Source organism: Lutjanus erythropterus, chromosome 23, assembly GCF_056507025.1.
Source record: "Lutjanus erythropterus isolate fLutEry1 chromosome 23, fLutEry1.hap2, whole genome shotgun sequence".
In the NCBI taxonomy this organism is placed as follows: domain Eukaryota; kingdom Metazoa; phylum Chordata; class Actinopteri; order Lutjaniformes; family Lutjanidae; genus Lutjanus; species Lutjanus erythropterus.
The window spans coordinates 16727819-16871997 of record NC_139339.1 but is presented as its reverse complement, the minus strand read 5'-3'; the positions used below and the strand labels follow the sequence as shown (position 1 = coordinate 16871997).

Genomic DNA, 144179 nt, shown 5'->3' with positions numbered 1-144179 from the left:
CATGTAAGGCTGCATGCAAAGAGATCTAGCCCACAAACTGCTGACTTAAATCAGAGTTTAAATGGTGACTCATGGGGCTGCAAGTATGACATTAAATGACAGCTTTTAGAGCTTTTAAGGGACACTACTGAACCTTGTCAATCCAACTTTAGACTGCATCATTAGCAACTGACATAGATTAGAAGTAGGGCAGCACAATTAATCACAATTGCAATAGTATCCAATATCACAGTATCCAAATCACAGAATAATCAGAATAATAATATAATTGATTTTTCTGCATTGATTAAGAGAGAAGTGCGATGCATCTAGAGATCAAATATTTCCTCCCCACCCCTACTTCCAACAACCTCAACTGGCATATTGGTCTCATTCTTTCATTCACTAACCAAACCTCATGACCATAGCGGGAGGGCTGAAATGAAAATCGACTGTTAAAGCAAGTACTCTGATGTCACGTCTTTGGTGAGGTAGAATGTGGCGGAGATGTTTGTGCGTCTTTAAGGGAAGGTCATGCCTGGAGTGTCAAAAAAAATGTCACATCCAAGTGAGGCAACTGTTAAGCAATTCAAAGCCAGAGGCCTCATGACAGGAACATCTCCTAACTGCTTGATCTATCTTAACTTTAAGTTTCCAAGATATGTGTTCCTCAACTCATGGCCCTGTCCTATTCCATCTTAGGCCACGTATCTTATCTTGAATTAAAAAATCCTTAAACTGGAACTGTAAACTCGATTCTCCATTTGGCACTCTGTCCTTTCACGTCTCTTTGTGGGTTTACAACGCACGCGAGCCTGCCTGTATCCATGACAACGGCTCTCTCACTTCTTTTGTCAGTGGCAGCTTGCGAACGTACAAGAAAAGATGGGCGTTCCATTTTAACTTTGATGAGTCAGGAGGAATTAATCATGGAGGAGAAGAAATCCCACCTCTCTGGGTAGTTTTTTTGCAAACTATCAGGCCAGGATAAAGATTTGAAATTCAAAATTTATCGTATTGGCAGTTGATATAGACCAATTAATACATGGTCCTAGAAATCTGAGGCATCATCATAGGTTTGAGTAGCCTTTCAGCCATAGTATTTAGTTGTTAATGTTGTTCTCCATCTTCACTGTCATTGACATAAGAATCTAATAACAGATGCTGGACAGGATCTTTACCATCCTAACTTACTGTAGGATTCCTAACAGAGGAGATTCAAGTTAAATTTCTATCCTATCCCGCAGTCAGGAAACAGATTTCCATAATGCTAAATGTCCTAAAGATCATCTTAAACTGAGATAAGATTAGATTTAACACTTAAGAAATGTCTGTAATGAGGCCCCAGGTCTCTAAATGCTCACCATTATAAGGACTGATCATTCACTCCACTTCACTGCATATACTTTACTTCACTGCATAAAGGCCTAATTATTGTAATTGTGCAGTCAGGTCACTGTCCTACATGTTTTTTATTGTTCCAGGATTGTATCAGGTCAATATTTATTTTTCATTTAAGCAACACAACCTGTCCCTTTCAGCTGGCTTTTTAGCGAGCAGCCCATTGTAATGTTGTGCATTGCATAGTAATAACACAGTTTGCGTAAAGTTATTGCCTTTAAGTTACTACAGGGGTTGGAGGGGAAAGTAACATTAGAAGAAAACAGAAAAAGTGTGGATTTGTTCATTATTGTAGTCTATGATGGCAACATACGCACAGATGGTGTCATTATTCAATAACCATTACGCTGTGCATGATAAATTAAAGCAAAAAAAGTATTAAAAGTAAAAGTATGCAAGTATCAATATGCTTATTGTATGTTTTGTTTTAAATCTTAAATTTCTAAAGTACTCAGTTACTTTAGCTGTTGAATAATGTAGTAGAGTAGAAGCATAAAGTGACATAAAATGGAAATACTAGAAAATTCAAGGTACTCACAGTTTACCTAAGTACAGCACTTGAGTCTACAACTGTGGTAATGCACTTTCAAAGCCAGTAAATATCCCAAATTTGCTGAGACAATTTATAATAATCACATCTCTCAAAATATGAAATGGATTCAGTAATGGACATGTTATGATTTATTCATACCAGTTAAGTTAGTCCGTTAATGGTGAAGCACTCAGTAAGACTTCTGGCTATTAATAGCAGATGTTCCGCTTTGCAAAATGCGAGTTTAAGTGAAGTGGATTTTAAACGAGCATGACATTTACGTCGCTTGTACAGTATGTCATTTTTCACTGCCAAGCGTGGTGCTGCCATCTGGTACATGCACGCACGCGCGCACACACAGACATCTTAAATTAAAACACAATCCTGCCATCAAAAGGTCAAACACGACGCTGCAGAGGTTGTGCCATTCGTCCCCTCGTCTCAGCCACATCATTCTCAACTAATGCTGCCTATGTCTCCCTTTGTCGTCACTACTCCGCCATTATTCTCCACTTTCATTCTTCATAACTGCTCTTTTAAGCATCCTGATGCTCTTTATGGTGCAGACACAGGGCAGGCTGTGAAGTCGTCATCATCACAGGAGCATCTTGCTGCCAGCAAACATTAGAACTGATTTCTCACCGTGAATCTTACTTTGATGTCTTTCTCTCACTGAGAACATTGCCTATGTATGCACGCCAAATAAAACACTTTGTGTAACACCATCTCTCTTCCCTCCTTCAGCTGCTTCGCTCACTTGTTCTGTTCTCCTTGCCCTCTTTCTGTAAGTCCTGCTGTTTCTCTCTCGGATGTCCTGTTTGTTTTCGCATGCTTTGGAAGAGATTCCCTGCCCATTACCACAGGATTAACCCTCGTCCGGTCGGTCATGTCCCCTTACTGCTCCCTTTCCATTCACACCACAGGCCTGGACAGCGAAAAGAGGGATATAGAAGTGAAGAGGAAGAGTGGAGGAAGTGATATTGTGCGCAGGATTATGGGATGAGAGAGGGGGAAAAAAAGAGGGATGAGAGGAGGTTAGATGACAGAGCAGAGAGGAGAGGGACAGAGAGACAGAGGGAGACTCGGCCCTTTTCCTTACAGACGGCCTCGTGTCCAATGAGGCAGCGACTACTGCCAGCACTTATCAGTTCAAAAGAACAGAGCGAGAGGGAGCGGGAGGGAGAGATACGGAGGAGAGGAGGAAGCACTAATCTGGGGAGAAGCAGCGAAGCGCCGGAGAATATAGGCCACTGTCCCATTTTTCATTGAGGAGAAAAGAAGATTTGCTGCGTGTAAAAATAGTGCAGTTGATTCAAATATCTTCATCTTTTTTTTTTTTTTAAATATCCATCAGTTTGTCTTGAACTTTTTTGAAATCACTCTTCTCTCATCTTCTCCTTTCACTTGAAGCCTTTTTCCAAACTTGGTACCTTCATTTCAGCAATCATTTGAGACATTTTCAAATCCGTTGTTTTTTCTCCTCTGAGGCCATACTACAGAAACTTCCAAAACTGCTGATCGAATATTAACTGTTAGTAACCATGGAAATCAGCATGGAAAATGGGAAAAAAGTCATTACAGTGATGAAAAGTTAATCAATGTTCAGTCAATGTTACTAACCTAATTTAAAGTAGGAAAAGTGTATTATACATTATACATCCTAACTACCCAAAATCTTAAATTCTCCTGACTTTTCCACCTGTAGAAGTAGCTATCTTACTAACTAGCTACTAACTACTAACTAGCACCAACAGTAGCTAACGGTAGTGTTCACTAACAGGAGCTAACACTAGTGTTAATTAATTTGTTTAATCTGTATGACTTCTTTTTTTTTGCACAATGTTAACACAATTCGTTGTCAGCAAATTTATTCAGATACACTTTGTGTGAAGCGGTCCCACAGCATCCAAGCAGCAGGACAGAGCCATGTAGAACTAATATTACATTACTGAGTTGAGGCAAGTGGGAAAAATTATTTTTAAACATTTGTTAATTAGTACTGAGCACAAAGTACAACATTTGTCATTTGGTTAGTAGGTATTTAGTCTTAAAACAAAGATTTTTAAATCTTGACTTGACGGTTGTGCTGCAGGAACCACCAGGAGATCACTAAAGTCAGTGGCATTCATTCTCTGGATAACATTAATGTCTGGACCAAATTTCATTGCGATTGACCCAAGATTTGTTGAGATATTTCACTGTCAACCCTACAGCCATTCCACTTTCTTATTGCAGACAAATCTCATAAAAGATTAAAAAATAACAATAAACAACAGTAATACAATAAACTTGCTAAAAAATATTAGCCTGATACAGCTTTTTCATCTGTGCCTTGTCCAAAAACTATTACAAAACACCAAATGTGTATTAGTCCATGGCTAAAAATAGTCTCCATCGTGCACAATCTACTCCTGTCTGAGTTATGTTTACTAAAAATCAGTTCCCAACTGTTTCAGCATATTACGGAGCCTTAAAAACAAATAAAAAAATAAACTAGAGCTGTGTGACCCTTTGCAAGTGTTTTAATCATCATCAGCAATAAATGGGCTTAGAGAGCCAAAGACAGGATATTAGAAAGTGAGACAAATACGCTGTGGGTTTCAGTCTTTTCATGGAATCTGTTGACACACACAAGAAAACATTTCTCAATTTTGAAAAGCACTCAGAAGAAAAAAAAAATTAACATCTCCATGACAACTGGGTAACACCATCTGCTGTGGAAGATCCTGTAATACGACTGAAACCCGCTACAGAGTGGAGCTTGTGGTTAGACTGTTTAGGTCAATAAAAAAATGGAATAACGCCAGCCTTATCCTTTAAATCCTCAGAAGACACTGTTACTATGCAACTGGCCTCGACTTTCAGTTGGTTGTATTTTTTACTGTGTAAAATCCAACATAGATTTTACGCACAAAAGGGAAGTAAATTTGACCTAAAGCACTTCTCATAGAATTAGTTCTTTTATCTTATCAATCAAACCTTCACACCATCTCATGTCCAGTCTGAATGAAACATGATTATGAGCTGAATGCAGAGCTGATTGAAACTTTGTGCTTCCTGAAGAGAGCTAATGGTGAACCTTGGTGGATGTTGTTACACCTGCTCATGAAAAAATGAATGAAATTTGGTTCCATTGAAAATTATACTTTGAAATTTAACTACAGGCACTTTTTGCACAATCATTTTCCCATTCACGCTAACTAATCCAAAGGCTTAACTGTCCCTAAAATTTAGGGATGTTCCAATAACATTTCTGCCTTTTAGTGGCCAATTCCGATACCTGAACTTTGCATATCAGCTGATACAAATGGGGCTGAAGAATTAATCAGAATTTAATCTAAATTGTAGTACGGACTACCCAAATCAATGCAATATCCAGATCAGATGAGGTGCAATATTTGTTAAAGGCTAAATCGATGTCTAAATACCACTCTGAATTAATTACTGTGGTGCAGAAATGTCGTGGCCAACAAATGTTATTCTACAGACTTACTAAAAAAAATCTTTGTTTGGCACAAATTACAAAAAAACAACAACCAAAAATCACATTGTGATCACTTTAAAGCTATAAGTAGTTAGTTGTATACTTAAATTATACCAAATGTTTCAAAAATATTTAAATGCAGAGCAATGTGTACTTTATTCAATTTAAGGGTGCATTTTCTGCTAACCATTGTTAGCTGCTATAACTTACAAGAAAACACGTAATATGCTGGCTTCATCAGAGAAAGAAGAAGAAAGTCGTCAAACATTTTAAAGTGATGATAATTCCCATGATCCCACACCACTTCACATCATCGAACTACTTTCCATGGGTACAACCCCTGCACAACCTGTACAGCCGGTGATTATTTTTTTGTGCTTCAACATCATGGCTACACAAGGTTAAATATACAAACTTAAATCTTATCTTATCTTGTGAAACTTGCAAGAAACGTGACTGTATCTAGAGCCAGCATTTGGTTTGTCTGCAACATGACGACTTCCACAGAGGAGACTCTGCACCCTCTGTGGATATAAACAGCTCATTCTAAGGTAACAAAAACTTGACTATTCCTATTTTCAGGTGATTATACACCAATGAAGACACACTTATGAATATTATATTCCATTTCTGACATATTCTGCCAATGAATCCCTGTAAATCCAAACACACTGGACCTTTAATGGGACGGATTTATGGTTATTCCTTTAATATGAATGACATACCTGACAATCTTTGTATTTACTTGACATATTCACATATGTAATTACTGCCATTTGTGTGTTTACATGTATGCTAGTGTTTTCCTCCCTCTCATTTTTCTCTGAGCTATAGAAGAACATCGGCGAGGAGTTTGTGTAGGCAGAGCCAACAATCCATCCTCCCAAGTGACACACAAACACACACACACACACACACACACACACACGCACGCTCACACTCTGTGGGCACTGTGTGGATGTGTCCTGCATACAGATACCCCTTATTTTTTGGCACAAGCTTGCGTAAAGCCAGAGGGTAAAGGTCACTGAAAGAGAGGGAGAAAAACACCGCGGGAGACTTTCAGCAACTAAATCGGAGTGTTTCGCCGGGTGCACACTGGAATAAATACAATGCATGAAAATGTGGAGCGCGAGTGCTTGCTAAAAAAGAAAAGAGACCTGGATTTGTTGTTCAGCAGTGGAAGAGATGGAGCAAAATGTGCTGTTCTGTACAGACGGGGACTGACTCATTAGTAAAAGCAGATGCTGTCTTTCTCAAACACACATTTGCCTGTTTTTCTTCTGTGATTCATGACAAAATAAGAGAAATAATAGATAAAACTAGGATTATATTGCCGCTTTGGATACATTAAAACTGTAGGGTTTCAATGAGAGAGAAAACAAGATATTTCAAGGAGCTTCAGTCGCTGTGTTTGTGTGCTGTGTTTGAGACCTGGCTGCGACTGACCAGCCAAGGCTTTACTTCCTGCCGTCACCATGGACACACTTCCTGGCCCCGGGTTTAGGACAGCGGAAAAAACAGCAGCCGCCAAGGGAGAGAGAGAGACAGACAGAAAAAGGGAGTAAGGGGAGAAAGGGAGAGCGAAGAGGATGGAAGGAGAAGGAGAAGAGGGAAAAAAAAAAGCAGCAGCTGGACTCGGCATCGGAATTAAAACTGGAGCTAATCCCTTCTGCATTGTTCAACACTACCCTCTTCTCTCTTCTCTCTTCTCTCTAACTCTTCCCCTCAGGGCTTCATGGAGAGACATTCTGCAGACAGTGGCTCTCATTTGTTCAGCCATGTTCTCAGAAATAAGATGCACGTTTAGGCTGCACATACAAGACTTTGTTGACACCACGGTAGCATTATTAGTTCAAATTGAACATACAGGACTCACTGATGACATGAGGGTTAGGCAAATATTTCTTTGTACTTCAGGTCTGACTGAAGAACAAGCTGTAAACACTGACATGATATTCAGGCTTGGGGAGTAACAGATTACATGTGACAGGATTATGTAATTATGAAACAAAAAAGATAACTGCTTTCCATTACAGTTATATGTTAAAAAAAGATGTGAATAGATTACAGATACCTTAGTAAAATAGGGATTATAAGCAGGACCATTTCAAAATACATGCTAAGCTAAGTTAGCCAGCTGCTTACTGTAGCTTCATATTCACTGTGCAGACACAGCCTCTATCCAGGAGTCAACATCCTTTTTTCTTTTTGCAATCATCATGAATGTTCCCCAACCTTAACCGCATTTTAGTCACATAAACTAAACCTGGACCTTTTTCCTTGAAAAGCCTTGATTCCACCGAGCAACAATACAGTTTTGATCTGTCTACCACATGGGTTCCAGGGTTGATTAGTTTGATGTTTTCCAGCCCAATAATTACTCAAAAAACGACCCAAATTGATGAAAATAAGCCAAAAATATTATATATAATTAACAATAGAAATGAAATTATACAAAACAGTAATAGTATTGTGATTCATAACAATTTTTCAATATGGCTTAAGAAGTAAATGACACAACAAGACAAAAAAAAGTAACAAGATGCAAAAGATGGAAATGTGACAGAAAACGTAACAAGATTTATAAAACAAGATGCATAAAACATAAAACAAAAAGACACAACAAGATGTTGAAGACCACAGACATAAAAGATGTCACAAGATGAAAATGACTTAACAAGATGACAAATAATGTAAAAGATGTAACAAGACGAAAACGTAAAAGATGAAAAAGATGTAACGAAGAAAAAGACCAAACAAGATAACAAGTGACATAAAAGACGTAACGAGATGGAAACAACCTACAAGACTAAGGAGATGTGACAAGATGAAAAACGTAATAGTAAAAAGGAAAGGAAAAAGAAACAAGATGTAACACAAAGAGGGAAACTTTTCTCTTTTATATTTTAAGTACATTCAGAGCCTCTTATCTTTTACACGGTATCGGTACTTGAGTAAGGACTGTGTGTCCTTTTGACACCTCTGTCACAGATGCATACTAGTCTGCAAACGAGCCTTTTACTTCTGTACAGGACAGCCATGCATCTACAGTACATAAAATATTGAGCGTTTTGCAGCATTTATCATTGCAGCCAATTCCTTAGTGGTTTCTATGAAGTGCTCATGGTCTGCATGCCTGTACAGGGGTTGAATATGTCTTTAACAGTATGCATGAATAACTGTACGAATACGAGCAGCTGCATGTGCCGGTGTGGGCAAGAGACATACAGTGATGAAGAGAGAGTGAGCTGGTCCATCCCCTGTCACTGGAGCTGCCTTCTGCTTAATCTAAATTCTAAATGGCAAACGCTTCATCGTGGCTGCAGGAAAAGACCAGATGGCCGCGACTAAACCCAGAGAGAAACCGAGTGAGAGACCAGATGTGGTGTGGAGGGATGCAGAGAGAGATACCGGCTGCATATAAAAGGAAGAGACATGAAGAAGACTGACCATGGGGGGATGAAGGTAGATGGGTTGGAGTGTGTGCAGAAATACCAGGAGTTAGTTATCGAGCCTCCACATGTATAAACACACACACACACACACACACACACACACACACACACACACACAGATACACGGCCCTTTGTACTTCCTCTAATCAAAGCAAAGCCCTGTGTATTCTGGGACAAACCTCACGACTCGGTGACCCCGCAGGGACAGCAGTCAGGACAAACGAGACGACGACAGTGTGCAGTCACGCAACGCACACCCACAATGCCGAACCTCTACGCAGGTTTAATTCCCTAATCCATTAAAAACCCTGCTTCCATGCGGTTAAGCTACCATAAGCAAGTCAGTAACCATCAGCACCTGATAAGTCGGCACAGTCAACAGGCATTACAAGCTGTTTATGCTTCGAGGTGGTTTTAAGCTGCCGGTGCTGCTATTAGTTATGTCATTTCCTTTTGTTTTGATGATGCAGGTGTTGCTGGCTGGAGCTTTTAGGGACATTTTTCTTAACAGAGCTCCAGAGCTAAAATGAGTTGCACACCTTTTCTAAATAACGTTTGTGGGGTTTTTAACTGCCGGTCCAATTAAACTAAACAAAACAGTCTCTGGTTCTAGCTTATGAAATCTTGAGATTTGCTGGTTGATATCTACAATAATAAGCTGAATATATTTAGTTTTTTGCCTGTTTGACAAAACAAACCATTCGAATCAGTCAACTGAAACTGTAGTGGGTATTTTTCAGTATTTTCTGGACCAAACTAGGGCTGCGATGATAACCGTCTTAACCCAGGGTTAAGCTCATTACCATCACCGCCACAAATTTTATTTTGAAGGACCAATCTCACGTTGAGATCATGAGCGTTGATCCATTAAAACACAGATGGATCAGCAGTGTCATACACATGGCAGGAACACAGCCTCTGATTGGTTGGCAAGTCGGAAACACACGCTGGGATTGCCAGCAGACAGCTAATAACACACTAACAGCAATGTTTTCAAGACAGAAAAACAGACGAATATCTACAGAGGGTGTTGGATTGATCATTATAGATTTATTTTATCATGTCTCCAAAAAAGACCCTGCAGTTCAAGGCTGGATTACAAAGTTCTGAAAGGGATAAGATCACAGATTTTAGCTTAGCCTTTCCTGCTTCACTTATTTCAGACTTAACCCTGCCAATTTTCCAGATGTTGGGAAATAACAGGCAGCTTTTTTCTTGGTCTTCAGAAGCTGCAACATTTATTAAGACTGTAACCTGTAGTTTACATTTACTGCCAGACTAACAACTTACTGCTAAGTGTCTGCTCTGCTATGAGCAGCAACATCACTGCTTTTTGTTCTACCTCACTTATTCGCTGCATACACATTATGCACTGCCCTATTTGTTGCTACACAATTTTTAAAGCAATGTATGAAAAGCATACTCTCACATAACAACAGTCTACCTCTGGTAATCATTTGCTATTAAAATACAAGCTAATTGTGTTCAAAGTTTCCTGCACATCTGTATTTTTTGTCACATTCTGCACAAGATGGAGTGAGACACTGAAAAACACTGAGGAGTCATCGGCCGACTGACTGAGTGAACACAACGATAAACACAACACAAACAAAAGACTGTATTTGTGTTTGCAGATCCACTGCCTGCACAACAACTACATTTAACAGCGAAGCACTGCATCATACATACTGTATGTTTGCAGAGGATTATCTGAAATAAATCCTAACAATAAATTACCAGAGAACAGGTATATCACATCGCCTCAGCATTAATCTGATAGCATTGAAGAGGAGTGATATCATGCAGCCTGCGAGTTCAACTGCCTCTGAACGTCCGGCTTGATGACAGTCGATTGCATCATGCAGACTGAAAGCACATCTCTCGATAGCAATAACATAATCTCAGAGTGTGTCCATGTTCACATATATGTCTCATTTCATTTTGAATCTTATGATACAGCCATAAACAAGATGACGGAGTGTATTCCTTTATTTCTGCACCTGTTCATATAGATCCTGGTCATGCAGCCCAAAACACTACCAGATATACAAAGTCAATGCAACTAAAACTTGAGTTTGCTACCCTCTCATCCAACCACATGATTTTATTTTCAGTTTTTCACACCTTGTGTTCCAAAATTTGGCATTTGTGTTGATTACTTTCACACATTTACAATGCGAATAAATGCATGTCAAGAATTCCCTTGAATGAAGTGTCACATTGTGTTGGAGGAGCTGTGGTTCTTGTTTTATGGTGCTGTCAACTGTTTCACAAAAATGCCTGAAACAAGTAAATGGACTGGAAATAAGTGGAATCATTGCACCTCGCTGCTTCTCTCACCTAATGAGATTATAAATCTTGAGTACATGATTAAATGGCTATTTTCAAATGTACAATTTTCATTCAAAATGCATCAGACACAACTAATATAGTCTTGACTCTCAAGCACTGTGACAGTTTATGTTCACAACAGCAGACGGAGATACTGCAGTGTGTCACAACAGCGGTGGTAGGGAACCAGATTTAAAAAATCATGGAAATGTATTTGTGTCGTCGATGCTTCATTAGCGTTTGGGCTTTATGGAAGATAAAAATATCTTTGTGCCTCTGGGAGGAGAGAGGATGAGGAGAGGAGGGGCCGGCTGTGTGTATGCATGAATGTGTGTGGAGACGAAATGAGGATGGAAGAGTTTCTTTTTTTTTTGTTTTGTTTTGTTTTGTTTTTTTACTGCCAATGTGTATGTGTGTCTCTCTGGTCTGTTTGGGTGTTTGTGCACGAGCGAGGCTGCAACAGCGACATCGTTTTGAGCAAAACTTCCAGGCAAAATGTGACAAAAGGTGCAAATCACGAGCTGACGTCAGCCTCTCCAGACATCCTGCTGCGAAGTCAAAAATATCTCCCCTCCTCATCTGTGTCTCCTTCAGCTCTTCCTCCTGCTCCTTCATCAAAACCACACTGAGGGCTTTTGTAAGCATGTGTGCAGCGGTGCACGGAAACGTGTTGGAGTAGGGTTGGGTACCGTTCACATTTGAATCCATGGAATTCAGTACAGTATCTTTTTGTGGTATTTCACTCTTTGTATTAACAAAAATTTAATTTCAGTTGTAAAAAAATAACTCAAAACTTCTCAATTTCATCATTGTTAATTATTTGCAAACCTGTCCCTACAACCTTCAGCCTGTCAGTCTGTCATCAGGGCATTTAACGCTGTCCGTGTGTCTCAGAAGAAGCACATCTGCTATCCTTCCTGTTACACTGTACTGTACCACAGTACTTCCAAACTGAAATATTTTCCCTTAAATTCTATGCAGTTCACACACTATTGGTTTCATACTAAGGTTTTGGACAGACTGATAAATCTCACACACTGTTTAAGTGAGCTAAATAGCATGTTGGTAAGAAATTTTGGACGCAGTCGGTGGCCAAGCGTTGGCTAACCCTGGTAAAAATGCTAATCCAATATCAACCAACACAGAGAAAAAACAGTGAATTATCCAACTAACGTATTAGTCACCTGAAGATACTGAAGGTGTCAAGGACACAATGATATGTTACACAACAGATATTTTAAGCTAATTCAGCCATCTCAAACCAAGCTAGACACATAACCATTTCTCCGTTCCATGTCCATCCAAGACCATAAACACCACAAATAACAGACTGCGTGACTAACATCTTTCTGACTTGTTCTTATAATAAATGAAAGACTGAGTCGAGGAGCATTACACTAAATTGCATGCCATTTGTTTCCCTGTGACCTGCTGTGTAGTAACAGGCTTTTAACAACTAGCTGTCATGTTTGAAATGGGCAGCTGAGCTGAATGCTGGAACAAGTGGCCAAAAGGCTCAAGATGCTGGACTGTTTCAGCCCTGAAACAGGAACCGGGGACATTTGGATAAAACCTGAGACTTGGGGTTAACTCATCCACAGGCCACGTTAAATCTGGCACAGACTGCAAGCAAAGCCAACAGAAATCAACAACAAACAAACAAAAGAAATCCTTAATCTTTGCTTTGTGTTTCCATGAACAAAAGTCATGTCATTTGGTGATAATTTGAAGTTTTATCCAAATAAAGGTCCTGGTGTGTGTGCTGATAAAAATAAGACTGCAAAAAAGAATGAGTTCATAATAAATACAAGGGCAAGAAGAGTTTGTTCTTGTAAGAAAATCACTATTCATTTGCTGGACTGCAGACTACTTGCTGTGTGTTAATCCTTCTGTATCCTTCTAATATTCCCCATTTTACTAAATGTACCTCTAAACTGATGATGTCTTTTTTTATCTGTAACTGTAACTGGAACACAGTTACCTTTTTTTGTATCCAAATTATGTAATTGTGTTACGTGTAATCCGTTATTCCACAAACCTGACCTTGGGAAAATGTTAGGTATAAAAGTATAAAAAAAATGGTTGGTGGTTTGTAGTTATGGGGCTCAACTGATTTGTAGCTAAGAGCTAAAACACAGAAAAGGGTTGTTTAAGATCCAAAATGTTCACAAAACATATTTTATTGCTCTTCAAATCATGATCCCAGTGTTCAACAACATAATCAAGATGATAAATGTTTCCTGTAATGTGTGAAAACGAGCGAGAAAGCCAGATAGTCGGGTGGCCAGGTAGTCGAGAAGGAAAACAGATAAGCGAGCCAAAAACATTCAGCGACAGGCGGCCTTAAGGGAAACACTGTCAGATGTTTTGATTGGCTGTCCAGTAATCAAGAAAATCAGACAGGAGTCTGGCTGGTTTCTGATGATCAGCTGATGACGTGTCTGGCTGCGCGTGTTTCAGGAGAATGAGCACAGAATTAAAAAGACAAGCACAGAAAAGGCCCGAGGGGAGAGGAGCAAGAAAGAGGGGGATGATGAGGAGGAAGAGGGTGTGAAAGAGGGACGAGGCGGCATTGAGCTGTTGAACTGAAGCAGCCTGTTGTAAGTTTCAGTGAGCTCTGACTTGTGTTTAAGACGCTTTTACAACCTGTCTCCTGATGAGAAGATGAGAGCCAGATGGCAGAGCAGTCACTCTAATGGCACCTCATTTCCTCGAGGGGTTGAAGTTCACAGAACAAATTCATCATTTGAAGAGGAAAGAGGTGAAAGGAACTAATACTCTGTGGACAGGAAGCAGAGCAGGGACATTAATTTTCTCCTAAAAAGCTGATTATGCCTCCTTCAATCCTAAATGTAACCACAGCAAAGCAGCCTAAACGAAGCAGAAGTAGACAAGGTGAAGGAAATGAGGTTCTTTAAACCCATAATCTCTGAGTAAATACACCAAGCATCACATATTAATGATGTTTGTCACATGTAAGAGGATCCTACAACTGAATTTCCTTTTTAAAGTATATTTATGCTATCTTGGAAATTCAAAAAACATCTTGTGCCTTTCTGTACAACCCTGTGGGCAGCTAACAACATGCTAATGACAACAACCATTGACAAATAATCATAGAAGACATTCAGTGTTAGATTTATCACATCACAGTTCAAGGCTGGATTAAAAAGCTTATGAAAGGGATATGATTGCACCCAAGCAGACATTGTAAAAGGTACAAGACAAGCTTCAGCATTAGCTTAGCCTTTCTTCTGCTCATTTTATTTTAAGAATAACCTCATTCACTTTTCCAGCAGTTGAAAAATAACTTTTCTCAGTCTTGAAAAGCTGAATTAACTGATAAACTGACCCGAACTGTACATTTTCTGCCAGAGTGACAGCTCACTGCTCTGATCTGCTCCTCGTTCTCCTTCATTTGCACACCACACGCACATTACACACACATTACACACTGCTCTATTTCGTAAAGGAATTGGGCTACGCTCCTAATCCAGGATGGTGTGCACTAATGTCAGCTTGTTGCAGCAGCTCTCGCTCTTCACGTCAAAGCTAATTTTATTTTTAGCGTTCAAGTTCAGTCATCTTAACCCAAATGGTTAAAAAAAAAGCCGTGAAATAACGTACCTTTCCGTAAACCCAAATGTTCACACAAATGAGAATCAGAAATACGTTATTGATCCCCAGGGGGAAATGATTGACGTTACGGGTGCTCCTGCTCAATAATAGGTTTTATAGTTTTTAGGGTAACATGAGTGTAGATGGGTGTTCATCTGCCCGGGGAGTGAACTTTAGGACTGCATTGTATGTGGCAGATTTATTGCTCTGTTGTAATCCTTTGTTAAGGGATGGTCATTCCAGCTTAACAGAAAAGGCTTCTTTTACTCCATCTGTCTTCCCTGGTCAAAATACGAACATTGCTGTTTTGTTAAGCAGGAGAAAAATTCAAAATTCTCTGAATATTGTATGTTTTTTTCATTTCTTTAATCCCCTGTGACAGCGCTTTAGGTTATGTACAAAAAAAAGAAAAAAAAAAGACATTTGAGGATGTCACTTTGGGCTTTGAGAAACAGTGATCAACATTTTTCATCAGTTTCTGAGCAAAACAACTAATTGATCAATCAAGGAAATGATCAACAGATTAATCTATATTGAAAATCATCATTAGTTGCAGCCTTAAAAAACACAAATTGTCACTTCTACACCTCGGTGTTTGTGTAGACCAAACAATCAAGACATAAGGTGCTAATCTGAGAACTTTAAAAGGTGTTAGTAGGCGAATTTTGTTACCTCTGTCAGAGTCAGACTAGCCGTTTCCACCTGTTTCCAGTCTTTATGCTAAGCTAAACAGCTGCTCGTTACAGCTTCTTATTTAGCATCCAAACATGCGAGTGGTATCTCTCCACTTGGAAAAGTCTCGGCAAGCGAAGCAAAGACTTTACATTTAAAGACCATTAAAAAGTGTGACAGCCTTTCAACAATTTGTCTGTGAAGAGAAAAATACATGCAACACTTAAAGTGACGTCAAACACGTCTCATTTTCTATTCTCACATCCTCACAGTCTCCAACACCTTTTCCAAACTATCCACACCCCCATCTTGTTGCTTTGCTTCCTCCATTCACCCCCCCGAACATCTCCACCACCTCCATCCTTCCCTCTCATTCTTTCCTATTATCACATTTCTTTTTTCCCCGTCGCTCTGCTCACATAATCTCACACATTCTATTTTTTCCCTGTTTCTCTCTCCGAGACTCTTCAAACATCTTATACAATCTGTTGTACGCAAACTGGATCTTCTGCCCTCTTGGTCTTTGTTTGAATCTTCCTCCGAGACATCACTCTCTGAAAATCAAAATGATGTCAATCAACAAACTCTGAAAGTCAGACTATTATTTTGGTCTAAATGTGAAAGTGGAAAATATCCAGGTTTCATCCAGAGTCACATCTTTTACATGATTCAGCCTAAAAATATCCTCTCCTGCTCTTTGAGCAATGTCAGATATTAACAGTAAGGGTCTGCAAAAAGGTTTAATTTAGGCAACTATGTTTTCATTTGTATAATACATGTTTAAGGCTTTGAAAATACTCTTTGGCCACATATTTAGACTTACTTCCTGTTCCCTGCCATTGATCACTAGGGACTTTTCTTCCCTAACTTGAAGCTCTCAGGCAACATTTCCTCCAAGACTCCACTCCACTGGGATCAGCAGACTTTTTAACTTCAACTTTGCCCCAAAATTCACTTCTTTGCTGGGAGTTAAACTGATGCCAGCAAAGAAACAGTTCCAGCAGGAAACTTCCTGTCAAACCACAAGTTAATATAACGACACATTAATTAGAGAGCTGTAGAGGTTGTGATAGGCAGATATTTGCCCCTTGGACAGAACCAGGCTAAATGTTTACCCCGATTTCCAGTCCTGCTGGTGATAGCATCATATTTAACTTTTGGCAAAGACGTGTTTTTCCCTCAGTGTCAAACTTGTTCTTTAATCCTCTTTAATTTGAATGTTTTGATTGGTCATGCCTGCTCCAGAAGATGAAAACCAATATCAATTTTGCTATTTATACAATTCCTTTATTGACTCCTGATCAAAGCTGTAGTAATCATCTAAAAATGGATGAAAGCAGAATATAATATTAATATTTTTATCAAATAATATATGTACAGCATTCGTATTCATTTACAATTTCTAAGTCAAAGACAAAAATATCAGCAAAGTCTGTCTGCATGTCGCTAAAGTTACTATAACAGGATTTTTACCCTTGGCTCAAAAACACCTGACAAGGCTCAGTTGTTGCATGGATGTGGTCAGGAAACTCTCTGTGTGCAAACCGCCCAGCAGTTAAAGAACAACATTTCTCAACACAAACTGCAGGAATTTAGAGATTTCACCATCTACAATCCATAATATTATTTAAGATTTACAAAATCTCTGCATGTAAGGGCAAAGGCCAAAATCCAACATGCCTGTGACCTTTGACCCCTCAGGCAGCACTACTTTAAAACCTACATAGGGATATATACTTATAAATGATACTGCATGGGCTTGGAAAAACATTGGAAAAACATTGTCAATAACATCATCACCGAAAGCCATATATCAACAACATGCAGAAACGCTGCAGACCTCTCTCTGAGCTCATCTGAGATGGAGTGACGCAAACTGGAAAAGTGTGCTGTGGTCTAACGAGTCCATCAATTTCCATCCAAGACTGTTTTTGGACATCATCAATGCCGTGTCCTATGGGCTTAAGAGGAAAAAGACCATCCAGACTGTTACCAGAGCTAACTTCAAAAGCCAGCATCTGTGATGGTATAGGGGTTATGTTAGTGCTCATGGCATCATGGGTAACTGTCACATCTGTGAAGGCCCTGTTAACGCTGAAAGGTACATACAGGGTTTGGAGCAACATATGCTGCCATCCAGACTTTTCCAGAGACATCCCTGCTTATTTCAGCAAGACACATTCTGCACGTGTTACAACAGTGTGGTTTCACAGTGAAAGAGTTCAGGTACTAGACTGACCTGCCTGCAGCTGAAAATGTGCGGTACATTACGAAGCAGAAAAAACGGCAGAGACCCTGAACTGTTGAGCACCTGAAGTTGCAAATCAAGTAAGAGTAAGAACTTTAAAAACTTCAACAATTCATTTCCTCAACTTCCTCAAGTGTTTTTAAAAGAAAAAGTGATGTATCACAGTGGTCAACATGATCCTGTCCCAACTTTTTTGGAACATGTTGCATTCATCAAATTCAGAATCAGTGTACAAAAAACAAGTTTATCAGCCATTAATATGATGAACATTAAATATCCTGTCCTTGTACGGTATTCAATTGAATACAAGTTGAAAAGTATTTACAAATCACTGCATTCTGTTTTTATTCACGTTTTACACAACGTCCCAACTTTTTTGGGAGTACAGCCTCGGCCATGACGTGGCTTTTCTACACTGAAAACAACACCAACACCTCCACAACACATACAGTATACTCCCTCTCTCCTACTCTTTGTCTCTCTCTGAGTAATATGCAAACAAAGGCAAAGAAACAAGCACAGGGGCCAACTGACACACTCACTGGGTCAAAATCACTTATGCAGACATGCAAAGCAACACTGATAAAAGGCCCACTCTGACTTTGATGGTGCAGGGTTCGTTTCCCACTCACTTTGCACACAGCACCTTTGCATAAATAACTTCAAGCCGCTGACTGAACAAAAAAAGAGGAAGAAAAAAAAAAGTGTTCCTGTTTGGCTCCTGCCTGATCCCAGATGGAGAAATGGCTTGATGGAAAAACGCTGCTGGAGCATTTGGACAAGACGGGAAAGAAAATTCTTCCTCACGTGCTTGCATATCATGCCAGTGAGCTGATGCATTGCTGAAAGTTTTGTTCGGCTGTTTGGGATGCAGCAAAAAAAGCAGCTTATTCTGAATAAGATACAACAAAGACATCTCCAGCTACCAACCTTCACTTCATCTGCTGCATATTGTCCCAGTGTGTGGGTGGATTTGTATGTTTTCTAGTCTGTATTTGACAGACACCTGCACAAATACACATTCTCACCTTTTCTAAGCTGTTATCGACGTGTGAACATTGTGCCTTGGACAACATGCCTCTCTCCCCTATTGTTGGCCTGTGGTATTTACGAGTGTGAAGCATATGCAGGAGTGTTATCCTGCGACAGGGTCTGTTCAGCCTGCCTATCACTGCCTTTACAGCAGCTGTTGTTTCATCTGTCAGGGAGGAAATGGAAAAAAGCAGTGCTGGAATGCAACATGTATACTCAAGTACTGTACTTGTATTTGTAATTTACACAAGTATTTCCACTTTTATGCAACATCATACCTCTACTGCACTACATCTCAGAGGCAACTATTGTACTTTTTAGTCCACTACATTTGTAGCAGCTTTAGTAACTAATTACTTTTCAGATCGCAATTTTCTGCACCCTTCCAGAAAAACAACATAGTGCATCTTACCGGCTGTTATATCACACTTGATACCACATAGACTGTTTTTCAAAGAAGAATTTTAAAAGGTAACTGATCGATAAGATAGTTGATTTAGTCTCATTCATAAAACATCAGTAAGTCATGAGACTCAACAATCAACTAGGGCCGCCAGGATCTGGATTTTTTTCTTACCGCAGTGACAAAGCAACATATTTTCACAGGATGCTGGTTTACTGCCTTTATAATCACGTTTTATCAGACTTTATTGAATTATAAGCTTAGCATAACTCCTTTAAGGAATAGGGCAACTGTGTAAGTGGAAGGAGAGCAAGCAGCAGACAAGTGATGATGCTGCTCATGGCGGAGCAGAAACTTAAATTTCATAGTGAACTTTCAGTGTGGCAGTAAATGTACAGTTCAGGTTACAGTAGATCAATTATTAAATGCTGCAGCTTCTCAAGACCAAGAAAAATTAAATTAAAAACTGCTAGAAAAGTGATGGGGTTAGCTCCGAAACTAACAGGAAAGGCTAATGTTGAGGTAAAGGTAAGGCTAGTGTGGTAAAATAAATCAGCAATGATAAATCCAACAGAAATGTCTTCTATGGTCATTTATCAATTTTTCCACCTTAAAACTGTTGTTGTTGTTAGTATGTCATTAGTCGTCCACTGGCAACCTCAAGATGTCTTTGGTTGAGTCTATCAACAAATCAGAGGCTGTGTTCTTGACTTGTGTGTGACGGCGCTGATCCTTACATGTATTAATAGATCCATGCGCTCAACATGAGATTGACCCTTCAAAATAAAATGTACAGTGATGATGTTAATGAGCTCAACTCTACGGAAGGCATCACGTGGCCGCGGTAATCCTGCTATCGTCACAGCTCTATTATCAACTATCATCAACAGAATTGCTTACTGTACCTTTAAACAGTTAACTGATTATCAGATCTGATGGCCATTAATTATTTCAGCACTGACCACAGCCAAGTCTACAGATGGTGATTATTTGATACTCAATATGTACACACTGGGTGGAATATCACTTTATCCTAATTCTACCACCAATTCACAAATTATCTTAATTTCTGTCACAATTTTTCATCAATGTTAAGACATTTGGTCCTCACAAATGTAGAAATACAAGAACATAAACAAGAACATTCACCACTGGTCAGGGTATTTTAGCAAAACTTTTTTTTTTTTTTTAAACAAAATTTAAAGGAAATTCAGTTTTAAAATCGTTTCACAGAGCTACAAACTTGCACACACAAACATATTTGACACACACACACACACACACACACACACACACACACACACACACACAGAAACACAGTTGCACAGCAGGCCTCAGTCCGGATGCCGGCATTCTCCACAGTGATAATGGGGCTGTATCCCACTGTAATGCACAGTTCACTGAGGCTGGCTCTGCTCCAGATGGAGAGGCAGCGAGGAAAAGGAACAGGATGCCATAACCTCGCCTCACACAGTGGACAAGAGCCACAGCTGCAGACACACGCACTTACAAACACACACACACACACACACACACAAGGATAAACAGGCCAGAGCACCCACGCCTGCATCAACCCACATGAATGCTTGCATCTCCAGAAAAACACTTGACGTATGTACTGTACATGTTCTCATGAAACATAGAAAAAGACACAGGCAGCATGTGCTCAGCAGGGTTGGGAGAGTTACTTTAAAAATGTATTCTGACACAGCTGGCAATCCAAGTATCACAATATTAAAATAATGCAATTTGATTATTTTCCATTCCTTTTGGATTACCCCAATACCAAATGTGCTCAAATTGCTCAGCCTTATAAAATGCTTTATTACCATAGAGTACCAACATATTTTTCATTAGTAGCAGACAGGCTAGCATGCTAATTGGATTTCTACATAGCTAACATTAGCGGTTGGTCTGTGTAGCTAACTGTGTCATTCATAAATTAAAGATAATATGAACTTTAAAAGAAAAAAAAGTGAAATAACCTGTTACCTTATTTGTATCGGCCATAAGAAGCAAGAAATTGGATAGCGTTATCGTCAATAATCATCAGTGTTTGGTCTGTGTAGCTAGCATTAGCAGTTGGCTAGTGTAACTAATGTTGCAGGTTGATTTCTGTACCCAACAAAGTCAGAATGTATTTTAAAATTGTATTCTTGCTAATAATTCCCATCTTTCCCAAATATCTGTCATCTGATTACTTTTTTCTTCTGTTTGTTCTGTTCTGTCTGTTCTTTTTTGTGTATTTTAATTATGTAATCCTGTTAAATGTATTCCATTACCCCCACAAGCCTGGTGCTCATAAACACACATGTAGAGGTTCAGGCACAGTGATCGCAACATTCATCATAAAAAAAAGAACCCAACAAAACTGGTGTCCGTGCACACTGACCACACAGCCTTACATAAAGTACACTTCAGAAAGAGTGTTGCTGTAATCATGCAGCTCCAGTGTCTGACAAGAGCAGAAAGTAAAGGTGGCAGCAGCGTTGGAAGTGGCGGAGGAGTGGGAGGAGGAGAAACTGCCTTTTGTTGTATTTTCAGGCTCCGTGCAACAAGAAAGGCAGAGGAGCCACGATGTGTGAGAGGATTTGTCGCTGAAAAGTAATAATGTTATTCCGCCCCGTTCTGACCTGTTTAGACGAGGAAGCCAGAAAGCCCCTCTCTGCAGTTCTGCACAAGAGCTGGTTTACTCCCTCACAAGCACAGCGGGAGGGGAGAGGGTTGTAACAAGATCTGCACAACAAAGTCAGTGTTGGGTTTTTAAATTTTGTAATCTATAATTAGTTAGTTGTTTGCAATGCAGACGTGTCCTAAACCTGCATTCTTTCTAATGGGGGCAACTCCACTGGACGCAAAAATAAGTCATATTGTGCTGAGTCTTATGAGAATATGACCCTACTTATCACCACTGAAAACTGTTTCCTACTGAGTTTTTGGTCTCACTAGTACACTGGTACTTTCAGGTATCTGCTTCACGACACACAGCTTATATCTGCCGGCCTGTGCTTACTTATGATACCCTCGGTAAACTGCTGAATATGCGCAGGCTGCTTGTCTGGTAGGACTCAGGGACTCAAACAAAACCCAAGTCACATCCTGGAGATGAGACTCAACAATCAACTGTTTTCAACAACAACAATCAACAACTTCAGGTGACTTTTTAGCTTGTTGGATAAATTGTGGTTGGAGATAACAGCTTTTTTCACCGTCTTGCTTGATGTTGGCTTAGACAAAGCTCTTTTTGAGATCTCACCATACCATACACTTGTGCAGTAAAATATCATTGGGTTTACTTGGCTTATTTCTCCTGAAGGAAACAGTAATGGTACAAAAGATGTGAAACACACACAAAATCCAGATAATGAAACCACTAAATTATGATTTCTGCACAAGAGGTAAAATGTGACTAACATCCGCATCCATTAGTAGAGCACTATATTAGCTTTTGTTCAGTTGAGTTCTCAAGGAAAACATTGGTTTGTAATGCACCATAATTAAACATTTAAACTGCAATCTTGAGACAAACTGACCTTAATCCTTTTATCTCAAAAACACATTTAGGAATAAAACCATCGGTTGTATGTCACATGTGCATACTCTGCTTTATTAAATCCTGCAGCATAATGATGTCTGGCATGTTGTAATCCTTTCCTGCTTGTTTTTTGTATTACTCTGATGGGTTTTTAGTGTCGCCTCATAAACACACACAAAAATGCATTTACACACACACATACACATATATGAGACTTTGGATTACATAATAACAATTCTATACCTCTTTGTTTTTGTAATTTTCTGCTGGACTCAGAAGTACCAGCCACAGGGATAACTTATATTCTTAGACAGAGTTACCTGCATTCTGCCTTTTGTCTACTGTTACAACCTTCTTATCAAAGAAAATATTGTGCCGCCACATAGTCAACATACCTGATAATATTGTAATATTGTAAGGACTAATATAGGCTTTTGAATTTCAGTGTCAAGTAGCAAATATTTGTGCCGATGGTCTTTTTTCATTCTTTCGATTCTTTATTCTAAAGACTATGAGTCTGAAATAGTACTGACTTTTGTCTAATTCATTGTAACCATTTTATGGCCCAGATTTGGACTTGTAAGTCTTTCTTGAGTTAGAAACGTTAATGAATGTGCTTTTAAAGCCCCCAAATAAGGATATAATTATACAGCATGGTTGATTAAGAGCAGAAATTAAAGACAAAGAAAAAAAATGCAGGTTTTATAGGCACAGTGTCTCCGAACATCCTGACAGATGAACATAACCTTGATTATAATGTTTTGTAATCTTTCAGATTTGGAGGATCCTGTTGCTGGTGACAAAATGATCTCCTTCAACTATTTTAAAATGATAGTTTGTGTTATTTCATGTTACATTGTATGAGGTACTTATCAAGAGTCAGTGTATTACCTAGAGTAGATGCCGGTCGGTCGGTACTGCCGTGGACAGGGTCAGCAACAAAAGGTAAGCCACTTAAAAAAAGGTCCACCTGAAAAAGAAAAGAAAAAAAAAATCAATACCAGTTTAAGTGTACACTATATTTAAAATATTTTCTATCAGTTCCGCTCCGTAAGTTACTGTCAAACATATGACTGTGTATTGGCAAGAATGTGGCAATAAGATGCATATCACAATACACGGGTCACAATTCAATATATATTGCAATACTCTAAGCAAGGTGATATACTGCTCTGTCATAGCATAAAGAACCCATATCATACCAACATTTGAGTTAAAAGTTTAGAATTTTACACAATCAGAACAGTGAAGGTAGATGAAAAAACTGCCATCTTGTGCCACAAAATGAAACATTGCCACAAATCTTTGTATGCATCAAGATCTGAGAATTGATGGAGTATCACAAAACATTATTGTGATACTTAAGTGTACTGGTATTATCTTAAACTCCTTGTCAAACAGCCTTTACTGACAGGAAACTACGATAATGCAAGCCAAATATTGCGCTCTACTAACCAACCAAACTCCACTGGCAAAATTGCTAATTGGCTAATTGGCTCCATTGGCAAAATCACATAATAACACAAACAAACAAAAATCGAGGCAGCTGTAGACCAGCAACTCCTGTGTTCTGCATGGTAAAAATGACTGATTTTGCCTGAGTTTGGTTGGTTTTGGAGAAAGCGATATTTGTACAATCATTTTCAGAAAAGTCTGTCTGATGGCAAAGTAAAGCGATGAAAATATTCTGCATAAAGTGTAAGCTTATACATGTTTTTTTTTTTTTTTTTTACATATAGACCTTTTTAAGTGGCTAAACACTTTGCTGCTGACGATGTCCACAGCATTTCATTGCTTAGCTTTCATGCTAGTTCTGCTGCTTCTTCAAACTGGTGGCATGTTGACCAACATCTACTGTAGATTATACACCAAGTATCAATAACTACCTCATTCAATCCCACAACACAACGCAAACTATGCCTTTAAAATAGGGCAAAAAGGGATATTTTTCAATCAAGTAATTAAGGATCACTGCTGATCTTGAACTGTCAGCATTTTAGAAAAAGATAAAGGGACATGGGAGGAGAGTACATCTATACCTTGAGCCTTAATCTACAAAAACTGCCACTAGAAACTCAAGAGCTGCAGCTGCTGCTACGATGAATCCTAAGGAAAAAAAAAAAAACTAGGGAGGAGGGAGACAGAAGGGAAAAAGGAAGAGGAGGTGAGAGAAAGAGAGGAAGGAGAGGAGGATGAGGGAAAGGAAGAGGAAGGAGAGGACGGAGGGAGGGGTGGGGTGTAGTCTGAGTCATCGTCAGTTACAGCCATCATCTGAGCCGAAGGGGGAGAAGAGACGCGCACGCATGCACGCACACACACACGCACATGCACACACACACAAACACACACACAGAGAGGAGAGGCAATCTTTAATGGCAGCTTCCCCTTCTCTTTCACTAACGGGGACGTGGAGTCAAATGGTCAGGGACTGTGGGGAATGGCTGTCTATATTAGAGCCATTGACCCCTCTCTAACACCCCCCCACACACGTACATAGACACACACACACACGTGCACACACACACACACACATATAAATGGGGCCAGAGTCCCCAAACAGTCCATTAGAGATTAAACAAGTTGTTCAGCCAGTTTCAGACTCCAGGCATGACTCAAAATTTCAGATTACTGCTCGTCTGCTTCCTCCTCGCCGCCTCCAACTCCTCCTCTATTACTGTCTCCGTCTCTCTTTCCATCGCTCAGTCTTCTCTATTGTTCCATTAGTGGATTAAGCACGTCGGTACCAGCGAGGAAGATGGGTGCAATTCAGAGGAAATGAAACTCAGTCGATCACCCTACATCGAGGGGGATGTTAGGCATCTAACTGGCGTATTTTACCTGCATGCCTTCATCGCCTCTTCACATGATGGCTCCATTATGGATTTCTATAATAACACAACAGTAGATGAATTCACTGCTGGACTCAATGTGCAGTCTGGTTATTTCTCCTGCACATTATTGAGATAATAACTCACAGTTAAGTGAGTGTTCCCGTTGGCAAAGCCGGACTATTAAAGCCGTGTTGCGCTTGGAACCTGTTGACCAACGAATGGAGAGAGCTGCCTCTCATTCTGTTGAACAAGACTATATGTGTCTCAGCCTGTCAGGTACTTCTGTTGGTACAGTGTCATGTAGCACACTATGCACTCACTTTGGTAGCACACAAACACAGAGTACTGCTGTCTCAAATCGAGGACGGCCATTGTGCCCTTAGCAGAAATGCCAATCACACTGCATCTACTTCTTTGTAAGCGAACTGAAACCGTGCAGAACTTTACTGCCACCTGCAAAAACATCTATAGGTTTGTTTATTCACTTGTACAGCTGCAACAATTCATTGATTATTAAATGAATCGCCAACAATTAATTGATTAATCGGTTTGAGTAATATTTTAAAAGATTCCAGCTTCTTAAATGTGAATATTTTCTGGATTCTTTACTCCACTGTGACAGTAAACTGAATATCTTTGGGCTGTGGTAAAACAAAAAAGATATCTGAGGATGTCATCTTGGGCTTTGGGAAATACTGATCAACATTTTACACTATTCTCTAAAATTCTATAGGCAAACAATTATTAATCAATTAATCAGGAAAATAATTGTTAGTTGCAGCCCTATTCATTTGTATTTAATTTTACTTTTTTCAATGTGAATATCCTTTTAATTCATAATGAAAACACTCTGGCTTGTACACAGCCTATCATATCCCTTTTATAATGGGGGGTGCTGCATAGATATGATAAAACCAAGATCAGAAGACGGTATTTATTGCAATATTAAAAAAGAAAATTGATAACTTGAAGTATTGAGACTTTTTTATGGCAATATCATTTTTTTCATGCTGAAAAATAGATGAAGCACCACCTCATCTTACTTGTGCGACGCCAAACATTTTGATGCTTTGATTAGTAGTAGGTCCATTCAAATGGCATTTAGCATGGAGACATTTTGGTCTGCACCTGTTGATAACACCCCTTGGAAATCGAAAATGAACTCGGAGATCTCAGGCCTGGAACATGGATATGGATCTGCACCAAATTTCATGGCAATCGATCAAAACAGTTGTTGAGGCATTTCACTCAAAGCCACAAATGTCAGCCTGCTGGTCTGGGATCAATAAAGTCAGTGCGATACATAATTCATGGTTATGAATGTCTGCAGAAAATGTAATGCAGTCTGTCCAAAGGTTTCTGAGAAATTTCAATAAAACAGAACTACTGCTGGTGGCAGTAGAGGAAAATTCAGCGAGTGGTGGGGGGGGTTTAATCTTTTGAGAAATTATTTTTCTGGTATGTAGTACATAGTAAAGTTACATAAAGAGCAGCCATCAAAGTACCCACAATTACAGTGCAGAACAACCTCAAGGATATTACTGCTTTTTCACCATATCATTACCACCACATGTGAACTGACTGGGAATTATTACGAGATGTGGCAGTAGCAGGATATCATTATGAAAGATTGCTAATTGGCTCCTTGGTTCAGGGCACAGTTCGCCTTAGCAACCAAACAGCTCACAGCTCCGTCTTCTTACGACAATTATCAGTGCCATGGCTGAAATGCAACTTTCATCACCGACACTGCTTGGATTCACTTACTGCTTATGTAATGCAGCCATTAAAGATCCATTTGCTCTATTAAATATCCTTGTTGTCCTCCTAATGTGAGACTAGATGCCGTGTGAGGTCTTTAAAAAGGAACATGAGCATAACGCTGAAGTGAAATTGGCTTTCTTGCTCCTTTCCCATCTGTCCAAACTCAGTGTAAAACACCACAAAGAGACCGTGTACAATGTGACAAGAGGTGCAGAGCTGCGATGACTAAGAGGTTCTTTGTAAAATAGAGTAGAGTTGATTAGTCTGCTCCAATATTGAGCTAATATTGAGGAGGCTTTCACGCAACATAACACATCATCCAGAGGTCAGTTTAGGAAACAAGTATCAGTGTAGTACAAGCACAAGCCTTCCCACATCTCTTTCCTGCTGCACAGTCTGTGAGCATTTTGCTGCTTTTATCTATTTCAGATCATCTTAAATCAAATATTTTAAAGGTTTTAGATGTTGGCCAGAGTAATCTGAAGATCTATGGAGACCAGAAACTGAAAGAATAATAAAAGGTTATGAGACTATTCATAAATATAACTAAATACATGAATAAATAATACTGTTAAATATTTCAGATAAAAGTATAAAAAGAAAACTTCTCCTTTGAGCTCCAGTCAGTTGATAAAATATTGCGAAAAGCTTTTAATTTCTTTTCCTTTACCACCAGCCAGTAGATCAAACAAAATAAAAACAAATTTATTTACCTTCAAGACTTATTTTTATCAGATATACACCGCATATTCTGGTGAAATGTGAAAAGGAAAATGAGAAAAATTGTGCAGGGAAATATACATATATATACAAATCTAACAAAAATCTTTTCTCCATCTTCAATATTTGCTTTTCTTTTGAACATATTTGAGCCTCGCCCATCATATAATCAAATACTGACGCTATTAGGTTGCAACAACAAGGCAATGGTGGCGAAAACACTGAGTGTGAGCAATAAACCCTAGATGTTAATAATTTCTGTGGTCTTTCTGTCTGGAGAGTGATTTACTGACATTTTAAATCAATTTTACATAATCTAAACTAAGATAGCTAATATCTAGTTAGTATCTAGTTACCTAACAAGCTAAAATGTTATTTCAATAACACAAACTTTAGTCTGTACTGGTGTTGGTGATGTGCAGTCGCTACAAGTTAACTTTCTTGGTAAGTTATAGCCACTATGTGATGCTGATTTTTCTACAAACAACAGCATTCACTGTCAAAACGATTTGAAACATGATACAACCCAAACAATAGTAGCTTTACCTGTAAGTGTAACGGGCCACACCAACATTAAAAAAACATTACAAATCTTGTTCTCCAGATGTAAGAAAAAAAAAAAATCTTGTTGCGTTCACGTATCCAATTCCATTTTCATTGCTTCCCCAGCCAAATATTCCCACAGAGACTTCATTTTTATGACATTATTATCCATATTCTCCAATTGAATCATAATAAATCAATTTATATTTGTATTTGTGCACTTACTTTGGATCATATTAACCTACACAAAATTCAGTTCAAGAAAAGAGATGATAAGAAAACACCAGTGAACCTATAACAATAAAAAGATAAAGTGACTGCCAAGTATTATGATAACTGATTAATCATTTTGAGTTTTTTTTTAAATTTATTTAGAAAAAATGTCCACATTTTCTGACATTTCATGGACCAAACAACTAATCAGTTCATAGTGAAAATGATTAAATGCTGATCATTGGTTGCAGGCCTAAATTATTTTGTGTATGAAGCTTCAACTTAACACAATAGACAGACAGGATCCTCATTTACCAACTAAATGAGGTTTTAGAAAGATATCTGTGCTACATTTAATCAAATGTAAAAAGATAAGGGCCAAGGTTTGAAGGTTGATACAAATTAGTGCTCATTATTAAAACGCACACCCATGAAAAGGACTGGCAAAGTGAATGTATATTCACCTTTTAACTCACTCATTAAGCAGGGATCATGTCATTTAAAGCACCTGAGACAATTTTAACATGAATAGAACAAAAATGCAATTCATCAGTGAGAAGATGTTCCAAACGTTGAATACTAAGTGCTGCAGATATGGAGCCACAGAGAAATTACACAATGACAAGGGCAGATGTGGCTCGTGGGCTGTTCATTGCCCACCGTGGGTTTAGCTTCTCCAAAAACTCTGTGAAAAGGTTTTACATTAAAGCTTCCAGTCGGGCCTTTGTGCACTGATACAATGCATTAGTGCAAGCTGCAACACCTCAGGCTCTAGGTGGGTACACAGGTCCCCAGAGGGTTACATAAACAACACACACACAAAGCAGGTTTGACGCCTGCATCGCATTTTATCAGATGGAGTCGAAGTGGAGAGAAGGTACGTGTGTGTGTGTGTGTGTGTGTGTGTGTGTGTGTGTGTGTGTACTTTGTGAATATTTCATCTCTGTGGCAAGGAGGTTAACCTGATTCCCGAGGCTTTTTCAGCAACACATACAGTACATGAACACACATACACACACAGACACACACATTAGAGAAGGGGATGGAGATAATGACATTAAGGCAGGCAAAGACACGTTCTGGGCTTTAACTGATGAGTTCAGGAAGCAAAACTTCCCCTTCTCCACGAGCATCCATCCATGTCATCCGAAGGACGGATGCTCGTGGATAAGACGGCTGTGTGGACAAACAGCAAATGGCTGAAAACAGGCTTTAAAGTCCAAATCCAGCCAGTGTTAAAGGAAAAATATGAAAGACCCAAGTGTGCACCAGTGAGTACTGCAGTGTGAGAGCCACAGACCGTCTATTAAGAGTTGGAACAATTAATCAGTTATTAATCAATTATCAAGTTCATTGCCAACTATTCAACTAGGTAATCGATTAACCTTTCTGAGTATTTTTTAGTTAAAAAAAAAGTTTCTTTCTTCATCTATTACAGTAAACCGATTATCTTTGAGTTGTGGACAAAACGAAACACTCAAAGGCATCATGTTGAGCTTTTTGAAAAACCAATTAATATCTTTCACCATTTTTTTTGACATTTTTGGACCAAACAACTATTTGATTAATGTAGAAAATGCTCAACAGATTGATCGATAATGTTACAGGAGAGACTAGAAAAACGGGTCTAAATAGGACATATGTCTGTGTGCTCCAGATGTTTGCACCTGTTTTTCAACTGACAATGGACTGGAATGGAAATGTCAGAGGAGAGCATGCTAGCTGTATTATGATAGTAGCAGTACTGTGATTAGCTTTTTAACAGACCATGTGAAAAAGTTGAATCATACCCTTCTAGAGACTCTATATCTCAAAACAAAGTTACTTGGGGAAAAGTGCAATTTAGGGCTGCAACTAATGATTAATCTTGATTATTTTCTCGATTAAACGATTAGTTGTTTGGTTATGAAATATCAGAAAACAGTGAAATATGTCAATCAGTATTTCCCAAAGACCAAGATGACGTCCTCAAATGTCTTGGTTTGTCTACAACCCAAATGTGTTCAGTTTACTGTCAGAGAGGAGTAAAGAAACTAGAAAATATTCACAGTTAAGAATCTGAAATCTGAGAATTTTGACTTTTTTTTGTTAAAGAATAACTCAAACAGATTAATCGATTATCAAAATAGTTGGCAATGACTCGATTAATTGTTGCAGCTCAAGTGTGGTTAATCAGCATTGTCAGAAAATGACTGAAAAATACCTAAACACACTAGAGTGACTGTAAAAGAAAACGTAAAGCTACAACATATCCTCCACCAGCTTGTTATTGTCCAAAAAGACTGCACCAACCAAAAATTTCCCATCAAACAAGTTCAAACAGTCTTTGAAGTGCATAAGGACAACACTTGGTCTAATTCAGGGTGGCATAAAAAAAATGACGGCTCTGAATCACCTCAGCAACACAAAGTGTCTCATCAAGGCACTCATGGCTCATCAGAGCAACTGTTATAGACCCGTACTTCCCACCCACGCCACCAGCTTCTTCATCGCACACACACACACACACACACACACACACAAATATCCTTCATCATCCAAAGAGCAGACGAAGAAGCGCAAACACACCAGACCCCCTGATGGGCACGGCCAGCTTCTCTACGGCGCCACAGGCTGAGTCCTCGTCTGCTGCATGACAAAAACAAAAACTGGCCAAAAAGTTACTGTGTGTGTCACACACACATGCACACACACCAGAGTTATTGCAGTTCAGGAGTTTTTGAGGTATTACTTTTTCCTTTTTTCTCTTTTTTTTTTGTATTATAATTGAATTTTAAGGCTGTTGAGAGTGAGGACGGCCTTGAAATTTCATGGTGCAACATTTTAGAAATCACCTTCTTACTGAGAGTTAGATGAGAAGATACTGCTCACACGTCGGCACATATATATGTTATGCATGAAGCTAAAGCCAGAAGACATTAAGCCTAGCTTAGCACAAGGACTGTAAACAGGGAAAGACAGCTAGTGTTGTTTTATAGAATGATAGCAAAATCCACCTACTAGCACCTCTAATAAACATCTTTAATCGTGTTTCATGTACAAATTAAATTTGTTTTTGAGTCAAAGTGTAGAAACAACTCCCAGGCTAGCTGTTTCTGCCTGTCGCCAGTCATTATGCTAAGCACCTGTAGAAAAATGCTAAATTTGATCACATCACATCAGTATCAGCTGCCAAACAACATCTTCCTCAACCAAAGAAAAAAATAAATTCTTAGCAAATTTTAGGACATCACAACGATTACATTGTGTTTCTCTTTCAGATATCATTTGAAAGATCTATACAAAGATGTGTTAGTTAAATATAAAGCTATTGCTAGGAGACAATTAGCTTAGCTTAGCACAAAGATTGGAAGTGGAAAAAAATAGCAATTTCCTAAAAATTCTCACCTGGGTTGGATGAACACCACTGACATTTACTTAGCTATGTGCCTAATTGGTGCACAGTCCACACAAAAAAATTCACAATATTGGCCTCCACACTGGTAATATGTGAATTTTTCTCCTCTACGTATCAGCCTCAAAAATCTCATATCAGTTTGACTCTAGAAAATATTAATGTTTTTTCTGTACTTTTGAACCTTTAAATCTCAGATACTGGAGTTTCCTACAAGCACCTGAATGCACCACATAGGTTCTAAGCTCAGTGAAACATCTGAAAGTCTCCGGCTGCCTCGAAGGTAGGGCTACTGTCAGAAACTGAACTAAATGGTAAAGTAATCGTGACTTGTGCTGTTGTGTGCACACACGTGTATATATATCTGTGCAGATGCAGACGAGAAGACCGTGAGAGATGCATCAGCTCGACAGCACTGCGAGGGACTCCAGGGTCTTTACTGAGCAGCTGACTGCACTACATCCAGTCTCATGATGTTTTCCTACTCAACTCCAAATTTGATCAAATGGTGCGATGGTGCTCAGGAAGTGGCGGAGAGTTTGGTGTGATCAAACATACATTTAGACTAATGTACACACTGACAGACGGAGTGAAAAACACCTGAGAGAGACGCGCACAGACACACAGACACACACACATACTGCAGAACTATATTCACCTCCCTCCCATCCTGCTTCAATCGAATCAACTCTTATCAAATCCAATCAGACCCACTGAGGCGTTTCATTTGGAGTCGAGCGGCAGAGTAGATTATGCACACGGGCGAAAGAGAATGAATCAAAGTGTGTATGTATGTGTGTGCATACAAAATCGTGTGCATACCCACGTGTTCGTGCATGTGTGTGCTTCAGCAGTCCATCTGCACTGTCGCTGTTTGTGTGGCTCTGCCCGTCTGTGTAGGCTTAGGTGTACCGCGTGTGTGTGTGGATCATTTCATCCATTATTCTTGTTACTGTGAAACACTGCCAGTCACACAGATTGGGCTTACGAAACACAGCTGTGTTAAGGCAGGTGACAACCCCGCTGCTCCCTTGATCCATAAACCAACAGCATCACTCCCGTTTTGGGTTTTGGATAGTTTGGATTATTTGAAGGGCATTTTGTGAGGTACCTATCGATAGTCAGTGTAATACCTATAGTTGATGGTCATCGACCATTTTACAACCCCAGTTCTAAAAAAGTTGGGACGGTGTACAAAACAAAAAGCAATGATTTGCAAATAATTTTTGACCTACATTCAATTGAGTGTAGTACAAAGGCAAAACATTTTATGTTCAAACTGATAAACTTTATTGTATTTTGTTTTTGTGAATATACACTCATTCTGAATTTGATTTCTGGAAAAAAAAAAAAGTTTGCACAGGTGCAACAATGACTGGGAAAGTTGTGCCATACTCAAAAAACATGTTTGAAAGTAAATATATAAATAAGTGAATTAGAAACAGATGATAATGTCTTGATTGGGTATAAAAGGGCCATCCTCCAAAGGATGGCACAAGGTTCACACCTTTGTAAAAAACTGACAGCAAGTAGTCCAACACTTTAAAAACAAGGTTTCTCAATGCACAATTGCAATTGCAAGGAACTTAGTGATTTCACCATCTACAATCCATAACATCATTAAAAGATGCAGAGAATCCAGAGAAATCTCTGTGAATAAATGGCAAGGCTGAAAACCATCACTGAATGCCTGTGACCTTTGACCCCTCAGTTGGTACTGCATTAAAAACCCTTCTTACCCTGTCCACAGGAACACATTGTTTAGCTTCCCACACCTGTACTCCTGCTGCTCCTCCAAACTGGCACCCAACCTTGATCTACCATAGGTAATACACTGACTATGAACAGGTCCCTCATACAACGTCACTTCATAAAATCTAAACTATCCTTTTAAGTCTTACCCTTTTACATCCTCACTAAACCTGTCGATGCACCGCTGCTCCACCCCAAAAGAGGAAATCTGAAAACTCTGCAGCATGTTGCACTAAAAGGATGTAATTACAATGCAGAGCAGATAAACAGCAGTGGAGGCGAGCACTGAAAAGTATCTTTTTGCTGGTGTGGGCGTCACTTGTAGCACAGCAACCAACCATCCACGCAACCAAGCAGTTGCCGGAGGGATTAAATCTGTGTTGTTGTTGTTGTTTTTTTTCAGTGTGTCCATGTGGCTGTGGATGGAGAGAGGAAGGCTTAACCTTTGTGGCATTGGGGGAATTCAAAATAAATCGCTGCAATTGCTTCACACAGACGAGCACCCTATCAAGGTAAATCTCCCCTTAAGGTTAAAAGCCTGATAAGTCGTGACAAGCTGCTCATTTCCTCTTCCAAGAAACATATGCATGGTTTTAAATGCTATTTTCCAAGTAAACATCAACACAATCATCTTGCCAAATACATTAATCTGCAAATTAAGTGCTGCATAGTTATACACTGTCGGCTCGTGGGTGGTGTTGGACGACAGAACCCACCTAACAGGAGTACCTGGAACGTATCTAGAATCTGAAATCTGTGACAGTGATTATAACTGGTGATGTAACTGGAAATGCAGACTTCCCCTTTAAGGCATTACTTCCTGTTTGCCCAGGAGCAGAGCATCCAGAGCTGTGGCTGAGAACAATAAACAGTGTTTGTTATAGACTTTTTAAAAAACAGCGGGGGCGGTAAGTTTGGCTCACCGTTTGCCCAGTCCTACTCCGTCCTGATCGCAGTATCACTTCCTGTGACCCCAATGACAGAGACATCAGGCTGAGGTGTCCTGATGCTCCACCTGATATATAGTTGTGAGTATCAGAGACGTACCTGACTCTGAGTTTACAATTTAGGACAATGGAAAGACTAACAAACATGGTTTTAATTAGTTTTTACATGTTTTTTGTGGAGTTTGAATGAAGCAGTTTACAATAAGTTAATGAGTCAATTAAAGAGAGAAACTTGAACTCATAATGTAAATGGTTGTATGTCACTTTGTGAGTTTATTTTGCTTTTTGAGTATAGTGAATGTACACAGTGTACATAACAGTGAATTCATCACTTGCACACACCTCCCAGCTGAGACTTCAGAGGTGGGAGGGAGGATGAATATATCGCCAGATGCAAATAGATGGGCTGACAGTGGTCGGTCGGAAAATTTTCATCATATGACCCAACCTTACTCGCATTGTACAAGTTTATAACTTGCTCTGCTGTAATACTGCACGGCTCTGCGAACAATGACACAGCTAAAAATGACTGAGGCTCAGCTCAGGGCCTTCTCAACTGATGATTCACATCACTGAAGTTTAAATCCAGTCAGGGTCAATGGGAATCAAAGCCTTTGAGACAAATACTCGATTAAACATTAAGGATTTATGTACTCAGCCTTCATATAAACTGGTAGTTTGGCAACCTTTTCATTTATTACAATGCATTGGTAACAGTTTTAAAAAACACAGTGGTGGACAGGCATTAATAGAAAAGAATTACATAATTTATTAGATCACCTGTCTATTTGTAGTCAGAGGATTACTCCATAATGTTATCAACCTCTGCATCACTTCAAGCTTTGCATTTGCTCCGGGCTGCAGGATTACAATGCAAACTTAGCTGCATGTTCTAACCGGACATTGTTCTGCGTGTTACATGTCCGTAAAGTGTGCATTTGCTTGCTTTCAGAAACATTTTCCTGTGGAGTTATAAAGGGTCATCTGCAAAACAGTTTAATCTGTAAATGGTTACCTCGAGCAGAGCTGAGAAAAGTGGGCAGCAGCAGAAGACGATGTAATCGAGCAGCAGATTACAGGCAGTGATGTAATGCAGCGTTGATGACAGCGTCCCTCTGTAACTCATAGCTTCCTGAGAGCCTGGCGCACACATGGTGAAAGTAAACAAACGCGCAGCAGGGGGAGAGACGGGAAACAAAAGGCCGGGATGGTCTGACAGTGATATATCTGTTCCCTCTGTGTACCAGGAGGCATGTCAGAGGATCCACTGCTGCAGGAAGTGATCCTTTCAGAGTGACGGCGAGACTGAAAAACATGGCCTGTTTTCATGATATCCGAGTCCCTGCTTCGGGGGCCACACGCATTTGTGTTGGTTTTCAGCATGATGTGATTTTAATTACCCAGTCTGCTGTGTTGGCACACATTGTTGTCAGATCAGGCTGATACTGGGCTTTATTAAATATCAGCCTGTCAGTGTCGTCCAGAGCTGATGCAGTGGAGGTTAGTCTGGGTCTCATGATGATATAAAGGCTTTTTCTGAGACTTTTCTACACTGAGAGCAATTCAGCAATACCCCAAATCCTAACAGTAATAAAAAAATAGATTAAAAGAACACTGGCAGTGAATAGAGAAAGCTACCTTTGGGTGTAGAAGTTGACTGTAGTGTTACAAAAAACATACAAAACCAAAAATCCATAGATTGATTTAAATTTTCATTTGTGCTCAATGTGTCAGATGTCGACAGTGAAAATTGAGTTATTACATTTTAAGGGTTATTTTCAGTCAAACAGTAGCATCAGTGATAGCTGGCTACATTAGCTGGTCTGACCTGTGAAGAGTTTCATGCAGACTTATTGCAGTTTACTGACTTCATGTGCAAATGTCTGTTGTCGTTTTCTTTTTGCTAACAATTTGCGATGCTAAAGCTAGCTATGTCAAGAAACAGCAGCAGGAACAGATGAAGTCGTGTACAGACTTTGAGTTTCAGCCCTAACTCCAGTAACAGCAATGTAGGGTTGTCGATCGGTCTTGGTTGACACACCTTTTTGAACTGAAATGTCTCAACAGCTGTTGGATGGACTGCCATGAAATTTTGCCTATCCTACTGAATTTGGTTATTCTCTGACTCCTCTGGCACCACCAAGAGGTTAACATTTTTTGCTTTTTTTCTTGACAACTATGGGATGAATTTGCCACAATACAGCCTTGCAAATGGTGTAGTTTTAATATTCTTACTTAACTGTTTGTTCATGTAGGTCTATAAATATGATGTTTCAATCATGCTTTAGTCTTGCTTCATAGGGGAAAGCCATTTAAAATCATTATTCATCCCTGAGCTTGAAAAAAAAAAAAGAAAAATCATGATTCATCTTTATTTTTGGCCATTTCGTCCAGCCCTAATTTTGCAAGAAGAAATCAGTGAGCTAACCAACATATGCTGGTGTTTACCACCCCGTTCAGTCTGTGATGTTTCATACCAGATGAAACCAAGAGGGAGGGAAGAGGAAGAGGATCAGATGTTGGTGAGTCCAGTTTTGTCTGAGCAGAGTTTCCATTCCCTTATTTCCCTGTGGTAGCAGAAGTGACCGTACTCAACACCAGACTTTTGTTTTGGGTAAACTTTAGTGAATTTATGGGTTTCAGTTCTCGGCAAAAAGATGCTCTTCCTTACATACTAAAAATAGCATTATCATGCGTAAGATTTTTGTTGTTGGGCAGAAAACAATGATTACAAGCAGCCTCCTGTGGTTATGGTGAAGTTATGATTGTCTATCGTCTGTAATGTGTGACAATCAACAGCTTGCTGACAAGAGAGTCGATAAAGTCCATGTAAAAGAGAAAAAAACTGGCATGTTTGTCATTTGTTTTGATTGTTTCAAGTTGCACCAGTTTAACACCGATCTTCCCGAGAACTGTGTTTGACTCGGCGCCTGCAAACAGCCAACCACAAACATTCCCCTGGCGGTGGTGGAGGGACAACCGACACCACCGACACGCACAGAGAGGAAGTGAACCCGAGAGAGGAAGCACATTTCTGCTGCGCTGCCCAGTTTTTTTTTCCTTTCTCCGTCCGAGAAGACAGATCGATATGGATAAGAGAGGAGAGGAGACCGGCTCCCAAAAAGCTGAGTCAAGGTACACACACACACTCTCTCTCACACACACACACACACACACACACACACACACACACACACACACACACACACACACACACACACACACTTGTATACTTGTAAGGACCATAGCCCCTAAAAATCACAACTATGAGCTAAACTCCATTTGCCTTGATGTGAACCTAAAACTAAATCCGATCTTTTCCCTTAAACCAGGCCTCAACCCCTAAAAGGTCCTCTTGAGGGCAAAATGTCCCGATTTGTCAAACGTGTACTCATAAACCTGCAGAAATACACACATTTATAATGGTGAGGACCCTAGGCTAAGCTAATCATCACAACTACATCACAAATCCCCTTACCCTAATGTTAACCTAAAACTAAATCTTGTCCCTATAACCAGGCCATAACCCCGAAACAGCCCTTTCTAGGGCAAAATATCCCCATGTTTCAATCATGTCCTCAAAGGCCTGCAAGAATGAAAACCCGAGTCCATAATCATCACAACTACATGGTAACACACACACACACACCAATGCCTGAATGTTAACCGAAAAAGTAAAACTAAATGTTGTCGGTAAAAAGCTTAACCCAGGAATGTCCTTCTTGAGAGCATAATATTCCCACGTTGTACTTGTGTACTGGTGAGGACCCTAGCCCATGACCATCATAACTACATGGTAAACCCCACTGTGCTACTGTTAACCTTAAACTAAACCTTACCACATCTTACCCTGAAACAGTGCATTCAAGGTCAACCTACCCCCCCGCCCCCCCCCCAAACTGTCCTTAGAAACATGCAAGAGGAAACTTCTCTTTCAGAAATTTAAAGGCATTTGCAGTTACTGTTTCAATAAAACAACTCTTCTCTATTCTGCTGTGCTGGGATTGTTTAACAGCTTGTAAAAGTGCCCACTGTGGAGGGATAATATGACTGGAATGCAGCCTTACAGGAAATGGACAGACAGCTGCCATACTATACAAGTGTCACACACGACGGCAAAGAAGACACTGATTAAACATATGCACAGACTGTAAATTGCATCAAGTGTCTCAGTTAACTGAAACAACTGGTCACTGAACAGAAAATGATTAGCAGTTGCACTGATTTTTTTTTTTTTTTTTTTTTTCTTTGGAAATTCCAAACACTGCCTTGTTCCAGCTTTTCAGTTGTGCAGACCCGGCGAGCTGCCATGATTACTCAATTAATTGATTAGATGTCAACTGTTAAACTATTTTGATAATCAATTAATAGTTTTGAAAGAAAAGAAAGGTCGTCTGATTTCAGCATCACAAATGTGAATATCTTCTGGCTTCTCTGGTCTTTGGGTTGCGACAAACAAGACATTTGAAGACGTTCAACATTTTCATCATTTTATGGAGGAAACAACTAATCAATTATTGGAGAAAATGATTGACAGATGAATTGCTACTGAAAATAATCATTTGCTGCAGCCCTACTGACGATTTTCTTTGTCTTATGTTAACGTCTCTGTTGATGCAACTAAACAGGCAATTTGATTATGTAACCTTGGGCTCTGTGACATTACTGCTGTGCGATAAGACAGTATACTGTATATTATGCAATGGTAGAAATGAGTCCATTGGAGGAGATTTGGCAGCACCGTTATGAGCGTGGGAGCTGTCATGTAGTGGCTCTGCTACATATTAGGAGGAGGCCAGGTAAGAAGTCAGGGCTGGATCCTTGCATGATTTTGCAAATTCAAGTGAAATTGTAAATACAGAGCAGGAGGTACTTCAGCCAACCCAGGATGAGGGAGAAGAACTTCACTGTATGGAGGCTCCAAATGAATAATAAGAAGAAAATAATCAAATGTGGTCTCATATATATACTGCTCTGGTGTAAACCAAGTCTCGTAAAGCCCCCGCATGCCAAATTGATTTAAAAGATATCATTAATATAATGTAGCCTAAATCTTCACTGTAGATCTTTAGTTTGGAGCCACGTTCACATGCAAAGTGCACATCGCCGTCTGAACTGGGTGTGTCTGGTGTGATGGTGAACGGCATGCTGGAGCGTTAGGAGACTTGGATTATAGCAGACAAGGAGTGTGGAGGTATTTATGTTTGTTTGTTTTTTTCTCTCTGTTTGAAAAGTGGTCACCATTCACTACAATTGTTAGGAAGATTTTGAAATGCCGTTTTCCTGTGAAACCAAGAAACAAAACCTTCAGTCAGCATGAGGGTGAGCAGAAAGTGACTGAATTTTCATTTTTGGGTGAACTGTCCCTTTAAAAGAGTTTAGTATTGCAAACTAGGCTCAACTTAAACACTGCTCAAAGCTACTACAAGGAACTATCATACTTTTTTTTTTATTTTGAAGGTCCCTCTAGACAAAAGTAGTAGTTTTGATGTCATAATAAAAACAGCTTCCTTAAATGTACAACTCACTGCAAACTAACCTGCAAAAATGTAAACGCAGGCTTGTTTCGTCGGATTTTAAGGAGACTCTGACCTAGTAGCAGACATTAAGAATAACGCCATAGAAACAGCCAATCTTCTTGCTGATGGTCTTGTTAACTAATGTAGATCATATAGAAAGCATGAGAAATTTCAGAACAATTAAAAAAAACTTGCTGTAGTAGTATTAATATTTAAATCTACCATTCTCTTTAATGTCCAAAAGCTATTAAACTTATTTTCACCTCTTGAACTTTACATTAAATCCACTTTTCTCCATGAGTTAATATTTATCTTATGTACAGTTCTTGCCTTGTTTAAAGTTGCTTTACAAAAACTTGTCTTTTCTGAGCAAAAAACTCTCTAGGTTTAAAAAAAAAAGCATTATGGGATTATTTTTGTGACACTGTCAGGATATTAAAACCAGAAAACACAGAGATGTTTGGTGATATAAAACTGCTATTGGCCAGAGAGAGGAGTACTAGTCACTCCCACCCCTACAAGCACACATACACACATGTGGTGCTGGCAGGCCAGACACATCCATTCATAAAAAGACCCACCCTTTTCCCCATCCGCTCACACACACACACACACACACACACACACACACACACACACACACACACACACACGAGCATCCGGGACGGTCACAGGTGGTCGCTGGTGTTTTATTATCGTCTCTTTAATGAACTGAATTTTGTGTGGCTTTAAAAGTAGGTCAATATCGTCCAAAACAAGTGCACAAATATAAATATAAACTTAAAACATCACAGACAACATGATTTATTATGATTCAATTGAAGAACATATAATAATATCAGTAAATTAAGTCTCTATGGGAATATTTGGCTGGGGAAGTAATGAAAAGGGCATTGGATACGTGAACGCCTGCAGCGACACTAAACCCAATCCAATTAGTTTAATCAATGGTGTGTTAAATGCCCACTGGAGAATGGGAAATTCACAAACTTCCCACATGACACTCAAGTTCATGGTTGTGTCGTGTCAATGCAACAAGAGTTTTGACCTCAAAGCACATTTTACAGATAGAATTATCGATGACGCGTTTCTATTTTTAAATATATTAATATTTTAAAACTTTTGAGCCATTTTGGCCTAATTTTGGTCAAAATCAGGAAGAAAGTGTGAGTTTCATCAGCAAAATAGTGTAGAATAAAGGGCCATGAACGCCCCATTTCTTCAACTTCACTCTCTCCGTGCATTTAACCCTTTAAATGCCATAAACAATCCGGAAAACTTAATTTTACAGGCAGGCTGTGAAGTAGGCGAGACTCACACACACGCACACACACACACACACACACACACACACACACACACACAGAGAGAGATACAGCAATAATGTAACGGTATGCGAGGACGAAATGATCCATGTCCATGAATGAAGGAGGCTGGCCGATTCCCATCGCGGTCCAGTTAATGAACTACACCCCCTGGAGATGCTTTTTATCTTACAGAAAGCGAAATAAAACGGTTTGCGTTGTGATTTATGCAGTAAAAAGAGAGTTAAACAGACGTACTCACCCCGAGCAGCAGCAAAAATGAGTCAGCTACAGACAGGGAGAGAGATGCGGGAGTCTGCGGGAAGATAATCTCCTCTGGGTGTCACAGAAAGCAGCTCTGCGGGGAATTTAATTTCGGCCTAAAAAGAGAGGCTGCAGGGAGAAAAAAAAAAGTCCACTCCGTCCGTCGGTTCACTTTTGCGGCTTCAGTGATGGATTTGAGTCCGTTTCACCAGCGTGGGGAGACGCGGCCGTGAAGGGGACACGCGTGGGGCGAGCTGTCAGACAGTGTTTGGAGGTGATAAAGGAGAAACGCCGGGTTCAGGATGGTCGTGATTCCGCTCAGTGTCGGTGTGTCTCGCTCTCCGCCGCTCTGCTCTGTCACCGGCTGCTGCTGCTGCTGCTGCTGAAACGTGGAAACGCCTTTTCCTCCCTCCCTCTCTCCCTCTCCCGGTCACGGTTAAGCACGCTGTCTGATTCGTCCAGAGATCGTCTATTGGAAACAATGGCGCACTCTTCCAATAAACCACTCCATGAATGAATGATTAGGTGGATAAAAATATGGGCAAATGGGAATGAGACATTGACAACCCCAAGTCGGTCATTTCTTGGAGGGTTACTTTAAAAATGTATTCTGAATTGACTACTAATCATCAGTTAAAAAATGTAGTCAGTATCCCAATCCAAGTATCCTAATATAAATATTATGTAACTTTGATTACTTTTCTGTGTTAATCTGATTACATATTTTTTTATAACTATAATGGACTGTAGTTACCTTTTTGTTGTATCCTAATCATATAATCCAGTTATGAGGAATTCATTACTCCCCAAGCCTGACTGATACCACTCACTTAACTCTGTATAAGACGGGTTACATTTAATTTCAATGTGATTGTTTAACACTGCCGTATAGTGGGAATCTAATAGCAAATCACACAACCAACAAAAAAAAAAAAGAATCATGAAGTTATTATTTTTTTTCCCAGTATAGAAACTGATGACTTGACCAACTAATTAACCAAAACTACTAAGAGAAGCTCTCCCTGTTTCTCTGTGATAGTTCATCAGCTCATTGTGAGATCATGTGTTGTTATGCTGAACATCCTCACTGACAGTCAGGGCACGAAATTAGCACCGCCACCAGCACAATGATGGTCATGTATGCAAGTATGCCAGTAAATAAAACAAACAATCCATTGACCATGTGCCTCTCTAACGCTGTCACAGTGCTGTGGAGATAACATGTCTCCTAATTAGTAAGGATTGAGATCATTAACTAACTTCAGTTTTGTAATATATCACTTCTTTTCCTCTATTGAGAGCTTCTCTTTTAAGGGCATTTGTCTTTTACACGAACTGCCGATGAATGATGGACAGATGACAAGTCACCTGACGATAATGACAGATTATAACAATGAAAACTATGTACGCTCTCCTTTGTCACAATAAAACAACGCTTCAAAAAGAAGCTAAACCGGTGAGACACCCCTATCTGTGCAAGATTTAAAGATTTTTGACTGTTGACTCATAGTGTAAGCACCTCGTCTCATCTTGTTGTATTGTTGTAGAAGAAGTGACAAGTCAAACTTCACAGCAAATTGGTCATTTGTCAGAAATTGGGCCTATACCTTTTTGGTATTTCTGGAGCTTTTTCGCCAACTTTTCATCAATATTAAAGGCACAATATGCAACATTTTTTCAAAACACAATGGACACACCCATGTAAACATAATCCCTCTCGATCATCATGTCCCACTATGGGTGTGTGTGTGTGTGTGTGTGTGTGTATATATTTCCTTATTTTGTCATTATTTTGCTGTGCTCTGGATGCTTTACCAACCTCAAACATCCGTATTTCACCTTTAATCTTCATGGTGTGTTTATGAACTGCACAGAGAAATCTTACTGATTCTGCCTTTAAATAATCTGAGACTTTGTATAGGTATATGGACTACAGCTGCAGCCATTGTTTCCATCAGCAGTGCACAATGACATAAGCTGTATGTTCTGGGGCTGAACAAGCTGTAAATTACAGTAATAAGTGTTGACATCAACGTCCTTCAACTGCCAAAAATAGAAACAAAAAGGAAGCAGACAAATTGATGGTCAGCAAAAACTGAAAATAATTTTGGCAGTTTTGCCATATGCAATAATAGACTGTAAAAAGTTCTCAACTTTTCAAAAGAATGTGTGCTACTGAAATGCTCATCAGAGATAAATTACAAATGAACAGATTTTCTTTTTTGATCACCTTTTGATCTGTATATTCAAGGCTGAGGGGTGTCCCAGCATGCATTGGGAGGAGAGAACAAACATCCTGAACAGTTTTCTAGTGCACCTCACGTGGTAAAAAAAAATCCATATAAAATGCATTTGTCAGATAGCTCTTAAAGCATTGGCCTTAAAACATTTTATCCATTCCTGTTGGAAACAACACTTTTAACCAAGAACAATATTTTTGGTTTCCTGTTGTCCCTGTCTAACATTTGGTCCTGTGGAAAAAAAAAACAGAGTGAGAGCTCTTTCTGTCCTCCTTTACTTCTGATTCCACTTTTTTTTCTCAGACACTGATACACACTCAGACACACACACATTTTTCAAAGCTGATGTCACCGCGCTATCCGGTCCGCAAATCCCTCCTCCTGTTTCTTTCTCTCCATCAGACCACGATCCAAAACACCGCCAACCCCCCCCCCCCCCCTTCACCCTCCAACCCCAACACCATTCTTTTAAAAAGTGACAGTGAGCCAACAGGAGCTGTGCTGCTGGGTGCTGATCCCTCAAATGAAGCTAAATCATCCATCAGCCTTCTCTTTTCTGCCCTCCAGAAAGAAGAGTTGCCCTGTAGAACAATTAAATGGATACAAGTGGAAAAACAGGGCTGTACTTTTAAAAATACTGATTTAAAATAGTTTAAGATCTTCTATGTTAGTATCCCAGATTTCTATGAGGTACAATAGAAATCATGGAGTAAAAGTTTTTAGTAGTTTTTCTTTTCTTCCAAAGAGCTAGAATAAGAAGTATGTTCTATAATCTCCAATACATTGGAGGACTTTTACAGTTTTTATGTCCAAAACATCCATAAAGACACATTGACCTCAATTTTATTAGATTTTATATCAACAAGCCAGATTTGTGGAACAGTTTTAATGTCACTTATGATTATCTATGCGGTGGCAAAATCTGTTCTAACATTTGGCTCCTTAAATGTCATTGGCATACATAATAGTAGATGATAGAATCGCTTAGTCCACTAACTTTGCATCAGCTGGCACCTGCAGCATTCCAATTATCTCAATCTGAGGCTTTAAAATCCAGGGACAAAATCAGTCCGCTGTCGTCTCTGACACAGTTAATACAGTTTAAATTTTATAACCAATGTGTGAGTTATTTAGTGACACCGTGCTGTTTTTTTTTTTTTTTTTTTTTTGTGGTGCATCTACTGTAGAATCTAGCTGTCTCCGTTAACCTAAATTCCCACCCTATTAACAAGGAAAAAAGTCAGTTAAAACCCTTGATTATGTTCAATTAGATCATCCATAGCCAATAATTTTAAGATTCTCACTTTCTAAAATATCTGCATGGGTGTTTGATTCAGTTTTTGGATTTGGGAGGCAGTGGAGAGAAGACAACAAAAGCGAAAGCAAGGGGGTGGGGGGGGTGGGGGGGGTGGGGGGGGGGTGCGGGGGGTGGGGGGGGGGAGCAAGTTTCCAGTAAATAAAAAGGAGTATTACTGTATGCTCAAAAAAAAAAACTTTTCTTGTTGGTGCATTGCATTCTGGTCAACTGAGGCTAATGTAATTCCAGCTTTTCTTATGGATTTCTTTTTGAATGAGTGTTGAACGTTGGTGTATGAGTGAGTTTTGAAAAAGAGTCTTCTGAGTTACTGACGCAAAATCCAACGTTTATTGTTGATTTGAGTGTGGAGACTCTTTTATGACCTTAGAACCTGTGGTTGAATTATTTTTTTCTTACCAGCTCTTTCAACTTGAGTAGGTGTTTACTGGTGATGTTTCAGTCTGCAAAAATGTGTGGAGTTGTTGATATAAAGCTAGATTTTGGCAGACCAAGCACTTTTCAAGGGAAGTCAGTCATAAAATCAGTGGTGTATAACCACACAGCTGAAAACTGTGATTCATTTGCTGGAAACATCTTTATTTTTGAGTAGAAAGGTGCTCAGTAGTCCAGGGTTTCTGTTGTTGTATTTTGTGTTTCATAATGCATCACAAATTTTCAATGGGAGACTGGTATGGACTGCAGGCAGGTCAGTCTGGTATGTGAACTCTTTCACTATGAAGACACACTGTTGTAACACCTGCAGAATGTGTTTTGGCATCGTCTTGCCGAAATAAGCAGGGACTTCCCTGAAAAAGACGTCATCTGGATGGCAGCATGTGTTGCTGCTTTGCATCAGTCCATCTGAGATGAGCTCGGGCCCTGAGAAGTCTGCAGCATTTCTGGATGTTGCTGATGTTTGGCTTTCGCTTTTGCATGGTAGAATCTTAACTTGCATTTGTAGATGCAGCAACAAACTGTGTTTACTGACAATGTTGGCCCCTTAAATGCAGAGAATTCTCTGGATTCTCTTAATCTTTTAACGATATTATGGATTGTAGATGGTGGAATCCCGAAATTCATTGCAGTTTTGTGTTGAGAAACATTGTTCTTAAACAGTTTTTGACAAGGTAGTGAATGTCACCCCATCCTTGCTTGAGAACGACTGAGCTTTTCGAGGATGTGGGTGTAAAGTGCACAGCTGCTTTAGCTCTTGTGAACAGTCTTGAAGTGTAACTTAAACCCAGAGTGACCGCAGGTGTTGGTACAACCACACATGAAGCCCCTGAAAGAAATGATTCTGCCTGCAGCTACACAACGCTGATAACTTCTAATGGTTTCAAATGCCTCAGGTATGTGTAGATATGTGTGTTTCCTTCCTTTTGAAAGTATAAATCGTCACTAAGGTCAGATAATTCTGAATACAGGAACAAAATTATATATATTATATATTTAATGTGTAGTGCTGCATGCTTTTAAAATGAGTCACTCCAACATTTTGTGGTGTGGAAACTTCCTAAAATTTGTTGTGCATCTCATGACCTTCACTCTTTCAAAATTGTACTTCATTCCCCATCAGAAAAAAAAGAGTTATGACTTTGTTGTTGGTCTGTAACTCATGACGAGGCTGATCTTCAAATCTCTGAACATGAATTAGACTTTTGTTGTGAGGTTTGTGACTCCGGGGCAAGGACGAAAACCCCTTTTTAATACAAAACGCATGTACAAACACACATCTCGCATATACACAATACTCCTAACAAAGAATCCTAACCCCTTTAACTCAGATTTTTTTTTTTAATAACCTCATTTGATTTCATGCATGACATGCCTCAATTCAAAAGACATTTGGTAAACAGTAGCAGACCCTGATCACTCAAGTTTTGAATGCAGATGAACTTTAGAACTCGAACTCACATGATGAGAAAGAAGAGATGTGGTAGTGTATCCCGGAGGTGGGGGTGGGGTCTGTCACATTACAGGGGGAAATTCCAATCTTTCATTTAGTTACGTTAAAAGATTTATCACTGACTATGTAACTGCTTTTTTCTGCATTTTCAGCATTTCTGCATTTGCATCACAGTAGAAACCTGCTGCATCAAGTTCAATACACAACCAGGCCTATGAAAGTATTGTTTATGACTCACAGCTCAGAAGCAGTACTATTAGTATTATAGTTTTGATAGTTTCTGTGGCTTTCGCTGTCTCTTAATAAGGAAAAAGGAAGTGGTGTAGGGTTTCCATCCATTCACCATAGAAGAAATGTTGAAATGTTGCAAAATACATAGTTTCTGTGCTTGGTTTATCTATAAAAGCAAAACATGACAAAGTTCAATGGAAACAGATTCTTCTGCCATGGTTTAATGATACCTCACTGGATAATTAGCAACACCAGCTGCTCAAAGCTCAAAGAGCCAACTCCAACCTTTTTTTTTTTTCCTAGGATGGCAAACCCATGTCCTGTCCTTCTCTGCCTGTGATTGGCCAATTAAGGTTAGGTTAAGAATATTAGGGTAAACCAAATCAGAGGCAAAGTAGGGCCTGTCATGGCCTTGCTTTGCCATCCTAGGAACCAAAAATATTGCCTGATAACTAAATGTATCTCCAACTGTAACACAATCTCTGGACCATCTTCTTGCATATATGTTATATTCATGTCAAACTGGCCTTGGACAAATGATGTAAATTTCATAATGACATAGCATTCTGGCCTGCATTACCTGTTGCAAATCAGCTGTTTACAGCTGAGGCAATTTACAAAAGGCTCTACTGGCCCACAGAGGTCAAGAAAATTAAATGCTTTTAAGTTTCAGTTGTGATTCTTTTAAAATTAGAATAACATATTTCTGATTTTTTTTAAAGTAAACTGCTAAAATAAAGCCAGGGGATTTAAACAGCATGTTATTGTTAATTTATCCCGGAGGTGGGGGTCGTCTTCAGGTCAGTATTGATTACAAAATCTGCACCTCTTCTGGGGATAAAGTTAATTTCAGCAGTAGAAGTAAAGTGACAATGCACAAATACAACTGGCCCATTTTGGGATTTAATACATATGTGAGAGTAGTCTTACATGTCACTGATTATAACACAGGGTGTTTATTCTTTGTAGACAGGCTGCTTTGAGGAAAAAAAGGGGTCATAAATTAAGAGTATACCCACTTCTTCAGGCCGCACTACACCACTGCGCATTTGTACATCTACTAAACATTGAGCTGCCTACAGCAGGATGGATTTCAACCAAATATATTGTGAATTTTGAATGAACACAATGATCATTGTGGCTGTTAAAACAAGGTCACACAGTCTGAATTTCCTCCACCTGTTAGCAACTAAATGAAATGGAGTCCTCTCACCGGCTGGTGTTGCAGAAACAATAGGCATATTGTTGGTAATGTATGCAAATAAACACACAGTCATTTGCATTGGAGCAACAGAAAAATGCTTTTTGGACTCACAGTGACACAGATACACAAGCGTCCACACATACCGACATATGAAAATCAAAAACAGAAGCAAATTATTCTTTCTCTTTCTTCATGGCTTTAATGTAATATTAATTTTTCACATGTTCGAGTGTTCAAGATTAACTTCCATTTCTATAATCAATAACATGAAATATGTTCATACCGGTATTTGCCACAAAAAACCTAAAACATCAGCACTTACAAAGGGAAAATGAAGTAAAAAAAAAAACAACAACAAGCATGTCAGTCGTCTCAGTGGGTGATGTGTGAGTCAGTTGATGATCTTTGGTTGCCCTGGGGGGCACATGTTGATTAGCATGCTGGGATTTCTGGAAATGCTCTCAACATTACAGACAGGCAAGTGCTCACCAACCAACCAAGAATTACCAAAGAAAACATTTAGTGTAAAATATTTTCCCTCGTACTGATCCTGCAACAGTTGGCTGCAGAGTTGGCTCCAAAGTGGTTATCTTATGCTTTTGGGTTTTTTTCCTTTAATTTATTGTCTAACATTGTTTTTGTGCATGTAAAAGATTTAATGCCAAAGGCAATGTTATGTTATGTTCCCTAGATGCTACGTTCCCAGGGTCCTATGTTCCCAATATCCCATGTTCCCATGGTTCTATATTCCCAAGGTTCTGTGTTCCCAGGGTCTAATGTTTCCAAGTGCCTATGTTCCACACGCTATATGTTCCTGGGATCTTATACGCCTAAGGTCCTATGTTGTAACATAGATGCACTCCTGTTGGTACAAATTTCACGCTGCACATCCTGTCTTTGTTCAGCGCAGAACTGTTTAATTCATTTTCAAACTGATGGGTTCTGAAATTGCGATTTATAGAATTAAAGAGCAGAAGAAAGACGACAAGATGACAAACGTGCGAATGGCACAAATAGGTTTAGGTTGGTAAATGTTTAATACAATAAAACTCATGTATAAATATTTTTAGCTTGCATGAATGTTGAACTAGTTGCATGTATCCCTGTGCTGAATGAGAGTTTTGCACCTAAAGTATACAGACAACCAGAGAACATGTGTGTATGAGTGTGAGCGCGTTTGCATCCTGGGAATGTGGAAGTGGCCGTCCTAACTGACAAACAGGATCCAGATCGAATACAAAGCCAAGCTCTCTCTGGCTCACTCACACACACGCTCACATTCATGTAAATCAATTTTAAGGTTAAACCACATTTTATTTGAAAAGCACATGCACTGCACATGTTGTGTGGGTCTGTGTGTTTCTGTGTTCGTAGAGTGTGTATATGGGTACATGTTAATTGCACTTGTATGTGTGTGTTCTCCCCGGAGCAGAATAAAAAAGAGAAGTTCTTGTTTACCATCACAAGACCGGCTCATTTATTGACGGGGAGAAGAAAGAGCCTCAGAAAGGAAGTTCTCTCTCTCTCTCTCTCAAAAAAAAAAAACAACTGTGAGGATTCAGCTGGAGAGAAAGGAGGGAGGAGGGAAGGAAGGAAGGATGGAAGAGACAGGAAGATGAAAAGAAGAAACAAAGACAAAGCAATAGAGGGAAAACAGAAAAACTGAGGGGATGGAGGAAGGACAGAGAGAGGATCAGCAGAGAGAGACAGAGAGAGGGACTGTTGTGTCACTCTGAGTGAATGTGCTTATTGAAAGGGATGAGTCAGTGGAAAGAGAAACAATGAAAATGCAGAGTCACTGCAGCCCTTTCATTCACATCTTTTATTCTGCCGTTCTTAATTTCTCTACCTCTTGTTTTTTTTTCTGTCTTTTCTGTTGGTTGAAAGCTTCATCGACATTTCAGCTGAATATTTCCTAATTTGGATGTTCATTGCTGCACTTTGACCAATGTCTGGTGTTTATTAGTCTGGAAAAGTTGCAGGAAGTCGTATTTTCCTATTGCTCATCTGGCTCAGATATGTTAAACGTAAAAATTACATATATTACATAAGTGGTCATGTGTCGACTGCCTAAATCATAATAATCTGTATTGCTACTGTGAAGTACTTGCAGTTTCTTTTCAGTTGCTAACATGCATTTGTCAAAACCAAAGTCACATTGTCAGCGAGAAAGTGGCCTGTGTGGCTCAAACCAGACCACGTTTTCCAGAATCCATGAACTCTTTTCTCAGCACTATATACCGTATTTGCAACATATTTTTCAATGCTAACACACTACTTTCAAAACTGTTAAAAACACATTCAAAGCAGAATTGTGACCAATTTCTGCAGTAACCTTATTGAAATATACAGAAAATCTGAGCAGAATATGTACAATAAAATAAAACAATAATGATTCCATACATAACTCAGTTTTAGCTGACAACCTGCCCACATGTCCTGTTTTTACTGTGTGTGATTATACTACATCTTTTGATTGTTATTCTAATGTTTTTTCTCAAGTAAATTAAAGAATAAATAAAGGAAATTGTCGAATTTCTGATTCAGTCTTGTTACATATATTTTACAGTTTTTACACATTGTTTACTTGCTCCACTTGTTGTTTGTGTCAAAATTGTACACACAAGCTAAACGAGACACTTGGAGATAAACATCTCGCTTCTATGTGAAAATGAAACTATGCACTCAAAACCTAACAATCCTTTTCAAAATGGCATTTTTGCTAAATGATCCACATATATACCATTTAAATTACTCTCTAAGAGCAGCAACAACACACTATTGTGCTTTATACAAAACACCACTGTCTTTACCACTTTGTATACATTTCTAATTTTCAAATACAGGCTTCTGTGAAAAACTGTTCCGTTGCAGTACAGTTATTTACATTTCAATGAACATAATTATTTTTTGCCATTGCAATTTTTACAGCAACAAAAACAACAACAACAAAAAAAAAAAATAGAATTACAGTACAGTCATCAATACGATATGTGGCAGTAAACTCATAGAGAATAGTAAAATTACTGTGACATGGTAAAAAATGGTGTTGTTTGCTGACAGTATACTGATAATGTCCACTTCCTGTTCATGGGTGATTAGATGCTGCCTGCAGCCCTCAGGTGGCCGTCTGGCAGGTCTGCAGAAAATACATTAATATGATGTAATTGATTAGGTTCTGCAAAACTGTACTGCATACTTGACAGCACTGAAGAGCGCAGATCTACTGTTGGACTCATTTGAACTGCGAGACAGAATAATGGTACAGTTGCCTGGTCCCATCTTTGTTTGCTTCTTCATCCTCCTCTCAGTCTTCCTCGTCCTCTCTCTCTCTCTCTCTCACTGCCTTCACATCACAAAAGGTCTATTTGTCCATTTGTCAGACTCACACTGATTGGTGCATAAGTGTTAAAGTGTTTTCGCGTGCACGTTTCCAATTTTAGGCGTGTTCTGCATGTTGAATAGAAATGTTTTCCCAATGATTGTGAGACATTTCATTCTTGAACGAAACGTCAGATGTCAGGAACAGTGCGTAGTGTTTTGCAAGAAGTGTGTTGCAGAATTGCAAACAAACTGAAAAGCAGAAAGTGTGTTTGCACTTTTGGTGCTTTTGTTTAAGGCATGGTTACAGCTGTTCAAGATTTTGATGCTTCTGACTAAGTATTCATTTTTAGTGCATAAGCAATAGGTAAAAACTGTAAAACAGGGGTCTTCAGTGTTTTTGAGACCATGGACCCTTTAGCTGATAAAGACACAGAGCAGGGACCCCCCTACTTCATATACTGTGCTGAATATTTCCAGGGCTTCATTCTTACCTGTAGCTGCTAAGTCAGCAGCATGGCTAATGATAGCTGCGTTAGCATCACCCTCTGCTCTTCTGCAGAGGTGGTTTCTGAGGTGACAGTCTCTTGCTCACAGGAGTGTCTATACACTTGATAAAACAGCTGATTGGCCAATATGTTTCATTAATATGTAACTAAATAGTTGACCGTTATGGGCAGGTGAAGCGCAGTAAATTAGTAGGGTAGCTATCTTATATGATTTCATGGTTTCATGGGTTGTCTTTTGTCAGTGTTGTGTAAATGATCACCACTGGTCAAACACTAAACCCCAGTCTGTGAACCAAATGTTCAGTCTCTCCGTTGCCAGAACTCTAAACATATTTTTACTCGCTAAGACACATTTGGCACCGTGATGCACTTCTGTTGCAAACTGTTAAACACGGGTGCTAGAAGCTGAACCCAACACAACTGTCATCATTTACACACAATTAATTTTTCTTCACACTTGTTTCTGATGATGTGAAATAACCAACTGAACAGAAAAGAATCCAGATTTGCGAGTGGTTCAACATCAATCAGAGATTCATAAATGTTTCTTCCATCATAGTCCCCTTTCCTTGACCCAATGTTTTTTTTTCCCGTTGCCAGCAATGCAGATGAAGTTGTGTCACCTCACCAGCACAAAGATATGATGTTGAGGCAGAATGAATCCATTGTTTGTATTTCTATATTTCTTGCAGTTTGGGATGCACAACATGGAGCTGTGTTGTTAGGAATGAAAATGTGTGATTTCTGTTGCGCGAATTGTTGCCAGTGTTTTGGGAGAACAAGCTTATTTCGAGACGTGTGAAGTATTATAATGGTCTGAGTGAATTTTGGAGGTGTGATTAATTGTTTGCCCAGGATGCACGTGGGTAATGGAGACTGTATGATGAGTACAGTCAATATGAATTTTAAAAACGCCTATTTAATGTTTTTAGATTGCATCCCTGTTTGTGTCGTGCACCTCTTTGACAACATATACAAAAAACAGAAGCAGAATTGCAGGCAGTTTCAAGGACTTTATCTACAATCCAAGCACTTCTCAAACCCTGAAAACACTGCATTAAAATTCAAGTGTTTCAAGGATTTCTAGCACCCATAAGAACCCTGTTTATCAGACTCTGTGCGTCACACTTTTACATATCGACTAGTTTAAGAAAATGGACAAAAAAGTACACATGGTATATTGTTAATGGATTAAAACGTAACACAGTCAGATGGCACTCATTTGGTCACACAGTGTAGAGCTGCGTCTTTCCCTCAGTCTGTGTCTTCTTCTTTGTCTTCCAGTGGGTGTCTTTTGTCATTTATCATTCTGCCACCTCACCTGCCTGCAGTCATCACTCACCGCTTGTCTGTGCTCTTTTAATCCTCCTTTACGAACATTTTCCCTTTTACACACTCAAACTTGGAAGGTGCTCGCCCGTATTTTCATTTGATCTTTGCTCGGCATCTTTCCTGTTCCCATGCCCGCCCTCTCTTTCACTTCCCCTCTCCTCGCCCCTCCGTATGATGACACTGACTCTGCAGCAGAAATTAAAGGCCGAGCTCTAATCACCAGCAGCACTAAGTGCAGGCCAGCAGCTCGGGGCATCAGACCCCATTATAAACACGGAGACAGACAGCTAGCTCAGAGCGGTAATGACAAACCACACAAAGCAGCCGGTTGATAACAGAGAGACAACCCTGCCCTCCCTTGTTAAACCATGACACCTTTTAATGCTTTCTGCTGTGCTCGCTTCTATTATTAAATATTAAAACTAAAAGCACTACTATTACTGCTATGAACAACCTAAAAAATAACTGTGATTATTATGCCCTTTTAAATTGTTGCAATTACCGTTCACAATTACCAGTCAACAGGTGTGAACCTGATGCTTTGAGCACAGGGTTTGACATATACAAGGACATGGGCCCCTCAATTAAAGGGTCATTTATCTTCAGTCATCTTGATCCTGTATGTTCATTTTTTTTTTTTATATAAACCCCAATTCAAAAAAAGTTGGGGCGCTGTGTAAAACATAAATAAAAACATAATGCAATGATTCACAAATACTTCTATTAAATTGAACACAGTAAAAAGACAAAATACTTATAGTTCAAACTTTAGTGTTTTTTGTAAATATATATTCCTTCTGAATTTGATGTCTGCAACAAGAGCATGTTTACCACTGTGTTGCATCACCTTTTCTTTTAACAACACTTTTCATTCAGTAAATGTTGGAGGACCCTTTATTGAGTTTTGAAAGTGAAATTATTTCTAATTCTTGCTTGATACACGACTTCAGGTGCTCAACAGTCCGGGGTCTCTGCTTTCGTATTGTACACTTCATAATGCACCACACGTTTTCAATGGGAGACAGGTCTGGACTGCAGGCAGGTCAGTCTAGTACCTGAACTCTTTTACTGCAAAGCCATGCTGTTGTAACATATGCAGATTAAAAAAACAACAACAAGGTTTTGACTTTGTCTTGCTGAAATAAGCAGAGACGTCTCTGAAAAACACAGATGGCAACAAACTGTTTTTCTGTGTCCTCGAACCCATGTAGTATCCTTAATACAATTATGTGACTTTTTAATGCAGTTTTTAATGCAGCGCTGTCTGAGGAGGTCAAAGGTCGAAGGCATTCACAGTTGGTTTTCAGCATTGCCCCTTACATGCAAAGATGTATGCCACTGTATGTTGTCCCTTAAGTGAATTTTAAATAGCAGTTAATTGCAACTCCCAGCTTTGTGATCAAGCCTCATATTATGAGTAAATTTGAGGTAAAAAATGATGATCTAAATCTCCTCATGATGACTTGAGTCATTCAAGTCTTTGTTTGGCCTCTCCTGAAACACTCCAGCCTCGTCTAAATGTGTCACACGGTCGTGACTTCTCAGCGTGGTTTGTTAATTGCATCCCAGTGATGTTGCCTGGTGCTGTGATGAGTAATGACTGAAAGTTTTTTTTTTTTTTTCTTATTTTTGTACTATGAGTAAAATGAGCTCATCACACCTGACATTAGCCTACACTATATGACACATGTTGTTAAGATGAAAATAAGGATTGTTTTGGGGTTTCTCTTTCATTGTGCTGGGATCTTCATCCAGCATATGTCCTAAAAAGTCTAAACACTGATTTAGCCAAAGAGACAGACAATAGATAAAAGATATGATGAATTCACCTGCTGTGCAGATTCACATTACTTGTTACAACACTTTTTCTTCTCTTCAAGTTATTTTTTTTGTCATCATTTGTGTCTCTTCTTCCGCTGTTTCCCTGCTGTCAGACACAGCTGCATTAGTCCAGGTCTGGGTTAGACATCCATACAATGATAACTGCTCTCCATTACTAGCAGATCTTAATTATACCATCCCCTCAAGGCCTGTTAGACGGGGCACAATTACAATTTGCAATTATGGCCTAAAAGGGTTGTCACATTAGGTGTTGCTCAGAAACCTGCAGAGGTATTGATTACAGCTCATTAATCACAACACAAAATGAATGCCGCATTTCATAGCTGTGTGTGGAAAATGGGTCTGCAGATGGAAAAATGATGTGCATTTAGTCAACTTGTTCTCAGTATGATGAAAGGCTCGAAAGAATTAGATGTCTGTTTTCAACATGAAGCGCCTGACTGTTTCAGTGGGGTCGGCTCGGCAGGCGGTGCTTGGTTTGAGGGGATTTAGAGAAAAAGAGTTTCGATATTAGTCTGAGAGATAATGAGGAAGATTATTGCAAATCTAGAACACTAAGCAAGGGTGAGCAGAGAACCTACACTGAAACTAGAATCTGCATTTTCTGAAGAAAATGCGTGTGACTGCTGCATCAGCTGCTGCTGCCAAAGCTTCTGAAAGAGTCCCTGCAAAAAGTGTTCATGACTCATGTCAGAAGATACCACTCAAAATGGTAGAGATAATTGACCCTTTGCTAAGCCCTGCCTCCAAACAGCAACTGTCTAGCTTAGTAACCGTAACTAGGGCTGTCTAGCTTTCTGTTCCTCTACATGTTGAAGTGGTGTGCAGGAGGCTCTGAGAAGAGCGATACTCATCATTTCATGAGTCTGGATGGCGCAGTCTTTTTTGTTGTTTGTTTTTGTTGTCTCTCAGAAATGTGAAACACAAGAGCACACGTACGGTGAATGGATTAAACTCTGTCTTCATCTGCTCTAACATAAGCTTTTTCAAGTCTAAGCCAGCTCTCCTCTGCAAAAGTAGTCCGGCTGGTTCGGTTGGGTGATCCATCTCAAGGACTGCTGCACTAATTGAGCCCCTAAATGACTGAATAATTGCCACTGACTCCCAAAATGACATATATGACCAGTGGAGACACCTTCAGGCCACATCCAGACACAATCGGGGATTGCAGTGATTAGCTGCAGGGTTTGTGGCTGTGTTGGGGGTGTGCATGGGTGTTTATTTGTGCTGAGAACATAACTGCTGTATAACAATCGGGAAATTACGATCTACGTCTCTGATTCAAAAGCAGCAACAGTTTGGTTAAGTTTACGCATCAAAACTTGATTAAAGTTCAGGAAAAAAAAAGTGATTTTGGCTAAAGTAAGTACGATATGCCACGTAATGAATAAGTTAAAACTTTAATCAAATCACTGCTGACTTTAAGTTTTTGGACTTTTGGACTTTTGGACTATGGCCACTAGGGACCAATGCCTAGTGATGGACATAAATACGAGTCAAAATAAGCTGCTTGTACAAACAACATACTGAGTGACCCAGACACATCTATTCTAAAAGGAGCTAAAGACTGATTCCGACTGAACAACCATCTGCTTCAGTCTCTTGATTGTAAGCATCCTGATTGTAAACAGGTTAAAACCCATTGACCCTGCTTCAAACATAATTTTCCCTCGCTGTCTCTTGTCACATCCTTGGTTCACAGATTTACACAGCTCACACATACACACACACACACACAACATGCACACTACATTACGTATACCCATCCTGCACACACCAACTGTTCGGTCTGAAGCTTGATCAGTCAGGCTGTCAGGTTTTCAGTTACTAAGCAACATGTCATCCTCCAGTCATCAGCCAACTGTCAAAGAGGCTCTTCATATTGACATCTCTTGACAGAGACTAAATGGTCTCGCAGTGCTGGCATGAGCGCAGACGCTAGAGACAGAAATTAACTTCTGCTCCAGGCACAGATGCCCTAAAATTTTCAGAAAATGAGCAGTAAAGGCCTCAAAGCGCTCCTGATTAGGTGTGTGCTGTCTGTGCATTTCACTATGTTCACATTTTTTTCACTGACTCACCAAATATTAATGGTGGATGCAAATGCCGTCCCCCGTGGGCCAGCGTGGGTGATGCGTGACTGGGGGATTCTCTCCAGTGCATTCTGGGTGAGAAAAATAAAGTGGTAGAAAACCAAGTGTGCAGCCTGAAGCAGTTGGAAATGTTGGCAGCATGCAGACAGCAGTGCTGCGCTAAAAACACTGCATCAACAAAAAAGTACAGGGCAACAGTAAACATGATATCTAGCTGCCCCATATCTCTGCAAAAAAGTCACTTTCTGTGTTTTTTTTTATACATATATATGTATATATATATATATATATATACATATATGATATTTATGACTGTTGTCATTAAGTGTTCATTATTACATACATCATTTGAGATATCTTTGTTATGACAATTTGACATTAATTAAACCAATAATGTCTTTGTTATGACAACGTGACTAACTTTGCTTGATGACAGAATAGAGTACCAAAGTTTTATTACTTTGTCAGAACCTTTTGTAATGGTATCATTAATAATTTCCTGTCTATTTTGCATGTAAAATTACATAATTAACAGAATTACACTGACCACAGTCATAAACATTTTTAAAGACACATTTTTAATGCACACCCCCTACAAATACAGTGTTACCAAAGATTTTAAAAGATTGCCTGCATAAAACACTGAAAACTGTTGACAGTAAGAAATTGGTGTTATAATACAAAAACATTTTCTTGAAAGATAAAAGAGGTGATAAAACACTGGGATGGACGTGGTTCTCACATTAAGACTGTGAAATAGTTGTAGTTTAGGTAGGTTAAAGCAACAAAACTAATGTTGCACAGGTTCAGGATAAGACAATGATAGTAAAGACGTCGAGTTAAGTAGATCATGTGACACCACTGAAGGGACTCATATAACTTTATGTAACGGGTAAATTTCCATAATGTCTTGTTTTAGATAGGACTCAAACTTCACTTTGGTGAAAATCCTCTGTTTATTCTAGCCTGGTGCAGCTCTTTCAGCAGCTAATGGGTACTGTGCGTATCTGTATGGATTGCCAAAGGTGGTGACAAAAAAATTGATGAGTTGGGAAAGAGAACAGGCTGGGTCAGACAATAGCCATTGGGTTCTGAGATTGCATTTCAGCCAGTGGACTGTGTACCTGCGTGCAAACAAACTCTGCTCAGATGTGATTGGTCAATACTACTTAGACTATAAAATAGACAATTGAAAGCTTCTGATACCAAAATCTTGCCTCTGATCTTCAGAGTCTGCATTCATATGCCAGTATTTGTTTATAGTTTACTGACCACCTGATGAATCCAATATTCACTCTCTTTTAGCTCTGGTTTTGGTCTCCAACTCCTGAGGGAAATATCTGCCTCTTTAGCTGCTTAATGCTCCATATGTTCAAATCTCTAACTGTGTCTGTCTAATTTTTTGTGTTGAGCAGGCAGTGTGCAATATGTCTTAGAGCGTCACTGAAACCTGCTGCCTATGGCTGGCCAAAAACAACACTACAGAAAACATGGAAACGGCCCCGTTGTGGTTCAAGCACCTAATTGTGAGCCGTTAAGAGCATTTCCACCAAAAATAAATTGGTTCAGAACATGAAGAAATGGCTCCCAGTTGGAAACAAAACAGCAGGTTTTTCTCTGGAACCAAAGTGGACATGTCATATTGTACAGGCTGTGGTGCATTGTGCAATGCCCTCTGTTGAGCATTTCCTTGAGAGGCCATACAAGGGTTTAAGACTCTTGAACAGAGATGAATTATTTGGTGTAAAAGGGCCATGAGAGGAACCATAAACAGTAAAGTTGTGAGTCAGACAACTAAAAAATGAGCTGAAAATTGCTCCATAAAGTTGCTTTAAAATGAAAGATACTTTTCACCCTGCAATGTGCTATATTTCATCATGCAATGAGGCAAGTTCAAGCCTTGAGTCTTATTCGACACTACAGTCAAGTGCTGAATCTTGCATGAAGTCAGACTGAACTGCCCTTTTATTCACAGCTGAGTGCCATCCTGGAAGACAGCTGAAGTCCGACAGCCATTCAGAGAGTCTCACCTGAAAGACTGGGACTTTTCAAGTGTAAAATTTGGTTCACTCACAGCTGCTGCGCGCGCCCTCCCCCTATTCTTCTGGAAATGTCAAGGCCTAAATTGCTAATAATATAAAACTGAACGTCAAAGAATCTCTGTGTATGTCTGTACTGGCTGTGCTTGTGTGCGAGCTTGTGTGAGAGAGTGTACACTCTTTCCTGCCCTCTCTGGTTGCTTGGACACCAGTGCTGAGAGGCTGGCCTGTGTTTCATGCTGAGTGCCAACCTACCACTTTACCACGAGATCTACATGTGTGTGTTTTGTTGTCTTTCTTTCCATATGTTTCCATGTTTATCTGTGTATGTGCATGTTTATGTTGTCATGCTAACCTTCTTTTGTGCAGCCTGCTTTTACGTGCATCTTATTTTTTGATTTTTATAAACTTTAAAGCATGCTAGTGTGTGTGTGTGTGTGTGAGTGTGTGTGTGTGAGTGTGTTGGAGCAGGGGAGAGCATTGGTAGCGTGTGGAGACGCTTAGCAACATTTATGCCAGCATACGGACCGTGGGTGTGGGACAGAGAGAAGCAGGCTCCAGGGCCAGACCGGTCCTAGTAGGAGGTGGTAATGTGTGTGTGGGGTTGTGACTTGGGTCTGATTTGGCAGATTACTCATATTTGATAAACGACTAGTCAAACAAATCTTGTATTAAACATGTTAAATGTGGTCAGCTGAAGTGGGTTGATGTGATTCAGAGGAGAAAAAACCTGATTACAACAGGTTGATGTCATATGTGTACACCCACTGCTAGGCACTGATTGCCTGCAGGATACTTGTGTCGCAGCAAGCAGCAAAAACCATGACTGAATCTTAACTCCAACGCAGTGCCTTAAAGCTGAAATCCATTATGACTTCTTTAATACTGAGATATTCTTGAGTTCCATCCAAGATATAATCCCCTGGTTTGTAGCTGATCATTCTGAAACCTTGAGTTTGGCATTATGGCCATCATATGGCACTGCAAGATATGCATTGCTCCGTCTTTATCCCAAGGGTGTTTTCATGTCACACTTTTGAAGGGTTCTTCCTGAATGGCTGAGGTTCTTCCCAGAACCATTTGCTTCAGAAGAACGCTTTTTAAAGAAAAAGTCTGTCAATAGTTATTTGCAAGACCATCATTAAGAACCTTTTTCATCCAAAGAACCCTTTTTGGAAAAAAGCTTGTCAAGGATTGTTGAAAAATATAATAAATACAATACAAAATGGCTTTTGGAAGCACCTACTGAGTGTGTCCTAGATAAAACCCTTGGAATATAAAAAGGTTCCTGGTAGAAAACGCTGCGTGGGTTCTACTTTTCTCGGGAGACATTACTGTTGAGTTTTATTTCTTCAGGCTTTTGAGCACCTCAAGCCGAGTGCCATCCAGTTCCATTATATTCACGAGAAGCCAGACATCTCTATGGCTGATATCTCCAAAAGTTGGCAACTCACACCAAAACAATCTAGATGGATAAACAGCTCTACGGGTAAGAGGATAAATACGTATTTTTGATTTTGGGGTGAACTGTTCTTTGAAAGTGCATATGATTACAAAAAGAACAGATGTAATCTTTAAAATGAGAGCAGATTTCAGAAACTGTAAGTGAAATACAGTGCTTTAGTCATTTTGACTTCTTCTAATGACTCTTAGAGCTTGGTCTCATCATCTCCACTAAGAGTGATTACCCTGCACTCATTAATTACTGCCTAGTTATTAACCACACTGGCACATTTTCCTGTTTCCTACGCCCTTATTCAATTTCTTCAGCGTGTGCCGTTGTTTCTTAATTTCCTCCTCTGTTCATGACTTTCCCCGTTATTCTCCATCCCTCGCTCTCTCGTCTAATTTTCTCTTTTCCCATTACACCTTGCACGCCCTCCTACCCCCTCTCGTAGACTCTCTGTCTCTCTGCGATAGAGCCTTTAGATCTCATTAGCGCCCCAGCTAAGACGTGTCACATTCTCACCCTCTGCCATCGCGGAGGAGGTGACGTACAACGTGAAGGCCTTTCATGGCTCTGCGGAGACGCACTGCAGGTTGCTGACTTCTAACTGGAACCAATTCAGTCATTGCAATCAAGGAATGAAGACTGTGATATCATCATGAACCTCTTAGCTGATGGATTGAAGTCTTTAGAACATAAAACCAGGCAGAAGAAATTATTAGCTTGTATCTTTAAATTGTCCATTTTCTGATGGATACATTTGCATTTTTATGTCAGGACGCTCCACAGGGGTTCTTCCTGAAAGGCACAGGATCTATCCAGAACCATTTGTTTCTGAAGAACCCCCTTTTTGTTGAAGAAAGAGTTTGTCAAGGATTCTTTGTAAGATCAAGGGTTCCATTAAGAACCATTTTCATCCAAATAACCCTTTAAGGATTCTTGAAATCCTTGAAGACATTTAAAATTAAGACATTTTTCATTATATGATGGTTCTGGATAAAACCCTTGAAATATAAAAACAGTTCTCAGTATAACCCCCTTGGAGCGTTCGAGATAAAACCCTCAAAATACAAAAAGGTTCTCTGTAGAACCCCCTGAGTGTGTTCTAGATCAAATCCTTGGAATATGAAAAGGCTCTCAGTAGATCCTCGTGAGTGTGTTCTAGATAAAACACTTGGAATATTCTTGTTAGAACCTACTACCACCATCCAAGGGTTAGCACCCTTGAGAGGGTTCTGGATGGAATCTTTACATCATAGAAGGGTTCTCTGTAGAACCTCTTATAGGGGATTCTGGGTGAAACCTTTTACAGATGGTTCTAGATTTTAGCCTTTATGTTGGGTTTTAGGTAGTTTTCTATGAAAGGGTACCAATTTGAACCTTTATAAAAGATTCTACCACAAACCAAAAAATGTTCTCCTATAGGGACAAGCTGAAGAACCCTGTATGGTTCTAGTTAGCACTAGTGTAACATCTATCATCATGGAGAGTAAGATCTTATAAGAGACTTTCACTGCCACTTCGAGTTGACATTTCCACTTAAATGGTTCTAGTCAGCATCTTTATTTTTAAGAGTGCATAGCAAATTTCAGGGGCTTCTTTTTTTTTACAATTCAAAAACCAAAAAATAAATTAATCTGCATTAATGGGTCTGATTGGTGGACTTTATTTGCTTTCATTTGCAATTTCACCTCATCAAGTCATCTACATGAGACATATTTACAGCAGTGTAATATGTGCCTTCTTGTCTGATGAAAAGAGCCGTTTGAGTCGTCCTCCAGTCGCCGTAGCAACAGCACACACACACATAGTTTAATGACTCAGTACAAACCGTACGGATGCTTGTTATTACTCATCTTGAGCTGATTTGAAAAGAAGGTGAAGGAGGGATGAGAATGAGAAGATGGACTTGTAATGAGGTCTGTTAGAGCAACTGCCAGAGGAGGGTGCTGTTTACCTCAGAGGTGCAACAGGTTAGGGTGTCACTCCATCACGTGCATGCATTTACACACACACACACACACACACACACACACACAGCTTTTAAAGTGCCACAGGGGGTGTGCCTTCCTCAGTGGCACTTCTTGACTGTAGGAGGGTGGACCAGCATCCTCCCCAGCTGCAGGCAGCTGCCAGTGCCACTGTCTGTCGTGGACTGCCTACGCGTGCTGCCAGCACGTTGTTTTTAACTCGGGGTGTACTCCCCTAGCCTTTTGTCCTCCCAGACTAACCCGCAAGGCAGCGGGACAGTGGTTGGTTGATGGCAGGGCATATCCACTCTGTGGGCCTGCACATCACCTCTGGGGACCACTGCAGCTCCGAGATCCCCTACCATGTTAGCCTGGGTCCGCAAGGCACCCAGTTACCGTGTGTGGCCGCGAGGAGGCCTGGCAGGAGTCTTGGTGTTGGAGAGGCTGTGTACTGGCAGGAGAAGACTTATGCACCGGCTGCTTCCCTGTTCACCACGAGGGCTAGCCAGCAGCAGTAAGCAGGAAGGCATGCACCTTCCCTCCAGCTACTGCACGAGACGCATCACAACACCCTGTGGGGTACACTCACACACCCCACCCCCCCAAACTATATACACCCCCCACCCCCACCCCCCATATATACACCCCCCCACCCCCACCGCCCCTGTATACACCCCCCAACCCCGTACCCCATATATACACCCCCCCACCGACACTGCTGCTATATATACACCCCCCCACCCCCACTGCCCCTGTATACACCCCCCAACCCCGTCCCCCATATATACACCCCCCCACCCCCACCGCCCCTGTATACACCCCCCCAACCCCGTACCCCATATATACACCCCCCCATCCCCGTCCCCCATATAACCACTGCCGCTATATAGACACCCCCCAACCCCCACCGCCCCTGTATACACCCCCCAACCCTGTGCCCCATATATACACACCCACACCACCGCTTTATAGACACCCCCCATCCCCACTGCCCATATATGAACACACCCACCCCCACCCCCCCATACACACCCCCCCACCCCCCATATACCCCCCATGCGCCCCCCCCGCCCCATTACATACACCCCCCCACCCCCAAGGTTGGCCTTAGAAGAGTCTTTTGTACCACTTCCGCCTTTTCTTTTTTCTAGTGATTTGACTCTCAAGCTCTTCCAGCTGAGACACCATTGACCTCTCGTTCTCCTCCCTCTCACTGGTCGATTCCATCAATGTCTTCTTGAGCTTTTCTATGGCCTGAATGAGGGATGACTTTTCCTCTTGCCACTCGATTTGGTGACATTTCAACTCCTGTTCAGTGTTCTCCAAAGCTGCCACCAGAGTGTTGTTGTTCTGTGTCTGGAGGTCCAGCTGCGCCACATAGGAAGCTCTGGATTTCTCCATATCTTCGAGCAGGGAGGTTCTCTCCTGCTGCCAGCGGAGTCGTTCTGTCTCCAAGAGATCCTCAGCCTTTGTCAGGGTAGATGCAGTTTTCTTTGCCTCCAGGTCCTGGTCTTGGAGAGTCTTCTTCAAATCTTCTGTGGCCTTGATGAGGGACAATTTTTCCTCTTGCCACTCCATCTGATGCCTCCCCAATTGCTGCTCCGCTATGTTCAGAGCAGCCAGGAGGGTGGCGTTCTCCTTTCGCTTTTCATCCAGCTGAGTTACATAGGAGGCTGTAGATTTCTCTGTTTCTTCTGCAGCCTTAATGAGGGATAACTTTTCCATTTGCCACATTAGTTCATGACTCTTAAGCTTTCCCTCAACCTTTAACAAAACAGCTAAAAACTTACTGCTCTCCTGTCTCTGTCGCTCCATCTGAGCCATAACGGAAGCTTTGGATCTGTGCAGGGAGGTTCTCTCCTGCTGCCAAAGGAACCGTTCTCTCTCCAACTGATCGTTGGCCTCTTTCAGGGCAGATATGATCTTCCTGGTCTCTGCCTCAGAATTTTCTAAAGTCATTTTTGCTTCCTGCTCCTTGTCCTGTAAAGTCTTTTCGAGGCCATCTGTGACTTTAACAAGGGACAACCTTTCTTCCTGAACCTTTTCCTCAGCCGTCTTCAGCACAGCTACAAGATTGTTGTTCTCCTGTCTCTGCTTTTCCAGCTGATCCATATTAGAAGGGTTTGATTTCTCTATTTCATTAAGCAGGGAGACTCTCTCCTGCTGCCAGTTTAGTTGTTCTTTCTCCAGTTGATCCTCTGCCTCTTTCAGGGCAGATTTGATCTTTCTGGTCTCTGCCCTGCTTTCCTCAAGTTGAGCTTGATGGGAAGCCTGACACTGTTCCAAAATCTTCTTTGCTTCCCGCTCCTTGTCCTCTAAAGTCTCTTTGAGGCCGACTGCGACGTAAGTAACGTGAAACCTTTCTCTCTGCCACTTGACCCACTGACTCTGAACCTTTTCCTCAGCCGTCTTCAGAGCAGCTACAAGATTGTTGTTCTCCTGTCTCTGCTTTTCCAGCTGATCCATATTAGACGCGTTCGATTTCTCTATTTCATTAAGCAGGGAGACTCTCTCCTGCTGCCAGTTTAGTCGTTCTTTCTCCAGTTGATCCTCTGCCTCTTTCAGGGCAGATTTGATCTTTCTGGTTTCTGCCCTGCTTTCCTCAAGTTGAGCTTGATGGGAAGCCTGACACTGTTCCAAAATCTTCTTTGCTTCCCGCTCCTTGTCCTCTAAAGTCTCTTTGAGGCCGACTGCGACGTAAGTAACGTGAAACCTTTCTCTCTGCCACTTGACCCACTGACTCTGAACCTTTTCCTCAGCCGTCTTCAGAGCAGCTACAAGATTGTTGTTCTCCTGTCTCTGCTTTTCCAGCTGATCCACATTGGAAGTGTTTGTTTTCTCAATTTCTTTGAGCAGGGAGGTTCTCTCCTGCTGCCATTGGAGACGTTCTCTCTCCAATTGATCCTCAGCCTCTTTCAGGGCAGATGTGATCTTCGTGGTTTCTGCCCTGTGTTCCTCCAGTAGTGCTTCATGGTCGGCCTCAGCTTTTTCAATGTTCTTTTTTGCTTGGTGCTTCTTGTCACGCAAACTGTTTCTCAGGCGTTCTTTGGCATTAACGAGAGATGACATTTCCTCTTGCCACTTGATTTGATGACTCTGAAACTTTTCCTCAGCCTCTTTCAGAGCAGCCACAAGAGCGCTGTTCTCCTGTTTCTGCCCCTCTAGCTGAGCTACATAGGAAGCTGTGGATTTTTTATTCTCCTCAAGCAGGGAGGTTCTCTCCTGCTTCCAGCAGAGTTGCTCATTCTCCAACAGGTCCTTGGCTTCTTTCAGCTTCAATTTCAGGTCCTCGATGTCCTTGTCTGCAGAGGAGACATGTTTAACCTGAGAGTCATCTAACTTGGCCTTCAGGCTACACATCTCACTCTGCATCAGCTCCTTCTCACGCTTCCACTTGATTCCTTCTTTCTTTTCCCGGAGCTGCTGATCGAAGAATTCAGTCAGGTTCTCCTCTCTGATTTCCAGGAGAACTCTCCCATCAGAACTACGGGTGAGCTTTGCCTCACTGTCCTGCAGTTCATTTCTTACTTGTGTTTCCAAGGAAGTAAGATATTGTTTCTTACCCTCTCTCTTCTGTTTCTTCATTTTCTTGTTTTCCATTGCAAAAATTAATTTGTCTAAATGACTATGAATTAATTTGCGTCTGGATCAAACTTGGTGTTTTCAATCTCTCTCGAACTGTTTCTCTCGAACTCTTGTCGCTGCACAAACTGGTGTTGTAAAATGATGATAATTGCCCTGAATCCTTGGGTCCTATTTATAGAGTTTCAAACATCAAAGCAATATGACATCATCAAAATGTCAGAGTGATGACATCATTATGACATCAGACCATTCCAGCATTCCAAGCTACATGTTGTTTTTTTTCAACCTTTATTTATTCAGGATAGTTTCATTGACAGTGACATGAGTGTGCACCATTTAAAAAAAAATTCCATAGCAACCATCATAGCAACAATAGGAGAAATGCTGCATTTCCACATTTTCCTGTGAAAAAAGGAAGAATATTTGTCATAACCAATAAAGTAAAGATCATATACATCCACTGAATGTAGATTATGAAAATAAAAGGCCTATTTATGTCATCAAAATGCTTTTTAATTTAGAAACAATCTTTAATTATTGCATTTTCCACTGAGAATGAAAAGGATGTCAGCCATTTTGTTGTTCTCAGAGAAAGGAAGTCTAAGCATCCTACAATTTTAGAGCCCTTATTGGTAAACTATGGAGCTATACCACATTTTGGTATGAGACTAGGTTGAGCATGCAGACTAACAATTACAAATTGCATTATAAAATACAAGTGTTTGTTTTTGACATTTTGGTTCCAGTTCTCAGAAAAGGATTAGGAAAAGGATGTGCATTTAAAATGTTTGATTTCAAATTTAGAATTTTATTTATCAGGCTGGACAAAAATGTTTAAACGCATGGTATGGAAGTTCTGCTTCAAGTTGGTCTCACATTAAAGGGACAGTTCACCCCAAAATCAAAAATACATATTTTTCTTCTGGCCTGTAGTGCTGTTTATCCATCTGGATAGTTTTGGTGTGAGTTTTAGAGTTCTGGAGATATCAGCTGTAGAGATGTCTGCCTTCTCTCCAGTATAATAGGACTAAATGGCACTCAGCTTGTAGGGCTCAAAGCACTAAAAAAATGCATTTGAAAAATTCGAAACCACTGTCTCTTTCCAGAAATCATTAATCAGACCACATGACCTTTTTGTGAAGAGTTTCATGATGGAACTAATTTCCTTCTATTAAAAAGATACCAAACTCACACCAACACAGTCTAAATGCACAAATAGCACTACAGGCCAGAGGAAAAATGTGTATTTTTGATTTAGGGGTGAACTGTCCCTTTAAAATAAGATCCCATTTAAATAAAGATTAATAAAACAGAAGCAAGGCCCACATATAGTAAAGTAGTAAAATGCAATTGAGAGAGTTTTTTTTTTTTTTTTTTTTACAATTTCACAAGTGTATCTAAATTACAAGGACAATTTCAAACTCATTAATTTTATTTTCATCAGTACAGCAGTGGTGGGATGTAACTAAGTACTTTTACTCAAGAAGTATACTTATGTATAACTTGTTCTACTTTATACTTTTATGCCACTACATCTGAAAACCTTCTTGGATCAGCTGGAAAGTGACAAAGCTGAAAAAATGGCTGTTTTTCTGTACTATGAAAGTTGACTTTTTAGAAATATGTGGTTCTCACAGGACGGTGATGCTACAAACAATGATGCAAATAATGTGATTATATTGTACATAATGGATGGTTCATGTAAAAGTAAAATGTAACATACTCATTAATGCACCCGTCTACTGGAGACTGATGGTTTCCACAACATTCAGACAATCTGAATAACTTTTCTTTCACTTCTTTTTCTTTTTCGTCCCCTCCCCTGTCCTCCGTCCTCTCCCTCCCCACAGATCATCTCTTGCTCTTCTTCTCCTCCGCCTCCCCTCCCTCTGTCTTTCTCTTCTTCCTTATTTCTCCATCTGTCTCATCCTGGCAAGGCCATTAACTCATAACTCCAATACAGGCCACCTCAACACTATCTGTCTTCTGCCGATGGAGAGCAGGATGGGATGGAGGGAGCAGAGAGGAGGATCAATGGCTCCCCTGACTGTCAGTCCGCTCACTCGTTTTCACATCCATCTACCCATCGCCTCCTCCGCCTCCTCTCCCCTCCCTCTGTCTTTTTTCTTGTTTTGTTCCAAACCCAGAAGAGTGTTGACCAAATGTTGACACAGCTTCTCCACGCACGCTCGCAAATACTATCATTATGGCTCAGTCGCTCCTGGACAAAGTTACTAATAAGACATGTGACAATTATATTATTTAAGCCGACGATTCGAACAACTGATCAGAATCATTAAGTTCTGTCCGGATGGATTCTGAAATGGCAAACATCAAACACACAATATAAGTTAATTTGAGAACCACTGACTTACAGTTTATTTCCCGTCACTCATTTTGTGTTGTGGAACAACATGCAGAACAATTTTAAGTTTTCCTAATTTTTATCCATAGGGCAGTTTAAAGCTTTACCTGTATCACATTTTACTTATAGGTGTTTTTGTTTATTCTTAAGATTTTATTGTTGCTTTAATTTTTTTTCACTTCTTGCTGCCACTTTTATGTAAGTTTCTCTGCTATCCCAATGCAATGGAGGATAATGGACTTTGGTTTAACAAATATTATTTGAAAAATTTAGCTTTAAATTTGTCTCCTTGGAAAGGATGCGTTTACAAATATATAAAAATACATCAGAGTGTGTACTGTATAGTGAACATCCCTGGTATGATGGTCAAACTAGTGACTGATGGAAGGTAGTCTGTGTGTGTGTGTGTGTGTGTGTGTGTGTGTGTGTACTGTATTTCAGATGTCTGTGCAGAGACGAGGAGCGCTTGGTTCACCTCAATTCATGCCAGACACACACACACACACACACACACACACACACACACACACACACACACATATACAGCATATACAGAGGCTAATTAAATGAAGGGGGAGCTGTTGCTATGGGTCATATCTGTTTATTGTATTAAGTGGAAATGTCAGCTCTCAGTGGCAGTAAAAGTCTCTTTAAGACCTTTTTCTCCCTGACAATAGATGTTACACTCTTAGAAATAAAGGTGCTATCTAGAACCATAAAGGGTCTGACTTGTCCTCAGAGTAGAACCATTTTGGTTCCTGATATAACTGTTTAAAAGGGTTCCACATGGAAGATACCTAGAACTAAACATAAAGGGTTACACCCAGATCCCCCTGTGAGAGGTTTTGAAAAGAAAACTCTCTCTGGGGGTTCCATCCAGAACCCTTCCATCTTCTAAGAGCACTAACAAGAACCCACCCAAGAAGTTCTATCACAAGAACTTTTTTATATGCCAGGGGTTTAATCTGAAACAATATAGTATAGAATATTTTTATATTTTAATATTTTTATATTCCAAGTGTTTTATCTGGAACACAGTCAGGGGGTTCCACTGAAAACCTTTCATTATTCCAAGGCTCTCGTCTAGAAACAACCAACAACAATTTAATGAAACCCTTAGCCTTACAAAGAACCTTTAATGAACCTTTTCTTAAAAAGGATTCTTCAGAAGCAAATGGTTCTGGGTAGAACCTCAGCCTTTCATGAAGATCCCCTTTAGAACCCTTATAATCTGAATATAGCAAAGGGATGTGTGTAGTCCACATCAAATCTCTCTCTCTGTCTGTCAGCATGTACTGACTGATGTAATAAGTCTTTGAAAAAAAAAAGTCAAATCCTGCTGCTGCCTGCCATTACTGCAGCAGCCACTCCTGCCTGCCACTTCTCAAAATATTTGATACAGAGCTGATGAGTGTAACCCAAAGCCTGTCAGTCAGCCTGTCACCAGACTGTTCTTGCACTTTCTGACAGCTGAAAAAGAAAAGAAATTATTCTTTTGAGACCTACAGGCATGCAACACTAATGAGCATCAGGTATAAAGTGAGATACAGTGTCTACATCATCATATGTCTATTATTGGTTTGTTTTGGTAGACCTGAACAATCAATTTTATTTTCTCTTAATTAGCTTTCAGTGTGATAAAATCACTTCAAGCCACATTGTCATGAACACTGACACTTTCTCATATTCTGTATCAGCTTGTTTTAGCTTTTGGCAGCACTAACATATTAATAGTGGCTTAACTGTTGATAATAAAGGTGTAATAACTAAGTAATATAAAGTAATTACCAAACTAATATCAGGTAACAACTTGGTATTAACAATGTGTATACCTGGGTAATATTAGTCTGAAATCTTTGTAACAGGCTAATTGTTGTTGCCATATTTGGCTAACAATAAAATGTTTTTTTCAGTGGAAAATGGATTAAATAATAGAATATCAATGGAGTAATAATGAGGTAATATCAAATGATGTTTTCACAATATCAGTGATACCTTCAAAATCACAATCAACAACATCTTGGAAGTCAAAACTGGTAATTTAACACAATAATGCTGACATTTATCTTGTTCCCTTTTGTTTGAAAATATCAAACTGTGGTTTTGCCATCTTGCTATCTTTAGATGTGCTTATCCATTATGGGCCCCTTTTTGGCCCCTTATACCTTATTACATAAATTTCAGTCTAATATTACTTAGATATATCAATTTTTACCAAGCTGTTACCTGTTATTAGTTTGGTAATTACATGGTATTACTTAATTATTACATCTTGATCACTAATCTACTGAGCTGAGCTACCCTAGGTAGGTTTTTATCAAGGCTTTACAATGTTTATTGTATAGCAGCTATTAGCAACAAGGCAAAACAAACAAACAAAAAACTTAAAAAAAAAATCATTAAGACAAAATATAAAGGGAACACATGATAATATATATAAAAAACACAAACAGGATTAAAAACAAAAAATAAAGTAGAATATCTGACGCCCAGATGTGTCAGTAGGGTTCAAGAGGTTAAATATGTGCCAGTCAGTCATAAACATTCATAAAAATTCCTTCATGTTCATGACAAGGTGTCATGTCATGGTTATGACAGTGTTATACCAGTCTTGTGCACACCCCTTCAAATAAAGTGTTGCCAATATTTTTATATCTGAAAGCTCACACTATCATGGTGCTCCATCTGTGTAGTAGAGACCCTCGACCAGTGCCCAACCCTCCCACACCCTCACTGGCATCTAAATAGGCACACACACACACACACACACACACACACATGCTGTCTGACGCACCGTGCTGGCAGGGCGAGAAGGCAGATCATATTACACAGTGTTATTAATAGTCACCCTCTCCCCTCTCTCATTGTAAACTAATAGCTGACATGATCTCAAACTGTCTCTGAGTCCCCCTCTCTCTCTCTCTCTCTCTCATTCCAGGCCTCCATCTCTTTTCTCCACTCAGATCATTTCTTCCAAAATACACTCCACATGCGTGTCTGACGAGTGTGCAGAAATATGACATACATGACACTGGTGTGTCAGCTATCCTACATGACAGCCCCTTACCTAACCATTTTTTTGTAATGCCATTGACACCAGAGCAAGACAAACGCTCCCTGTGTTTTAACTACAGAGTCTCACGGTTATCACCCTATGAACAGGCCAATAGTTTCACACTAGTCCACTGACTGACAGTGCAAAATGCAGAGAAGAATAAGATTTCAAGCTAATAAACAACAAATAAAAATACATAAACTTTTCATATGAGGTTTTTAGGCTTCAAGGATGCAAACAATGCTTTTTGGTGAGAAACACTAAATATAAACAGAACTAAATAAAAAAAAAAAAAACAAAACCAAAAACAAACAAACAAATAAAAAACCCCACAGGGTGCATTAAACTGTCAAGCTCAACAATGATTTTACTGTTGAGAAAGTCCTATTCACACCTACTGGCAGAGCAAAATGTAATTTTTAATAAATAAATACAATGTTTATATAGAAATACAACAAAGAGGACATATTCTAAAGATCTGGTCAATATGTTGGACAGTTTACTCAAAAATGCAGCAAAGTAATGTGTTTACATGGTGACACTTCAATAAAAACTAGTTGCAGGTTGCAAAATTGCATTAAACAAAGGGAAGTGTCCAGAAGATCTTCTGTTTTTTCATTTTGTTGTTGTTGAACCGATGTCAAGTTAAAATCAGTTAAAATCAGCTGTAATGCTACTGGACCATTGTTTGATGTCATCAACAAATTATCAGCGTTTTGATTGACGGTTGCATGGAACAACAGTTGTGGCTGAGTTTCACCCAACAAATGATATGTCAAACTTTTACTGTCTTAACAATGCATTTTTATGACTCCAAAGTCAACATCGTCCAGCTAAATGGAACAAATGGAATCAAATTTTGCACAAAATTCTAATCTGCAGTTTGGGTGAAAAGGTATTTTTTATGTCACTGTGATTTACACAATACACACACCATGCTTTGATTTGCTTTAGATGCACAATCAAGTGTGGGCACAGCTCTCTGGCTCCCATTTCTTTCTGTCCATCAGTGCCCACCTACCACATCTACCCTCTGACCCTCTGCGTGGAAGCCATCTTGTCCACAGCGCTGTCCCACAGAGGCTTTATTTTTAGCGAGAGTCCCACTCCTCTGCAAAACTTAATATGGGAATGGCATCTTGGAGCTCTTCTTTCCTCAAGCTCTCATCGGACATCCATCCATACCTTCAGTCCTCCAAGACACTGAGCTGGTATCTGCAGCTCTCCAAACACCCAACACAACCGCTGTCCCTTTTCATAGCCACAGCTTCAAACAGGTGGCTGTATGACCTAAACACCCCCCTCCCCCCCCCGCCTCCCCTCCTACTTTTTTGGCAGCGCCGCTGGCCTAATGCATGGCTTTTGGACGAGTGGGATCAGCGCCTCGCCTCACATACCAATTTGCATCCCCCAAAAGGGACCTCCCCCTTTCTGCGGCCAGTGGCGTCAGTAGAACCACGTGTATCTCTTTTTTAAAGGGAGGGTGTCACTGTCAGACCTGCTCCTCTCTAGCCGGTGGGGAAAGGAAGCAGACTTTGTTCCTAACTCTCCCTGCTTGACATCAACTTGCGTTAGGGACAACGTTAAAAACGTGTATTTTTTCTACCCCACGTCAGCAGTTAAGGCACTGAGAAGAGGCATTCTTGCATCCACCAGGTGACAATAGTCATGAAGTGGGGCTGGGTGTTTTTGGGGGTTTTCCTATCTTTGGGGACCCTGTCCTGGGGGGAGAAGGGCTTGGAGATCCCCGAGTATGACGGCAAAGACCGCGTCCATGCTCTCACGGCCAAGAACTACAAGTCCATCATGAAGAAATACGACGTGATGGTGCTCTACTACCACAAAAATGTGGATGGGAACCGCATGGCCATGAAGCAGTTTCAGATAGAGGAGCTGGCTCTGGAGGTGGGTCTCCGCCAAAGCATGACAGTGGATGGATCTGTGGCCCATGTGGGGGAAGGGTCATGGTGGGAAGAGGGGAAGGAAGGTAAGGGTTTCACATGGAGAATTTGGCTCCAGTTGGAGATTCCTGGATGCAGTCGTGGCTTTCACACTTTAGGTTTGAGTGGTGAGGAGGAAGAACAGAGCGAGGACAGGCAGAAATGGTGTGGTGAGGTCAGGTTGATAAAATCATGGATCCTTCAGTTGAGGCGTCCTGCCAAGTATGACTGGATAGATGCTGACCTGAAGAAGGCAGGCTAGAGCATGTGGAGGAACAGGATGGAGGGCAGCACTGATCAAGGAAACTTAAAAAGGAGGAAGGGTTATTACATCATAAACCAACATTGCTTTGCTCTGGTGCCAGACTTTGGTGGCAAGTATTAAAGTCTATGGGAGATGCATGGAGAATCATACTAAAACCCAACATATCTATGCTGTATCACCTTTGATGAAAAAATGGCACTAATAAATTAAAGAACACATTTCAGGGAACAACCCACTAACTGATTTTTCCAAACGTGTGCATAAATTTATTGTCTGTTGGCCTCCAAATGGCATCCAATGATGATTGTAGGCATACGATGAGTCAAATTAAAATGCTCACCATGTCAAATTTTTAAAAAAGTTATAAGTGGCACATGAAAATAATGAGTTTAGGATAAATATTGGGCAGCTTTTACATGATTGACAGAGCTAAAAATAGCTAATGTTATGAAAATATCACATGAAATCAAACGAAACATTTACAAACCTTCTCTAAATATAGACCCTTTTTCTATTAGTAAACATTATGACACTTTTTGTGGGCGGGGCTTAGGTGTAGTGTTACTTGGAAAAAGTTCACCTTAACCAATGAGACCAGACCAACCAACCTGTACATGCTTACTCAGTGGATGGATGATTTTTCTACAATTGCCATTCCACCTATGACACATCAATGGTTTCTTCTGTGTGTGGTCAACTAGTTGATGCGCTAAGAGCGTTAGCGTTATGAGAGTAGTCACATATTCCTCCTCGTTTCCCAATTTCTCTAGGTGTGCATGACAAACATTCAGGCTGATAACATAATCCACACCTACAGCATTTTTGATGACCACCTCTCCAACTCTTTAATTTGATCATAATTTGATGTCATTACTCTTTTAATTCTGGCATTCAACAGCACATAAATTTGATTTTTTTCGGCAAGTTATTTGGTCTACTACTCCTGCAGCTTTTCCTTTGTTTTGCCTCCACCCAACACCGTGACATAAACATAACATCTGCACTACATTGAAAAAGGGTTTATTAATTGTGCATCGGGAGGATAAACTAACCCTTAGCTGACAATACTGTCCTTTTGATGGCTATCACAAACATAAATGTAGCATGACATTAACGTGACTTTCATGCAAATATATTAATGAATGAATATACCAACAAACAAGATGTACATTAAAAAAACATGAATCATGAGCTAAATAAAATGAAGCCTAAGCTAAATATTAACATGAAACATTAGCTAAATAACATGAAACAATAGCTAAATAACAACAAGTCAAAATGCACATTGCATCTGTGGTCTGCCCATTTACGACTATGCTAATTGCGCCAAGAGCTTTCAAGTGTGGCACCAGTGAGGTACTGACCCCTCCTTCTTTATTAGTTTCCTTGGCGCTGAGAGGGAACTATATGCCAAGAAGAATATGTCAGGATTTAGGTGAGCGCACACTCGATTACCTGCTGTCTGATTATCAGTTAAGATGTGACTGAGTCAACTTGTCATGACCCAAATAAGCAAAAGAACATAACCTGGCCAGTGTTTGAACACAAATGAAAAATGAAGGGAATTTACCATTTTTAATAATAACTGGGTCAAAGATGGACATTACTATATTATTAGGCTTATAGTACTCTTCCACATAGCAGCACATGTATTTATGCCAAACTATTTCCTCCAAGACTGAGGGTTTGGTGCACAATATTTGGTAACAAACATTCAACACTGTGAGTTCCAACTGGAAAGCTTTGGCAGTGTCTGAAACTCCCTGTGGTGGTAGTAGATGGGGTCTGCATCCAACAATATTTGCAACTCAAAGCGTAGTCCTTCACACAACCACTTCCATCACTTTTCACGTGGGCAAATGAGTGCAACACTTTAAGGAGAGACTATCGCTTTGGGATCGCTATAAACACTTTTGCCTTTAGATGTGCTGGAAAAACACAAGTTTTATCCAAGAATTCCCTGGCCTTGAGGCACATCATGCTAGCCAAGTCAGCGTAGTTCATAAACTCATAAACTACTGTAGTGACTGCTTGGTGAATGAAAAAAAGTGCCAGAGCAAAGAGAGACCCCTTTTCGGGAGCTTCATGGTTTCCTTTAAAATTTCTAGATTGGGCAGAAAGTCCAGGCCTAACCCAGGCTAGATGATGTTGTGTCCATACATAGGCTATAGCTCCACTGAACAAGCTAACTCATTTAAGTCTGCTCACTTAAAGGGATAGTTTGGATTATCTGAAGTAGGGTTGTATGAGGTACTTATCAATAGTCAGAGTATAAACTACAGTGGAAAGTGGTTGCCACATCGCCAGTTGTAGAAAGCTAAGCAATGTGCTGCTGTGGACACGGTCAGCGGCAAATAGACACGTAAAAAAAAATAGTTCGAGTGTACACTATATTTAGAATATTTTCACTGCTTCACCTCACAGTCAGACAACCTGTTTTTTGGCAGGAAACAGGCATTGTATAAGCCAAATATTGCTCTTACCAAACCAACCGAACTCCACTTGCAAAATCAGTCATTTTACCATGCAGAACACAGGAGTTCCTCATCTACAACTGTCTTGATTTGTTAGTTTGTTTGTGTTATTTGGTGTTATAAAAAAAAGTTCGGATTCAACAAATTTAAACAATAACACAAACAAACAACCAAACACATCTACGCAGTGGCGGGAAAGCAACTCCTATGTTCTGGGAGGTAAAATTATTGTTTTTGCTAAAAGAGTCTGGTTGAGTGAGAGGAAGCAAAATTTGGCTCATGTAACAGCAGTTTCCTGTCAGAAAGTCCTGTCAGACCTTGTTACAAATGAGCAAAATAACATAATATAATAATAAGACATGAATCAGAGACCATTTAGACTTATTTTCAAAAAAATCCATTGATATGCTGTCATGCTTTGTTTATATTATGTAGTTCCTAAGTGCTGTTGATTCTGCCTGCTGATATGTTGGATCATATTTACAGTTCAGTTTAACTGCAAGTTAACCTGAGACTCTATTAGTAAATAGTTATGAGGCTTGCGACAAGTGGAGGGTTGCACATACTCACCAACCTTGAGACCTTAAAAATAGGGAGGATTTTGAAACCAAAAAATTAGAATTTCAGGCACTTTGTTTACTGCATTCTGGTGACTTTTAAAGAATGAAAATGACAGAATAAGTAACAGTTCAGTATTTTATGTTAAATACTTTTCATTTTATTTTTGGCATGAATTAATATTCACCAGTTTTCTTTCATTCATTCATTTTTTGCCCCCGTCACTGAAAGAAAAATGCATGCCCCTTTCTTTTGAAACTTTGGGAATTCTTCTTTCCAGGATGTCTCGTTTGGTGTAGCTGTATTGCTGTCTGGGTGGAAACAGTAGATTTTCAGTTGTACACACTGTTCAGTGTTAGTCAGAGGGAGGTTGTAATAATGAAAAGGCAAAAAAAGCTGTGAAAACAGGGGTCTCCACGGAAAATCGGGAGGGTTGGCAAGCATGGGGCCACACAATTAATCAAATTTTAGAGAACTGCAGTATGGCCAAATCATAGAAGCTGCAATAATTTGATGAAGGGAAAATGTGTGACAAAACATCATTATGAGGAAGTACTATAGTGCTGCAGAGATGTCCTGGCCTGCAAGTACCAGTTGTGTTTGTTGAACTCACAATTTTTGATTAAGATAATTTTTTTTGAACATTAAATAACAGGTTTTTATATGTTTTTTGTTTTAACTATTGCAATAAGAGGGGTGAATGAAAATTCTGAGTTTTATTACTGAAAATATATGATGTGGCTTAATAAAATAATGATTAATTCTAATTTAACTAATCAAAGAATGCATGTAACAAAAAAGTGATTGCCTCAATTTTCTGAGTAACATATTCAGGTTTAGAGTGCATTAATCATAAATCATGCTACAATTGCAAAATAATTGCATGGGGTTTTGTTTGTTCGTTTGTTTGTTTGTTTTACTATATTGTGTAGCCTGAGACCAGTGGAACACTGAGGCCGGTAAATGAGTCTTTGAACAAATATTGCTGAGGTGCCTTTGAGCCAGGTGCTTACAACTGAATTACTCCAGTGGTGCTGCTAATCAGTTGGCAGTAAAGAGTGTGCATTATCTGCAAACTCTTATTGGATAAATAAATCTGAGGGAATCTTTACCAGCCGGCCCACAGTTGATGCACCTGGGCCCCACTGTCAGCCGGTCTATTCACCACAGCAATCCTGTGCCTGTCAGAGCTGCAGTGTCTTCTTACAGAGACACAGTGTACCTTACACTAGCCTCCATAAGTCACCTCTGTAAATAGCCCAGGACAGCCCTGCATGCTTAGCAAGAGGCTAAAAGCCCTCCTGGGATGGACAGACAGTTTAGGGCCATATCTCACCTCCGTCAGCTCTCTCAGGCAACACACACTCTTCTGTTTTGTATTACCACACACCCCTGTGGGTGCACGCTGGAGTCCTAAACCATCATTTACACACCTAAGTCACTGGATCTGATCAATTTCCTCTCCATGCTGCCAAGTGGTGCTTCTTGGCTTGAGAGAGAGATGCTTACCGGAGCAGGTCCCTGTCGGACTGTGTGTTTGTTACTGACTTCCTGCCAGGCATGACTGTTCAGCCAATCAGGATAGAGCACAAGAGGTGCGCAGAGGGGATGCTTAAAATAGCTGGTCATTACCACCTATGAATCAGGAAGTATGAATTATTAAAGTGCAGAGCTCAGGGAATCAAAGCTAAACTGCCTTTGTTAAAAGCCTGGACCGTATACATACATATGATAGGATGTGTCATTTATATATGATTCTACTTCAAGATACCATGGTGTACATTTACATTTACTGTATATCACAGGGTTTATTACATAACCATTTTGAGCCCAACTCAAACTCTTAAGTTTTGACATAAACTTGAAAAAGTTTTGCTGACCAATAAAAAGGTTAATTATCTCAACAAAATATTAGTAGTTCATAAAACTTTTTCAAAAATTAAGAATTTGGGTTCAAAATTCAAAACTCAAAAATCTATTGCAGTCAATCGCCTTGAGACTTGAAGTCTTTTTCATTTCCATTACAGTACATATAAACAGATGCTTAAGTGCACCTTGAACATGATGCTGATGTGACGTTTGCAGTCTTGACACCGGATAAGACACAATTCAAAACTGCATTGCTGTCATGCTAGGTGAGTGTCCCCCACAATTTGAAACTACCTTCTGCAACGTGCAATTACAAAACTTGCAGAGAACCACCATGCACAAGGCTCACATTAACCTTCAAATCAATTTAGCTTGTTTCCTTTAAAGGTTAAAGACCCGATGTATAAGACTTATGCCATGTTTCTATACTAGCCTGGAACAGACAAATCAAGCACTGGAGGGTTAGATGGACACTTTTGTGTTTTGTGCAAGTTTCACAGCTTCTGTTGGCTCTTAAACACTTGTAAGGGAAGAGTGAGACAAGGTGTTTGCAGTCTGGGATGACATTAATAGTGCCTGCTTCCTGCTCCCTGATATAACGAAGAATAATAAACATCAATATTCATACATTTCATACATTCATACATTTTATTTGATGGGACAGTAAGGGAAGAGGATAAACTAAAGGCTGAGGACCCTTGTGATAAGTTGATGGTAGCAGCCACAACATGCTAGTTTATCCTAGCATTGTGTGGTTTTGCATAGTGTCTACAGTGTGCTGCATAGTTTCATTTGACTGTTAAAAAATGTTGTTAACATTAACAGCAAACCTGTTGAAGCTAGAAGCTGTCTTTAAAAAGAGCAATGAGAGGGCAAAAATGCAGACATGGCAGAAATCCTGACAGCTAAGACAGGTAGCAAAACCTCCCTGTGTAGCGATAGTGTGACACACGTCACCAACAAACTCAGCATTTTCCACTCAAAAAGATTGCATGACGGAAAGAGTCACCCTGTCACTCCTAAAATATGTCCAACACCTTTGACCCCTGCTGGAGTTGTCTTAGTCTGTGAAAAATAATCCAGTGTTGCCTCACCACGGTGTTAGGCTCTGGCTACCCCCTCTGTCATGGCCAGGATTTGGAAATATGCAATATAACATTAAAATAGTTTTGTTTATTCCATAAAACTCAATGAAAGAGATCCATGAAGTGTCACATCGTTTGACATTTGTTTTGCTAAATGAGTTGTAGGGTGACTACTAACACTGCTTTACATGCAGGCCAAACTAGATGTTAGCATGTTTTGGCTTTGTATGGGAATGTGTTGTCCAAAAAGAAGTAAAAAAGTGAAGACAGTTGGACTTTGATGCTAAGAGGTACCTAGCTATTTTAGTCTAGCCTTTTAAAGGTGTAAAGTACTAATATCTAGCCCCAACTGAAAACATCAAATTTTGGTGCATTTTCTTAGAAAATTACTCAAATGATCAGCTCAGTCAGAATAGCTGCTGATTAATTTTCTGTTGATCGACTAATGACAAGATCTCTTCAAACCTGTATTGCTGATTCTGTTATTGTTGCTGTTTTTTGGCATCACCAGCTGAAGTTTCTTTCAGTCAACCATTCAGAAAGCCTTGTGTTTATCTATATGCTGAAGCAGTGTACATGGAGCTCCAAGAAAAGCAATATTACCTTTTTGCAGTCATTTTTTCACTTTTGTAGTAAACGGCATATGTGCAACGCAAGAATGGAAAAATGAGAGGCGTAGCAACAGTAATTAAGGAGGGTGGAAAGATTTTGCATTTTAAGTTTCTAATCTGCTTTTTGCAACAGTAACCAGTTGACCTGCTTGAACTCACAAACAAGAGGAGCATGTTGATAATTAGGCAAAAGATATAAAATTTTAAAAACCTTTCTACTGTTTTGTTAAACTATGCAATGCCAATCTGTCTCTGCTTCTCTGTAACATTTGTTGATTTGGAGACAGCAAACTGTCTGTCTTAGCAATGGGGTTTAACATGGCCCTCAATGTACAATTTTTCAGTCTCATTTAATATCTAGTAGAATTAATCACAGGTGTCCAACATTCAATCTGTGCAAAGTAACAACAGCAATCTATTTAATGAACTGGAAGCACACTCAGGAGATAGAGATAGATTTGACAGGCCTGATGAGCTCACCTCACCTGCAGCACTTTAGCCAAAAATATCTCTCATTATTATGACTCAGACCAAATATTATGAAGCAGAACTCATCCAAAGACATGATTAAAGACTAACAGGCAGAGTGCAAAATTAGCAACCATACGCCAAAGGCTGTGACTGAATGAATTTCTAATTTTGAGAACGCTTGTCTGCATATTCATTCTCTCTCTGTTTGGACTCTGACCTTTGGCATACTGCATAGTGTAAATGCCCATACTCATCAATCACTGCACTCCACACAGCTCAAATTTCAGTGATCTTTCACTTGCCACCGTCTTTACCAACATACCATCTCTCTCCCCCAATACACACGCACACATATTGTTGCTATGGCACCCTGTCTGCCGTTCAGTAAACTGTAGGAACAGATAGCAGTAACCAGATATACATTGATGTTGTTATAATGTAAACATGGTAAATTTAACCAATCTGTAAGCTTTCATATACTGACCCTTTGCAAGTTGACTAGAGTTAAGGAAAAATAAGGGGGAAAAGGTAAGAAACAACATAAAACCACAATCTACAGTAAGATGCAACTAAATAAAATATATAGCACCACATCACCATTCAAGTGCAAAGGTATAATCATCACACAGTGTAAATGTCCAGATTACTCTTGATATGCTTTATATCGAGAAAGCCTTTTTCCAGCACTGCAGGGTTTGATCTTTATGTTCACACCATCAGAGAACTTGGAGCACCTACGCAAGTGTGGAGATTTTCTTTTGTTAATGCTAATGCTACAGACGGAAACACTGCTCTGTCATTCAGTTCATGGGTTGAGACTGAAATTTGGTGCATGCATTCATGTAGCCCTCAGGATTAACTGTGATCTCTTCGGTAAATAAACTTCTTATCAAGTGACACCATCAGGTCAAACTGTGCCAGTCAGAACTTCTGTGGACTCACCTGTAGTTTTTTTTTTTTTTTTACCTGTAGGACAGAGATAGGTGTAGGATAGATGGGTACCAATGATGTTCTGTCGGGTTTTTCTGTCCTGGGCCGCATCCCATGATGCCAGTTTGTGGTGTTTTAAGTCAGGATTTTGTCTTCTTAAGTTTCCTTAAGAAATACAGCTGTTTCTGAGCCTTCTTTACCCGGGTGGAGATGTGTGACAGGTTCTTTGTCATGTAGGAGCCTAAAACATTCACTTGATCCACCTCAGCTCCACTGACGTAAACTGGGGATGTGCGCGATTAGTCAACCATAGGATTAAACATCACCACCCTCGCTAATCCACCCCAGAAATATTTGTAGATTAAACTATTAATCAACAACTTATTCATGCACAGTTGCCTCTAAGTTGTCATGCAGCTGACACACACTGTGATGCTGTTCAGTCTGAAAAGTCGAAGCATTTAGTGAGTTGTTATGTATTGAAGGATAATGTGCAATGTTCCTATTACAAAGCGCCACAGATTTCAGCAGCATTAAAAATATGATTGACTTGAAGAATGTGGCTTCAAATGGCTCTTAATACACATTGTATTTTTGCAGACAGTTAATAAGTTGTGCTCAATTTTAACTGCTCTCTGAGTGTTTTGTTACTGTTAAACTGGTTGACTAGTCTAAATATAAAAAATGCTTTTAATTGACAGAGACACCCCTAATGTAGACAGGGGTGAGCATCTCTGCCTCCATTTTTGGAAAATCAACAATCAGCTGTTTGTTTCTTCTGGCGTTGAGCAACAGGTTGTTTTCTGTGCACCACTCTGTGAGACTGTTTCCTCCTGATTCCTATTTCCTCCTTTAATAGGAATCAGGTCTCATCATTGTCTAAAATCTGACCAGCGATGCTGGTGTCATCTGAGCTTTACTGGTAAGAGCTGTCTCAAAACACTCCCTACTCTTCTTGTTTTTTTGTTTGTTTTTCTTTTTTTTCTTGTTCATTATGGAGCACCAGCAGCGTGTATTGCTAAATGTTTTCATTGTATTCATGTAGCTAATATACGGTTAATTGAATTAACAATCCAATTCCAGTTCCAGAGCATCTAGACTGCGACTAGAAATAGAGCTGAAGAACTAACCAAAACTGGGAGTGAAATGCTCCAGGTTCTAAAATAACTGGTCAAGCTATTCACTCTGAAATTCAAGATTTCTATTGCTCATATTCACAGCACTATGAAACAAAATATTTTATGATTTCATCTTTTATATTTAGCAGACACTTACAGAGTGACAGGAACAGTAAAATAATCCTTAATTCATTGATCATTATATTGCTATAAGACACCCCATGGTACAGAGAGATGGGGTTAGAATTACAGAGCCCTGACAGTATTCTTGTAAGGAAACAGCTGAGGGAAAAGACTGCTTGAGGGCTGCTTTTTTCTCCATTCCAACCCCCAGGTCGTATCAAATTATGTTAATAACTGAGAAAGGTGTCATAGGTGCAGACAAGGCAAGCCAACACGTAGTCTCATAATGTGCAGGGAATCTTCATGGTTTGAAGGAGGCTTCTGCTTTGTCTTTTCTAATCTGCTTCCATCTACTTAGAGATCTTGGAAAAGGTCAGCCTGTCGCTGTGGTAACTGTCATCCAAACCGAGTGTTGGAGCCCTCCTCCTTTCACCGGCACAATAAATTTCATGCTTACATTTTTAATGGTAGCGGATGGTATTGATGGAAAAAGAGAAAGAGTCTAATGTTGTATCTGCTATTTTAGGCATCGCACCTCATCCCCGTGAATCACCTCAATTTCTCAGTGCAGTAGCCACTTTTAGGTAAAAATAAAACCAGAACTTTAATTTACTTGGATGTAAAGTCTGGTATTACAATGCATAAAAATACATGTAAAGAGATTCTAATGTGCAGATAAATAAAAAGACTTAAAGCTTATAATTAAAGTTGTGACTCTAAATGACTTTTGCTTATAAATTATGTTTCTGAGAAAATAGTCATCACATGCATAATCAAGACCCCTTTTACAAAATGTTTGTGTTAAAATGAGTTGGCTGGGAACAGACTACCCATTACATGCTGATACATTTTTAGGTTTTAGGACTCATTCTTGCTGTGCTGCATGCTATGCTTGTGCCCTCACATTATGTTTTGATGTGCAAACAAAGTCATGTAGAGTGATGCAGAGTGAGAAAGTCTGCATTCAGAGGCGGTTGGGTGAATGGATCGGTCCAACAAACACTTCAACAAGACTTTCATCCAGGAGACGGGGGTTCATGTTCCGTAACTTGGATGTGTTACGTTGTGTATGTTTTGTTAACCAAGGTATCCCACGCACCTTTGTTTGTAATCCAAACCATGTGCTTTTCTAAATCCTAACCAAGAAATTTTGTTTGCACATTTGACACAGACCCACAACTTGAGAGGATTTTGTTTTAAGGAATTTTAAAGAACCACCCCTGCTGGTCCACAGACCTCAGTTTGAAAATCTCTGGCTTAAACCTATCTGAGTATTTTTGGGCCTAAACCTAGCCAAGTACTGTTGACTGATACCACAATATTTTCAACATTTCTATAGATATCGCAATAATATTGTTATTGTGAATTCTTTTGGCCATGATAATTGTGTTATAATCATGAGAACTGTGACAGGCTAGTTTTAAGCATGGACCACTGACCAAGCTGCCATATTTAACGAGTTGGGAGTGACAACGTGTTTGACATAGAAATAGTAACTAATAGGGGTGGGATTTCACAGTCAATTGTCTCATGTTGTTAGCAACCAGGCTATTGAAAACTCTGTCAGGCTCTTCCAAGGCTTCCTGCTGTCAACAGAGAATATAATTATCCAGGTCTGCAATCCCTAGTGGACACAAAGTGTAATTCTTCTTCATCAGAGTCAGTTTTAACTCTGGAGCTTGTCCATCCCATGAAACAACCTGTGAACCTGACAGGCAGCCAGCTAACTATTACTGACTCTGATTTTAAGAGGCAGGCCTTGTCACCCCACATCCAGAATGCATAAGTAGCATCGGATCTCATTACCACAAGTAATCTTGGACCAGGCTGGGCCAACAGGCCAAGTCCTCATGGCCCCTTTACCTCATGAACTCCAGATTAGGTGCTTTAGCTTCAAGCTACTTCATTTCCACCAAGATATACTTTGAGACTGTTCAACATTTTAAACAGCCCCCCCTTAAACCTCAGCTGCGTCCGTCAGAAGGCCACTTTCGGATTCAAGTAGCACAGCTGCCAATACTCAACAAGTCCCATCATTAAGTGGCAGTGCTGTCAAGTTGTGTGAGGCAAACATCACATCTTGATAGATTTCCTCTTACCTTCCCTGCAATCCCCAATTAACAGTGTGAAAGAAGCGCTAAATTAAGAACTAATTTGTCCGACATGATGTCATTAAATGTGACAGGAGTTATGTTTAGATAAATTGTCCTTGGAGTTATTCTCCGACGACATCTCGTCAGTGTAGATGTTTGTTTTCTGGCCAGACTATAGTGTTCCCGTCTGTACAGTTTGTCCGATGTCAAAAGCCACCTGTTGTTTGAAGACGATTAATAATAGAAGCTTTTGCCTTTGGATTTCGAAGGTCTCAGCTGTTTTTAAAACAATATATTTTGCTGCCTGATGCACCCAAAATATCAGCCTCTACAAAGTACATCTGCACATCTTGTTTGGTTAAAACATAATGTTTTTCATTACTAGTGCTCCATCAAGCAGTTATTGACAGAGAGGATCATATCAGTTTGGTTGAATTTTTTGTGATGGTTCTAGGTGGAAATTTGTGACAATAAAATGTTTATAGTCTTATAAAATACATTACAATATTATATATACATACAAAATTTTAACTTTGGTGCTATTTCATTTTAAAAAGTGAAACTAATAGAATAATGCCCATTTATGTCAAAACCCATGGATTCAGTTTTTGATGCCTCTTTAATCAGGGAAATATTAACCACACATTTAGAGTTTAAGAAAGTGACAACTGTAGAGCTGCTGTAGGTTGTGCCTGATTGATTTCTGTAATATTTGCTGAGGTGGAAGTCTTATGTGTCCATAGACCCTGCAGCTCAATGAGGAACCTGTCAGCAGCTCCGAACAACCGTCCAAAATAGTTCCTGTGGTGGATTGCAGAGAGCCTGCATGCTGTTTCTGTCATGCTAAATTTACCCCAGACTCCACACCTTCTGCCTCAATGTCGACTAAATGTCTTAAAGAAGTCAAAACCCAACAAAGGTTGTCCGAGAACAAACTGGAAATACACATCATACTGTACTGATTTTTTTTTTTAGGTGTTTTTTTTTTAGTAAATTGGTTGAATGACCCTTTAAGTCATGTATTTTTACTACTGAACCATTAATGTCAATAAGTCTACATTGTAACAGGATGAATAAGCCATAACAAGACAATAACATTGTACAAGACGTTACAAGACAAAAACAATGTAAAGGACGAAACCTGATACAATGAAATAAAACAAAAAAAAAAAAAAGACTAAACAGGATGATAAGACAAAAACATTATAAAAGATAGCAAGACATAAACACTGCAAAACAACATAAAAAGACAAAACAATGTAAAGGACTGAACAAGACTAAACAATGGGATAAGACAAAAAAGACTAAACAAGTTGAAAAACACATAACAAGATGAAAAAGATATAACAAAAATATGTTATTAAAATACGTAAAAAGACAAAAAAGACTTAGGAAGACAAAAAATACATATAACAAAGCACAAAAGATTAAACCAAAAAAAAAAAATACGCATCAAGGCAAAAAAAAAGTAATAGGATGTAAGAAACTGGAAGACATGTAACAAGACAAAAAAGACATGACAAAACGGACATAACAAGACATACAATATCTAAAAGACATAACAGACAAGAAAGATGTAACAAGACAAAAAGGACTTAGAAGACATACCAAGATGAAACAGATATAAGAAAACAAAAAATACATTACAAGACAAAACAGACATAAGATGAAACATAATGTTTCCCCCTGAATGTTCTTTTCTGCTTCCCTCCTCCTCTGTTATCTGTATCAGGGAATGTCTTCATATCACTTATTCATGGGAGAAAAATGTCAAGGAAAAGCAAGGGATCAAGATGCAACATAAAAAATTAAAATGTGAATTTTGTGACGTCGTCATTCCACAAAGCGGTGGACCTGAATAAAGATAGCACCGAGAGCACAGTGCATAAGTGCTTTACATCACCGTTGGTAACTGAACATTCACAATCGTCAATCAGTTTCCTTCTTGTTTCCTTCAAAGATAATCGCTGACCTCTGCAGAAATTTTCTGAGAGCCTGTGTTTGCTCTTAACCATTTTTAGCATTGATACCTGTGTCCTTAACCAATTTTAGTGGGTTCTTAACCATTTTAGACATTGATATCTGGAATCTGATATCTTACCCATTTTAACATTTATGTTGTATTAATAGTTTTTTTTGTGTGTGTGATTTTATGTCTGAGGAAAATGTTGATATTTCTACCAGCCTCTTCTCTTCTCTGCATTAACTCCTTTACGTTACCTGCTCCTTAGCTTCCTTAATTGTTAGCTGAAATACAAATCATTCTGTTAATACACACACTCATAAGGTTGGCTGCCCGTTCCACATTCAGTCCAAATAACTTCACTCAAACTGACATCTTTGTTGCACCTGCAGGCTTTTATGTAAATCACAAAATCAAGCTTGACAAATGCGACTCTGAGTTTATTAGCTGAAATTTTTATGTGACATATTTGTAATGTGGCTTATTGCTGTCAAAGTGAGTCATTCACAGATGGTCTCAGACACGTCTGCCCTCACAGTTTGTTGTAGTGAATCAGTTTGTGAGCCTTTGAGATCTCTAAAAGCTTTCCATGCATTTCATCACACCCCCCATGAGACCATGTTGTGCTGGGAAAAAGTGAAAATTGTAAACTCTAAGTTAAAGGAACCAGAGGATGAGATTTCCTTTAGATTTACAGTCTCTTAAAAAAAAAGCAGTCATTTACAAACACATAAGCTTTGAGCTCTTATTTCTGTGCTAAATCCTGGTTTGCCTCCTTCCAAACAGTGCAGTTACACTACAGTAGCTGGTGGCAAGTCAGAGCGTGTGTTATATCTGAATCTTTCATGACCACCCCGGCGCAGTGTTATGTAACAGCCTGGTGTAGAACGTCCTGATGTGTTACAGCAGCCATTATTAATTTACTCTCTGGCTGGGGGGGAAAGGCTGGCAGAACGTCCAATTTTGCACAGATCCCAGGACTCTTGTTCGTACAGGATGATGGGAAATCTCGCTGCTTTAAAACCCTTTTAATGTTCCTTCGCAGACCAAATGTTAGAGACAAGATGATAGTGTGATTTTCCTGTTTTTTTTTTTTCGTTGGGGCGCATTACCCACTTTGTGTTTGGGCCACGAGTCAACATGTAAAGCATGGTAACACTTTAATAAATGGTAAATTGATAGTTAATAGTTATTTTACTTAGTAAGGCTATTTTTAACGTAATTTTATCATTGTAAAATAATTTGTTTATAAACTTATATATATAACAGCATATCATAGCTGAGAAGAGATGATCAAAATTACATTATGATTACAAATTATAGCATTACTAATAATGAATATACATTATTAATCATCTTTAATTGTTTATAACAGTGAAATAGATATTAATTTAAGTTTAATTAACTTCAAATGTGATGTAAAGTGACAGAAATCAAATACATTATATCAGTATTTAAAGGAACAGTGTCTTCATACAGAATGATTTGCAGGTCTGGAGGGTTATACAAAAAATGCCTCCTTAATAAAGTTGTTTTACACTAAAAAGTAAATAAATAAATAAAAACTCAGTACAAGAATACAACGATAAAAAGCTCTCAATATTGATATTGAAAAACCTGCAAAAAATAAAATGAAATGATTAAATAATAAATCTGATGTGTACAGAATTTTTGTTTTGTTCATATAAAATTAGCCATGACCCAAGCATGCTTAAATTAGCTGTTCTTTTAAAAAATAAAAACAATTAACCACGTAGTATCACAGAATTTTTTTTATTGAGATATTGCAATATTCAATATATTGTTAAATCCCTAGAAACAGTAATATAAACTATACAGAATTTGTAATAAATGGACTAAAAACAGCAAAACACGTTTATCAGTTTACCTGCATTTATGGTACAAGTGAAACCACTTCTTCAAGACTGCAGCCATTTCAGCAGATATGCACAGATGCAGTATCTGTACGTACACAAATGTACCTGCACTCTCTGTGCAAGTGTTACTGACAGCAAAGCTAGCCGTCACTCTGCAGCTGGCATGGAAGCTGTTACAGTCTGAGTGTGTGTTTGTGTCCTTTGGGTTCTCACTGAGTGACTTACATCACAAGGTGACGCACACATACAAGTGTGTGACTCATCAACTGCTCAGTTGTTCACTTAAGAAACACACAAAAGCCTACATGGGAACAACCAAGCACAAGGACTCAGCCTCAGTCTGAGGCTCGGGTTTAGACCAATGATAGAGAATGGAACAGCAAGGCAAGTTCTCTCACATTAACGGTTTATTCAGCTCTTTATAAAGTCTCAGGGCCGGATCCTGAAGGGTGACAGACAAAGGATTGAGAGGGAGTGAAAAAGGACAGTGCTAGGTGGATGAATAATGATGTAATGCGGTCACAGGTGTGTGTTTATAGAACGTGGCTCAGCCAATCACAATTAAGCACCAAAACTCTGTTTCATACAGACAAATATACATTAAGGTCTCAATAGTTAATCTAATTTCTCTTCTATTACCTGTCTTTGTGGCGTGATTGAAAGTTCTAGTTTTTAGTGAACATATGGCCTTTTTTCACCAAAATAGTTCTGACCACTGATGGTGCTGCTCAGTGCACAACAGCCTTTGATCACAGTCCTGTTTTATCATCGGTTTCATAGTTTTTCGAGGTTTTTCATATCTAAAAGTCTTGGAAAGCCTGATGATTTTCCTGTGACTCTATCTGCAATATCTTTGGAATAGAAAAAAACAACTGTAGACAAGGAGCCTGGAAATGTCTCAGAATAATTTTAATTCCATGTGACAGATAATGTCACTTTTTTGAACTGTCAACTTTTTGCACTTGTGTAAAATTGGTAACTTTGCATATTTATGACAGATGGAATTTGTCTACAGATAGATTTTGGGTTTTTTTTTTTTTTTACACTTTTTGGCAATGAAGAATTTCTATTGTGGGTTTTTACACAGTTGTTTTAGGTGGAATCTGTAACTTTTTACACTTTAATAAGATTGAATTTTTTCACTTTAAAAGGGTCGACCTTTTGCTCTTCATCCAAGGGGAATTTGTCACTTTTTACTTTGGCTGATGCCAAACTCATCTGCCAAATTATTACATCTAAAGGTAGAAAAAATTTTGAGAATGCAAGCTTAATACAGACAATGTCTTGTGCTACAGAGACATTGTTCAAGCCACAGGAGTTGAGTGTTTGATACATCAAAAATGCAGCAAATGCCAGTGCAGCAAAGAGAGAGCGAGGTTTAGGAGGGTGATTCACATTAAAAACAAGGACACTCTTAAGTCTCAGTGGCAATGACACATGCCACTGCAGTCCAAAGTAACCAATATATAGGCTAACCTACACCGAGTGGTGTAAACTAAGCACACGGGAGGCTATATTACAAGAAATGTGACCCCTCTACTGCACTGCGAACCTGCCACCCGCTCCTAGCTCATCATTCGGTGCCACAGCCAAGTGCAGCAGAGACCCAGGGCACGTTTTTGACAACTCACTATGGCACTCTGCCCTCATCTTGTGTCACCTGACAAGCTGACACTGACTGGGCATTGGGAGACGCAGCCAAGTGATTACACTGCTGACCTCTCACTTGGCTTTGTGCACTCAGGCTTCTGCGCAGCTCGGGTGGTAGAAAGGGAACAGATGAGGAGGGGTGAAGGGGTGTCAGGAGACAGAGCTAGGACAAAATATCCAGATGGACTCAAAGATGATGGTGGGAAAGGGAGAAAAACACCAGAAATGAGAGATGTTTTCAGTGAGGACGAGAGAAGATGGCTGCGAAGTGTTAACTTCTGTGTCGAGTGTCTTCCTCCATTCATCAACCCCTCTGCCTGCCTGTCTTCCCCTGACCCCCCTCCCACACCCATTTCTATATGTAACAGATCTCAGCCTTCTTTTCTGCTCCTCAACATACTTTCTTACACGCCCTTATATAGCTGTGGGAGTCCCTGCTTCGCTTTCCACCCCACTACATGCACCCATAACTTCACCTCTCTTATAAATACCCCAGTGTTACCAATATGGAAATGGTCTGCGGTAAAGAGGAGGGGGATATAGGTAAAGCTTCAGGGAACAGTTTTAGACTTGAAAATTTAAACTGGGAAGTCAATTTTGCTTAGGCATTGTTGGCGCTGTCTTCTTTAAAACCTCTTCTACAGTAGTACAGAGGGGATTTATTAAATGTTTTTGTAACAAAAACATGGACTTGTGTGTGGGTTTATTGTAATCTACTACAGAAGAACATGCAAACAAATGCAAAACTACACTCTGACATAGTCATCCCCAATTCCATGCAGCACAATCAGAAGTTTAAAATTGTGATGCAATAAATATGTTTTTAAAGTTGTCGTGTTTTAAATAAGTTGTCACTCCTGTGCTTCTTGGTAGTTATTGAGAAAAATCTAATTGTTCAATCACTGATGCACACCACACTGAAAATCATTCAATAATCATTTGATTTCTTGTGTTAGGCCCCACTCACACTGAGCTAGCATTACCTCAGGACCTCATGTGATATAAGAATTGACTTCTGATATTATGTAAAGCGAAAAAGTCCAAACTGTGGATATGATGGAAATAGCACATGAAATATAAATATCCCCAAGACATTTGTAGGAGGAGAGCAGATGAACAAGAATACCAAAAGACCCCAAATTTTTGCCTCACAACCTTTGTACTTGTTAAAATATGAAGGGTAATTAATGGCAGAGTTTCCATTTACTGGATTACAGACACAAATGAAGCAAATCAGCTGAATTTACTGTAACATGAGGTCCTCAGGTAATGCTAGTTCTGTAACATTTTACAATAAATCTCCCTATTACCATTTATAAGCAGCATATAAACATTGATAAATAGTTAATTATAATATAGCATTTATAAGTCTTCATTAATATATTTTTGTGATCAGTTATGACGATCCATCAGTCATTTCATATTAAATATTTGGGGATTCCAGCTTCTAAAATATGATGATTTTCTGCCTTACTTTGTCATTTATAATAGTAAATGAAGTGTTACTGTACTTGAGTAGAGTTTTCAGGTATCTGTACTTTATTTGAGTATTTATTTTTCTGACGGCTTTTTACTTTTACTCCCTGTACTTCCCTCACTTCCTACTACATTGACTTTCTACACCTTACATTTTCTAAACAGGCTGATTACTTTAGTTTTAATGCATTTGAGGATGTTGTAACAAGACATAACAGGATGAAAAAGGTGAATGAATAATGACTTATCAGAGCAAAAAAGATGTAACAAGATGAAAAATGATGTAACAACACAAAAATTGACACAATAGAGGGGGAAACTCGACCACGGAGAAAAGGTGAGGTTCAGTCAGCTGATGTCTGTCAGGGGGTGAATTTTTACTTTTATACTCTGACTACATTTTTTACAAGTCTTCTTTTAACACAATATATGTACCTCTACCTGAGTAAAGAACATGTGTATTTTTGCCACCTCTGTTATTTATTTAGAATTTGTCAACAACTAAATAATATGAAATATCTCTTCAGAGGATAAGTTATAATTGCTGAAAAATGCTGCAAGTTAATAAACAGTAAAAATCTCCTTGTAGTTGTGTCCAACTGTACATTGTCATGTGTTACACTTATTAATTAAATGTAGGCTTACAGCTTATAAATGCTAAATTGTGGGACTTAAACAATAGTCCTGTGTGAATGGGGCTTTAATCACTTGAATGTACAATATCAGTTTTTAAGTTTGGCCCTATTTTGTCTCCTGTGAAGGCCACTCCGATTTGTTGTAAACCTGGAGGCTGTGACTATTGTGCTTTGCCCTAAAGCGTTACCTCTTCTTGCAGTTGATCACAAGTCAAGCAGCAATTATCTTTCAGGTATGTTAAGGTCTTCCATTTGTGCCTGTAAAGCTGGGCTGTGAAACACAGATTCTTCTGCTGCTGATTGTTCTCTTCCAATCCTTGACTGCAGTTTAGTTAGAAAACAGATGAAAGCAACAAGCAGACATCACACACCAAATGAAGACTGAACTGCTTTCAAAGTCCAGCAGCAGCAGCTTGGGCCGTGCCAGTTTGAGACTATATTTTGACTGCACTTTGTGTGCCAAAGCAAGCTGATTTAAAGAGAAAGAGAAAGGGAAACTGTTTGAAAAGACTCCCATCTAATCTATTAATCACACTTTCTCATGTCCATCCATCTATCCACCCTATCCATGCCACCATCAATGGATGTAAATGGTCACTTCACCTGAATCAGAAACATTTTCTGGCTTAATAGTGATATCCTACCTTGCAGGGTGTTTTGATTTTATGTATCAAGATACTCTAAAATTTCTACAATAAACCCGAATCCAACAGAGGTGAAACATATTTAATTTTACTGATCAAGACCATTTTATTTATCTCAATGAAGATGGCAGTGAGTTCTGTGGAATTAATTTTTAAAGATTTAATCAGCACAAATGAAATTCCATTCATCTCCATTGTACTGTAGTGGGACATAAGTCAGAGAGACAGACGTCTTAAAGGTACAGACCAAAATTTCAGGAAATGTGCGTGTTCAATGTCTGGCAGAAAATTAGATGAGAAGATTTATATTCGCAACATATTCTCACTCCAACTAGTCAAATATGGCAATTTGGTCAGTGGCCCTAAACTTTAAACTGTGATGCTCTACGTGCACCATAGTGTCAGTTTTGCATGTGCAAATATGTAACGTCTGGTTAGACTTTTAATATAAAATTTTCTGGAAAACATTAAATGTGTTTAATGTTGTCAGTGTGGTTAGGTTTAGGTAATAGAACTACTTAGATTTAGGAAAACATCATGGGTCAAAATAAGTAGGTAAGTTAAGTTATGTAACCTAACCAAGTTAGTAACACTTTATATTAAAGCTACTAGAAGGAACCTTCAAACTGTGTTGATATTGTTAATGAGAGCATGATAAAGAATTTATTAACCTTAATAAGCACTGTTGACACCTTCAATCCAGTACCCACACAAGCACAGCTTATTGTTAATAAGTGAATAATAAAGAATTTATTAACATTAATAAGCACTGTTCATAGTTTAGACATGGTACCCCCCAAAAGCACAGTTTACTATTAATAAGTGCATAATAAAGCATGTAGAAATCTTAATAAAGCAGTAACAAAAGCTTAATAAAAGTTTAACAATAACATTATAGGTAAGTTAGTAAAGCTTTTTATTAATATTCTTAAGCAGTCTATAAACTGTGATAAGTCTCTCGTAAGTGCTTATAAATGTCTAACAAATGTGTTAATGATGCTGTTATTAACACTATAGTCTTATTAACACACATAATAATAACCATCTTATAATGGCTGTGTTACCTTTAATTTTAAGGTTTATTACAAGCACCTGAACATAAAGTGTTGCCGGTGCTGAAGGGACTGTGCTGTGCTAGACTATGGACTATGGACTATGAATGGAAAGATATGAAAATGGTATTGATCCTCTCATTAAAATCTCTAATTAAAGCCGATTTCCAAAAATACTTCAAAACCTTAGCAGCTGAAACTGGAATTATCTGCATGGCTAGACAGAGTAAAGAATGAGAAAACGTTATTATTTCTGATTCGGGTGAATTTACCCTTTAAAATAAAAGAAGCCTTGCCCTGAATGGAACCTTTCCCATTAGCTGTTACACGGCGATTATGTTGCTTTAGTGTTTCAAGGGAAATAAGCCAATGCGCCTAACCAGATTAGAGAAAAATTGGCCCTGGGTCCAAACATGAGCTAATATGTCTGGACTCTGGAGACCAAAAGAATGGATGACATTAAAGACTGCCTTTGAAGAGCAACATAGCACTTGCTATACCATACATACTGTACAAGCTATTTGTGCTTGTGCTTTGGGGCATTTGGCCGCTTATGAATGTTATCTATCTTGCAATGCTGCTTTGCAAGCTGCTAAATAATGCTTTTGACTCATTTGATACTAAGCGTCGCCTCACATTTAAAAGGGGCAATTATCCTTTAATCATCTGCAAGTGCTGAATTGAGTGACAAAGCAATAAATTAGCATTAAAAAAATGTAAAACAGTGGTGTGTGTACAACTGTGAGAAATACAGTTTGTCAGTATGTGTCAAGGGAAAACGAGATAAGACCAGCAGTGGATACTTGAAATTGAAAAGGCAAGTTGAGTTAATTTTATAATGAATCAAAACAAATAAACTTCTCTAAACTTGTCAGTTGTACTTTAGAAAACATGTTCAATAAGCTTAAGATATCAAGTTGATCCAGCAAGTCAGATTGATGAACATTACAAACAAATTTGATTCGTTTCACGTTTCCTCATTGTGTAGAGTCAATTCTTAATTTAAGTTACAGCTGTAGCTTCTCCTGTTGGAGCGTCTTTGATACAGCATTGTCAAAAAGACAATTTCTGAAACTGCTCAAGGGAATTTATTAAATTTTAGGAACTAGGAAATGAAGTTTATTTCAAGACTTTAAAAGTTTGAGTTTCGTTTTCTCAGCTTTGTTTTTACAGTGAAGTCTGCAAATATGCTGATCGAGTTTCAAGAGAAACTTTATGTAATGAGTTGATTGAACTGTGTGTAATACATTTATTCAAATCATAATTTAAGTTAACTTCCTTCAATAGATTTTTGACTTTTGACTTTAGTTTAGCTTATTTTAAAATGTAAGGACTTTAAGTTTGATTCAAAACTCAAAAAGCTACTGAAGGCAGCTGCCTTGAAATGACGAGTTTTCTCAACTTGTATTGTGTATTTACATTGAGTTACTGAAAAAAGACTAACTTCCCCAGTTGATTTCACTAAATTCCTATTTTTTATTTTATTTTATTTTATTTTTTTACAGTGCATGTATGCAGCCGCTTTGCTCCTCTACTTTCCACCCCACCTGTTGCAGCTTCTCTTCCCCTCAACATAGTTGGCTCAAGTTCTGCCCCCCTTGTTCTATCGGAGACCCCGCTGTCCGTGCTCCTCTCACGCCGGCTATGAGGGCTGTCAATTGTTGGCTTCAGTTTCACACAGATTTAGAAAGTGCAAGGCAGCAATCAAAAGCTTTTGCTTTAAAGGCCTTGAAATGAATATGACATGCCAGTGAGAGGCTACTCATGTAAATGAAACTGAAAGTATGTTTTCAATGGGGTTGTGAGATTAAGAAATGGCTAATAATGGACAGTTGAGTTATTCACCGGAGTCAGAGATAAAAATCAGCACTCATGTGATACTAAATACAACTTTCTCTTTATCTGTCTTACTCCCACTCTTGTCCCTCCACCTCCCCCACCTCTATCTCTCCGTCTATGTCGTCCTGTCCAGCTCGCAGCCCAAGTTCTGGATGATCTTGACGATGAGGACATTGGATTCGGCCTGGTGGATGAAAAGAAGGACGCCGCGGTTGCCAAGAAGCTGGGTAAGCTTGCCAGTCACTGACAGAGACCTTGCTGGGGAAAACATAGCCTAATTGTAAACAATACCAGCAAAGAGGGGAAAAAAAAAACTTTTGGCTCAGTGTAAATCATCTCTTTGAATCAAATCCCAACACTTTTCTCATGGCCTCTTTCACTGAATGTGGCTGATTAAGTGCAACGACTTTATTCCAATTATTAACTTACATATTAATGAATGCAGAATTATTACTGTATCAAGATAAATAAACTTATCTAGACCATGATGGAGGCTTTTGGCCATATCATTAACCCTTAGGATAAAGGCACCCAATTGTTATGACACTTAATAGTTAAGTAACTTAACCTAGTTTATGTTACCTACCTGATATATTTGTCATAAGGACAAACTTTTCTTACTTTGCTTGTAGTTGGTTACCCAATATGACCAATATTTTAGCTAGCTAATATATGTATATATATATATATATATATATATATATATATATATATATATATATATATATATTAGATCTGACTACAAAAAGAGTTGAATACTTTGTGCTGGGTAATTTCAATTGATAACTTAAAGATAATGAGTACTAATACCCAGACCCAGTGATCATTTATGATTTTCTTCTTATTTTGCATGACAATGAGCTAATTATGCTCATTATGCAAATTCCCCAACATGCAACCAAGTTGAATTTAATCCACCAGTGCTATGGTTGACATTTCAATCATAAAAGTTGATTTCCAGCAGACTATTTTGTGTTTAACACCTGTTTACTTATTGATTCACTTTGTATTACGTTCAGTAATTTACACAACAATGAAAGCATATAAGACTAGAATAGGCAAGGCAGTCATTTTGACTGTTTTCAAATTAAATTGTGCAATCACACTAAATGCTGAATAAAATAATACAATGCCGCTGGTACCTGACTTTTCCTGTTAGCTATTGTTATTACAGCTATTATATTGTTGCTTTTTGCACAGTTGGAGATGCATCTTGGTTGCTTAACAACTATCACTGTCTCTGTCAATAAAACTTCACAATTGGTCTTGATTTCCAATTTCCTGACATTAAAATCTTAATTATTAATTAGACTAAATTAAAAGTAAAGTGGGGGAGGCCAGAGATGGTTGTAACACTTTTTGTCTCAGCACCCACAATTCACTGGATTTTTGTGTTAAAAGCTCTCAACTTTTGAACTAATGTACTCTTACTGATTAAAAATAGAAATGTTCCCAACTTTTTGGGGTTTTGTTTTTTTACTCGTTTCCAGCCTTTTGAATCGTATCAATGATGGTTATTATCCTACAGAAAAACACTGCTGTAAATTTATGCAATCATTATGGTTTACTAAACACAATGGCATGCATATTGATAAATATTTAAAAAAAATTCACAAAATGAACATTTTAGTGTTATTTCATTTTTAAAAATATCAACTAACAGAATAAATACATGAATCTCTTAGTCTGGTATTTATCATGAGAGATAACTGAGTTTGGAGGTCAAAGGTCAAAATGATGCTCATGGTCGTTCTAGTAGTGATGCAATTCTGCCACTGTGTTAATCTGTTAGTCTGTTAATTTAGAGTTGCAAACTTGTGAATTTCTGATGCATTTGAACTTAAACTTAAACCTGTCCAGCCCACTCTAGGGTCACTAACAAATGAATGGATTCATAACTGACAAAACAATAGATGGATGGAGCAATGAAGCATTAATAAATAAAGAAAAATATTCTCATGATAAATGTCAAATTGTATTTTTTTTTTTTTATTGTAAGCGTGGGATTCACACTGTAAGGCATAGGTTGATGTTTGAGATCTAGTATATACGATAAATGACACAATTCTGCCCTCAAGTGTTGAGTAAAGATGTCACAGCTTCAGAGGGTTTAATAGTATGTATGAATGTAATATATTTGATTCTATTCTTAAATGTTCATAGTCTATTTTATTCTTTTATAATACCCCTAGTCCTCTTGACAGACTATAGAAATAGAACGCACTGATTAATTCATCTTTACCCGTACAAATATACAATACACAATTATTACAAAATGCTGCATGCTGCAAGAAAAATAAGGGTATTCTAACAGCAACAGTTACTGAAATGATGAAGTGAACACTACTTCTGCCAAATTATACCCACATCATGTAATAACTCGATAAAATGTGATTTATTTTCACTTCATTATGTAATAACACCTGTATTTTGTAATAAAAGCATGAACACATTATGTAAAGTATACATTTCCCTATGTTTTGTAATAAAATGCACTTTAAAAAATTATGTCTTTGTTCGTAAAAAATAGTTATAAGATTTCATTACATGCCAACCTTTATAAGAGGTTCTATCGATAACTCTTTTATATAAATGACTAATTGAAAAATATCCACATAACCTTTATTTCACACTGACCACCTCACTGTAAATTATTCCTTACATACAAAAACATTTATTTTAACGTTTTCTAGAATTAAAACAACACACCTAAAAGTATCCATGAGCAGTGGTTTCAAGGCCTGATTCAAAAGTTTCAAGGGTTAGACAGGCTGCTGCTATGATCAACATTGAGTCTGTTCCAGAGATGCACAGCATAGTGACTAAAGTTTGCTTTACCAAGTTTAGCCCTGGCACCGGGCACCACTGGCAGCCCGTTCCCAAACAGGACTTGTGGGAGTGTCAGGAAGAGGCAAAATTAGTGTGTCCACACAAGTGCCAAGTTTACATCGCTGCCAACTGTTTTCCAGTGTAAGATGATGAAAAACTGATATGATTATATTTAGACAAAGATCAGATTTAGCTTAATTGTTAAAAAAATATAGCATGTGTACAGATGAAGATGTCCATATTGGTTGTTTTTTTTTACTGTTTAAATAAAGTTCAGCTCTATAATTGCAATATGTAATCATTTATTACAAAATGTGGGGAAATGTATTACATAATGCATTCAAGCTGTTTATTACAACATGTGGGTTTGCATAGATGATGCTTGCTGTTTATTTACAGCTAAGAAAATGCAGTCATTTCATTTCAATTACATAACATCGACACAAGGAAATGTATGCACTGCCATCCCCTATATGACCTGCAAATATATCTAATCTATCTTACCTTTAGCAAATACTGCTGTCTATTATTATTAGAGGGTATGTAACATTGCAGCAACAATATAGGAAATCATAGTCCTTAAAAGGTTTTATGTCCTATTATCAACCTCACTGTCATGAGCTGCAAAAGCAGAAATAATCACAGGAATTGTAGGTGTGAATGTGTATAATTATCTTGTATAATAGTGGGATGACTGTTGTGTGTGTGTGTGAAAAAACACATTAAAAAGCTTGCTGATGAAACACTTTTCTCTCACCAGGTCTGGATGAGGTGGAGAGCATCTACATCTTTGCCGACAACGAGATCATTGAGTACGATGGAGAGCTGGCTTCTGACACCCTGGTTGAGTTCATCTATGATGTAAGTAATTTATGGTCAGTGATGATGAATGGTCCCAATTACAGAGGTTAAATTAACAATTTAACCTCTCGGAGGCCAGCTCATTTTTCAACATGTAGGGCAGCTTACATGGCACTGCATCATGTATTCTCCACTGGAAAACTACCCTAAAGGGAACTTAATCATGCTTTCTCCACCATGAGGGGACCCTGCATCATGCTTTTGCCACTAGATGGACACCTCAGAGGGCACTTCATCACATTTTCTCCATAGGACGGGCATCTGAAAGTGGATTTCATCATGTTTTCTCCACTCTAAGGGCACCCTAAAGGAAACTTCATCATATTTTCTCTACTGGAAGGGAATCCTTATATTTTAGCACTGGGACGATGCCCCAGAATTGACTTAATCATATTTTCTCAACTCCAAATGCATCCTACATGGCTCTTCATCATACTTTATCCACTGGAGGACACCCTGGGGTGGCCAACATCCCATTTTCTTCACTGGCTTTCATCACTGTAAGGCCCTGTATCATGTATTCTCCAATGAAAGGGCAACCTAGAGGGCACTTTATCACTTTCTCATCACTGGAAGGGCATTTAAATTATAAGTGTCCTTCCAACATGGGGATGCAATTACATCATGTTTCAATCGGTCATATTTCTAACTGTAGAATTTGTTCTATATAGTACTGTCACTCAGATATTGGAACTAATCAATAACTGATGTAAACTATTGTAATGTTTACTGCAGTAAGATTGTGTCCACTCTAGACTTAAATCTACTTAATACTCATCATGCATGTCCCTCTTGTCTCTTGTCAGGTGATTGAAGACCCTGTGGAGATCATTGACAACGAGCGGGAGCTGAAGGGTTTCCATAACATGGATGAGGTCATCAAGCTGGTCGGCTACTTCAAGAGCGAGAAATCTCCTCGTAGGTTGAAGATTATCATCTTAAGACTGACTTTCAAGGAGATAATGTTCAAAAGAAACTTAATAATATGTTTTTTTTTCTTTCATTTAGACTTCATTGAGTATGATGATGCTGCTGAGGAGTTCCACCCCTTCGTCAAATTCTTTGCCACATTTGACCCTAAGGTTTAAATTGATTTTTTGAGTATTTTGTAGAATTATTTTCATGTGTGTACACAATGTAATGGGCTTATAACAACACCAACATTGATTTAAAATGTTAGGGATGTAGGGAACTTGTTTTTCTTGTTTCTCTTATAATTATTTCAGATTGCCAAGAAGCTGAAGCTGAAGATGAATGAAGTTGACTTCTACGAGCCATTCATGGAGGAACCCGTCACCATTCCAGGAAAGCCCTACATTGAGTCTGAGCTTGTTGAATACATTGAACAGCATGACAGGTGAGGTACTATGAGATAAATAGTATTCCCGTTGACCTTTAAATTATTCTCAGGTCACATCCGTTTTAATCCGATAGTCATTGTTGGATGTTAACAGTAGAGTTGAGATTTTTGGAAAGGTCACACGAGCTGTATGGAAAACATTTTTAGCAACAACGTTTGTTGAAAATCCACTTTTCGCCGTTTAATCACAAAGCGCCACTCCCGGGCAATCAAAGAAACACTATTATTTCTTTAAACAAGTTTTTCATGTCAGACATGGGAATATGAATATTTTTGATGTTTTAATTTTTCAGGCCCACTCTGAGGAAGCTTGAGCCTCACAGCATGTATGAGATCTGGGTAAGAAATTTGAAATCTCTCCCTAATTACAACCCCAATTCCACAAGTAGAAAAGTATTTGCAAATCATTGGATTCTGTTTTTATATAAGTTTTACACAACTTGTACACAAATTTTTGTGAGCGTTATAAGAGCGCTATCAGTTTGAACAGCAGAATGTTCAATATTTTTCTCCATTGAAACTTATAGTTTCGTCACCTTTTTATGTTCACAGGAGGTTGTTTGTGTTAAAACTTTTATGTAGTATTTTTAAAGAGAATATTTTTGAACTCATTGGACAGTATTAAGATTATTACAAGCTTGAAAACTGTTTTTTTTCCCAAACGTCTTGTAATCTTTTTGTGTTCGCAGGAGGATGACATTGATGGAGAGCACATTGTTGCCTTTGCTGAAGAAGATGACCCAGGTAAAATTCTACCTCTTTATTTACAGTTATAGCACTGATACGACCAAATATCAAGTTCACACTTCAGGTGACCTGGTTCACCACTGCACCTGACCTTTGAACTTTTCCTTAGACGGTTTTGAATTCCTGGAAATCCTGAAGGAGGTGGCCCGTGAGAACACCGACAACCCCAACCTCAGCATCATCTGGATCGACCCTGACAATTTCCCCCTGGTATGAATGCCGCTCACTTAAAGGAATAGTTCAGACAAGATTGAGAGATTGATAGATTGGTAGAGACAGATAGATAGCAGCATAAGTACCAGTGAAGGCAGCTAAGCAATGTACTGTTGGGGACAGGGTCAGCAGCAAAGCACCTATTAAAAAGGCCTACCTAAAATAATGAATATCAGTTCAAGTGTATGCCATATTTAGACTATTTTCATGGTTTTACTTTGCTGTCACACTGCTTTTTCTGACAGGAAACTGCCGTTACATAAGAAAAATATCGCTCTCTCTGAACTAACCAAACTCTGCTGGCAAAATCAGTAGTTAATTCTTTGTGTTATTGTGTAAGTCTAGGATATGTAAGTCTAACTGTGTCCTTTCCTTTGTCTGCATCTCACTTTCAGCTGGTGCCATACTGGGAGAAGACCTTCCACATTGACCTCTCCTCTCCTCAGATTGGTGTGGTTGATGTTGAGGATGTAAGCAACCTTTCTCTCTCTTGCAAAACAACTAAAATGAAAAACTCTTGTCCATAGCAATTCATGTTATTATGTATTACTGCAGGGAAAAAAAAAATCTTCCAAAAGTTAATTGATTCAAGTCTCTCAGTCGTTTAATTACAGAGTTTCTTAATGGACAGATAGTTTCAGCAGCTTATTTATTGCTAAAGTAGCTAACTGTGTCTGGTAGCTGCCGTTACTGGGAAACCAGAACCAGACTCAGCAGCCTCCCAATGAAAACGACTGGTCACCAGGATGAACACAACCTCGAGACCAACAGAAAATACAGCAGTTTACAGACTTTCCCAGAAAGATAGGCTTACTTTATGCTAAAGTAAGTTAGCTAACCACTACCTGCACTATAAAAACACAGAAAAACATGTTGGATTGCAATCAATCAGTCAATAATCCTGTGTTTCAATAAGCGTCATAGCTCCAAATTTTACATATACATTTTAAATTGTCACGATTTCATGTCACCTTTTGTGATCATTTCAAATAGTTTTACTGTTTTGTAAATATTTGTGTGCCTATTCTTGGCAGGCCGACAGTGTGTGGATGGAAATGGATGATGACGATGACATGCCCACAGCTGACGAGCTCGAGCAGTGGATTGAGGACGTTCTGTCTGGGAAGATTGACCCAGATGATGATGATGATGAGGAGGATGATGACGACGATGATGATGATGATGAGGATGATGATGATGACGATGATGATGACGAGGACGACGATGATGATGACGATGATGATGATGATGATGACGACGACGATGACGACGATGATGATGACGATGATGATGATGACGACGATGATGATGAATAAATGTTCACTACCATCTTTCACTTCACCATGATTTAGCCAGTAATGGCAAAACCCAAAAGTAGCACCATTTTTTCTAACATCTTGCAGCAAACACACTTTGTGTCTGCTTGCTTCCTGTATGGTTTCCTGTAAGGGACAAACATAATGACCCTGCGTGAAACGTTTACTGTGAGTCAGGGAAGAGGTTTTATAAAGAAGCAGAGGATTTGCATCTCTGATGAACGGGGTTGCAGCTTAAAATGTTACCACTTTATGTGTCCTTTGTTACTCTGTTAAAATACGCTAATGTCTCACCTCGGAGGTTCACAATAAATGTGAGCAAACAGGTTAACAGAGGCTAACTTCCCTGACATTTTCTACCAGAAGTCACAGACCGGGGTTCACCCCTTCCTCATTTTCTCCAATTTACTGTAATCCTGTTTCAATTATGTTTTCTACTTGATGAAGAGATGAAACAAACACTTTCTTGTACTATTTTTAAAGGGAATAAACCTAAACTCACTGGACAGTCTCAAGATTACTATAATCTTGGAAAAGTATTAAGGTACAAGTTAATAAAAAATGCTGAAAGAATTTGTTTCTGCTCTCATATTAAAAATGAAAGACAAAAATATTTAAAACTAATGCTGTTTCTTGTTGTCATTGCTATGAAATACTATTTGCATGGCTGTGTGTGTGTGTGTGTTTTTAAAAGATTGTTTGAGGGTTAAGACTCGGGGCAGCTTGTTTAACTATACTTGTGGGGTCCAAAAACCGGTAACTCACTACAGTTGTGGGGTCCAACCAGCTTAGTGGGGCCAAAATACCACAAGTTTTAAGGACTGTTTGGAAGTTAAGACAGTTTTAAGTTAGAGTTTGAATTAGGTTTGTGTTAGGACTAAACCGAGCCAAGTAGCGCATGTGTATGGAAAAGAGGCGACAAGCCTTTATTGCCTCGTGACTGCTGCAGAATCATTTGACCCAGGAATGAATGCTGATTGTACCATTTCCCACTGAAAACCCAGAACCTAGTATGTGTTACAGGGTTTTTGTTCAGTGCAAAAGGGGCTTTAGTTGTGATGGGTAGGGTTGGGGCAAGCGGTCAGGGAATGCATAATGTCAGTGATACATCCCCACGTCTTTGAATTTGTGTGTGTGGGTGCTCGCAGTGTAGGAATTTATATTTTTGTTGAGAGCATTTAAAAACGTGTCATACACAGAAGACACAAGTCTTACAAGACTGGTTGAATAAACATTTATATTTTACCTACAAGGTATTTTCCAAGCTACAACTAAATTTTAGAGAAAAGTTGAATGTGTGTGGAGTAGAAACAAACATCATCTATGGGCACATTTCTGTAAGTCCACTACAATTAGCTGTAACCAGACGTGTAACTAATTACAAACCCAGTTAAAAGGTTGAGATGTTGTGTAAAACAAAAAAAAAAAAAAAAGAATCATTGCAAATCTTTTTTTTGACCTAAATTCAATTGAGAGAAAAGGAGTCTGTTTCATCATGAACAACAATCAATTAAATCATATGGACCTTTAAATTCTCTCCTGACCATGTTTACTGGAGCATCTGAAAATCTCTTTCCATCCATTCTAATATCTCTGGGTTTTTCTTTAGTAATTATTTCTACCATCTACATTCCAACACAAGCATATTCCAACACAGCATTATTATAAATGCATGATACTTTGCCAGCACCAAGATCCCAGAAGCTGCCACCATCATGGCTGGACATGTTAAGCTGTGTCAAACTCGCATCAATACATTACAACACATTGACTCTGGACTGACATAATTCTCCATTCAAGGAACTCTGCAAAGAAAAGTCATATTAACCTGCTGAAAAATGTTGATTGTCCAATTTTGTTACATCAGTGAGTTTATGAAAGTATTGAGGAAGTCCATAGTTTGCCAAGGATAGCATGCCAGTACCAGGAACTACGGACACACACACTGACAATGCACACACAAAATGCAAAGGCCCATTTTCTGTCTCTGTTTGTCTAGTCAAAGTGTTTGCTAAGTCTAGTGAAGCAAAAATGGATCAGATATTAATCTCCAAACATTCATGTGACACTCTTGTAGTTGTTTGGATTTTCAGCAGCAAAAGTATTATCAAGCATTGCACACAGGAGAGGCAAACAAATATTCCAACAATTTCAGAATAATGTTTAGGGAGTTCACCATATATAAATCCATAATATCATGAAAAAGATTCAGAGAATCCAGAGACATCTCTACATGTAAGGGACAAGGCTGAAAAATGCCTGTGACCTTTGACCCCTCAGGTGGGACTGCATTAAAAACCCACAAAATTGTATAAAGGATACTACATGGGCTTGGGAACACTTTGGAAAACTGTTGATGGTAAACACAGTCTGTCGTTGCATCTACAAATGAAAGTTAAGAATCAACCGTACAAAGCAAAAGCCATATATCAAAAAAGTCCTGCAGATGTCTCTGAGGCCTGAGCTCATTTGAGATGGACTGACGTGAAGTGGACAGTTATGCGGTGCACATTTCAGATTGATTTGGGAAATCATGGATGTTGTGACCTCTGGGCTAAATTGGAAAAGTACCATCCAGATTGTTACAAGCGCTAACTTCATAAACCAGCATCTGTGATGGTATGGGGGATGTGTTAGTGCCCATGGCATCATGGGTAACTATCACATCTGTGAAGGCCCCATTAATGCTGAAAGGTACATACAGATTTTGGAGCAACATATGCTGCCAGAAGACGTCTTTTTCAGAGACATCCCTGCGTATTTCAGAATGATGCCAAGACACATTCTGCAAATGTGGCTTTGCAGTAGAAGACTGCAGGTACTAGACTGACCAATAATGCTGCAATACCAGCTGCTATGACAAGACAAAAAAATATTGATATATATGCAAGGTAGTTGCTTGAAAGGCCTTCTGGGGCAGTTCGGGAGAGGAAATGCTCTTGGCTAGAGAGAAACTAGCAGAGTGCAGTGATGAACATGGGAGCTATGGGGTCAGTTGGAACACACTTATGATTTTTGCTTGGGTCAGCTGTCACCCTGGTGTTCACCTCTTTCAAAACCCTCCTCATCTCTGAAGGTAATTACCCATGATGCCTTGGTCACACATGATGGTTTGTGATCCCTGCCACCAGGGTGTGGCACTGATGCGATTTTGCTTCATGAGACTCAACAAACACTATCATTAGACAAATAGAGAAATCGTGCGTGAAAGTGGTGTCACATGCATTCATGCTTGCATCTGGTGTGTGCATTGTCAGCATGTGTGTCTTTGGTTTCTGGTGTTAGCATTATGTTCTTGGCAAACTGTGAAGCTCCTCAATACTTTTATAAACTCACTGGTGTTGCCAAAATTGGACGAGCAGTGTTATTCAGCATGTCACACAGAATTTGTCCTGCAGCCTTCCTTGAACAGAGAATTAGTCTTTACCCAGTCCAAACTTTTTTTGAAACATGCTGCAGGCATCACATTTAGAATGAATGTATATTTACAAAAAACAATTAAGTTAATCAATGTGAACACTGAATATCTTGTCTTTGTACTACATTCAGTTGGATACAGGTCGAAAGGTTTTTGCCTCTCCTGTGTGCAATGCTTGATAATACTTTTGCTCCTGAAAATCCAAACAACTACAAGAGTGTCACATGAATGTTTGGAGATTAATATCTGATCCATTTTTGCTTCACTAGACTTAGCAAACACTTTGACTAGACAAACAGAGACAGAAAATGGGCCTTTGCATTTTGTGTGTGCATTGTCAGTGTGTGTGTCCGTAGTTCCTGGTACTGGCATGCTATCCTTGGCAAACTATGGACTTCCTCAATACTTTCATAAACTCACTGATGTTACAACATTGGACAATCAACATTTTTCAGCAGGTTAATATGACTTTTCTTTGCAGAGTTCCTTGAATGGAGAATTATGTCAGTCCAGAGTCAATGTGTTGTAATGTATTGATGCAAGTTTGACACAGCTTAACATGTCCAGCCATGATGGTGGCAGCTTCTGGGATCTTGGTGCTGGCAAAGTATCATGCATTTATAATAATGCTGTGCTGGAATATGCTTGTGTTGAAATGTAGATGGCAGAAATAATTACTAAAGAAAAAACCCAGAGATGTTAGAATGGATGGAAAGAGATTTTTCAGATGCTCCAGTAAACATGGTCAGGAGAGAATTTAAAGGTTCCTATGATTTAATTGATTGTTGTTCATGATGAAACAGACTCCTTTTCTCTAGGAATGAAGAAGGACTCAAGAACTCGGATTATGGATGACTTGATCAGGACCTGGGGGGGTTGAACCTTGTCTCAGTTGGATGCAGGATGTTAGAGTCTCCAATGCTTAACCTAAATCTTATTGCTCTCCAAGGACTGGATAGGTGTGGATGGTGGGTCTGACATTTCAGATTGTGCCAAACTCCAGGCTCCAAATACTGAATTGAATGAATGTATAATTATAAATAACAATAAGTTTAATCTGTTGAACATTAAATATCTTTGTCTTTGTACTGTACTCAACTGAATTTAGGTTGAATTTTTTTTTTTAGAAATCATTGCATTTTATTTGAATTCATATTTTACTGAACATCCTAACTTTTTGTGGCATTGGGGTTGTAATTCACTATAGATGGTAATGGTAACTGTACTAATATACTTCTACTGCCTTTTCTGTGTTCATCGTCTGATAATACTTCTGTTCTCGAAGTTACAAAGAACTGGAAGAGTGGCAAATCATTGTGGCAAGTATTGTAGATTAGTATCTGATTCGCTTTTGCCTCATCAGGCTTAGCAAACACATTGACAAATAAAGAAATTGTCTGTAGAAGTGGTGTCATGTGGATCCAGGTGTGCATTTTGTGTATGCATTGTCAGACTGTGTGTCCTCAGTTCCTGGTTGTAGGATGGCACGATGGAGAGATGGCTCGATAAGCAAGAGTACATAAGAATCAGACTTTCTCCTGTTCAATACCTCAGGGTGACACTGAGAAGGAAGGAGAGAAGATAATTCTGGTTTGTGATTCCTTCTTGTTATTTTCTGTCATTTGTTTAATGGATTGACAGTCACTAAGAAAAGTTTTTCACCATCTTATTAATCTATGTCTCTGTATCTTGTTTTTATTGAAGATCATTATCTGTAATATCTGCATGACTTTCACCATGAAGATGTTAGCTGTGTCTGTCCTTGTCGTTGCCATGGTGGTGCTGACTAGTGGTACTGGTGAGTATGAGTTTTTTGTTTATGAATACACAGAATGATGCGCTTCATGCAAGAACATTTTCATATTCTTACCTTAAATTTCTCTTAGTTTTTTTTTGTATGAAGTGCTCGTACGAACTTGCCACTTCAGATTCTACAAACGCTCATAACCATATAAGGGTGTGCATCCTGCCCCATCTGTCAGGAAGTGTTCATCCATGAAAATAGCATCAGACAGAAAATAGAAGAACCAAACTGACGTTGGTCTTTTATGACCTGCTTTCAGAGATCCATAAAGGAAAATCTGTCATTTTAACAGCATCATGTGGCGGTTCTTGCATGACGCCCATTGTGTATACGAGACAAAACGCAGATAGAGAGCCAGCCAGTGAATCCAGATTCTGAACATTTGAACAAAAGAGTCACTTACTGTTGTGTCCCACTGTCCAGCTCCTGCGACAGAACCACCTGTTTCAGAAAGTAAGTGTATATATTAATCAAGATTTGTATCAAGGCATGTGATAAACATGTCTATGTACTCAGATATTGAATCTAGTTTTTGTACACCCACAAACAACAAGAGTCACTTACTGTTGTGTACAACTGTCCAGCTGCGGCAGACGAAGAGGATGCTCCTGTGACAGAACCACCGCCTCCAGAAAGTAAGTGCATTTTTCTTCATATTTATATAAAGGCAAGTAATAAATACAACCCCAATTCCTAAAAAGTTGATAAATCATGAAAAACATAAATTAAAACTTTGCAACAATTTGCAACAATTTTCAAAAAATCTCAACCTATATTCAATCAAGTGCACTACAAAGCTACTACAATGAAAATGATTAACTTTGTTTTTTGTAAACATATGATCATTCTGAAAGGTTGCAACTGTTGCAATTTTGACAGACAAGAAATAAATACCATAAGCAAAATGTACAAGAAGGCCCAAATTATTAACAACTTGTCACAGACAGTATTTCACAAAGTTTATTAAGTTTCTCATCAATCAACATTTTTTTTCAGGGAGTCATAGAATACTAGGTCAGTGGTGAAACCAGTTAAAACAGACAGCTGTCCATCTTTTTGATCTGAATTTTGTTATTTCTCTCCAGTTGACACCTAACTTTTTATGACGATGGACTGCTTGGCAGTCAACCTACAGCTCCAGTAATTTTCTTTCCTCACTGCAAGATCCTCCATAATGTTACCACAAATTAGAACTGATTAGCGACAAACCAGCCAGACTGTGGAATGTTGTTAACAATATATCCTCGCAACGCCTGCTGCTAGCCAACAGCCATAGTCTTGTGGGCATTCACATGAACATGCACTGCTAAAACCAGGCATAGTCAAGACTAGGCTTAAGTCTGGTCGATGCAACCGACATAAAGTCCATTCTAAAGATTGGTCGTAAGTGTGACTCCAGGTGCTCAACAGTCCAGGGTCTCTGTTGTCGTATTTTGTGCTTCGTAATGCACCACACATTTTCAGTGGGAGACAGGTCTGGACTGCAGGCAGGTCAGTCCAGTACCTGAACTCTTTTACTACAAAGCCACGCTGTTATACCACATGCAGAATGTGTTTTGGAATTGTTTTGCTGAAATAAGCAGAGGCATCTGAAAGAGATGTTATCTGGATGGCAGCATATGTTGCTCCAAAATCTATGATGTACAATTGTATATCTTCAGAAAAGACATTTACTGGTGTGTTAAAACTTTTATTTTTCAGAGGAAGACATGGAACCTGTGCCTGAATCAAGTGAGTGCATTTCTCCTTAGATTTTTTATTCAAGCACATCACACATTATTTACATTGTACTTTGACACAAGTAAAACAAGTCACTCACTGGTGTTTCAAATGGTCCAGCTCCTGATGAGGAAGCAGACGAACCTGGGAGCGGATCGGAAAGTGAGTGGAATGACACATAAGCTCCATGAGAAAGAGAGACCTTCTGCTAACTGGCCGGCACAAACTAAGACAAAGAGAGAACCAATGACATGGAAACCTGCATCTTTTTGCAGTGTCTTTGTGTTCAAGTCAGTTTCGCACATGCAGGAAAAGATGTTGTGACATGGGAACAGTTTGGTTAGGTTTAGGCAGAAAAAAAAAATAAATAAAAAACCCAATTGGTTAGGTTTAGGAAAAGATCATGGTTTGCTTTTTACTACATTAACTGCACTATGATAACCATTGTTTTTTCTTTGTTGTTCAATTTTCCTTTATCCACTGTCACTAATGTGACAAAGTGGTGTCTGTGTCTTTAAGAGGAAGAACAATTGAACGTGAGTACAGTTTTCTTCAAATTTTGACTAAAGCTCATGACAGTTTGTCGTCATGCCCTCATGTATGACACATGAATTTCATGTACAGAGAAAGAGATGAATCTGATGCATTTGTTGAAACAAAATGATGAGACTCAACAATACTCTCACTTCTCTACTTGCCTTCAGGGGGCCATAATATTGACAAGAGAGCCACACGTTGCCGCTGTGGTTGGTCTCTGTACGGAAGTGGCTGCGTCCGTTTCTTTTCAGTGGCCAAGACCTGGGCTGGGGCTCAGGTAACCAGGATCACTAGAGTGCAGAAAGCTTCTTCACTGTGTTTATTCTTGTAACACACATAATTTGCATCGTCTTCTGACTTGGCATTGTCATATTACTCAGGTTATATTTTTGTTCCTGGTAAATCCACCAGGGATGTTTCCAGACTGTTTTGACTGGGGTGGCTCAAGTTGGGCATGAAGTACATGTACATGCGCATACCTGCATGCATATGTGCACATATGTCAGAATAGAATTAATTTACCACTTCTCATATCTGCTTTAATTACTTACATGGCAGAATCTTAGTGTCTTTCCTTTCTGTATTAAAAATGTTATCATAGTCAATCATATGACAATCAGAAATATCCCTGAACTCCATTCTCTGTCCGTCTGTCTGTCTCCACTGTAGAGACACTGTCAGAAAATGGGTGCAAACCTAGCATCTGTGCATAACAGACGTGAGGAAAACTGGATGAAGCGTTTGGCAGGCTCCAGATCAGCCTGGGTTGGACTCTCTGATGCCCAGCAGGTAAAAAACGGGTCTATAAGTGATCTAAGAGGTATTTAATTACCTGTTTTTAATTACTCATGCAATATTCTATCCTATTTTGTCTTCTAGGAACGTTATTGGTTCTGGATTAATGGTGCACGCATCACCTATTCGAACTTTTGTCGTAGACAGCCTGATAACGCTGGCAAGAAGCAGCACTGTGTACAGTTTAATTGGTCAGGTAAATGACAAGACAGTATTTATCTTTAAAGCATGACTCCACACTGATCAGCAACTGAAAATGGATAGTGAAATGCTAATGCTAATGTTAGCTGATGTAATAATAACATTACTGTTGTTAATAGTAGTTAATGTGTTATCAAATGTGTTGTTTTACCTTAAAATAAAGCTCCATGTCATCCACATTTTCACTATATGTTGCTGATACTACTATAGAGAAAAATGTGACTTCTCCTTGGACAAATGATTTTTCTATATAGTTGTAAGATTGAGATGCCATTACAGGGTTGAGTCTTGTGTCATGTTGACTGGTTCCTGTGTTTTTTATTTCCTAACAGGTGGAAAATGCTGGGATGATGATCACTGTCTTGCTCGTAAGGCATACATTTGCAAAGTGACACCTCACTGAATCCTGGACAACACTGAGACATGAAGTACCTGCCAAAAGCACAAACGTTGTGCACTCATGTGTCTTTGTGTCATCAGTCTCACGCATAACCTAAAGCTTTTATATCTCAAATCAAATCTGTATTTCTTTGCTATCACTGTAACACTACTCACAGAAAGAAGTGACATGAATGGAAGCTGTTTCTTACTTAGGCCTTGTGCTTTAAATGAGAGCAGCTTGAATGGTAATGAAAAGGATGGTTTATTCTGCAGTCATGTGTATTTCTTGCATCATGAATAATTAATAATTAAAATGCTCCAGCATCAACAACAAGCCTGTTAGTGAGTTTGTCCTACATGGTGGTATAAACATACAGATATAAAAATAATGCACAAACAAACCTAATTTTCTATCAAGTTTGCTCCAGGAATTAAAGGTTTACAGTCCTGAAAACAGCAAAATAATTATCCAATCAGAATATTTTTGTTGTTGTCTCTAGGCAGAGAAAGGTTATAATTTTAATTTATTAAAGCTACTTCCAATAATGCAGAGCTGTGTTGGTAGACATAAATAACATTACTGGGGATATATGCTTCATGTAACTGTGTGTGTGGTACTGAAACAGAGACATAATGATAAAAGGAAGCTCAGAATGACTCATGTCACAAACACAAACTTGTATCATCTACTGTTCAATACAAGTTTCAGTGCAGAAACTATAGAAAAATGCTGCTTATTCTGCTGTCATTTTGTGGTGTTTACTGCCCTCTACTGGGATTCACATGTAAAAACAACACACTACAGATCACTACTGTTGTCAAAAGCTAGCTGGATGTGTCTGTCACTCAATCCAGCAAATTATTTTGCCCTTTCACTGCTCTTTTGGTGTCTTTGGCCGAACTGAAGTCCCAGCTCTAACAGTCACACCTGAGTGACTGGATTTACAGTGTATCATTTCTCACATTTGAGTGACCAGAAACCCACTGAAAGTTGTCGGGTAGACAGATCTCCAAACAGTTTGCAGCCATCTGCGCATACACTTGGTCTCCCTGCCGCAGCTCCAGAAACACTGCGTTTCCTCCATTATCAGCTGTGTCTGAGTCTGACTGGGGATCAGTGACTGCGGCCACTGGTTGGTTGTTCTTGTAGAGAATCCAATAAGTCTGATGTGCTCCTCCAGCATGAAAGAAGATGGAAAAATGAGAAACACCCACAACAGATGCAGCAAAGATACCTGTGGAAACAACAGGGTGTTGGTCACATTTTACATCTTTTGTAATTACAAGTGATAGACTAAACCATTGCAGGTAGATTTTTCTTTGGGCATTTTTTGTTGTTTTATTTAGTTAATTTAATGGTTGGCACAAGTGACAGCTCTGGCTCAGTATAGTGCACTTGGCTGGAGGATGAGTGAGATGAAAACACTTTATAGATCCGGATCATTTTCACATCTATCATGGTGATTTAAGGATTTATTTTAACCAAATCAGAGCTGGTGGTTGTTGGAACAGTGGAAAGACTGACCAAGACAGTTTGGGTGAGTTTATTTTACTTCTGTCTGTCTAAAGAATTTAAATGGTGTGTGTTTACAGACTTAACAAGGCGATTAAAACTGTAAAAGAGAGAAACTTGAATTCAGAAAGTTACTGGTTGTATTTTTCTCTTTAATAAGGAAACGTGTAAGAATATTTCGTTTCTTGATGATTAATTTTGTTTATTTTGTCACAACTCGCACACAGCTCCCAGCTTTAAACTTAATGCAGTTAACCACAGTTTTCTTTGTTCTGTTTTGTTTTTTTTAATCAGGCGGTGTCAGCTGGTATGTGATAAAACTAAATAAGTTTTTCCTTCCTTTTACACTGTGATGTAATCTTTACATATGCACAGAAAGGGTCTGTCCTAGTGTGGTCACCAACATGGACAAATCTTATTTAAAAGTTTTCATCTATCCAAATACCAAGACACTTATCGTAATCTGTCACTGTTTCAATATTTGTACTATTCTTCAAAGATGTGATGAGGTTATTATAGTTAATATTTTTGGATGTAGTGAATGATATGAATTTAGTCTGCATTAAGAACTAGTTTATGAGTACTGAATACAACTTGTAAATCAGTGTTGTGGGATTAAATAGCAAAGTGTGCATTGTTTGCAGTGCAGTACAAAACTCTATCATCTGCATAATGAATATTACACACAGTTACAGATGAAGTAATATCATCCATGTCAATTGTAAACAGAGCACGTTGCAGGACTGACAGGATGGACTAAGATGTGTTTTTTTTCAGAATGATTGTGAATGATCAACAGAAAGCGTTGTATGAGTGTGTAAGCCATGATCTCATGTACAACAAGAGTGGTGGCAGTAACAGTGCTGTGTCTTTCTCTAAATCTTGATTGGTGTATACTGAGAAAACCATATGCAGAAATGTATGATTTTAGCTTATTATTTACCAGAGAGAGACAACTGTTGCTAAGCCTGATAATTTAGGAATAAATCTGTTCCACTGCCTTTCCACCACAAGCAGTTTGACCCATCTGTTGGTCTGAGAATAAGTAGATCCACACAGAACAGAACGTGGGATAAATGAACAATATTTTCTATAGAATAGCATGAAAATGTATTCCAATTCCAATTACTGATTATTATTATTTATTATTACTTTCTGTTCATTTGGGATGATCTCAATACAAAATATGGTGAAATTGTTGGTCTATATAATGTTTTATGTTGGTTCTAATGTTTATTATCTCTTTTCCCAGCTATTCCTTCCTTTGTTATGCAAATGCATATTTCAAATGTATTTTTTAAGCATGCAATTCACACCTCACAATCAAACTTCAAGTGTTTTTACCCACACATCATCCCGGTAACATCACCACCTACTGTCCCAACATATTTTTCAGTAGTAGAAGTAGCAGTAGTATTGACAGGTTAGCTAATCAGCTGGATTTCTGTGTAGCTAACGTTAGCAGTTCTTCTGTGTAGCTAACATTAGCAGCTGTTCTGACCTGTACATGTTTCTTTACATTTGATGTCAGTTCTTAGTTTTTCACAGCTGGAAGGCAGTAATTTCACTGTACTGTGTTATTGTTCCTCTTTTATGATTTAGAGACAAAATTATGTTCAAATTTCCATCCATAGTTTTTAAATGTACTACAGATTTTGACTTGAATTCTGTCAAAAATTTCTGCGAGGTACATAATTGTGTTGTTCAGTGTTATTTAATGTTACTATGGAGCTCTGTGAGATACAGGATTTTATACCAATGCAGGTGGTACACAAACTCAAAAAGCAAACATGTTTCAATGATTAAGCATTTTAATTAATGACCATGATGCAAGAAAAACGAGGTTAAGTTGTGCAAAAAGCATTCTTTTCATTACCATTCAATCTGCTCTTATTTAAAGCACAAGGCCTAAGTTAAGAAGCAGCTCCCTTTTATGTCACTACTTGTCGCTTCTTTCTGTGAGTAGCGTTACAGTGATAGGAAAGAAATACAGGTTCGATTTGAGATATTAAGCCTTTAGGTTATGTATGAGACTGATGATGCAAAGACAGATGAGTGCACAAATGTAAATCCAAACACACATCCTCCAACATTTGTGCTTTTGGCAGGTTCTTCATGTCTCAATGTTGTCCAGGAATCAGCGGCGTGCACAGACATATCCCTTACGAGCAAGACATTCCACGTCATCCCAGCACCTTCGAGCTGTGAGGACCAAAGACACAGGAGTCATTCACAACATGACACAAAACCCGACCCTGTAATGACACCTGCATCCTCAAACAATATAGAAAGATTCATCACAGCAGTGATGGTAAATATGAAGTTGTTTACATCACGTTTCATATTAATAACTTAAAGGATAATTTCAAGATTTTTTCCAACTTGGACCCTATGTTCCCATGTTTTTGTGTCCAAGTGATCAATGGGGACAACAACTTTTGAAATTGGTCCAGTATTGAGGGGGGGCATTGCAGCTATGATTCAGGTCTGGTTTCCAGTTCTACCACTGTACAAACCTAAACTGGTTTGGTTTTACACTAATCAATTGCACTAAATCTTGTTTTAATGTGGTTTTCTGGTAAAATCAGTGTTGCTAAATTAAATGCTTAACAATTAACAGTTAGTAATTGACTTAATATACCCATATTTGACTCAGAAAAACATTATTTTAGACAGTTTTTCATTCTCCATTTAAGACTGGCTTGTCATTTACCTGTCCAGTTAATTTGGAGACAGTTCTGACGGCCACAACGGTCACTGGGCTCTCGAGGACACCAGTTAGAAAAGGTGTAACGTGTACCATCATTCCAGAACCAGAAACGCTCCTACAACACAAAAGTAGTTTAGAATATTATGTGATTAATTGAAAACAGCTTTGATCAAATTCCCTGTCATACCTCAATAAGATCTGTCTTTTACCTGTTGTGCATCAGAGAATCCGACCCAGGTTGGTCTGTAGCGTACAAAACGCTTGATCCAATTTTCCTCATACCTGTTATGCACAGATGCTAGGGTTCCACCTAAGGCCTGACAGTGTCTCTAAAGTGGAGATAAACAGACAGGCAGAAAATGGAGTTAACAAAATACAAAAACATAACCTGAGAAGTATGAGATTGTCAGGTCTGTACCATCTGTAACTGTATCATCTACATAAAGATGAATATTAAACCTGGTTACAGTAATATCATCTATGTAAAGTGTAAACAAAACAGGTCCCAGGTTTAAACTTTGTAAGAGATTGCCAGGTCAGAAGAAAATGCAAATTATGTGTGCAAAGTCTGCAAGTACAACACAGTGATGAAGCTTTCTGCACTCTAATGATCCACATTACCTGAGCTACGGCCCAAGTTTGGGCCCTTGGAATGTAACAGAAGCAGCGTCCTCTGAACAGATACCAACCACGGGGGCAACGTGTGGCTCTCTTGGCAATTTCATGTTTTTCTAAAGGCAAACAGAGAAGTGAGGATAATGTTGAGTCTCAATTCAAGATGCATGTCAAATGTAGTTATTATAGTAATAATTTTATAAAAGAAAGATGAAAACTGTACTCACCTCCATCAGTTGTTGAGTCTGTGCCATTCTCTACGTCCTCTACCATTTAAAACATAATAAGAACAAATTTAAAACATTCCTGGACAATTAATCTATAGACCCATTTATACCTGCATCTGATTTAACTGTCTTTAACCTTGTCAACCACACAGACACACTGCAGACTAAACCATAATAGACTCATTCAACCTTTAAAGCTTCTGCAAACAACGGTCAGATTGTTTCTCATTTCCAGGTCGTCAAAGTTGACGTTTTGGGTCGAAGGCACAACCTACATCACCATTTGGCGACCTAGGAATGAGGCTCAACACTCAAGCATCTTTCTTCAGAACCACTAAGTTGTAGCAGCTTTAAAGGTTGGTTGAGTTTGTAATGACCTCATCTGCTGTGTGTCTGTGTGGTTGGTGAGGTTAAAGATATAGATGTAGGTTTACATGTTACTGGTTCTTTCTTTGTGTTAGTTTGAAGCAGCAAGTTAGCAGAAGTGTTAAAATAATAACTTGTCATTGCACTCACCATCTGATCCGATCTCAGGTTCGTCGGCTTCCTTGTCAAGAGCTGAAGCGTTGGAAACACCAGTGAGTGACTCTTTTTACTTGTGTCAAAGTACAATGTACATAACAAAGTGTAATAAAGTGTGATGTGAATAGAAACATGAGGAAAAATGCACTCACTTGATTCAGGTTCCACTTCCTCTGAAAAATTAAAGGTTTAACACGCCAGTAAGTGACTGATTTCTTTTTTAAATCTCTTCCACTCTGAGTTTAAAGACATGTTTATCATTTGGCTTGATACAAATCTGAAGAAAAATGCACTTACTTTCTGTAGGTGGTGCTTCTGTATTAGGAGCCGCCTCTGGCTCTGGAAGAGCGGGACAGTTTTATACAACAGTAAGTGACTCTTTTTGTTTCTGACGCACAAAACTGGATTAATTGTCTGGCTGTTTATCTCTGTCTTTTCTCTCTTGAACACAACCACACACTCATACTCACCAGCACCGCTAGTCAGAGCCATCATGGCAATGACAAGTACAGACACAGCTAACATCTTCATGGTGAAACTCATGTAGGTGTTGACCTTCATTATAAAGATACAGAGACAGAGAGACATTAATAAGTCTTGTACAGTGAAAAAAAATTAGTGGCTGTCAATCCATTAAAGAAAAGACAGATAGGAGATCATTGCAAACCTGTTGCAGAATTATCGTCTCCTCTTCCTCCTTGGTGATGTATCGAACAGGAGACAGTCTGACTCTTATATACTGTTGCTTATCGTGCCATCCTTCCGTCATGCCATGCTAGAACCGGGAACTGAGGACTCACAAACTGACAATGCAAACACAAAATACCAACATGAATGCACCTGACACCAGTTTCATTCTGCATGAGTTTACTTTATAAACAACATCTAGATCTAGATAGAATGATCCATCAATGCTGCTTTGAATGAAGGTACAGCAGCTCATAACTCGGGACTCGCTCCTGGAGATATAGAAGAATACAGCGCATTGTCTTACAGGCCGAAATGTGCGATCAAAGATGGTAAGCTTCGACAGTGCAGCGTCTCAGTTACAACAACATAACTTTAGCTGTATGTGGTAAGGACTGCAAATCATCATGAATGACAAAGGAGGTGCAGTGCAGAAAGCTCTCTGGGAGAAGATCTACTCCCTTGTCTCTCAGACCTGCATCAGAGAGTCCAACCCAGGCTGATCTGCCCCTCACAAGAGTTTCAGTCTCTCAGAGTTTCCCACTGCCCCATTCTGTGGTTGTCAAATACCAAAGTTTTGGGCATAAGACTTAACAATCAACTATCTCTCTCCAGAATTGCTTGCAGCTTTAAAAGTGGCATGAGATCAAATTTCCAAGAACTTAGGAGTCATACCGATTATACAAGTATAACTGTGTGAAAAACTTTTGCTGGAATGCTCTAATATGAAAATAGTAGTAAGTAAGTAAATAGTAATAGACAGAACAAAAATATTAAAAAGATAAAGATGAAAATATACAATAAAAAGATGAAATGTGTATTTAAAAAAAAAGGCAGTGCAAATGTATAATATGCCTCTTTCCTTTAGCCCTCATCCTTCATATAGCTTTTTGGCTGGCAGCTGTCATCATCTGCCCCAACCTGCCGCAGGTACATGTCATCACAAGATGGCTATCTTGTGATGACATGTACCTGCAACACCTAAGTTAAAGAGAAGTTAAAAAGAAAAAACTCTGTCTGTCCCTTTTATATCATATATTCAGCTCTACTCTAAATTAAAGGCATAAAAGCCGGCCAAAGAAATATTAAAAAATAAATTCATATGTTACAAAGTGCAATGCAATGTGTGTGTGATTACAAAGTTACTCATTACAAAGTATGTACAGCTATGTGACTAACTAAGAGCTGCTCTGCTACATTTATCTGTGTATCATTTATCATCCAATCATACAGCTTTTATGATGCAAAAATGCGTAACTAAATAGCATCAGTGCACGTCAAGGGCTCACACACATCAGGAATCTTTACAAAGAAGAGGCATGTTTTATTTTAATAAATATGGAACTGATACACACATATCTGGCTTATCATTGTGTTATTTTACCTGTATAATCATGTTGGCTGAGTATTCATGCTCTTCTTCAGTTTCAGCTTGCAATTACAAGCACAGTCAAAATAAGCTTTATGGTCTCCAGAGACAAGAAATTTGCTAAAAAAAAAACAAGCTCAATCATGCTAAATCCATGTAAAAGAGACGGAACACCTCACCAGCTGTCCATAACACACTATACAGGCAACATTTACACATACGCATGCGAACTGGGCTATTATTATTTACTTTCATCTAATTTGATAGTGTTTGCTTAGTATAATGTAGCATATCTGGATCAGATAGCTTTCACCGCCTCCTATGTTCACAGAAACTTCAGGTACATCAGAATCACTGTACAAACAATCATTAAACACCTGCGTATCCTGATGATATGTGTCATTTGTACAGTAAACATTGCTGTGAAATCAGATATAAAGTACTCAAACTTGTGTTCATAGCAGTTAACTGTGTTCCACTGTTCTTAGAAAGAAATGAGACATCCAGAAATAAAACAGTTTCCTTATAACTCGCCAGCCCAACTAACAAACTATGAGAGGACATTTTGCCCACACTTTATTTCACTAGACTTGCAAAGAGGCAAATGGGCCAATGCACAAAGTAGGCAGAGGATCAGAGGAGTCAAGGAGATGCAGTCAACAGGTAAAACGACAATAGACCCATAATTTCTACCTGGATGTCTTTCATCATGGAGCACTGTCAAGTTCTGTGCATATAGTGTCTATTATCAGTGGACTTTAAGGGACCGTGCATATGAACGTCCCGTAAGACTGCAGGTATTAAAGGTCACAGATTATGCTCCTTTATGATAAGTTTTTATACGTCTCAGAGGTCCTGAAAACATGCTTTTGAAGGTTCTTTCTTAAAAGTTTAAAGTAACCCTCCCAGCCCTGTATATATATATTCAGCTATCTCAGCTCCACTCATCCTCCACCTCTTTGCCTATTTTTGAATTAACCAGGACTTAGTTGAATCAGACACTGCCATGATGACAGCAGCCAGAGCCTCCACACCGTAAGCTTCACAAGAAGAAACCTCGGAGTAACATCACAGACTCTCTTTCCTCTATGTATTATATAGTCTATGGTCAATATGTATAGACTTAAAGAAAAAGGAATATTATTATTACTGCTACTGTGCATCACCCAACCCTCTCATAAACTGTTATTGAAAGCCTCTGAAAACTTATCTTGAAAAAGTAAAAATGCATACTTGATATCCAAGTTTACTTTCTCATTCAGCATCCACAAAGATCTGAGTGAAAGTAGACGTTCATAAGTATTAGAAAACAGGGTTCAAACTGCTCATTTTTCTGTTTTGAAAAAACACAAAGAAGATACAGCGTCATTTCTCACTTGCCACATTATTTCAATGATATATTCACTTTTACGGAACAATGATAACTCCTCCTATGTTTATGGGAATTTCAGGTACATCAGAATTATTGTACCAACGATCATTTAGACGCCTGTTTATCCTGAGGATATGTTCACAGTAAACAGTAAACATTGCTGTGAAACCAGATATAAAATACTCAAGCTTGTGTTCATAGAAGTTATGAACACAACCTTTGTCTCATTCCTTGGAGTCAGACATGAAACTGTCAAATTATAACTCCACTATGACTTGCTGAACCAACGAGCAAACTATACGAGGACACGTTGCACACACTTGGGTGTATGCAAACGTGCGGGCCAATACACAGATATTTCAGACAGCACAATGGCTAGACCAGGCAGAGGGTCAGAGGAATCAAGAAGATGAGATCAGTGGGTAAAAAAGACAACAAACCCTTACTTTCTACCTGGTTCTGTGCATGTTGGTGTCAGAGTGCATATCTGTAGACTTTGTAGACTCAGTTTTGAGTCCAGTTATGTCTCCTGCCAGTTGACAATTGGTAGCAAATGAAATGACATACACAATAGTCCGATTAATGTGATTGGTTCACACTGGAAATCAACCAGAACTCCAGAGCTGACTTGACAGCAGTCCGTAACCATCCCTTTGAGGTTCACCAGAGAGCACTTGTTTGGTCCACACCAGAGTTCAAGTTCAACATTCACACCAACCAAAATAAATCTCACCAAGGGGGTAGATGCTCCAGGATTTAGTTAAACCAGACTAAACAAGGCTGGTGTGAACCCCTGTCCTGTTGATCCTCAGAGGTGTTTATGTCCTCTGTTGCTTCTGTCCAAAATCCAGAACCAGACACTTGTTTTTGAGGAGATTGTTAGCCTTGAACCACAGTGACATGTGCCTCACCATTTCCATGTAGCCCTTTGTACACAGGTCTACTGGGTGCAGGCCCATTGGCTGTTGTTAACATGATGTTAACATTAACAATGGCCACATAGAGACACAAATGACAACAGAGATGAAAGTACCATAAAGAACACATGACTACCTCAAAGAGACACAAACGTACCACAAAAAGACAAAAAACCCATAGACTAACACAAAGCTACCACAAGTTGGACACAAAACAACTACGGAGAGACAAAAGTATCTCAAAGAGACATAAAACTACTACAAAGAGACAACAACAGACCGCAAGGAGACAAAAAAATCACCACAAAGAGAAACCAAGTTACCATAAACAACAACAACAAAAAAAAACATTTCAGCCTGTAAAACAACGCGTTATATTCGTCCATATCTCCAGGAGCGAGTCCCAAGTTATGAGCCGCCGTTCATTCAAAGCAGCATTGATGGATCATTCTACCCATAGTTGTTGTTTATAAAGACTCAATGAACACAGACTAAACTCATGCAGAATGAAACTGGTGTCAGGTGCATTCATGTTAGAATTTTGTGTTTGCATTGTCAGTTTGTGAGTCCTCAGTTCCCGGTTCTAGGATGGCCTGACGGAAAGATGGTACGATAAGCAACAGTATATAAGAGTCAGACTGTCTCCTGTTCAATACATCACCAAGGAGGAAGAGGAGACGATAATTCTGCAACAGGTTTGCAATGATCTCCTATCGTCTTTTCTTTAATGGATTGACAGCCACTAATTTTTTTTCACTGTACAAGACTTATTAATGTCTCTCTGTCTCTGTATCTTTATAATGAAGGTCAACACCTACATGAGTTTCACCATGAAGATATTAGCTGTGTCTGTACTTGTCATTGCCATGATGGCTCTGACTAGCGGTGCTGGTGAGTATGAGTGTGTGGTTGTGTTCAAGAGAGAAAAGACAGAGATAAACAGCCAGACAATTAATCCAGTTTTGTGCGTCAGAAACAAAAAGAGTCACTTACTGTTGTATCAAACTGTCCCGCTCTTCCAGAGCCAGAGGCGGCTCCTAATACAGAAGCACCACCTACAGAAAGTAAGTGCATTTTTCTTCAGATTTGTATCAAGCCACATGATAAACATGTCTTTAAACTCAGAGAGGAAGAGATTAAAAAAGAAATCAGTCACTTACTGGTGTGTTAAACCTTTAATTTTTCAGAGGAAGTGGAACCTGAATCAAGTGAGTGCATTTTTCCTCATGTTTCTATTCACATCACACTTTATTACACTTTGTTATGTACATTGTACTTTGACACAAGTAAAAAGAGTCACTCACTGGTGTTTCCAACGCTTCAGCTCTTGACAAGGAAGCCGACGAACCTGAGATCGGATCAGATGGTGAGTGCAATGACAAGTTATTATTTTAACACTTCTGCTAACTTGCTGCTTCAAACTAACACAAAGAAAGAACCAGTAACATGTAAACCTACATCTATATCTTTAACCTCACCAACCACACAGACACACAGCAGATGAGGTCATTACAAACTCAACCAACCTTTAAAGCTGCTACAACTTATTGATTCTGAAGAAAGATGCTTGAGTGTTGAGCCTCATTCCTAGGTCGCCAAATGGTGATGTAGGTTGTGCCTCCAACCCAAAACGTCAACTTTGACAACCTGGAAATGAGAAACAATCTGACCGTTGTTTGCAGAAGCTTTAAAGGTTGAATGAGTCTTTTATGGTTTAGTCTGCAGTGTGTCTGTGTGGTTGACAAGGTTAAAGACAGTTAAATCAGATGCAGGTATAAATGGGTCTATAGATTAATTGTCCAGGAATGTTTTAAATTTGTTCTTATTATGTTTTAAATGGTAGAGGATGTAGAGAATGGCACAGACTCAACAACTGATGGAGGTGAGTACAGTTTTCATCTTTCTTTTATAAAATTATTACTATAATAACTACATTTGACATGCATCTTGAATTGAGACTCAACATTATCCTCTCTTCTCTGTTTGCCTTTAGAAAATCATGAAATTGCCAAGAGAGCCACACGTTGCCCCCGTGGTTGGTATCTGTTCAGAGGACGCTGCTTCTGTTACATTCCAAGGGCCCAGACTTGGGCCGTAGCTCAGGTAATGTGGATCATTAGAGTGCAGAAAGCTTCATCACTGCGTTTATTGTACTTGCAGACTTTACACACATAATTTGCATTTTCTTCTGACCTGGCAATCTCTTACAAAGTTTAAACCTGGGACCTGTTTTGTTTACACTTTACATAGATGATATTACTGTAACCAGGTTTAATATTCGTCTTTATGCAGATGATACAGTTACAGATGATACAGACCTGACAATCTCATACTTCTCAGGTTATGTTTTTGTTTTTGTTAACTCCATTTTCTGCCTGTCTGTTTATCTCCACTTTAGAGACACTGTCAGGCCTTAGGTGGAACCCTAGCATCTGTGCATAACAGGTATGAGGAAAATTGGATCAAGCGTTTTGTACGCTACAGACCAACCTGGGTCGGATTCTCTGATGCACAACAGGTAAAAGACAGATCTTATTGAGGTATGATAGGAAAATTTGATCAAAACTGTTTTCAATTAATCACATAATATTCTAAACTACTTTTGTGTTGTAGGAGCATTACTGGTTCTGGAATGATGGTACACGTTACACCTTTTCTAACTGGTGTCCTCGAGAGCCCAATAACTATAGTGGCCATCAGAACTGTCTCCAAATTAACTGGACAGGTAAATGAAAAGCCAGTGTTGAGAATTAAAGCATAACGTGTGAGTGTCAGAAATGATAACTGATTTTTTTTTTACATAAATGGAGAATGAAAAACTGTTTAAAAATGTTTTTCTGAGTCAAATATGGGTATATTAAGTCAATTACTAACTGTTAATTGATGATCAGCTTTAATAAACTGTTAATCAATTAATCAAGTCTCAACTGATTAGTGTAAAACCAAACCAGTTTAGGTTTGTACAGTGGTAGAACTGGAAACCAGACCTGAATCATAGCTGCAATGCCCCCCCTCAATACTGGACCAATTTCAAAAGCTGTTGTCCCCATTGATCACTTGGACACAAAAACATGGGAACATAGGGTCCAAGTTGGAAAAAAACCTGAAATTGTCCTTTAAGTCATTAATATAAAACTTGATATAAACAACTTCATATTTACCATCACTGCTGTGATGAATCTTTCTATATTGTTTGAGGATGCAGGTGTCATTACAGGGTCGGGTTTTGTGTCATGTTGTGAATGACTCCTGTGTCTTTGGTCCTCACAGCTCGAAGGTGCTGGGATGACTTGGGATGTCTTGCTCGTAGGGGATATGTCTGTGCACGCCGCTGATTCCTGGACAACACTGAGACATGAAGAACCTGCCAAAAACACAAATGTTGGAGGATGTGTGTTTGGATTTACATTTGTGCACTCATCTGTCTTTGCGTCATCAGTCTCATACATAACCTAAAGGATTTATATCTCAAATCAAATCTGTATTTCTTTGCTATCGCTGTAACGCTACTCACAGAAAGAAGCGACAAGTAGTGACATAAAAGGGAGCTGCTTCTTAACTTAGGCCTTGTGCTTTAAATAAGAGCAGATTGAATGGTAATGAAAAGAATGCTTTTTGCACAGCTTTACCTTGTTTTTCTTGTATCATGATCATTAATTAAAATGCTTAATCATTGAAACATGTTTGCTTTTTGAGTTTGTGTACCACCTGCATTGGTATAAAATCCTGTATCTCACAGAGCTCCATAGTAACATTAAATAACACTGAACAACACAATTATGTACCTCGCAGAAATTTTTGACAGAATTCAAATTCATCAATACATTACAACACATTGACTCTGGACTGACATAATTCTCCATTCAAGGAACTCTGCAAAGAAAAGTCATATTAACCTGCTGAAAAATGTTGATTGTCCAATTTTGTAACATCAGTGAGTTTATGAAAGTATTGAGGAAGTCCATAGTTTGCCAAGGATAGCATGCCAGTACCAGGAACTACGGACACACACACTGACAATGCACACACAAAATGCAAACATGAATGCACGACACCACCTTCAGGCATGATTTCTCTATTTGTCTAATGATAGTGTTTGTTGAGTCTCATGAAGCAAAATCGCATCAGTGCCACACCCTGGTGGCAGGGATTACAAACCATCATGTGTGACCAAGGCATCATGGGTAATTACCTTCAGAAATGAGGAGGGTTTTGAAAGAGGTGAACACCAGGGTGACAGCTGACCCAAGCAAAAATCATAAGTGTGTTCCGACTGACCCCATAGCTCCCATGTTCATCACTGCACTCTGCTAGTTTCTCTCTAGCCAAGAGCATTTCCTCTCCCGAACTGCCCCAGAAGGCCTTTCAAGCAACTACCTTGCATATATATCAATATTTTTTCGTCTTGTCATAGCAGCTGGTATTGCAGCATTATTGGTCAGTTTGAGTTTGAAATTAAGCCAAATCACACCAGTAATACCAAGTTTTACCAGTAGGTGCTGCAGGGGACTCAGCCGCTCCTGAGCACAACATTACAAGAGCTGAAGCATGAGTGAAGAGTTGTAACACCGTGAGTTTTCCATAACACGTTCCTCTAAATGTTTTACAGCCTCTGTTGTCATATTTTGTGCTTCATAGTGCACCACACTTTTTCAGTGACAGGTCTGTACTGCAGGCAGGTCAGTCTAGTACCTGCAGTCTTTTACTGCAAAGCCACACTTGCAGAATGTGTCTTGGCATCTTCCTGAAATACGCAGGGCAGCATATGTTGCTCCAAAATCTGTATGCACCTTTCAGCATTAATGGGGCCTTCACAGATGTGACAGTCACCCATGATGCCATGGTCACTAACACAGCCCCCATACCATCACAGATGCTGGTTTATGAAGTTATCTGGATGGTCCTTTTCCGATTTCAATAATCTATATTTTGTTACTATTCCTATGTTCTACATTTCCTATGTTATATACCCCTGATTATATTGCTTGTTTGCTATTTATTGTCTTTTTATTTTATTGATTTTACTATATTTTTGCTATCCACTTTGCTGCTGTAATACTGGAAATTTCCCCACTGTGGGACTAAGAAAGGAATATCTTATCTTATCTTATCTTATCTTATTTTATCTTATCTTATCTTATCTTATCTTATCTTATCTTATCTTATCTTTTAATGCAGTGCCAACTGAGGGGTCAAAGGTTGCAGGCATTTTTCAGCCTTGTCCCTTACGTGTAGAGATGTCCCTGGATTCTCTGAATCTTTTTTATGATATCATGGATTTATATATGGTGAACTCCCTAAATTTCTTGCAGTTTTGTGAAACATTGTTCTGAAATCCATGCTTGTGAACAGTTCAGCCTTTTGAGGATGCATCTTTAATATCCAGTCATGATACTGTCACCTGTTACCAATTAACTTGTCAACCTGTGGAATGTTCCACGCAATGTTTCTTGAGCTTTCCACAAAGTTCCCAGATTTTTGTTGTCCCTGTCCCAGCTCTTCTGGAACATGTAAGGGGCATCAAATTCAGAATGGAATGAGTGTGTATTTACAAAAAACGATTAAGTTAATCAGTGTGTGCCACAAATAACTGTCTTTGTACTGTATTCAGTTGGATACGGGTCAAAAGGTTTTTGCCACTTCTGTGTGCAATGCTTGATAATACTTTTGTTCCTGAAAACCCAAAGAACTGGAAGAGTGTCACGTGAATGTTTGGAGATTAATATCTGATCCATTTTTGCTTCACTAGACTTAGCAAACATTTTGACTAGACAAACAGAGACAAAACATGGGCCTGAAGGTGGTGTCGTGCATTCATGTTTGCATTTTATGTGTGCATTGTCAGTGGTTGTATCTGTAGTTCCTGGTACTGGCATGCTATCCTTGGCAAACTATGGACTTCATCAATACTTTCACAAACTCACTGATGTTACAAAATTGGACAATCAACATTTTTCAGCAGGTTAATATGACTTTTCTTTGCAGAGTTCCTTGAATGGAGAATTATGTCAGTCCAGAGTCAATGTGTTGTAATGTATTGATGCAAGTTTGGCACAGCTTAACATGTCCAGCCATGATGGTGGCAGCTTCTGGGATCTTGGTGCTGGCAAAGTATCATGCATTTATAATAATGCTGTGCTGGAATATGCTTGTGTTGGAATGTAGATGGTAGAAATAATTACTAAAGAAAAAACCCAGAGATGTTAGAATGGATGGAAAGAGATTTTCAGATGCTCCAGTAAACATGGTCAGGAGAGAATTTAAAGGTCCCTATGATTTAATTGATTGTTGTTCATGATGAAACAGACTCATTTTCTCTAGGAATGTAGAAGGACTCAAGAACTCAGATTATGGATGACTAGATCAGGACCTGGGGGGGTTGAACCATGTCTCAGTTGGATGCAGGATGTTAGAGTCTCTAATGCTTAACCTTAATCTTCTTGCTCTCCAAGGACTGGATAGGTGTGGGTGGTGGGTCTGACATTTCAGATTTTGCCAAACTCCAGTTTTTTCCCTGGTGTTTCTCCTCGTGCTTAGATTAGGATTGGGTACTGAGATGCAGTATTGCACCAGCTCCTATATGACTGGTACCTACTGAACAGAATCACAGTGCAGATTACTGTACCTTATTTGGTGCCACACACCAGAGTTGTCAGTTGCAATAGGTGTGGTGCAGGTGTTACAGACACATCACCAAAGGTCACTAGTTAACATTATGCTAGGACTCTGTCTGCGTGGATCTGGCAGCAGGGAGGCAGGGTCGTCATTTGGATAGAAGCTTATGTGACTCCAAAACCTGAATGCACCCTTTAGCATTAATTGGCCTTTCACAAATGTGACAGCTAGCCATGCCGTGGGCACTAACACACCTCAGTACCAACACAGATGCTGACTTTAGAAGTTAGCACTAGTCACAGTTTGCATGGCCTTTCCCCTCTTTAGCCAGGAGGTTACAACGTCCATGATTTCCAAGAAACAATCTGAAATGTGGACTCGTCAGACCACAGCATAATTGTCCACTTTACGTCAGTCCATCTCAGATGAGCTTGGGCCTCAGAGAAGGCTGCAGTGCTTCTGGATAATGTTGAGATGTAGCTTTTGTTTGCATGGTAGAATCGTAAACTGTGTTTGGAGATGCAGCGACAAATTCATTATCGACAACAAGTTTCCAAGGTGTTCTCAAGGCCGTGTAGTATCCTGTATAAAATTGTGTGGATTTTTAATGCAGTGCCACCCAAGGGGTCAAAGCTGACAGACATTCAGTGTTGGTTTTTGGTCTCACCTCATAGTTGCAAAGATTTCTCTGGATTCTCTGTATGATATTACAGATTGATAGTTGGTGATATCTCTAAATGCCTTGCAGTTTTGTTGTATGTATTGATGTAAGTTGGACACAGCTTAACATGTCCAGCCATGATGGTGGCAACTTCTGGGATCTTGGTGCTGGCAAATTATCATGCATTTATAATAATTCTGTGCTGGTACGTTCATAAGTATTAGAAAACAGGGTTCAAACTGCTCATTTTGCTGTTTTGAACAAACACAAAGAAGATACAGCGTCATTTCTCATTTATATGCCACTTTATTTCAATGATATATTCACATCTTACATCTAACACACTGGAAAATAATGACTAATAAAGTGAACAGATACAAAGCAATGTGTGACTTGGTAATTACAAAGTTGCCCATGACAAACTAAGTTAAGAGTGATGAACTCACTAACAGGTATGTGATTCATGAAGGGCTTCAATGCAACATTAATCCATGTGTATCATTTATTATCTAATAATTCAGCATTTATGATTTAAAACATCTAAAAAAGATTGTGGATATCTTTTTTACCTCATCAATGCAGGCACAGTCAAATTAAGTGTGCAGTGCACAATTAAGGCTCACACACATGGTAATCTTTCTGAACAAAAGGTCTGCATTACTGAAAAAAGCCTGATACAACCAAAACAAATAATTGGTTTAACATTGTTTGATTTCATCGTGCTGGTTGCGGATACATGCTGTTCTTCAGTGACACCCTGATTCAGTTTCACATATTTGGCTTATGTACACCTGGGCGCTGTTGGTACAAGCACAGTCAAAGTAAGCTTCATGGTCTCCAGAGACAAGAAATAACTCCACTATGACTTGCTGAACCAACAAGCAAACTACGAGGACATGTTGCACACACTTGGGTGCAAGTATGCAAATGTGTGGGCCAATACACAAATATTTCAGACAGCACAATGGCTAGACCAGGCAGAGGGTCAGAGGAATCAAGAAGATGAGATCAGTGGGTAAAAAAGACAAACAACAAACCCTTACTTTCTACTTGGATGTCTTTCATCGTGGAGCTCCTTCAGGTTCTGTGCATGTTGGTGTCAGAGTGCATATCAGTAGACTTTGTAGACTCAGTTTTGAGTCCAGTTATGTCTCCTGCCAGTTGACAATTGATAGCAAATGAAATGACATACACAATAGTCCGATTAATGTGATTGGTTCACACTGGAAATCAACCAGAACTCCAGAGCTGACTTGACAACAGCCCGTAACCATCCCTTTGAGGTTCACCAGAGAGCACTTGTTTGGTCCACACCAGAGTTCAAGTTCAACATTCACACCAACCAAAATAAATCTCACCAAGGGGGTAGATGCTCCAGGATTTAGTTAAGCCAGACTAAACAAGGCTGGTGTGAACCCCTGTCCTGTTGATCCTCAGAGGTGTTTATTTCCTCTGTTGCTTCTGTCCAAAATCCAAAACCAGACACTTGTTTTTGAGGAGATTGTTAGCCTTGAACCACAGTGACATGTGCCTCACCATTTCCATGTAGCCCTTTGTACACAGGTCTACTGGGTGCAGGCCCATTGGCTGTTGTTAACATGATGTTAACATTAACAATGGCCACATAGAGACACAAATGACAACAGAGATGAAAGTACCATAAAGAACACATGACTACCTCAAAGAGACACAAACGTACCACAAAAAGACAAAAAACCCATAGACTGACACAAAGCTACCACAAGTTGGACACAAAACAGCTACAGAGAGACAAAAGTATCTCAAAGCGACATAAAACTACTACAAAGAGACAACAACAGACCACAAGGAGACAAAAAATCACCACAAAGAGACACCAAGTTACCATTAAAAAAAACTCAAGGGACAGTTCAGTAGTTTGATCATTGAATTTCGTCATCAAAACACCAAATTAGAAAATAATGTTTTGCAAGAACAGTTTTCTATCTTTTAGTCAGGTTCAGTGACAAAGATAACCTGTGCCAAAGAACAATGACGCTGTTCTGGAGGCTCATGGTCTTTAACGCACACATTCTTTTAATGTCCATCAATGTTAATGGGTGTATATGTTCACTGTCATGTTTCTAAACTCGTACTGCCTCTTCCTCCTCTTCTACGTGTGCAATGCTTGACAACACTTCTGATCCTGAAGTTTCAAATAACTGGAAGAATAGCAAATTATTGTTAGGAGATATCTGATACATCTGTAGACTCAGTGAACACAGACAAAACTCATACAGAATTTGTTTCTGATTCTGGTGTCAGGTGCATTCATGTTAGTGTTTTGTGTTTGCATTGTCAGTTTGCGGGTCCTCAGTTCCCGGTTCTAGGATGACATGACGGAAAGATGGTACGATAAGCAACAGTATATAAGAGTCAGACTGTCTCCTGTTCAATACATCACCAAGGAGGAAGAGGAGACGATAATTCTGCAACAGGTTTGTAATTACCTCTTATTATTTTCTGTCTTTTCTTTAATGGACTGACAGCCACTCAGAATAATCTTTCTCTTTACAAGTATTATTGTCTTTTTATTGATGGTCAAGATCTGCATGGGTTTCACCATGAAGATATTAGCTGTGTCTGTGCTTGTCATTGCCATGGTGGCTCTGACTAGCAGTGCTGGTGAGTATCACTATTTAGGCTGTGTTTGTATAAAAACAGATTCAGACAATTTATCCAGTTTTGTGCGCCAGAAGCAAAAAGAGTCACTTACTGTTGTATCAAACTGTCCCGCTCTTCCAGAGGCAGCTGCTAATACAGAAGCACCACCTACAGAAAGTAAGTGCATTTTTCTTCAGATTTGTATCAGGCCACATGATAAACATGTCTTTAAACTCAGAGAGGAAGAAATTTAAACATATGCATGAGTTTCACCATGAAGATGTTAGCTGAGTTCATACTTGTTGTTGCCACGGTGCGTCTGACTAGCGGTGCTGGTGACTATTACTGTTTAAGCTGTGTTTGTATGTGAGAATTCTGAATATTGTGTTCAAGAGAGAAAAGACTCAGAGAGGAAGAGATTAAAAAAATAATCAGTTACTTACTGGTGTGTTAAACCTTTCATTTTTCAGAGGAAGTGGAACCTGAATCAAGTGAGTGCATTTTTTCCTCGTATTTCTATTCACATCACACTTTGTTATGTACATTGTACTTTGACACAAGTAAAAAGAGTCACTCACTGGTGTTTCCAACGCTTCAGCTCTTGACAAGGAAGCCGACGAACCTGAGATCGGATCATATGGTGAGTGCAATGACAAGTTATTATTTTAACACTTCTGCTAACTTGCTGCCTCAAACTAACACAAAGAACCAATGACATGTAAACATGCATCTGTATCTTTAACCTCACCAACACACAGACACACAGCAGATGAGGTCATTACAAACTCAACCGACCTTTAAAGCTGCTACAACTTAGTGATTCTGAAGAAAGATGGTTGAGTGTTGAGCCTCGTTCCCAAGTTCTCGAAGAGCGATGGAAGTCGTGCTTCAAACCCAAAATATTGATTTTGACAATCTGGGAATCATGAGTTTTTGAAGCTTTGGGGCCAAGCTGCTGTATTTGATGTTTGATGTTTGTCTGTTCACTGTTTTTACCACATCAACTGCACTGAAACAACCATGTTTTTTATTGTTTTCATTTATTCACTGTTATTGCCACTAATGTGTCAAATTGTCTGTGTATTTCAGAGGAACACGAAGTAACAGATGGTGATGAAGGTGAATACAGTTCTCTTCAGATTTTTACAAATGTGTATTACACATAAACACTGGTTTCAAAGTGCCAGTAGATGTTTTTTTAGATTATTACTACATTTATCACATTTGGCATCAAATTGAGACTCAGCATTATCCTCACTTCTCTGTTTACCTCTAGGAAAACATGAAATTGCCAAGAGAGCCACACGTTGTCGCTGTGGTTGGTATCTGTACAGAGGACGCTGCTTCCGTTACTTTCCAAGGGCCCAAACTTGGGCCGTAGCTCAGGTAATGTGGATCATTAGAGTGCAGAAAGCTTCATCACTGCGTTTATTCTACTTGCACACTTTACACACATAATTTGGACTCTTTATTTAGTTAGGCTATGATTTTGATTTTATCAATACCTCTCTGTCTGTTCATCTCCACTGTAGAGACACTGCCAGAGCATGGGTGCAAACCTAGCATCTGTGCATAACAGGTATGAGGACAACTGGATGAAGCGTTTGGCAGGTTCCAGATCAGCCTGGATTGGATTCTCTGATGCACAACAGGTAAAAGACAAGTCAACAAATGGTCTGAGAGGTATTTAATTAAATGTGTTTTTAGTGACTCACACAATATCACATTCTATTTTGTCCTTTAGGAGGGTTACTGGTTATGGATTAATGGTGGACGCATCACCTATTGGAACTTTTGTCGTAGACAGCCTGATAACGCTGGCCGCAAGCAGCACTGTGCACAGTTTAACTGGTCAGGTAAATAAGCATACTGTGTGAGTGTTATTACTGATCAAACACAATTAAAAGAGGGATTGATTGCTGGAGAGATAAAGGTTGGACGACAAACTCATAAATTGTTTGGAATCAAATGTTGGTTTATCAATTGAAAAATGAGTGAGGCATAATGTTAAATCATTTCCTTTCCAGTATAATTTAATTTTATATTGTTTTAACATTAAAGGGTTACTCGTGTTGAGGGACGGCACTGCAGCCAGCAGAGCCAAACTAAGCTACAGTGTAATTCTACTAGTGAGGTTTGTGTGGAGATGACTGACCAGTGGGACAGATGGACAAGGGCAATATAGTTGGGGCTTTATTTATTGATTTTAGTGCCACATTTGATCTGGTCAGTCATGATAATTAATGGGTCATTTCCCTCTCCACCTCTTGTAAATTGTGGTGTAACACAAGACAGTTGCTTTGGTCCACAATTCCACTTAATTTATACAAATTAATTTCCACACATACGCTCCGGCATGACAGTATTTGCTGATGACATTATTGTATATGCAGCACAAATAGAGGCGACCCTCCAAATAGACCTACTAAATATTAAACATTGGGTCTGTAGCCACAAACTTAAATTCAAACTTAAAAACCTAAATTCCAAGAATACAAGAATGATGGCTGTTGGGGCGGCTGTTTAGCTCAGTAAAATAATAAAGAAGTTAACCTTTAATTATAAACTACTGTATAATTACCCTGTCATACCACACTGACAACAGCTAAGAGGTTTTTTTTTGTAATACTATAGTAAAAAATATAATAATAATTCTCCCTGGACAAATGATTTGTGTATATAGTTTTAGTATGCAGGTGTCATTACAGGGTCAGGTTTTGTGTCATGCTGAATGACTCCTGTGTCTTTGTAACTCACAGCTCGAAGGTGCTGGGATGACGACAACTGTCTTGCTCGTAAGGGATATATCTGTGCACACCGCTGATTCCTGGACAACACTGAGACATGAAGAACCTGCGCAAATATTGGAGGATGTGTGTTTGTGTTTATATTTGTGCACTTATCTGTCTTCATGTCATCAGTCTCATTCATAATCTAAAGCCTTAATATCTCAAATCAAATCTGTATTTCTTTGCTATCGCTATAACGCTACTGATGGAAAGAAGCAACAAGTGACATAAAAGGGAGCTGCTTCTTAACTTAGGCCTTGTGCTTTAAATAAGAGCAGCCTGAACGGGAATGAAAAGAATGCTTTTTGCACAACTTGACCTTGTAATCACCTGTTTTTCTTGTTTCATGCATGATTAATAATTAAACTGCTCAAGCATCAAAACAAGCGTGTTTGTGAGAAAAAAAAACCCATAGACTGACACAAAGCTACTACAAGTTGGACACAAAACAACTACAGAGAGACAAAAGTATCTCAAACAGACATAAAACTACTACACAGAGATATCAACAGACCACAAGGAGACAAAAAATCACCACAAAGAGACACCAAGTTACCATAATAAAAAAAAAAAAAACTAAACATTTCGGCCTGTAAGACAACGCGTTGTATTCTTCCATCTCTCCAGGAGCGAGTCCCGAGTTGTGAGCTGCCGTACCTTCATTGATGGATCATTTTACTCATAGTTGTTGGACAGAAATACATGTACAGTCATTGTTGAAATGATATCCTTGGCTAGCTATGAAACTCTTTAGTACCTAAATAAACTCACTGATGCTGCCAAAATTGGGCAACCAACATTATTTTGCAGGTTACTCAGAATTTGCCTCGCGGCCCTGCTTGAATGGAGAATGAGGGTTCAGAGTCTTAAAAAATATTGATAGAAGTTTGGCAGAACATTTCATTGATTGGCTTTTTTAAAATCACTGGCCATGAAGATGTCATCTTCTGGGAGCTCGGTGCTGACAAATCACATCATGTATTTTTGATAATGCTGTTTCTAAACTTGTGTTGAATTGTACATGGCAGAGATAAAGACTGACGAAAAGGTGAGATGGATGGCAAAAGATTTTCAGAAGTTCCAATTTAGGCAAGCAGGGCCATGGGAGAATTTTAGTGTCCCTGGGATTTCACTGATTCTTGTTCATGACAAAACAGACTGCTCACCCCTTTCGAAATGTAGATTCCTCTGTTCAGTCTGTACATAGGACAGAGAAGGACTTGAATGATGGATAGCTTGATTCAAGCCCTGGGGTGTGACCCATGCTTCAGTCAGACAGAGGATGATATAGCCTCTAATCAAAAACCTACGTCATCTTTTTCTCCAAGGACTGAATATTCGCGAGCAAGATGTTGGGTCGGGGTGGATGGTGAGCCTGACCCCTCAGAGAGTTCCAACTCTAGATCTTCCTCCTTCACTGAGATGCACCCCTTTGACTTTAAAACAGACAAATGTGTATTTGAGAGTTTTGTGGAAGGCACAGACATGTGGGAAATAGTTAGACGAGTTATCCTTCAAAGTGTTGTGTACAAGTGGGTGACAAGTCAAGTTATTTTTCTATGAAGACACTCCAGAAAGCACAAGGGACAGTTCAGTAGTTTGATCATTGAATTTGGACTCCTCGTCATCAAAACACCAAATTAGTAAATAACTTTTTGTAAGAAGAGTTTTCTATCCTTTAGTCAGGTTCAGTGACAAAGATAACCTGTGCCAAAGAACAATGACGCTGTTCTGGAGGCTCATGGTCTTTAACGCACACATTCTTTTAATGTCCATCAATGTTAATGGGTGTATATGTTCACTGTCATGTTTCTAAACTCATACTGCCTCTTCCTCCTCTTCTACGTGTGCAATGCTTGACAACACTTCTGATCCTAAAGTTTCAAATAACTGGAAGAATAGCAAATAAGTGTTAGGAGATATCTGATACATCTGTAGACTCAGTGAACTCTAAACTAAACTCACAGAATTTGTTTCTGAAACTGGTGTCAGGTGCATTCATGTTAGTGTTTGGTGTTTGCATTGTCAATTTGTGAATCCTCAGTTCCTGGTTCTAGGATGACATGATGGGAAGATGGCACGATAAGTAACAGTATATAAGAGTCAGACTGTCTCCTGTTCAATACATCACCAAGGAGGAAGAGGTAAAGATAATTCTGCAACAGGTTTGTGATTACCTCTTATTATTTTCTGTCTTTTCTTTAATGGACTGACAGCCACTCAGAATAGTCTTTCTCTTTACAAGTATTATTAATGTCTTTTTATTGAAGGTCAACATCTGCACGAGTTTCACCATGAAGATATTAGCTGTGTCTGTGCTTGTCATTGCCATGGTGGCTCTGACTAGCGGTGCTGGTGAGTATCACTATTTAGGCTGTGTTTGTATAAAAACCGAGATTAACAGCCAGACAATTTATCCAGTTTTGTGCGCCAGAAGCAAAAAGAGTCACTTACTGTTGTATCAAACTGTCCCGCTCTTCCAGAGGCAGCTGCTAATACAGAAGCACCACCTACAGAAAGTAAATGCATTTTTCTTCAGATTTGTATCAGGCCACATGATAAACATGTCTTTAAACTCAGAGAGGAAGAGATTTAAACATCTCCATGAGTTTCACCATGAAGATGTTAGCTGAGTTCATACTTGTTGTTGCCACGGTGCGTCTGACTAGCGGTGCTGGTGACTATTACTGTTTAGGCTGTGTTTGTATGTGAGAATTCTGAACATTGTGTTCAAGAGAGAAAAGACAGAGATGAACAGACAATTAATCCAGTTTTGTGCACCACAAGCCAAAAGAGTCACTTACTGTTGTATCAAACTGTCCCGCTCTTCCAGAGCCAGAGGCGGCTCCTAATACAGAAGCACCACCTACGGAAAGTAAGTGCATTTTTCTTCAGATTTGTATCAAGCCACATGATAAACATGTCTTTAAACTCAGAGAGGAAGAGATTTAAAAAAAAAAAAATCAGTTACTTACTGGTGTGTTAAACCTTTCATTTTTCAGAGGAAGTGGAACCTGAATCCAGTGAGTGCATTTTTCCTCATATTTCTATTCACATCACACTTTGTTATGTACATTGTACTTTGACACAAGTAAAAAGAGTCACTCACTGGTGTTTCCAACGCTTCAGCTCTTGACAAGGAAGCCGACGAACCTGAGAGCGGATTAGATGGTGAGTGCAATGACAAGTTATTATTTTAACACTTCTGCTAACTTGCTGCCTCAAACTAACACAAAGAAAGAACCAGTAACATGTAAACCTACATCTATATCTTTAACCTCACCAACCACACAGACACACAGCAGATGAGGTCATTACAAACTCAACCAACCTTTAAAGCTGCTACAACTTAGTGATTCTGAAGAAAGATGGTTGAGTGTTGAGCCTCGTTCCCAAGTTATCGAAGAGCGATGGAAGTCGTGCCTCAAACCCCAAAAATATTGATTTTGACCATCTGGGAATCAGTTTCAGCAATCTATCAAGGTTGCATGAGTCTATAATGATTTAGTCTGCAGTGTGTCCGTGTGGTTGACGAGGTTAAACACAGTTAATGATGATACCAGTATACATGTTGTTGGTTTTCTCTTTGTGTTAGTTTGATAAAACATACAGGAGGATTGTGTGAAAATCTTTTTTTTTTTTTTTTTCATATCACAGATGTTGAAGAAATGCACTAAAGCAAGTCTTACTGATAAAATATAGTCACAGAGGCAGATATAGCAGTTTAGTGTGGGGCACTGTACCGAAAAGAAAAAGAACAAATCATCAGTGAAAATATTGTGAACTGGGGACAGCTTTGTAGTTTTATAAGTTTAGTTACTTACATAAGTTATGCTACGCGCCTCATGTTACATAAGTTCAAAAGAGGTCGCACAAGACACAAATAATGGTCTCTTGGGATAAAGACCTGTGATTGTTTGACACATCCATCCACCACAACCTCCATGTGGATTTTCTCACTCTTCATTCTACATAATGAGACTTTGATGGCACCTCAAAACATTAAGTTCCAGAAATGATGCTGGTTGGTTACTTAAAACATGAGTTTTTGAAGCTTTGGGGCCAAGCTGCTGTATTTGATGTTTGATGTTTGTCTGTTCACTGTTTTTACCACATCAACTGCACTGAAACAACCATGTTTTTTATTGTTTTCATTTATCCACTGTTATTGCCACTAATGCGTCAAATTGTCTGTGTATTTCAGAGGAACAGAAATTAACAGATGGTGATGAAGGTGAATACAGTTCTCTTCAGATTTTTACAAATGTGTATTACACATAAACACTGGTTTCAAAGTGCCAGTAGATGTTTTTTTAGATTATTACTACATTTATCACATTTGGCATCAAATTGAGACTCAGCATTATCCTCACTTCTCTGTTTACCTTTAGGAAAACATGAAATTGCCAAGAGAGCCACACGTTGTCGCTGTGGTTGGTATCTGTACAGAGGACGCTGCTTCCGTTACTTTTCAGGGGCCCAAACTTGGGCCGTAGCTCAGGTAATCTGGATCATTAGAGTGCAGAAAGCTTCATCACTATGTTTATTCTACTTGCACACTTTACACACATAATTTGGACTCTTTTATTAGTTAGGCTATGATTTTGATTTTATCAACACCTCTCTGTCTGTTCATCTCCACTGTAGAGACACTGCCAGAGCATGGGTGCAAACCTAGCATCTGTGCATAACAAGTATGAGGAAAACTGGATGAAGCGTTTGGCAGGTTCCAGATCAGCCTGGATTGGATTCTCTGATGCACAACAGGTAAAAGACAAGTCAACAAATGGTCTGAGAGGTATTTCATTAAATGTGTTTTTAGTGACTCACACAATATCACATTCTATTTTGTCCTCTAGGAGGGTTACTGGTTATGGATTAATGGTGGACGCATCACCTATTGGAACTTTTGTCGTAGACAGCCTGATAACGCTGGCCGCAAGCAGCACTGTGCACAGTTTAACTGGACAGGTAAATAAGCATACTGTGTGAGTGTTATTACTGATCAAACACAATTAAAAGAGGGATTGATTGCTGGAGAGATAAATGTTGGACGACAAACTCATAAATTGTTTGGAATCAAATACTGGTTTATCAATTGAAAAATGAGCGAGGCATAATGTTAAATCATTTCCTTTCCAGTATAATTTAATTTTATATTGTTTTAACATTAAAGGGTTACTCGTGTTGAGGGACGGCACTGCAGCCAGCAGAGCCAAACTAAGCTACAGTGTAATTCTACTAGTGAGGTTTGTGTGGAGATGACTGACCAGTGGGACAGATGGACAAGGGCAATATAGTTGGGGCTTTATTTATTGATTTTAGTGCCACATTTGATCTGGTCAGTCATGATAATTAATGGGTCATTTCCCTCTCCACCTCTTGTAAATTGTGGTGTAACACAAGACAGTTGCTTTGGTCCACATTTCCACTTAATTTATACAAATTAATTTCCACACATACTCTCCGGCATGACAGTATTTGCTGATGACATTATTGTATATGCAGCACAAATAGAGGCGACCCTCCAAATAGACCTACTAAATATTAAACATTGGGTCTGTAGCCACAAACTTAAATTCAAACTTAAAAACCTAAATTCCAAGAATACAAGAATGATGGCTGTTGGGGCGGCTGTTTAGCTCAGTAAAATAATAAAGAAGTTAACCTTTAATTATAAACTACTGTATAATTACCCTGTCATACCACACTGACAACAGCTAAGAGGTTTTTTTTTGTAATACTATAGTAAAAAATATAATAATAATTCTCCCTGGACAAATGATTTGTCTATATAGTTTTAGTATACAGGTGTCATTACAGGGTCAGGTTTTGTGTCATGCTGAATGACTCCTGTGTCTTTGTAACTCACAGCTCGAAGGTGCTGGGATGACGACAACTGTCTTGCTCGTAAGGGATATATCTGTGCACACCGCTGATTCCTGGACAACACTGAGACATGAAGAACCTGCGCAAATATTGGAGGATGTGTGTTTGTGTTTATATTTGTGCACTTATCTGTCTTCATGTCATCAGTCTCATTCATAATCTAAAGCCTTAATATCTCAAATCAAATCTGTATTTCTTTGCTATCGCTATAACGCTACTGATGGAAAGAAGCAACAAGTGACATAAAAGGGAGCTGCTTCTTAACTTAGGCCTTGTGCTTTAAATAAGAGCAGCCTGAACGGGAATGAAAAGAATGCTTTTTGCACAACTTGACCTTGTAATCACCTGTTTTTCTTGTTTCATGCATGATTAATAATTAAAATGTTCAAGCATCAAAACAAGCTTGTTTGTGAGTTAATTGGTATAAATCCTCAAGGTCTCTCAAGTAGTACCATTAAATATTGAACACAACAATTGTTAAGTACCTTGTAGAGATCTACAGAATTTAAATACAAGATTTGCAGTACATTTGAAAACCTTGGATGGAAATTTCAACATTATTTTGCCTTTGAATCAGAGAAGAGGACCAGCATCACAGCATAGTGACAGCACTTCCTCCCAACTGTGAAAATACTGTTATCATCCAAGAGCTGACATCTAATTAAAAGAAGCATTTACAGTCCAGAGCAACTGCCAATGTTAGCTACACAGAAGTCCAGTCAGTTAGCTAACCTGTCAATACTACTCCTACTACTGAAAAATAGGCTGGGTCTGTAGGTGGTGAATACAGTAATATTGCACTATGACTTTAAAATTATAGTATTTTAACCCTCCTATTATCCTTGGGGTCAATTTGACCCCATTCAATATTTATCATTCAAGAAGTAATAGTTGACCTTTGTGTTTTTGCTTCATATTTCATGACTTTTCCTAATTTGATGGGTACAATTGATTAAGCATAAAATTATCATGATGATATTTTTTCAATGTGCTGAACACATATTACACGCATCAGTGTTCCTCTGGGGTCAGTTTGACCCCAAGCTGTTTTAGCTGTGTAAAACTTGTCTGTGTGTGACCCATGTGTGACCTAACATCCCCACATCTGCAGGTGCAGAGTTGAAACTTTTGAGTTGATACATGACATGGGGGAGGGGGAACAATATTGGCAGGTGTCAGGTTTGTCCCACCCGAAATGGTTCTAAGACCAGCATGACCTGTTCGCTATGCAAGAAATAAGTCTGCAAGGAGCATGAACACACTCTCTGCACATCCTGTGTAAAGTAGTGCAGACTAGAAGCTTGACTGTGGGCATGAAGAACTGTTCCATGTTCTGACTATCTGACTGATGTTCTCATTATGATTTTCTGTTTCATAAATGGGTGAATTTTCAAACATGTAAACCCCCTCACACACACCAAAAAAACAAAAATAAAACAAATCATAAACAAAAAAAAAGGATAACAAATGAGGAGGGGTGAGTGAGACTTTATAGTGACTAACCACAAATATGTTATGAAAAAAGGAGATAAAAATAAGTAAATAAATATGTTTATGAGAGGATAGGGGGGTCACTAACATCAATAATGGTTCATTCTGTGAGAGTCATGAATGTGCACCCCAAATTAGAAAAGGTTTGGATGAAAGATTTTCAAAATACACTCTAAAACTGAAAATTTGACCTGACGGTGGCGCTGCAGGAAAGGTCACATCATCACCAAAATCAATAGGGTTCGTACTCTTGTGGTCATTAATGTTGTCAGTAAATTTGAGAAGATTTGGATGAAAACTTTTCAAGATAAATTAATTTTAATTAATTTCCCCTAATCCTCTAGTGCCTGATGGTGGCGCTAGATTTAGGTTTCATTATCAAGGGGTTATTTATGTATTCAACAAATAAACAAAGTGCCTGACACAAAAACTTGGTCAACAATTTTCTGTAAATCATTTTCTGGAGGCAAATATCCCTGGGGTCAGATTGACCCCAAGGGTAAAATGTGTTAGTGATATTTGAGGATGATAGGAGGGTTAAACAAAATTAATGTACATACAGAAACAACCAGGGAAGGGGTACTACGACTACACTGAATGGCAAAACTTTGCCATGTGCGCCATATTACACAAAGGCTCTGAACAAGATGGTAACCATTAATCGCTTTACACACAATCAATCACAGCTCTGATCACACACACTCTGATTCTACCCATCAAAATAAAAGCCCCCTATCTGTGTCACTGTTCTACCAGCTGCTTGATCAGTGCAGTGCTGATGTGATTAGTTGCTCCCAATCAAGGAGAAAAGAAGAGAGACAGGAGGGACAAAACAGAAAGAACCAGCTTCTGTGTTGAGTGCTGATCTGTGTCTTGATACAGGGCACTGCACAGGCAGGCACTCTTATGCATAGGAATACGAAATACTAGTTGGGAAATGTATGGC

The 144179-nt window shown here is 39.0% G+C and overlaps 6 protein-coding genes and 1 long non-coding RNA gene across 8 annotated transcripts in view; 5 read left to right on the top strand and 2 right to left on the bottom strand.

Moving 5' to 3' along the window:
• pea15 (proliferation and apoptosis adaptor protein 15) overlaps positions 1 to 42323 on the bottom strand; it is a 59283-nt gene extending 16960 nt beyond the window's left edge. Inside the window, exons 1-2 of the mRNA XM_084711971.1 lie at positions 41943 to 42323; positions 23585 to 23663 (exon numbers count right to left, since the gene is read on the bottom strand). The gene's annotated coding sequence lies outside the window, so the exon portion shown is untranslated. The remainder of the gene's footprint in view (positions 1 to 23584; positions 23664 to 41942) is intronic.
• Positions 42324 to 73877: 31554 nt separating this feature from the next.
• On the top strand, positions 73878 to 105003 carry casq1b (calsequestrin 1b). 2 transcript variants are annotated; one of them, XM_084711599.1, is made up of 12 exons: positions 73878 to 74285; positions 93719 to 93751; positions 97187 to 97280; positions 100643 to 100743; positions 101550 to 101661; positions 101752 to 101825; positions 101970 to 102100; positions 102397 to 102442; positions 102793 to 102847; positions 102960 to 103060; positions 103459 to 103533; positions 104098 to 105003. In XM_084711599.1, the coding sequence occupies exons 1-12, from the start codon at positions 74049 to 74051 to the stop codon at positions 104377 to 104379; spliced, it is 1341 nt and encodes a 446-aa protein (XP_084567725.1). In that variant the 5' UTR covers positions 73878 to 74048; the 3' UTR covers positions 104380 to 105003. The 2 variants fall into 2 exon arrangements, with proteins under 2 accessions (XP_084567725.1, XP_084567726.1); XM_084711600.1 differs by lacking the exon at positions 93719 to 93751 and having other exon boundaries at positions 73879 to 74285.
• A 3985-nt stretch (positions 105004 to 108988) lies between these two features.
• On the top strand, positions 108989 to 112647 carry LOC146305929 (uncharacterized). Its single transcript, XR_014769101.1, has 7 exons — positions 108989 to 109387; positions 109502 to 109595; positions 110025 to 110054; positions 110186 to 110236; positions 111303 to 111332; positions 111441 to 112134; positions 112527 to 112647. It is a non-coding gene; the product is annotated as an uncharacterized LOC146305929 (long non-coding RNA).
• A 3893-nt stretch (positions 112648 to 116540) lies between these two features.
• Positions 116541 to 119590, bottom strand: LOC146305928 (galactose-specific lectin nattectin-like). The gene is made up of 10 exons (XM_084713162.1): positions 119489 to 119590; positions 119292 to 119376; positions 119119 to 119178; positions 118974 to 118994; positions 118816 to 118857; positions 118300 to 118338; positions 118079 to 118188; positions 117667 to 117786; positions 117461 to 117572; positions 116541 to 116949 (listed from the first exon to the last, which is right to left on the bottom strand). The coding sequence occupies exons 1-10, from the start codon at positions 119588 to 119590 to the stop codon at positions 116885 to 116887; spliced, it is 756 nt and encodes a 251-aa protein (XP_084569288.1). The 3' UTR covers positions 116541 to 116884.
• Positions 119591 to 123966: 4376 nt separating this feature from the next.
• On the top strand, positions 123967 to 142143 carry LOC146305925 (ladderlectin-like). The gene is made up of 9 exons (XM_084713160.1): positions 123967 to 124057; positions 124150 to 124230; positions 124354 to 124374; positions 124491 to 124532; positions 140058 to 140087; positions 140245 to 140354; positions 140501 to 140620; positions 140713 to 140824; positions 141728 to 142143. Exons 1-9 carry the CDS (start codon positions 123967 to 123969, stop codon positions 141790 to 141792), a joined length of 672 nt encoding a protein of 223 aa, XP_084569286.1. The 3' UTR covers positions 141793 to 142143.
• On the top strand, positions 125003 to 126845 carry LOC146305927 (ladderlectin-like). The gene is made up of 5 exons (XM_084713035.1): positions 125003 to 125048; positions 125124 to 125269; positions 125565 to 125684; positions 125780 to 125891; positions 126437 to 126845. The coding sequence occupies exons 1-5, from the start codon at positions 125003 to 125005 to the stop codon at positions 126499 to 126501; spliced, it is 489 nt and encodes a 162-aa protein (XP_084569161.1). The 3' UTR covers positions 126502 to 126845.
• Positions 133006 to 136239, top strand: LOC146305926 (galactose-specific lectin nattectin-like). The gene is made up of 8 exons (XM_084711871.1): positions 133006 to 133241; positions 133535 to 133555; positions 133663 to 133704; positions 134154 to 134183; positions 134341 to 134450; positions 134597 to 134716; positions 134809 to 134920; positions 135824 to 136239. The coding sequence occupies exons 1-8, from the start codon at positions 133013 to 133015 to the stop codon at positions 135886 to 135888; spliced, it is 729 nt and encodes a 242-aa protein (XP_084567997.1). The 5' UTR covers positions 133006 to 133012; the 3' UTR covers positions 135889 to 136239.
• Positions 142144 to 144179: the final 2036 nt, after the last annotated feature.

Coding starts and splice junctions, on each gene's coding strand:
- LOC146305925 (XM_084713160.1), top strand. CDS start 123,967: ATGAAGGTCAACACCTACATGAGTTTCACCATGAAGATATTAGCTGTG. Junction 140,355..140,500: donor AAACTTGGGCCGTAGCTCAG/GTAATCTGGATC, acceptor TCTCCACTGTAG/AGACACTGCCAGAGCATGGG. Junction 140,825..141,727: donor TGCACAGTTTAACTGGACAG/GTAAATAAGCAT, acceptor TGTAACTCACAG/CTCGAAGGTGCTGGGATGAC.
- LOC146305928 (XM_084713162.1), bottom strand. CDS start 119,590: ATGACGGAAGGATGGCACGATAAGCAACAGTATATAAGAGTCAGACTG. Junction 118,995..119,118: donor AGAAGCACCACCTACAGAAA/GTAAGTGCATTT, acceptor TTAATTTTTCAG/AGGAAGTGGAACCTGAATCA. Junction 116,950..117,460: donor TCTCCAAATTAACTGGACAG/GTAAATGACAAG, acceptor TGGTCCTCACAG/CTCGAAGGTGCTGGGATGAC.
- LOC146305926 (XM_084711871.1), top strand. CDS start 133,013: ATGGGTTTCACCATGAAGATATTAGCTGTGTCTGTGCTTGTCATTGCC. Junction 133,242..133,534: donor AGAAGCACCACCTACAGAAA/GTAAGTGCATTT, acceptor TTCATTTTTCAG/AGGAAGTGGAACCTGAATCA. Junction 134,184..134,340: donor AGTAACAGATGGTGATGAAG/GTGAATACAGTT, acceptor GTTTACCTCTAG/GAAAACATGAAATTGCCAAG.
- LOC146305927 (XM_084713035.1), top strand. CDS start 125,003: ATGGTAGAGGATGTAGAGAATGGCACAGACTCAACAACTGATGGAG. Junction 125,685..125,779: donor GATTCTCTGATGCACAACAG/GTAAAAGACAGA, acceptor TTTGTGTTGTAG/GAGCATTACTGGTTCTGGAA. Junction 125,892..126,436: donor TCTCCAAATTAACTGGACAG/GTAAATGAAAAG, acceptor TGGTCCTCACAG/CTCGAAGGTGCTGGGATGAC.
- casq1b (XM_084711599.1), top strand. CDS start 74,049: ATGAAGTGGGGCTGGGTGTTTTTGGGGGTTTTCCTATCTTTGGGGACC. Junction 100,744..101,549: donor TGGTTGAGTTCATCTATGAT/GTAAGTAATTTA, acceptor GTCTCTTGTCAG/GTGATTGAAGACCCTGTGGA. Junction 102,101..102,396: donor TACATTGAACAGCATGACAG/GTGAGGTACTAT, acceptor TTAATTTTTCAG/GCCCACTCTGAGGAAGCTTG.